Below are 144,179 nucleotides of genomic sequence, written 5' to 3'. Positions count from 1 at the left end.
AAACGACGCAACTCTTCGAAACTGAATGCTGAACCGCGTATTAATGAAATTCTAGCATTAGACAAATCAAATGGATAAAAATAAGATATCACGTATAAGTGAAATCGCGCGCAGCATGTTCGCACTTGGCAACAAGTGTCTACTTGTAGTACATATTATTTCATGATTTTATTTATGAACAACAATAGGTAACTACAAAATAACTGAAATCTTTTGTATTCTACAAAAGCATTCTTTGAAACACCTGTAGGAAATTTATCAAAATTACTTATGTCTAGATATGAGAGGATGGACATGTCTAGATATATAATAGGATAGTTTAATAGTTTATTTAATGGATATGTCTAGTTATAAGAAGAATATACTGTATAAGCTCATGCAATGACAGCATCTCGTTTCAGGAAGGAATATGAGAGTATTATTTACCAGCGTAATCTCGGGAGAAACGGTTTTGTTTCCCAATTGCTGTGCTTAGCCTTACAAAAATTGCAAAATTTATTTCATGCATATATGCTGGCATGTTTTTGTGAGGATGTAAATAGTACAGGCTGTGTCAAACTGTGTTTAAATATAATTGTTAAAAAAAAAATTCTGAATGCATGTGTTTCTTGCCCATTTTGCAGAAAACAATTCAAGTTGAGTAGACAACAAGAATCACCATAATATTCGTAAATTTGGACTGGTCTCGAAGGTTTCAACGCAGAACCTGCTTCTTCAGCTTCAGAAGTGCAAATGAAGAGAGACAAGCGAACTAAATTTTCTAGAATCGTTTCACATTCAGAAAACTTTTCCGACTCTAGTTAACGATCGCAATTCCAATCTGTCCTACCTCCAACTTTTAAAGACAATATTTCGTAACTGTTTTCATTTTTCATCAACAGATGGTTCCACTTTCTTGGCTTGTTTCTTGTCATTGTTATCGCCTGAGCACAGCCTTCCCTTTCGTCATCTGCACCTTTGCAAGTGAAGAGGGAGGTTCCATGTTTAAACGTTCCAAACTGGTTCTGCAAATTTATGAATTTTATGCCAATTCCTGTTGCCTTAACGCCTCTAATTATTGTTATTTGGCATGTTAATTTATCTCATTCTGACAAGATACGTAGATAGGAATTTCGCATTCAATTATATTTATTTCTGGATGCCAACTTTATGTATGTTTTGTTTTTCAAATTCTATCATGAGCTTTCCATGAAAGCTCATGATATCTGAATCATGATATCACGAAATTTAAATCTGAATGACCCGCGCTATGTTCGCAACTGGAAATCTGCGTTGAACCTTTTGAAAAAAATATGCGGACATTACATGAGCATATACAGTAGTTAATTTCAAAAATTTAAATGCCTTGAACAGATTATTTTCGTCTTCCAGGCAAAGAAGAAAAGTCTATACGCCTTTTGTCAAGGAAAGTTTAGGTCCTGATCAAAAATCGCGCTTTTCTGCAGAAAAACAAAGATTACTTATTCAAAACTTACTGAAATTTCCCAAGACACGAATGCTTTTCAACAGTCCTTCTATTAAGAGGCTACTCCGAAGGCAGCTTTCAAAATCAGATAAGAAAACTATGAATGATCAAAATCATTTTATACTTCCGGAGACGGGACTAGTGAGCGAAAGTCAAAGAATCAACAGGCATTCCGATGAAGAGCAACATTACGATAGGAACATTACGATAGGAAACGTTATTGGCGTTGGAACACAAACATCAGGATATATTTCTCATAATCTCAGCAGAAATTCAAGTATTGAAAGATTATTAGAACCAATGCTAAATTCTGTAAATCGCAGCACTATATCAAATAGAGTAACAGCTGGATCTATCTCAAATACTTTCACGGCAGAAATCGAAGCTGGAAAAACTGATTTAGCAACTCCGGTAAGCATCTTCACTACACAAATGTCTTCACAAAGCGGAGGTGTACTTTCAGTGCCTTATAATGACAGCGGAAAATTTTACGGAAGTACTTCAGGTGTTGATAAAATGGATCGAAAGGCTGCTTTGGATAATCATACGGCATTAAATGACATCAAAGTTTCTCCCAGAACAATAAAAAACGTGTCTTTCTTTTTTGCGCCAAGGTATGAAGATAAGACCGAGCCGCTAATAACAGTTCTCGTAAATAGTAAGCCAGTTCTAAATGAAACTGAACCTTTCAAATCTAGTGATTATAAGAAAGTGTCAAATTTTAATTCAGAAGGTCAAAGGAATATTTCTACCATCAAGGCAGGGGATGAGGAAATATCTTCAATTAAGTACAGTGCACTAGCAGTTGTAAATACCACAGCTGCTTCCCGAAAGACAGGAACACATTTTTGGGGGGATACACAGCACGAAGAAAATTTACTAGTGAGTGAGACAGTTCCATACACTGTTTCAGAGATCGAAATCACATCCTTGGTAGTTACTATACCTTTTTTAGATGAAGTCAAGAACCAGTCTCTAACAAATATGACTATTGATGGTATTCACGTTAATAAGTCAATCGAGGTTGGAACGTCGATACTTAACTACATTAAAAGCATAACGAATGGAACGAAGGAGATTCAAAAGAACCCCTCTGTCATCAAGACGGTGGATCAGAAAATAACTCCTGCGAATGACACTACATTATTAGGACGGAAAATTACATATGCTTTCAACAGGCCACAAAGCACAAATGAGAGCAAAGAAAGTGGAGTAATTTCATTAATTTTGAAAACTAACACTTTTAATGACATGGTGAAAGGCATTGCTTCTAATGAAACCATGAAAATTAATACTACAGAAAAAAAGGTCAAGGACAGTAATATAACTAGTACAACACAGATAGTTAAGCCTACCCATTTTCAGAAAGTATATCATCATCCCTCCGAAAGTACCACAGATCAAAGTGACTTCGAAAAAAAAAGGAAACTTTCACTAAACACAATAAAACAAATAGCATCAATTCTTCCTGAACTGATATGGGCACATCTAAAGACTTACAAAGATCTAACAGATGAGGAACGATTAAGATATGCAACTAAAATCGTCTATTCTTTAAAAGATGTTTTTAAAAAGTACATGTGAATATTTCGGAAATATATGGTACAACCAGCTCTAAACAGAACACGGATATTATAGTTAAAAAACAACACTGAACTATAGTCAGAAAATTATATTTGAATGTATATGCCAATGAACTTAATATTATTTTCTAAATGGCTATGTTATATTTTTCCTAAATATTAACCAAAATACTTTTCAGTAAGTAATCTGTTGGTGCTTCATTTAAGAGCAATATGTTTATTAAATTAAATCTGTATTTAAATTCTACTTTTAAAAGCTCTTTAAAATTTAATAGCCTCGAGTTCATTAGCAATAAATAGCCAAATTGACACATGAAATGTTAAATAATAAGGAATTTATTAGATTTAGTTAAATACATTATCTGATCCATTTAAGACTTTCTAAATGTCTTACATCAAAATACTGCCATTGTTTATTTAAAAATGTATATTTGCATTAAATTTTGTCAATTTGATATTGACTAGTTAACATTTCTAATTCATCCATTTAAAACATTTCTAAATATAGCATAGCTCTTCTTTAAACTTATTGACCCTTGTCAGAAATTGTCAGAAATGTCTGAAAAAGGCTTTAGTATATTAGCTTGTTAATTTTATTAACATAAACTAATAATTTAAGTTACAGATTGACTATATATCTTGTAGCTTTTGTAAAGTTTTCAAAAGTTTTACATATCGCATTCAACACTTTTAAGAAAATTGACCAGCAAAGCCTTTTTTTTTTTTTTTTTTTTTTGTAGAGTCTGTTGTTTTAATTTTCGGAGGTACTAAAAAAGGTTTGTTTATTTATATTTTTGGTACCTTGGTTAATTTTAAGTGCATAGTATACAGAAAATTCCGCAGGAAAAAAAGGTGCTAACACTCAATGGCTGATCTTCTCTCGACAAAGTCAGGGAGGGATAACATATCCTGTTCCAGGGCTTCGAACCGGAACTGAACCAAAAACCGGAAAAAACCGGAATTTTGGTCGGAACGAAAACCGGATTTTAACCGAAATAAATACCGGTTTATTTCGGTTCGATATATCTTCAGTCATTTTGTTACTGTAACCAATTTAAAAATATTTTCTAGTTTAAAGTCAACCATATAATTATCATCATTACATGTACATAGCGAAAAAAAAAAGTGAGAAAGTTATAGCTCCCGTTCTACTGGGCCGATTGACAAAATTCAAATTGCGTTTTTCATGTCTCGAAAGCACGACTTAGGATATATATTAGATTTATATATAACATTGTTCTAACATAGGTATTTTGACACAAAATCGGACTTTTCCTGAAATAACATAACAATTGTTTTCCATATTTCGATTCTACGACTCAAATTATGCCTAGATATTAAATTTTGTAAAATTTGGTGTGATATTTACGGAGAAATTCAAAACTTTATCTTGGTGCAATTTTTTTTTTTTTTTTTTTTTTTTTTACAGTTTACGCTACGAATGGCTTGGCGAACTTCTTAATGTACGGCAACCAATTTTCCTTTCCCTTCCATTATGGTGGAACGGAAAAAAAGTAACATCTTTCCTACTTTCAAATAATTTTAGCAGGGTCTAAACCACATTTGATGTTTTATCGCGTTCAACAAACATGCCAAATTTCAAGACGCGCCAAATTCACGTATATGTTATCTTCGGAAATTTTGAATAAAAAACTGTCATTTTTTATAGGTATGCTTAGAAATACGTCTACTTTAAGTTGATGGTAAAAGTTTTATAGTAGATTATAATTCAAAATTCTTTTTGAAAAATTTATAAAAATTATTTAAAAATACAAATTTTAAAATAAATCATAAAAAATGGGTGAATTTTCTTTGCAATGAACCTGAATTTCAAAATGTGAAAGGAAGAATCAAGTAAGTTTAATAAATATATACCGACTCAATTAACATTGAGGAGCTAAACTTTTGAGAGCTAATTTTTTAAAAACTGCTCGTGCGATTTTTACAAAACTTGATAATTTGGCGTAATTTGAGTCGTAGAACTGAAATATGGAAAAAAATTGGTATATTATTTCAGAAAAAGCCCAATTTTGTTGAAAAGTTGAATTTCGTCAATCGGGCCAGTAGAACGGGAGAAATAGAACTGTCCTTTTTTTTTTTTTTTTTTTTTTTTTTTTTTCTCGCAGCGTACATTTTTTCTTCTAGATTTCCTGTTTTTATGTTCATTAGTACTTTTCTGTTTCAGTTTCCCGTGAATTTACTTGTAGAAAGTGGGTTTAATTCAGTTGAATGAAATAGAAGTATAGACGATCTTTTAAGAAAAATATCAGTCTGAGTTATATTTTTCACATTTCAGCATACGATCATTCACGGATGTTTGTATAGACCAGCGGATCTCAACCTTTTGACTAACGAGTACCATCTAAACAAAAACTGAAAACCTTTCGTACCACCACTATGATTATTTTTTAATTTCTGAATAGAAATATTAAAAAAAAGTTCTAAAAGGTTTCAATTGTATTACTCCCCAAAAGGGAATTTTTTAAACGTTTTGTGTGTCACTTTATTTATTAAATATCATGTTCTTCGCACTGAAACCAAAAAAATTAAATTCAACAGCAATAACACAAAATATTTTAAAGAGAATAATATCTTTAGAATTTTCGATACACAGTCTCGCGCTGGAGATAAAAATGCTTTTTTTTTCGTACAGTATTGCCATTTCTCGCTTTGAAATCGTTAAACTTGTTAATCAAAAATTCGTTAGAGTTTTGAAAATTTTTAAATAGATAATAAAACAAATTTGAAATTCAGAATTCGGGCTTCCAAATGCCCAGGTTCGTTTGGAAGACTACGTTATTCAAAATTTGATGGTTTTGGGTACCGTTGTTTTTTCACATTAAAAATTGGTTACCATTTTAATTATCAAAATTTAAGTGGCGACATAATGTGCTGACATGCTAAAAAATCGATAAAACTCTTAAGAGAATTAATGAGATATTATTATCTTTTTTTATGGAAACTAATAAACATATTTTACTACTATTTTTACTATTAAATACAGCATCCAATTCTGTCACTGCTTTTAAAAACATCATTTATGGCAAATTTTGTTATGCCTACACCTAAGAGAATATTTGTGAAACTTGCACAACATGGATGAAACACGAAAATTGCCATGCAGACAGATCGTTCCGCTCTTGCTAAAGTCTATAAGCGGCTTGACCTTGAACAAAGCTCAAAGCACAAAAATTTACTCGTGTTAGAGAAAAAACTCAATCAGGGTATTGGGGTTTTAATTTTTGAATTTAATAATTAAAAATGCTTTGCTTCTTTTGCGTACCACCTATTTTTCTCTTGCGCACCACCAGGAGTCCGCGTACCACCGGTTGAAAACCCCAGGTATAGACTGTTTAGATAGACAATCCAGCTGCTCAGCAGAAAGTATCCAGTGCGGTGCTGCCTTAAGAAAGAAAGGGATTGTGATGTACGGCGTAATAATACGTGTCTCTGTTTAATTGGTCAGGAGACTTAAAAAGGGTGGTGATAGTCGGTATTAATTCATGAAGAGTTAGAACAATGGTCAACTAGAAGTAAATAGTCAAGTAAAGAATAAATTAAAAATCATGTATAACTCTCAACTAGCTCTCTATTCTTTTGTTTCGCGCCCAAAACTCAGTTGCGTCCGTTGCTACCCCACTTTCCATTTCAATCGTAAACGAGGAAACACAATCTTTTACTGAAAGCGATGAAAATGAAGATGATTTAGAGACTTTTTAAAAAGAAAAAAAAATTTGGCAATAGAAACACATGGATTTCTACCCAGACTGGCACTGAATTCATTTTAAATAATTTTGACAATGTAAGAAGACTCGATATAAAACATAATATTTTAAGATTTCTGGGAAGAGAATAAAATTACTTATCCACACTTATTGCAATTGCGGTTTTGGGAGCTCCAGCTATCCAAGTTAGCGTTGAAATGGCGTTTTCAGGCTTGAAATTTATTCTCCGAGACAACAGAAGTAATTTCAGTGAAACCTCATAAGAAGATATATTAAGAATTATAGGCAATCTTCATATGTTAAATAAATAAATAAACATATTTTTCACATAATTATTGCAAGGCCAAGTGCACGATGTGAGCGGCAAGCGACGAGGGTACACATAATCGACATAATCATGAACCTAGTTGTCGAACGCGATTTTGCTAATGGATAACAATACCAATGCCTGCCATTCTCTGCTCACCGCTCGTATCGTACATGCTTGTTAATTGTATCACTTCACATAGTGCACTTTCCTATTCATTTAATGATTATATCGCAAGTTTAGAAGATTTTCAAGTGTTTCAAAAGACATAGGACTCTTAAATTCACAAATAGATGTTGCTTTTACTATGTTCGAACTTTATTTATTGCCAAAAATTACAAAAACTTCATTTTTCGAACTCTGACTCCTCGACCAATCTAAATGCCGGACGCTGATCACGTGTTTCTGCTCTTCTTGACTCACGCAGAAGCTTAGACTTTCATTTCGCTTCTCGCCACCATTTACGTATATAATCACCCATGCTATGCAATTTAGCAAAACTTTTTTATGAGTTCTCTCATTTATTGATCTCGCCTTCGGGCGCGGTGTATTTTAAATACACCTCTTAAATTTTTAACTTTATGGCCTATGGTAAAATGATAATATACTGGTAAGAGCTCCTAGTAGCTAAAGCCAGCAGTAAAGATATGATCCAAGATCTAAGACCAATTAAAAAAGGAATAAAATCTTCTAAATGTTGATAGAAAAACATGTTTTGTTTATGACAGAATTATATTTTAGTACAAATAAGATTATACATAAAATAAAATTATTCATTCAGAACTCAACCGAAAACCGTTATTTTTTGGCGGAACGAAAATTGGAACTGAGCCCATACAGATGAACTGGAACGGAAAAATTACGGTTTACATCCCTGTATTGTTCCGTGTGAATTTTTATTTCCACTTCATTTATTCTTTGTTAAATGTTTACTTTGCCATTTTGTTCACTAGCATTACCATGTTTTTTTAATTCTTATTATTTTAAAAAAAGGAAAATAATTTTTTAATTTTTTCTCTTTCGATGTCATTACTCTATATATTTTTTACATTTTTTTACTCAGTTTCTTTAGTCTGTTTAGCTATAATTATATGTATTTTACATTCTATATACATATATTCGTTTGGTACTGGCGATTCCATTAAAAAAGGGAGGTGCGAATAGATCTTATAATAGTCCCAAAAACAAAATTTTAACGTTAATTCTTTTTGAGATATGCAAGATACATACATACGTACGTATAGACGTCACAAAAGAAATTCCTTTTAAATCCACTTTAGAATCCGTTTGGGAAAACATTTTCTTTATTCTGGCTATACGTACAGATGCCACGCAAAAAAAAAAAAAAAAAAAAAAAAAAAAAAATAGTTAAAATAATTTCAGGAACTGTCAAAATGGATATTTCCGTCGAAATATGATACGTAAAATATTTGCAATTACAATACTGCCTTTACTTCGTCTGGAGAAATGAAGAGGAGAAAATACGCGAGGAAGTACGGTATATTAACCAGTGCTACATGTGCAGGTGTTGTAACGCCTTTGCCTGGTATCAGTTCTTCAGCCTGGTTCAGCCGATTTTTTCATCATGCTATATGCTGTTAGCATGCTTCATCATGGAACTGTTCATTCTTCTTTTGACAGAAGGCTCTGTATTTCTGAAATACGTAGTAATGCCTCTGACATAGTGTCGAATTCATCTTTAGTCAGTAAATCAGAGTGCATATTCTCTATTATCCCAGTGTAAGCCAGCTGAAGGGTTCGAAATTTTTTAATTTAAGTGGAATAAATCATTGTATCTCATTGACTAAAAGACTTTCAGTATTTATTTCATTGAAAGAGTGACACTAGAGCGGTGATCCACGTATGGGACAATCGAGAACTTATCTGTATAAGGCTGCTTTCGCAGTTATCAAGAATTCGGCCTAGAAAACTGCTTTTCCTTTTTTCAATCTCACAATAGTATTTCAAAAATGATGTTTACGAAAAGTATAGTTTCCCATCCGTGGCTCCTTATCCCTTAGCCTGTCGAGTGATTTTCTGAGAATCCTTTTAAAACTGTCGCTAGTTTTGGACAGAACTTCCCGTAAAATGTCGCGAAAATAACCCTAAACCTCTGAAAATTGTCAAGCAGTTCTTTTGTTATTTCCCATAAGAATTTTACTTCAATGATTCCGCTAAGTGAGATTGATTACTAAATATTGTTCGGTGAGCTCTCAAGAGAATTGCAAAAGGCTAGACTCTCCGTGATGACCGTCTTAATGCCGCAAGGGGTACAGCTGCGAAACTTAAAAGTTTCCTTCCCTTAAACAATCTTATCTTTACATATAATAAAAGAAAGAGTCTGTCTGTGTGTGTGTGCCTTTCGTTCGCGCTGCGCATAAACTAATAGACCCACGGCTAAGAAATTTGGTACATAGGTACATCTACACAAGAGCCAGTGCACTTCGAAGCGATTTTTTCGAAATTCGAATTCGAATTTTTTTTATTTCATGTTTTGTGACGAAATCGTGTCATTTTGAAACATAATGGGCTATAGAAAAGCGAGATTTTACTCTACACACTCCATTTTCACATCGTCATGAAACGTAGGCACTTAGCTATTTTACGAACTTAAAATAAATTTCGTGTTTTAATAAATCGATTAAATACGAATTTATTGAACAAAGGAGTTTAACACTTTTTCAATGGGATTTTTTTCTAAAAACGTTTATTTTTAAAAATGTACAGTTTATTTTTCCTTGATTTTTGGACACGTTAAACTTTCATCCTTGCGAATGCTTTTACAAAAAGAATTTTGGAAAAATGATAATATTTTGTATTTTTAAAAGATTTTTCCGAGTACACTTCTCACATCTCACATCTTTAAAAATGTGATTTTGGCAACAATTTTCCTGCCTTATTGTTGTTGATAGATTTTTGATGAAATCGCATCATTTTGAATAGTTTCATTCTTTTAGAAATATGGGTTTGGCAACAATTTTTCATCGTATTTCTTATGTCACTGTTTTTAAGAGATTGGCATATTTCATTGTCATTTTTATATAAATATAGGTACTTTTCCGTTTTGCCGGCGCAAACGATAAAGTCGCCAATAATGGTTTAACTGATGCCAGACGGAATATCTTCGCTGGTAACCTTTTACGCCTCAGTTTCAAAACACGTTGAAGCCATTTCTTATCAGATTGTTTCTTTCAATACTGGCATACAATAATATAGAATTTTTACACGATATTTAAATTTTATCCCCTAAGACAATTCACGGTAATTAAGTCAATTAGAACGCAATTACACCGCTCATCCGAAGGCGAAATCAAGTGTTAAATTCATCAATTCTAATGAGAATGCACTAGCGAAGTAAAGCACTGCGGTTTTACATAATTTCTGAGTAAGCTATTCGTACGAATTGAAATAATTCTTGCATTTAAACTTGTATTCCAAATTAAGATTTAACTTAAAATTAATGTAGATTATTACTGAGCGAATTAAATTTTAGTAGCGTAGTTTACGTGAGATGAGATCTCTTGGGGTCACGTGATACGATCCGGCGAATCAGGATTTTGAACCATGAAATCATAGTAAATTCTTAAATTAATGTCTTTTTACAAATTTATTGTCTTTATTTATTGGCTTTTTACAAAATTTTAAACCATATTAAAATGTTTATGCCTTCACAATAAAAAAAAAAATTCTTAGAATTAACATTTTTTATGTGTATACTGTATGTTGTCGCCAACAAATTCTGCTTGGCGAGATTTGCGCCGGCGAAACGGAAAAGTATTTAAATGGTAATATATTTTTATTGTTTTTTTTTTTTTTTTTTTTTTTGTTGTTGTTGTTGTTGTTGTTGTTTTTGTTTTTGATAAAGTTGTTCTGTGGAGTAAAATTCTGCACGGAATTTTATGTTTTTTGAGTTGCTTTCATGTTATTTTTTGCTGTTTATAAGATATTGAAAAGTTTTGCATGATTTTTGTCCTTCTACGGAAAGTTGGTTAATTTTTTAATTAGGATAATTCATATTTGTATTAAGAGATATAGCTTATTTCATTGTAATTTTTTCCCTTGAAAACATAAGATAAAAAAACATTAATTATACTTTGCTTTTCAGAATTTTTTGTTTTTTGCATTCCTTTATTTTATTTATTGGTCATTTCACTGTTTTTAAGATATTGAAAAGTTTTGACTGATTTTTTTAGGAAACAAAGTTCTTAACCTCCTTTATACCATTTGAGTTCTTAAGATTTTGCAAAGGCAATTTGGTTAATTTATTTATTAGGATAATTAATATTTGCATTAAGGGATATTGCTTATTTCATTGTAATTTTCTTATACGTAATAACTTTTTTTATGAAGTTGTTCTGCAGAGTAAAATCCTACGCAGTTTTTAAATTTAACGTTTGGAGTTCCCTTTAGCCATTTTCTCGGTACATTTAAAAGCCAGACGAAGGCTCGCAGCGAAGCTGCTAGTTTTCAAATAAATTGGTTTTAAAATTTACCCGGTTAAATTAAAAATTATTACGCATTTTTAACCTAAGTAACCTAAATCTGTATGTCACTGATTATCACCGGAATTTCAATGCAGACTGATTAAACTGCTATCACTAAAATTATATTCTGACAAATATCTGGTGCAACTTTCATTCTTTCTGAGATATTACTGAAACATTTCATATTATTTCCGATTTTCTGTACTTTTGTCATTAATTAAAAATCTTTGAAACCTTCAGCATTTTCCTATATTCTTCAACTGCATGCAACTAATAATTATTTTAAATAATTTCTTTTTCCTTAATTATTACGTAGTTTTAAGAGAGTAATAAACGAAATATTTGGGTGTTTTTAAGGGTGATAATATTAATATTAAATTTGCATTTTACTTTTTCATATACATTCAAGATAGTCAGAAAGGGAATTATAACTTGAAACCGTTTTCAGTATATCAGAAATTTATTGATTCAAATTAAAAATTCTTGCTTTCCTGTCCAAGAAACACTAGTAAATTTTATCTGAAATAGGAAAGATGAGACATATTAATAACAAACAAAGCAATTAATTTGGAAGTCAAAGAACAAAAATCAGCGTTATATTTTCAAATTTTCACAGGACTAGTTTCGATGGTTTTACCGAACCATCATCTTCAGCTGCAAAAGCGCAAATGAACGAGATAAGATATAATGAAAATTGAAAATATAACGCTGATTTTTGTTGTTTGACTTCCAATTTAATGTTTGTTCGGCTTGTTATTGTATCTTAATTAAACAAAGCAATGTTGTTACTTATTAGCTTACAATATAATTTATTCAATATGGTATTTTTGTAAAGAAAGAGTGTTGCTGTACATTTGGTAAAGTATAAATAAGCATTTCATTTAATAATTATAAAAGTTATTAATTATTTAATAATTAATCATAAGAATATAAATAATTAAATATTTTTTCGGAGATATATTTTCCGGCGATATTTTTTCCCTAGGGATCCCACCATACATTTTTGAAGCATTATGCTCTAAATAAATGTCTTGTTTGAACATAGCATTTATTGTTGACAAATCTCCAACCAAAGGAAATACCTTACAAGGGAGGATATTCAAACAAAAATTTTTATTAGAATAAATATTTTCGTTATTTTAATACTACTAATAATATACAAACATTAGTTTAAGTTCACTATAGTTGAGTGAATAAGATTGCTGGATGTTGGTAGTTTGTTGTTGGCAACCGAACAGTTTAGCTGCTTGTGGTCTTTATGATTTTCCCGATGCGTAACGTGAATTCAAGCCAATTTTATTTAGAAAATTGCCCACGAAGGTGTTCTCTTAAAGCAGATAACCCATGACTTCTTAAAAACTGTAAAATATAATCTGTGGATTATTTTCCGTTATACGATAACACGAAGAAAATGATTTCCTATACGAAACATATGATCAGCGCTGTTATTGCCCGCTGTTTAATTAAATGCATCCATCTTATTCCTTACAATTAATTTTCCTTTTTCAAAGAAAGTTTGATTTCAGTAAAATGTACTATTTACAATGTGTCATTTTATTTTGCTCGTTTTTTATGCAAATATTCAAATTCAGATAGATATTGCGTAAGTTCAGAAAGCCAACTAGTCTCCAAGCGGTAAGATAGCTGAGCACCGGTAAATTCTAGCGGCTGCATGGGAGGCTTAGGGGTTTTTCATAAGTACAATTGATTGTGAATTAACAGATTGTTTCCCACAAAAAAAAAAATCTACCCTGAAGAATTCCTTTCCCTTAGACAAATAGGTCCTGTGTGCTTTATCATAATCCAAAATCTTAAGCGTAAAACTCTTTTATCATAGCCGATGACGACGATAAAATATTTTCTATCTGATGTGTCAAGTTAGCATAATTATTTCTAACGAAAATTGTTTGGCTCATGCTACCCTATAATGAAAAAAAGATTCAAATCGGTTTTTAGCTTAAACAGTATTTTCATTATTAATTATATCACGAATTTTATCAATAGTATTCTTAGTATTAATTGCAGGCATGTATTCGAGAATATAATATACACAAAGTTGTGTCTAATGATTACGGCTAATTTTTATATAAAATTTTATAGTATAAAAATTTAGGTTCATAGGTCAGCCATATTTGAAAGAGTACTTGTGTATTATAAGAAAAGAGAGAGAGAAATTTAAGAATCAAAAAAATTTACCACGAAGTAATATAAAAATGCAATAGAATACAAAAGAGTACAATACTATTTCATGTTTTGTGGATATACTTGAAGACAGAAACATGTTTCAGCTGTATTCGTTCATCGGAGAAAATCTTTTCATATGAAGCTATTTTTTTTCAAATCTTTCACTATACAAGTAATACAAAAGCAGTATAGGAATTTCTTTTCTTTATACCCAACCGAAGAGCTGAGGGTACGTACAATGATTAACATACAATGGGTGCCTTGAATTATTTTGCTTTACATGCAGTTTCCTTATATATGTAAAACAAAATAAACTTTCACCCATTACAAGATTTCAAGAACTCACAGAGAGAGAGAGAGAAGTATCTATAACAAATTTTATTGCTGTTTGACTGATTGCTTCGGGAACGTCTTCCAACTCAAGCTTTCAAGCTTCTAGCTATTTAAATACGAACGCTTCTCAGCAAAGCCATTTGGACCGCATCTGCTTTGTTAAAGAAAACCTTTTAGGGGTAAAATCATCCACTTTATCGGGTTTTTCAAACAAAGCAGTCAGTGGTCCTGTTACTACCTGCTGACCTAGAGAAATTTCTCAGAAGCTTTTGTTCGAAAAAAAACGAGTTTTATATTTTTAAGAATTTCCATTCTGACAGCAAGATTTTGTTATTTTTCATATATAGATGAAAAGAAACTAATTTGTTTTTAATAAAGAAGAAAAAAATTAATAGGCTTATTTAAATTTTTTACACAGCACCGAGAAAGGAGACGAAATTTAATTTTCTTTATAAATATTTTTCTCAGACAATACTTTAGTGTTTTTCAAATTACGAGAATAGTGCGTTAGTGCATGCATTTTCAAATCAGATTTATTTAATTAATATATATGGATATGCCGAACAAGCACACTTTCGCACACATACACTGTATATTAGTACATACATAAAAATGAAATAAAATTTGAAAACAAGCAATTTAAAAACTATTGTATTGAAAAATTATTGAAAATTTGTTTTTACCTTATTTTTTTTTTGTTATTTTTTTTTTTTTTTTTTTTTTTTTTTCGTTATATACATTTACTTCAGTTTCTTTACATGCATTTACTTAATTTTATTTTGTTATATGCATCTGTTAGTCCTTTTGAAAATTTTTTAGATTTTTTGAGTATGGCAAAGTAAACGAGATCTATCAGCCGAAAGCAATGAATGTCTCCATGGACGACTTTCTAAGTAAAACGTACTCATGTTCATGTTACACATAGGGAAAATCACAAAATTCAACCAGTTCGTTTGTTTGGGTTCGAATATGAGTCGAAATAGCGATAATAACATATCTTAGCCAGGAGGCCATTGATTGGGTTTGACAGATTTGGAAACCTAATAAATAGTATTTGATAAATATAATATTATTAAACGAATCGGATTTATATAAAGCAAATAAAATTCTTATATCGAACACAACTAAAACTCGATATAACTTACACTGATAAACTGATGTGTAATAACACTGATAAATTAAAATACTAAACGAAATATCCATTAATTCTACATAGATAATTTTTTGTAATGTATTTCGCTTCGAATGTCTGGCCGCAAAATCCTGATTATATATACCCTTATTTTAAGGTTATCACATATCTGATGGTTTGACTTTTACCTCAAAACACAAAGAATCCACAAAATTCAGTAAAATTAATAACTTTATTTCCCTGTTGAAAATTCTTTGAATCTTTTCAAATATAAAAGCACACGCGCCAAGCAGTTTGCTTTAAATAAATATATGCAGCAACGAGAAGATGCGCTCTGACAGCAACTCGTTTCGAAAATTGAAAATTTTTCTAAATGTAAGAGATTTGTCGCTTAAATTAATTTTTCATTAAACAAAAAAAAAAAAAAAAAAAAAAAGAATCGCATATTATTAAAAGAATTTTATTCATAATTCAGATTCTAAAAACAAGAACATTGTTGTTATAAAAAACAAAGAAAAAATAAACAACATATTTCATTCAACGGGGGCCAACTTTGGCGCATGAACTTATTAACATAAAAATATTTGAAGCATGTTATGGATAAAGATTTATTTGATTATGGCAAAGTACTCGATGGTTATTTGCCTAAGGTGAAGGATGCCTTCATTCGAGGACTGCCTAACGGAAATTGGCTTGCATACATGTTACACATATGGAAAACTAAGAATATCATCCTGGCAACCAGCCCGTTTGCCGGGATTCGAACCCCGGACAGAACCACCAGTTGTTCCGTTTAGACTCCGCTCAGTCGCTGGTGGGCTGTCCGATAACGGAAAAGTTCAAAATTTCATATTAGAGGAAAAGTGGTAGCATAGTATAATTCGAAGTTATTGCCATTTCAGTAATGTGAAGAGATTTCAAGAATGTTTAATTATTTTATTTAGCTTATGACAAACTAAATAAAATAATTAAACATTCTTGAAATCGCTTCTCTTAACATACTGGTAGTTTGACCTGCATTCAAACCCCCGTGAACAAGCTGATTGCATGGGCGTTTTTATGGTTTTAACTTTTCGTAGTGCGAGATTGTTTCCCTTAGAAAATCTGTAAATCTGAAAAGCATACCTCCCCTTAGACAGATCGCCTTTACGTGCTTAATAATCTAACAAGCCAAACCAAACACAACCCGAGCGAGGACTCGTAATCAAGGCACGTCATCATGAAAAGCTAACTAAAATTGGCTCATATTAATATTAAACATGGGCAGGAAAAATTCGCTAAAACTGCTATGCAGGCAATCCATTCGTCAGTATTAGCATTCAATGATTTTACCGCTACTTCGTTGGCGGCCTTTTGTAGTATCTGTAAGAAAAGTAATCGCAAAGACACAATCATTGCGTACCGACGGATGAATTAAGTTCGGAATTTAAAGAATAACTTTCATCCGTGCTATTGCTGTTAGCATTGACATTTGGACAGATGTTAATTTATTTTAAATTCTTTTAATGTAATTAATTTATATCTTTAAAAAACTGATCTTCTGACTGTAATTTTTTGTGCGGAGTATATCTAACCCTTCCGTACACTAACTGTTTTAATTAATTTACACTCCATTAATTTTAAGAGATTTTATATCGATAGATTTCTTTCCAAAAATGTTTCAAGGATTACATATTTTTTCTTTAGATTTCAAAACATTTTGGATTTAAAATCTTAATAATAAAATTTTTAAAACAAATATTTCTAGAAATTCCTTCGGCGTATTCATTTATTCCATTTAGTTGAAGTTTCGAGTAGAATATCTTCCTTTCAACATTCATATAATTTTTATATGTCAGTTCGCCATTTCTGCGGAGCATAGAGCCACACATACGAGTACAAAACTCAGGCATGCTGAAAGCACAGTTTTAACATTTAAGAATGTAAAAAGAATATACCATTATAATAACGCGCCTTTGAAATACGAAGGCAAACAAGAAAGCTGGTTGCAACATTTTATATTTTTTCCTGACGAATCAGAAATTGTAATCATTTTTCAATACAAAAATAAAATATTTGATTCTATAACATATAGGCATAAAGGCGTCCTCCGTTACAATTCTTATTTTTTCTTGTTTCTACTAAAATTCGGCAATGTACTATAACAATGTCGGATCCTGCTTGACTTTCATTTGTATAAAGTACCGCAAGGCAAACAGTTGTAAAACGATTTATCTTCTTTTGCAAACTATTAGTCGGCACACAGATAATACATACCTGCTGTCTGACAAAGATACTTCACTCTAAGGACTTTTTCCTAAAGTGCTCTTTTCAAAGAGACTTCACACCCTATTAAGACCTTTGTGTCAACTGACAGCCGCCTGCAGAAAGGTAGGGGAAAGAAGACCAGATCGCGTCGTCTAAACACGTCTTAAGCAATCTTCGCGAAATTCGGGCTTCGTGTATACACGTCTTAAGCATTTTTCGTGCGATTTGAAATTTGTATAAAGACGTCTTAAGCATTTTTAAAGAAATTCCAAAAACGTTTAAACACGTCTTAAGCATTTAAAGGGTTAAATATATTCTGCCTTGTCAGATAGACTTGTTTTAACAGCATCACATTAAAGGTAAAGGCTAGTGGCTATTTATTGCTGCATAGGACAATTAAAAACAGACAATAAGTAATAAAAAGAACTGAAAGTTTATTTACGGCACAGTTTGTGGGTGAACTGAATGAAGAAACATAATGATACGCGCGCAAGGGTTCGTAATGGATTGAATGCACACAGAACCGGTGATAAAATTTATTTTCCCAAAAGAAACACTTTATTTTCTGGTACTTTTCACAGTTCTGGTACTTTTCACAAATATACTCGCACAGCTCTTCTCAGTATAGCAGAGCACAATCAGTAGTTACCAACTGAACTGCTAAGAATGTTAAACACAAGACAATATAAAAAGCTTCAAATGCGTTAGCTCGTACAGTGATCTCTCATTACTGTCAATACTTTAAGCTAAACCCTGAACTCTGAATTAAATTGAGAAAGAATGCTCTCTCTGGTCTTATATAGTGTACCTCCTGCCGTCGAGAAATTTTCGGTACCTTCGATTTCTCGAAATTGCTTGAAGCCATATATAGTTAAGGCTGGATGCAGTTACAGTTGCATAGAGATACAGCGAACCGGAGGAAGGGGTTCCCAGACCTGGCTAAGGCACGAATTGTTATTTACAGGTAAAGGGAAATTTGTAAAGGTGGGTTTTCACAAAATGAAATTAAAACCCAATGAAAAAAGAAAAAAGCCATATATCTATTGGATTCCGGAAACTTTAAAATCCAAAGTTGATGAACAAATTGAAGAACTATTAGAACTTGATTTAATAGAAGAAAGCAGTGCAGAAATTGCATATCCTATAGTTTGTGTGAACAAGAAAGACGGGGGAATTCGATTGTATGTTGATTATCGTACATTGGATTGGATTGGATTATTTAATTATGGAAAAGCACACGAGGGCTATCTGCCTAAGGGGAGGGATGCCTTCGTAGAGGAGGCCCACCAGCGGCCGAGCGGTAAAGACGCTGAACACTGGTAGTTCGGTCCGAGGTTCGAATCCCGCGAACGGGCTGGCTGCATGGGCGTTTTCGTGGTTTTCCCCATGTGTAACGTGTATACGAGCCAGTTTCCCTTAGAAAGTCCTCCACGAAAGGCATCCCTCCCCTTAGGCAGATAGCCCTAGTGTGCTTTGCCATAATTAAATACACCACACCACACCGCCTTCGTAGAGGACTAAGGGAAACTGGCTCGTATACACGTAATACAATTCGGGAAAACCACGAAAACACCCATGCAGCCAGCCCGTTCGCGGTATTCGAACCTCAGACCGAACTACCAGTGTTCAGCGTCTTTACCACTATGCCGCTGGTGGGCTGATTATCGTACATTGAATCGTGCATTACTGATGATAACAATTACTGCAAAGTGCAGCAGAACTTATACATTGAATAATAGAACCCACCTACATACATGTATTTAGGTGGTATTGACCCGGGTCGCGTATTTCCAAACCCTACCCCACTTTTCGAATTTTTGACGTCATGGACAAATCGACTAGTTCCGCCTGGATGGTAATTCTTGAGCATGCGCTGAAGAAGTAACATAAAAGAACTTTGTAAACAGTATTAAGTATATTGTCTGAAAGTGTATTCGTTTATGTAATTGCATAATTTTACTGTTTCTGTAATAAGAAAACTTCATTCAGATAAAATTTATTTTAATATTATTATTATCTGGTTATAGGATTATACGAAATGCTGAATACTCTAGGTACTATCGTAATCTTCGCATGACTTTTCAACTTGGATTTTGCCTTATCATTTTAAAATATATTGTATTATAAAGATTAAATCAAAGCAAATTACTTTGTTAGAGATGTGAATGTTCTAACTGAATTTTCTTTTTATCACTTATTATTTATTTCCTCTTTGAAAACACATTCATATTTGACAAATAATTATCTCCGCTGAAAATTTTTTGATCGTTTAAAAACTATATTTGTCAATAATGTAATAAAAACTCACTAATCTAGTGCTTCATAGATCAATATGACAACGAATTCAAAATGCTTTAAAAACAGTTCTTTAATCTTTATTTTGTAGTAGATGCAACTGTCACAGAGAAAAAATATTTCAATAAAAAAAGTTCTCCATGTTAATTCAATAGCAAAATTATTTCTATTTCAGTGAGAAATCCACTTTCAATGCTTATATAACAGAAAAATGTAAGATAAGCATTTTAGAAGTTTTAAATATTAGCTAAAGGTTTACTGTACAATTTTATGTAAGAAGCGTAATAATTTACTTTCATTCCTTTTAAATCCGCATATTAGTTTTCAATCAACTAAAATTTTTGGCAAGTTAGAGACTTAACACACAGTATTCTGTCACTTAAAATATCAATTAATTGTTCTTTTTCATTTAGAGATACATTGGAATTGAAAATACCAAAGGCAAAATGGGTCACATATCCAACATAATTCTTTATTTGGAAATTTTCCAAAAAAATTTCTGTCAATTTTATCATATGTTGTTTTAAACAAGAAATCTGTATTATTTTCTTTAGTAAAATGTAAAAAAGCATGTTTCTGTTTTTTTTTTTTTTGTTCAATTCTCCTTGCCAAAGTATTAGCTTAGTTTTAAAAGCTTACATTAGTACAAACTGTGAGACAGTCTGTTGTATGAGGTTTTAAATTTTTTGCAATTAATTATGAAACTTTTATGGATGCCTGTAAATCCTTCTCAGGAACTGTTATATATTTTTTCAAAAATACATTTTAATTTTTCATGCTCTCAGCTCATTCCTTAAAAAAATTCTTCGGATTTATTTACTTAATCTTTATGTTTAGTTTCTGAGGTACTTTTCAGTTTCACTGACGCAAATCTCGCCAAGCAGACATTGTTGACAACATACAATATACACATAAAAAATGTTAACAAACATTAGTTCTAAGAATTTTTTATTTTGAAGGCACAAACATTTTAATATCTTTTAAAATTTTGTAAAAAGCCAATAAATAAAGATAATAAATTTGTAAAAAGACATTAAGAATTTACTATGTTTTCATGGTTCAACATCCTGATTCGCGGGTTCGTATCACGTAACACCACGTGATCTCATCTCGCGTAAACTACGCTAAAAAAATCTATTTCTCTCAGTAATTATCTACATTAATTTCAAGTTAAATCTTAATTTGGAATACAAGTTTAAATGCAAGAATTATTTCAATTCGTACAAATAGCTTACTCAGAAATTATGAAAAACCGCAGTGCTTTACTTCGCTACTGCATTCTCATTAGAATTGATGAATTTAACCCTTCATTTTGCCTTCGGGTGAGTGGTTTGATTGCAGTCTAATTGTCTTAATTAACGCAAATGGTCTTGGGGCATAAATTTTAATTATCTTGTAAAATTTCTATGTAGTTGTATGCCAGTATTGAAAGAAACAATCTGATAAGAAATGGCTGCGGTTTGTTTCGAAAATGTTGGCAGTGAAGATATTCCGTTTGGCATCAGTAGTACCGTTGTTGGCGACTTTAATGTTTGCGGCGGCAAAACGGGAAAAGTACCGTTTCTAAATGTATTTTTAATTTCGCAGGTTTCATGCTTTCCATTTGCCAAGTTTTCACTGCATTTAACACACAATAGATATTCTTTTTCCATTGATAATGCAACATGTAAAACAGTATAAAATAAACTCTTGATATTTACTCAATTTTTTTTTTTTTTTAAGAAGTAGAAAGAGAGCCAATGGTTACATTTTTGTTTACATTTTCATTAATAGTTTTTCTCTAAGTTTATTTGACGTTGGTGCATCCATCCCATTTCTCTTACAAGAGATTTTGGGCCATTTAACCATCATGAACAAAATTACAGCGAAAACAAAATTGTTTTTATTATCCTTTGAGACACTACTGAATTTTCCAATGCTTAGGATATTTATGTGCTTACTTGACAACAAATTTGATTAGAAATAAGAAACATAGTTTATAAATGATGCGTATTACAATTACAAATTGCATGCAAGACACTACTAAGATAGCCGAAAAAACTAAATCTTAGCTGCGCGTATACAGTTGCTTTGAAATTTGATTCGAGCTGTTTGGAAATCATCAAGCATAACACATAAATCAAGTGGAAAGAATAAAATCAGAATTAAAATATGGAAATGTTTAATTTAAAATTCCTGGCAAATGTTAAAAAACATCCAAAATTCTCTTCAAATTCCATATATCTTTTATTGTGAAATAAATTTCTTTGAATTTGGTGACCCCCCACAAATTCGTTCATTTTGTAAAAAAACAAGTTATCAATTGCATTTAAAAAAAAAAAATGATTTCAGGCTTGTCTTCAACAGAACAGCATACAATAGAGTATTTTCAAATTTACGAGAAAGTACGACTTATGTGAAAATTGATAAACGTTGGCTGTCCAATGTGAAAAGTGAATTACGATTTAATATGTTATGTTCATAGCTTGTGTATTTTGATTATCTAACTAAATACAGAATGATCCGTCCTTGCAAACTTCTGCTGGAATAACTGGTAGAATATCTATCCCATTTGAGATGAACAGAAAGCAAGTGTTGTATTCTTATTCAACAATTACAATACTCTTGCATAATACTTACAAGGAATGAAATTGGTTATTTAACTAAAGTGCAGTCAATTTTATTTCTTATTTACATGAGTGATGTATCACACAATGCTGTATAGGCTGGTGACTTAGCGATGATGACTCAAAATGCATCTTTGCATTCAGGCATACACTCCTTTTAATATAACCATGCACTGGAGTCCTAGCTTTAGCAGGTACATTTTGTTGTGCTATGCAATCTCTGTGGGTCCTAAATTCTAAAAACTTTTCCACTCCTAAATTCCAAAAATTTTGCTACTTGATATTTCCGTAAATTCCGAAATTTGCACACCTGCCATAACTGCACTGGCTGTGGCCTCAGTTATCCAATGTTCCAACAAAATCAAATATTGTAACGTTATTTCAGGCAAATTTCTTAAACTGTAGATCGCAACCCTCATCTACAGCAAGGGGGTCACAAAAAATTTTAGTAGTTTTGGTATTTCTTAAACTTAATATAATAATTTTACAATTACCCAATATTTTTATACAATGTATTTGAAAATAGATAAAGATAAGACAATACAGAAAAAGAGAAAAAAAAATGTTTCAATGCATTCATTTTATAATATAAATGTTTATTTTACTTGCTTTGCACGTGACGCTGTCATTTCGTCTGTTACTTAATTAAAATTTTCACATTGTTCTATGTCTTAAAATGAGAAATTAAAGATAATGACCTAAAACTGCAATACTATTTTACAATACAAGTGGGAAAATTGACAGTTTCATTTGCGCGTGTGTCAGATTTTCGCAATGCTTATGGGGTCGCACAAAATTTTCATAAATATTTTGGGGTCGTGGAAAAAATCTATGATAAAAAAGGGTCACAACTGTAAAAAAGCTTAAGAAGCTCTGTTTTAGACCAATCAGTTTCCTGACGCCAACCCATTTTTTTTGCCTGTTTTGTTTCTCAGCCGAATTATGTTTCTGTGGGAATTTTTCTATATTTTTACTGTTTCAGCTGAATGGAAAAACACACTAAAATGTTTCAAATGACTGTTAGGGGAAGAGAATCAAATATCGCCCACATTATTATTATCTCTATTTATCTCCTGTTTTGATTCTGAGTTATGTTTTTTGATAGAATTTTTCCATATTACATATTTCAGTTCAACAAAAAATCAACTTTTAAAATATTGAGGAAAAGCATGTACTAAAATGTTTCAAAATGAAAATTTGGGATAAATAAATATATAAATTAGATTTTTCTAGGAGTGTAGGAGTTCTTATATATAGTATATAAAGAAATTTAGAAACAACTTTTCACAAAGACTAAAAAATTGAAGTTCAAATGATCTTCATAAAATCCTATAAATGTGGAACAAGAATAATTTAAAATGTAAAAATGAACACGTTGACTGCCGCATGCATTTTACGTGATTTGCGCATGACGCCAACTTGAAATTTTTATTATGCGATATATATTATGTTGAAATATTATCTACAGAACAAAATGTTATATAATTGTGCTTCATACTGGGGGTCACCAGCGACCTGCAAACATCTGTAGACCATATTTGTGATTTATAATTTAAATTTTTATGATTTATTATTCTTCAAACCATTATAGTAACAATGGTACTATTTAAAAATTTATCAGTATCAATATTTATTTTAATTATGTATTTTACTATTGGTTACGTTGCCAGTGGCACCCACGGCGCTGTAGCCAAGTCGAGTGCAGGTCACCGGTGACCCCCACAGCAGTCAACATGTTAAAATAAACCATCACACGAAAAACCTAAAAGTAGTATAAAAGAACAAGAAAGGTGAGGAATCCAACAAACTTTAACATAATATCGTCAAGAGGAGGTATGTCGAATTTAATTATATTTCCCCTTCTGAAACAAAATCCTTGCTTTTCTGTATCCAGAATCAGCTGATGAACCATTTCAATATATTTTTTATCTTAAAAGTTCACAAAAAAAATTCTAGTCCTCCTCAAAGTGAAGGAAAATCATTGAAAATATCTTCTGATTTAAAAATATTTTTCTAATCTAAAAAGAATCTTAAAAAAGAAAAAAAGAAAGAAAACATGCCCTTAAAAATGTAGAAAAAATTAAAATCCTGCAGTGGAAAATCTTTGAAAGTTCAAAATAATTTTAACACAAAACTTCACTAGAACCTCTTATCAAACAGCAGTAGCAAAGGAAAATGGGGTGTGGGGGGAGGTAAAATCATTAAAAACATCTTCCAATTTAAAAAAGATTTTACTAATCTAAACATGATTTTATCAAGTTAATTTTAATTTCAATTTTTATTCTTTCTGAAAAATTGGTTCTAAATTTCTTTCTTTATATATTTACTGATCAATTTTTAGCAGCATAATGCACAAAAAGTTTTGGAAGGATTATAAATTTTTCTTTTAAAAAATTATTTGTATATAAAATATTTATTAAAAAAATTATTTGTATATAAATTATTTTAAAAAATTATTTGTATAGTCCAAACACATCTGTATACAGTGGAATACGTTAACGTGAAAACGCTTAAGGCGAAATATCGGTTAACATGAAATAATGCAACGGTCCCGACAAACTACTATGTATTTTCATGCATTTTGTTTCTCTTAACACGAAACAAAAAACACTTAACATGAAAAGATATCCTTTCTGGAAATGAACAAAATACAGAAAACACTGGCATCGCTGGTGAGATTTAAGCGGGGGTGTGAAATGAAAGAGAGGTGGTTTCACGTGTTTTGTAGAAAAGAGACTAATTTGGCTTTGAAATACCCTCGAAATAGCCTGTGACATGAGCCAGTTTTGTTTATCTACGGTACTTTCGCCTTCCACGTCTACAAACGCCACACAAACATCTCATCTCTCATCAGTTAGCTTTGGAATTCAGTAATGATTACATGGCAGTGTGAGTAAAAATTAGTGAATTTGGCTTATATGTTGCACTGCATAGAATTCAGCGACTCCAAGGATGAATGAAAATTATTTTCATTATACACAATTCTCAAAAGTATCAGATTCTTCGGCGCCGAAAGAAATGGAGAAGTAGGATATTGAAACTGAGCTGACACTTAATGAAATGTTTGAGAAAGTTTATTAATGAACTGTCCTACTGTACTATCGGAAGAATTCGTTGCAGTAGTTTATGATAATGTGTGTACAGCCCCAATTATGGCAGACAAAGTTATTTTGGAGTTTGTTCATAGCTAAAAAGATATCATTGATGCAGATTCTGATGACGAAAATAAAATGAATGCAGTTCGTGTTCCCACGTCATTCGAAATGAGGAATATCATAAAAAGTATGGACAGTTACTTAGAAGCACATTCCAATGGTGAAATGAATAACAAAATGTTTGACATTGAACAATTTGATGCTAAAAAAGACAATGCAAAGAAAAATATCAGATTATTTTCCCAAAACTCAATAAATGTTTTGTTTTTCAAAAACTTGAAAATTTTGTATTAAATTCCATTAAGTTCTTGTGGATGTTTTTTGTTTCATTGGTTTTTATTAAATACATGCATATATACATATCTATGTAGATAAAATGTACTCTAATAAGCTTAATTTTGTTGAATATATGCTTTTTTTTTTTTTTTTTTTTTCTTTTTAATATTCTTTAACACGAAAAAATATTTCAGTCCCCTCAGTTTTGTGTTAAATGATTTTCACTGTATATCTTTTGCACATAAATCCCTTTCTTACATAAAATATAAATGTATGTATAGAATAACTAAATAAATTGTAAAGGAAGTTTAATTAGCAACTATGAAATCTTAAAAAAGTACATAGTATGAAATTTATAATGGCAAACATTAAAAATAGATGAAAGTAAATAAAATTTAAATTATAGAATGTACTTTATAAAATTAATAATAAGTGGTTAAAAAATATTTTTTAATTACTTCAAACATAGAAGTTATTTGGCAGAGATTGTTGGATATAAAATTACTACTTCAAATTTTCAGATTACTATTGTTCATATTTAAAATCTCAACTTGCAGTCTTAATCCACATAACAACCATTGTAAAAATCACTCGTTATCATATTTCAAAGATCAGCAGCATACATTTTTTTTCAAAATCGTGCATAATATTAAATATTGGCTTTTGATAGTCAAGTTGATACAGAATGAAATTCCGACTTTTCCAGGTGTGTTTCAAGAAAATTCCAGTCTATCCGCGTAATGTACGTTGGCTGTACTAAGAGGTAAATTAATTATGGTATTACTTGTATTATGTAGCTAATTCACTTAATTATTTAATAAATCCCAGAGGACATTTATTCTTAATTATTCTTGGTATACTTTGTTTGATAATTTTGTTTAGTTTTCCACTTAAGAAACTTAATAAAATTTAAGATATATACATTGGATAACAACTGTACGTTTTAATTAATTATTACTCATGATCATCCCCAGTTCAACACGAGGCTAATCCGGTTCTTATAAATCACAACGCAATGCTAAAAGTTAGGTTAGATTTTAGGTAAATTTAATTTGTGTGAGGTGTATTCTTAAAAGGCACCTTAACACTTGAAAATACAAATATAATTATAATAGGAGTTGTTTTCTCCACTGAAGATTGAGATTAGAATCTTCCCAATCTGGAATAAAATAAGGCTTTTTTTGCAGACATTCTGCAGCTAAACGAAAGAAAGAAATCTATTTTAATAAATTGAGGTATTTTATATTTATTTCACAGCATACATAAGGAAAAAATATGTGCATTAAATTTGTATTAAATTTGGTATGTCATCATACTGCTATAATTAATTTCAGGATTATGCCAGAGAAAATTTCCTGAAATTTGGAAATATTATTTACTAATAATAAATAAATTTAGAGGGAAGAAGCAACATTAAATTATATGAATAACATAAAAATAATTACTTAAAAATTGAATTAGAATAATCAACGATATTTTAGCGAATGTAGTTATATTACATGGCTAGCCTAGATGACTGATTACTATTTTTTTATTTTACTGAAAAATGGCAAGGTATTTATTAAAAAGAAAAAAAAAAAAAGGTTTAAAAAGATTTTGCGGTAAAATTCTAGTATACGGTAAGGCTTTGGCACGATTTTGAAAATTGTCGCCAAGACCAAAATGACCCGTTTACTGTGCATCAAGATGTCGCCAAATCCCATTATTATTCTAACCAAAGAACGTCTATGTAAAGAAGAAAAGGTTCCATACAAGTAAAATGCCATTACGCCGCTAGAATGCGGAGGGAAAATTTGCCAAGGGATTTGGCGACGGAACCTGGCCAGAATTTCCCTCTCCGCGATGTGTACAGGAAATTGAGAAACACGTGTTAAGAAGAAACGCTTTTTGACAAAAAGAAAACTACGAAAATCCGTTTTTAAATTATTGCGAAAAATCCACGAAGAAACGTTTTATCAAAGGACGTTTCTTCTTGGATTTTTCGCAATAATTTTAAAAACGGATTTTCGTAGTTTTTTTTTTTTTTTCCCTGAAAATAACTAATCCATGAATTAATTTACTTGCGCCAAAAAATATTTTCTTTTCCTTTAGAGTTTAACCACTTGCGTTAAGACTAAACTTCATGGTTGCGGTGCCGTGCGCTACAATATAACAAGCGGTAAAGTGTCTCATTTACGCCGCTCCGCATCTGCGAGTGCAATTCAGAGCTGTAACTCGAGAAATAAACAATCTCGTTGTTAGGCGACGTGTGCACCACGTTATTTTCATTTTTGCGATAAATGCTTATCGACGTGTTCACGTCGCTCGCGGTTTGAGACAAAAGCCTTTTTAGCGCAAGTGGTTAAAGAAATTTTAAACGATATTCATTTTATGAACTCTTGATAATGTGACCTTCGAACTTTGACACCGGTTTCGAGCTTTGGCAACAGATATATCAGACATGCACAGCTGTTTTCCCTCTATGATGGAACGGAGCCACAGCCACGTCTGTTGCAGAGAGGTTTTCCTTCTTTACAATACATATTCTTTGATTCTAACCTCCATGGTACCGTATACTAGGATTAAACCCAATTTGTTTTATACGAGAACAGGTACTTTCTTTAGTTCATGCACTGCACATGCGATTCTCGAGAATATTGGAAACCAAAAGTTGCTTTGCCTTTCTAAAAGACAATCAAATTGGAGCTGCGAAAATTGGCTCTATGCCAGCTACCCGAATGACACTCACGTGATACGTAATTCGCCAAAAAAGTTACCTCTTCCGACGTCGGCGCAAAAATCGCTTTTTTTGGCTGGATCGTTGTATGAACTTCCCTGACTTTTCCAGATTTTGACAAAAATACTTAAATTCCCTGACTTTTCCTTGAATATTTTGGTCAATTTTCAAATTCCCTGACTTTTCCCGGTTCTCCAGGTAGCGTGGCAACCCTGTTTATTCTTCCCTTCACTTATTACAATATTTCATTTTTTATATGCTCGGCTATCCAAAATTTCAAGAGCTTTCCGAATATTTTTTTTTTTTTTTGGAGTTTTTACTATACATACATTTCAGTATTTACATCGTCACAATTGCACAGACACATACTTGAAGTGAATTTACTTTTACAGCTAAACACAGGAACTGGAAAATAAAAAAGTACTTATTCGGAGATTGTATTTCTTTTTCGTTCATGAAAATCAAAGTTCATTACATAAACATGCATTCACACTGCACAAGCATGTATGGAAATTCTTAATACATTTAGTAATCCTGATAATTGATTACACATTTAGTAAATAAATCAGAAAATATTTTAATGTATAACAAATGAATAAAGTAGTTAAGCTTTTATAAAACAGAGCATAATACTACAGTTATGAAGATATTTAATATTATAAAGTTAGGTAATTTAGTAAATTTCAGTTGTTCACCAAAGCAATGAATTATGAAGTTCCTTGTATATCTTTATAAATGAACTTTACTGCTGTTTTAAGCAATTAAACAACTGTTCAAGTTATTTTAATAATTTTGAAATATATACACTAAAAGAAACAATAAAATGTATTAATCTATTTGTCAACCTTGATTTTGGCACGAAAGTCTGCAGAATGCTTCGTAGTTTTTAAGCACATAGAGGCACTGCAATTCTTTCTTATTCCTTGACCTGAAGTTTTCTGCAATTTTTTTTTTTTTTTTTTTTTTAATTGCTGTATTGGCACACATACAATTTTTGTATAGTGGCTTCAGATGTGGATAAGTTTTTCGAACACTTTCGTTTGTTTTACTGGCATCGCTGAATTTTGTGATGAAATGCAGCACATTTATTGCAGAGTGTCACCTTCCAAATTTTTCATACTGTTAATGTATACATCAGCAGTGAATTATTCTCCTCTTTTCTCAAATACACTACGGCGATAAACAATAACCATTCACTAAAGATTTTGTGTAAATTCCACCTCATAATAATTTAAATTGCGAAAATCTCACAATTAGCACCTAAACACACTATTCAGCAGCACAATTCTTTCGAAAGCGCGCCGTAGTAGTCAAAAGTGGGGTAGGCGTCTTGCCAGGTGAAACTAGTCGATATTTCCGTGACGTCAAAAATTCGAAAAGTGGGGTAGGGTTTGGAAATACGCACCCGGGTCGAGCTCTCAGTATTCAGTGATCTTGGTGGATGTTCCAGTTTATTTCCAAACGGCATTTATGCTCGGCATTTTGTTCAAAAGGTTTTTTTTTTTATTTTATTTTATTATTTTTTTTTTATTTTAAGGAAAGATTACACAAATGTGATAATTATTTGCAGAAGTAAATTTACTCAACTCAATATTCTATTATGAGCTTGAAGCAAGGAGGTTAGAATACTTGGCTTGAAGAGTGGAAACAGAAAAAAAAATGTCGGACGCTATGCTACGAAACGGTAAATTTATTTTAAGGTTTGTATTTGATTTATTTTTACCAACTTTATTCTTTACATTGATTACAGTGTTACACTTTAAATTTGTGTATATCGGAAAGGTAAGTGAAGTAAATTTGTTGAATCATGTTATTGTGTAATAAGTGTATAAAATTTGTGATATCAGTATTAATAAAACTATTTTTATTTTTTACATATTGTCTATCACATTATTATTATCTTATGCTCTCTTGCATGAGTAATATAAAAGGATGAAGGGCCGCATTTATTTATTTTGTCTGTTAACTTGTAGTTAAGAGATATTCAAGCAATGTAATTCGTATCTACTAAAACTAGTAAATATTTGTGTAAGTAATCATGTCATTTGCGGGGAAGGAGGCATACAACTGTGGTAAAATTTTAGGGAATTGTTCACGTAATTATGTTAAATTTGGTAAATAAACATGTTAGAGATTATTAAAACAGAAAATGAAAGTGTATTTTTTTTTTTTTTTTTTTAAATTTTCGAATTCAGAAATCAAATATTACTTGATTTTTATTAGGATATATGTATTCAGTTTCTAAACGCTTTTATGATGATTTCACCAGTATTCTTAGAAATTATTTCCAATTTTAAAGGTTATAATACAAATCCTTAATGTAAGTTTGTTTACTCACTGTAAACTGGGTTTGGGTGTAGATTATTCATGCCAGTAATTTTGATGCAAAAATTAAATACTGTCGCAGTTTTTTGTTGCTTTGTGCGAATGTGTATTTTATTAACTGCTTTACTGGAGGCTTTAAGGGGAATAACATTGTTTTGCAGTAAACAAATTAAAAGTGCTTCTAATTATCTTCACCCCACCCACCAAAAAGAGTCAAACTCATTGATGACTTTCCAGAGAGAGAAATGTTTGTATGGGTATCTTTATGTGTATTTTAGTGACACGTCCCTAAAAAGCCCTCTCCGAGGCAGATGGCCCGTGAGTTCTTCCCTATAATCAAAATAAACCAAACTAATCAGTGATGCATCCAATGGCACCTATTTGTTTACAGCCATCTTTTTCCATAGGATGCATGCACACCTTATTTTGGTTTAATCCTAGTATCCGGTGCACTAAAAAACGGGACATATACGATGAGTAGTTAATGGGTCATTCAAAGAAAATATGTAGTTAAATATAGTATATACCATTTATATAGCATATATACTATGTGTGTATAGTATATATATAGACGTTCTTTGGATCATTTTTGGTGTTAATTTTCAAAGTCGCGCCAAGACTGCACCGTATACTAGGATTTTACCCTTATTTTTTTTAGCACTGTTCTGCTCCCCATGCACGTAGCAATCTGTTTCTGCTGAAACAAAAAGAAAAAAAATCAGAGAATTGCAGACTCGTCGCTAAAATAAGTAGGGTCCTATATTAATCCCAGATGAGGGGGGTACCCTTTAAGTAAACCATAGTATATATTGTGTGTGCTGAAAATTAAGTGAGATTTAGGCAAAGATAATGAAAACTGCGGTATGCAGTTCACCCTTATACTTAAATTGCTGAAATTTATATAGGAGGGATAACTGACAAAAATGTCTGGAGAACTGGAAAGCTATTGGAGGAATGCTGTGCTCATACCATAAGTTGCCACCTGATTACTGGGTTACTGGGGGGGTGCCACATAAATATTTTTTGGCAGACTTATGTATTAACTCATCAGAACGGCTCAAATGTGTTTTAGCCTACTACTTGGAGAGTTTTTTTTGGGGGGGGGATGGTTATAATGTGCTAAATGTGGCAACGCTGATATTTTGAAGCTGTTGAACGATTATATGCATTATTAACATATTTGTAATTTAGCTATTTTATTGGTTGGGTGACACTAGTGATTTGTTTGAAATTAACTGTTAATTTGAATGGTTAAGTTACTGAAGGTCCATGCTCTTATGTAAAAACGTTTTTTTAAAAAATATTTCTGATGTTAAAGTTTAACACATTCGTTTAACACATTCACTTCTGATCATGCACTGGTGCATGATTGGCGTTATTGCTGAAAAGCCAGTCATGGTCTTGGGTGCCTCTCACGCTCTGGTGCTTAAATGTCTTGTCGTTTATTATGAAGTTAATTCAGCATTACGTTTTGAATATGTATGCTGATATTGGTGTGGATCAAGGGCTAGAAACTAGCCTTAAATGTATGTGGTTTGAAATGAAAATAGTTTCATTTCATGCAAAGATCATAAGCGAATAGCATACATATATAATAAATGTATATTTTGCAATAATATGCTATCTTAAATTAAATTGAGAAGCTTCTCAGAATTTCTCAAGGTTTTTGGAAAGCAAAAGAGTACAATTACAAGATATCTATTTATTAAATGTTAAATGTACATGCTCCTGTATTTTTGCTTTTCCAGCGTAGCTTTATCTTAAAATAAGTCTTGTACTGCATTGCACGCGAATATAAAACAATTTTAATTATAATTCCACTAAAAATGGCATACAAAATACGTAACACTGCCCCCTTCCCAAGGACTGCATGTCCTGGGCAGTACAGTCCCTGTACAGGAAGCCAAACTTAAAAGTAAGGCATCAATGCAATAATAAACATTATAACAGCTACAACATAAACTGAAGTCCAAGGGAAAATTGCATTTCCTTAAAAAGTCCGATCTGGGAATCCAAGGATATATGTAAACATATACACATGATTAATATCTGCTACATATGCTGTGTGATCGTAGGCGGCACTTCCAAACGTGATGTTCTCGTTTAAAGGCCTCAGTCAATTGAAACAGCCATTGTTACGTCCAGCATTAGCGATCACTTGAAAACAAGGGAATTTTCATATTCAGTTGAAATGCTTCCCTACCAGTCGTCGAACTCGTAGGGGTTGCCAGAGGTTACTTGATGTGTGATGCTGTTTATCATGGGGTCGGAAGTTCGGTTGTTTTCGAAATAACCAATGATAGATATGGAGGCTGACTCCTTGTAACTGTTCTTTAGGGTTGTAGTTCATTTTTGATGTAACCTCTTTGGCTTTTCAGCGCTACTGTTTCAAAGTTGTATCTATGAAAAGCAGGGCTGTGGAGTCGGTAGAGAAAATGACCAGCTCTGACTCCCTCATATATGTGTGTAAACATATACACATGGGTTAATTGATAGCATAGCAAATTATTTATATTAATTAGCATTTATTATGAAATGGAAAAATTGGCATTAGTTATTTCTAAGAAACAGTATAGCTTCGGCAAGATCTTCTTTGTTGAAAGGCCATAGATCCGATTTGATAAACTTCAGAGCTGAGAATAGTCTTTCCACACTAACTTGAGTAGGAGGAAGATCCACTACTGTTATAGCTACTTCTTTTAAATTTTCAGGGTAGATATTTTATAAGTTCTAAAAGAGGTTTCTTGCAAGCGCAATCATATTTCTCTATTGCTTCAAAGGCCATGTAAAAATCTTGTTTGTTTTTTTCTATTTTTATATCTAAAGGCTCATGGTTCTTTATTGTCATTTGCTTTGCCTTAGCCTTTTCAATATTATCCAAAAATATTTCTCAAAATCTAATTCATCACTGGAAGAGGAAAATAAAGACTCAATTGCAATGTCTGCAGTTTAACTGTCCTGATTCGAATTCTCCACGAGAATAATTTCATTCTTTAAAGTTCATGGATGGCTTGCCTCTCCATTTTAATTTGTTCGTCGCCCAAAAAAATTCAGTGTTTTGGATTTACATATATTGAACCCAGCAAGATTTCATTGTCTAGCAAACTAGTTTCTTTTTTCTTCATTGAAGAAATTCCTTCTGCAATAAACCTTCAATTTCAGAAAGAACAAACATCACATTCTTCCATTCTTGTCTGCTGTCAATTCTTCAGATTGCAACTTTTTTGAGCTATACTGTGTAGAAAGAAGAGTTTCCAATTCTGCAAGATCATTCGACTGTCTGTCTGTTAGTGAAACATTAGGGTTATCTACATCTTCTAAAAAGTTAATAATTCTAACAACCTTTTTATCATCAAATATGTACTTCTGCATTGTGTTGCTTGATCAATAATTGCTCCTTTTCCTGCTCGCTTCCTAAGAATGGCATCGATTTTGGGAATTCTTGCTGCTATTGCTACTTACTTAAATTTAACAGTGAAATTTCTAACTAAATGAATCAGTTTAATCACTTATGGCAAACATCTAATCTATCCTCCTCCCTTATATTTATTAATATGTCAACAAAATAGAAAATAACTATTTATTAATGTATATCACTTATAAATAGAAATAATAACTCAGCTTGTCATTAATTTTTTTCAATTACTTTCATTTTAAATTCAAACTGTCCAACAAAAACTGGAGTCAGAGTCGACCTGTTTTTAGCGACTCCTTTTACCCCAAAATCTGCCTGGCTCCGACACTACAGCATTGATAAAAAGTCTTCTAGGGGTATCATTTTATTTTAATTCCTTTTATGAAAATAGCTAACTTAAAAGACACATTCCATTCACATAAATTCACAAGTAAAAAATATAGGTTAAGTACCGTATTTGATGGCATATAAGACTCACCCTTATTTAGAAGGCCACACACATGTAGAAAAAGTTATGTGTCTAGACCTTTATCCGGGCTAAAAATAGCATTCAGTATTGAAAGTTAACCTGTGTCCTTCACGTATAAGATGCAGGTAACTTTTCTGAGACCAAATTTAGGAAAAAAAAAGTGTCTCATATGCCATCAAATACGGTAAGTTTACATGCATGCTGGAAAAAAAAAAAAAAAAAAAGCGATTCATAAGATGTTTTAAAGCAAAAGAAAAGAAAAATGTACACTATAGGTCTATTAACAACTCAAAAAATACAATGTAATATATTCTAAAAGGAAAATTATATAATACATAATAGTACAAATTAAATTGTATAATAAATGCCTAAAACTCTATAATGAATAATGTTCATAACTATATAATAAGTGCCAACACACATCACATTATGGTACATAACACTGCAATGAAAGGAAGGATATTTAATTAGAAACATACCTTTTATAGTTATTTGATAAAATAGAAGAGTAAAACATAAAAATGACAATTAAATATGAAAATAGGTTATGCAAATTACCTCATTGTCATCCGTAATGCGTCTAGCACGTTCAAGTGAAACTTTTGCAGGGCGGCCGTAACGCGCTTCAAGCATTCTTCTACATTTTAAACATTTAAAATGGTTTCTAAATGTTTACTTGTTTGAGTTTTTATTTTTATTTGTTCTAATACCTCCTAGAGAGCAGTACTAATCAGGCATTCTATTTCTAATTGAATCCCCCCCTCCGTGTTTTTATGAATATTCACGCCATTTTACATAAGATAGAAGACAGTGAGAGATCTTCAACATCTACTTAACAGAAAAAGAGAAAAAATGAGGTTGTGAATTGGAAAGACAAGAAGGATATATGTTTGATGAGTACAGTCCATAATAACTATGATTGATGTTGAAACACAGAAAAGAACTGTAAAAAAACCAATAATTGTAAAAGATTGCAACAACAAAATGGAAGGAGTGGACCATCAGGATCAGATGTTATCAAATTAATCCTGCTGTTAGAAATAAGCAGAGATATTATTACTTTTCCATTATGCTGAAATTAATTCTAGCAGTATGATGACATCACGAAATTTAATGCACATATTTTTTCCTTATGTTTGCTGCAAAATAAATATAAAATACCTCAATTTAGTAAAAAAAATATCATTAAATAGATTTCTTTCTTTCGTTTAGCTGCAGAATGTCTGCAAGAAAAGCCTTATTTTATTCCAGATTGGGCAGATTCTAATCTCAATCTTCAGTGGAGAAAACAACTCCTATTATAATTATATTTGTATTTTCAAGTGTTAAGGTGCCTTTTAAGAATACACCTCACACAAATTAAATTTACCTAAAATCTAACCTAACTTTTAGCATTGCGTTGTGATTTATAAGAACCGGATTAGCCTCGTGTTGAACTGGGGATGATCATGAGTAATAATTAAATAAAACATACAGTTGTTATCCAATGTATATATCTTAAATTTTATTAAGTTTTTTAAGCGGAAAAGTAAACAAAATTATCAAACAAAGTGTACCAAGAATAATTAAGAATAAATGTCCTCTGGGATTTATTGAATAATTAAGTGAATTTGCTACACGGTACAAGTAATACCATAATTAATTTACCTCTTAGCACAGCCAACGTACATTACGTGGATAGACTGGAATTTACTCGAAACATACCTGGAAAACCTGGAAAAGTCAGGGAATTTCATTCTCCTGTTTGAGTGGCAACCCTCTTTAAACTTTACCATTCGCGATAATAACAATAAAACTGCAATTCATTTTCTACATATAAATCAATTTGTCATTAATTAGCAATACGTAAATGAAAATATGCATTTTGCTGAAACATGAACACCTATTTTTCTAATAATTATGAAAACATGCGAAGCTGAACGTACTTCAAAAGCACATTGTCCTGTGCTCGGAATCCATTCCAATGGACAAGAATTAATTACACATTTTCTTCATATTTCTTCATTTCTCAGGAAACAGAACATGCTGAAGTTATTTCTGGAACGATATGAATAATTTGATGCAGTGCATCCACCCATATTTCTCGGAATTAGGTCGCAGTCCATCAACGATAAATCGATGTCCACTAGCAACAAGTGCCCTTCATTCGGATACAACACAGATGATGAATCGACTCCCCTTACTAGGATCCATATACATCCTGTACTTTGATATAAATTGCTGTGCACCCAGTAGATCTAAAGCATTTTCCTTAGCACAGTTGAATTCTGTCTTTATGAAAGAAAAACAACACAGCCGACATATTGATTCGATCGTTTTTCGCCGTGAAATGGTGGGTTCAGAGTGATCGCTACGAGCACTATGGATCGCAAGCTGTTTCAATTGAATACCAAAACAGCAAAATCAGTCGCAACTGATGATGTATCTCGACTAATGATCACTAAATGTTTCAGTAGAATGAGGCCTTAAATTCCCATCTATGTCGATTCTGTCACCCGACACAATCTGGAGGATAACACAGGATGGCATCCAGTTGTTTGCTTTCCATTTGTTGAGGCAAAACTTTCCGGATGATGGTAATGTTGGCTGCTGTATCTATCATCATATTGCAGGGAACTCCATTAATATGTCCCATAATAAAAAGTGCATTACTACTGTCACTCACTGCAGAAATCTGAAGCACCTTAAACTGGGCTTTTTAGTATCTGGCAACCTTCGCTCCATGAGATGGCCACTAATTAGTTTCTCATTTTCTTGATAGGCACAGTCTTAACTTTGTACCCTGGGGTGTTATGCAGTTTTCTTTGAATGTGCCCTTCTGCACTGCAGTTCCAGCACTTTAGGGTTGGTTTCTTGTCATTAATATTTCGTCTCAAGGCATTGAGTTCTCTGGTTATATCATCTAGATGAAGTGACTTGAACCCCTGGCTCCTGGACCTGAGCAGTTCTGACTGGGTGGCGATCTCTATGAGTTGCTTGCTGGGCTGCCTCGTATTTCATGGCATACACTAGAGCGCTTTTAAAATCTGCCATTCATAGAACTTTCTTTATTTCAGGATCCCGGATGCTGTCGATGAAGTATTGCAGAGATAGGATTTTCCTTGTTTCTGTCGAGCATTCTGAAAGGGCAAGATAAGATAGCCTTTTTACATCTGTGTCAAGTTCCTGGTGCATTTCCGTGGGCTTCTGTTGATAATTGAAGCCTGCTGTAGTTTGTAGTTTTTTAAAAATTTCTTCCCAAAGCGCAGCTCCAATGTGGCAGACAAAAGTGCCGAAAACAAAAGACCAGAGAAATCTAACCTTTCATTTTCAGGAAGAATCTGAAGGATATCTGCTGCATCTGCTCTCGTAGAAGTGACAGGCTTTAGCTTGGGAATCCCCTCCATTTGCTTCCGCCACTATAGAAAACTGCATCTTGTATACTTCCCAGAAGGTCTTCCCATTGTATATGAATAGCATCAGAAAGGGACGATAAGATATCTGCATATTTCTCTATATGATATAATATATTTATAAAAAAGAAATTAACGCAAATTATGACAACTACAATTTATTTTAAAGAATGTAGAGACTTTGCATGTATGTAGTCAAATAATGAACAAGCATTTAAATATTTCCATCAGATAATGCAAATTTTTTTTTTCCTTTTTCGATAGCTTACATTTCAGAAACATAGAAAATAAAATGTATAAATATTTACACAAATTTTTCTAAAAATCCAAATATTAAAGTTTTTTAAAGAAACTTTTTGCTATAAAGAGTACATAGAAATATTTTATTTACAGGTAATATATTAGTCAGCGCAGCAATTAGCACACATGCTTATCTTTCTGATTTTTTGTACAATATCCGCATACATATTTATTACAGTTGTCGCAAATATTAGAAGTTTTGCATACCTTTGCATTTCCTTACTTGACATTTCTCTCTCCCCCCTCTTCCCCCCCCCCGATTCTGTTGAATCTTGTCCATCCGCAAAGCTTCTTGAAGAGAAAACAAATTTGTTTTTACTATATATATATTCTTCTCTTAGTTCTCCTGCCAAACTCAACTTACAGAATCCACACATTTATGCCCAAAATATTGTAGAATACATGTATTGGCCAACTTCGGGATGTTGCTTTCACGGAGTACTTTCTTCCCATTTGATCTAAAACATCTACCCTGAATTTTGTAGAATTGTGAAACTATATTACATCTGGAACCTTCTTTTCATTAGATTCAAATTCAACTGATGAATGGAGTGTACTTCACAAAATTACGTTTTTGTTCGTTTTACCTTGATAGAAGTGTTATATAGTCGTATTTCATCACAACTTAAGAAAAAAAGTTCGTTTCTTACATTTTTGAAAATAGAGGGAATTTCTCTTTTTGCACCATTTACTGTTCCAACATGACTCAATCCTTTTGATTTTAGGGATTTCGCAAGTTTTACTGATGTAAAGAAACTATCTGTAGTTATATTTTGGCCAGTATTTTTGTAAGGATCAACTAAACGATTTACTACATTCTCTCCTAAACTTTGATCACTTGGTCTCATTTCATCTTTTCCTAAATCTGGAAATCCTTTTAATAAGTATTTTATCACAATGTCTACTGCTAGCCAAAATTTTATTCCAAATTTATCAGGCTTCTTAGGCATATACTGCAAAAAAACGGCATCTTGTTTTTGTAGGGAATAACTGTTCATCAATCGTAATGTTTTTCGTTTGGTTTGTAGCAAAGCTTACAGTTTTCTATAAAAGTAGTCCATACCTCGGATATTAGTGCAAATTTATCACACTGCAAGCGTGAAGACCTTGTTAGTTTATTATCAAAACGAAGAAATTTTATAATTTCCAGAAACCTATCTCTACTCATAGTTTCATGAAGAAGGTCACCAAGTCTTAGACCATAAACTAAGAATTGGTAAGCTCTTGGCGGTTAATGCCCCCATTACGTACAACAATGCTATGAATACTTCCAGTTCTGCTAATAAAATAGTGAAAGAATCATTATGAAGTTTGTACTTGGCTTCAGCATCAGTACGCTCCTTTATGACGCGTAAATTTTTTCATTTATTATTAACTTCCACGCACTAAGAGCTTTACCAGAACAAATGGGATGTTTAGCATAGGATGTCGGTCCTCCATTTTCTCGCAAGATATTTTGCAAGGGTTGCCAACCAAAAGTATTTGAAGTATTTTCTATTTTCCATACAGTTCCATCACTAACAATTTCTTTACAAGTGTTAGTCTGAATTGCATTGAATTTCATATTCCCTTTTGAGTGTTTACTAGTTCCCGCTTTGGCATTCTTAGGTACAGCAGAATTTGAACTCATAGAAACAAATCCATTTGTACTATAATAAATTCAGAATCACAAGATGTTTCATCTCCATTTTTATCTGTAGAATTATTTTCGATTTCAGAACAGGAATCGGCATCAGATAGCTCTTGCATCGGTTTCACGATTTCTTCATGCATTAGTCCTTTTCTACGCACCATTAGTATGTCTCTATAATAAATTCGTGTAAATAAAATAAAATTTTCCACTAAAACTTGTTATGAGTAATAAACAAAATATCTACAAACGTTCAGCTCATAATAATTTCTTTTCTCTGTTTTCTTTCCTGTTCTGTTCTGTTTCTCTGTTTCCAAGTATTGCACATATTTCAAGTCGTGTGACTGGCAGATGTGAAACTATGCAGACCCGCCATATTCTCTCCTTTTTTTTTTTTTTTTTTTTTTTTTTGTATTTTGTTTAGCAGGTGCAAATAAAAATAGTTTACAGAAGTAACAGTGTTCAAATAATACAATGGAATGTATTCACATTTCTTTTCTCTCAAATGGGTCAAAGTGACACCTGCCGTATTTCTAGGTATAATCATTTTTAGGGCTAAAATAAAAATACGATTTTCTTGAATCTTTACTATTTCGTAAATCACAATGGTTTAGGAAAAGTCAAGAAAAGGTTAAGATATTTGCGAAAAAAAAGGAGCTGTCAGATATAAAAGTTCGCTAGGTGTCAAAATGACTTCTTCCAAAATTCTAGTGTTAAAACCCTCGGAGTTGCTCCCTGCCGTCGCTACGAATTCCTTCAATGTATCAACTTCTTTGGGGACCACAGTAACCCTGTCTTCAATTTGTTGTTTCACAGCAGAAATCTTTCTTCTATTTGTTCTTTTATCAAACTCTTCCTTCAGTTTCTCCAACTTAATTTTCAACCGTGTCTATTCGGCCTTCCATAATCTCAAATTTGTTTTCTATTATGGAACTAATTTCCTTTTTCATTTCTTCTTGACCTACTTTCATCTCTTCCTGAACAGATTCTTGACCCGCTTCCACCCTTCTTGGACGGCTTTCATTTCTACTTTAACGGATTCTTGACCAGCTTTTGCCTTTCCTTTGAATGCAGCAAAGGCTGCCAGTAATTGCCTTAATTGTTCTTTTTAATCAGTCACGAGACTATGCAGATTAATGATAATTTCTCATGGTTTTTGGAAAGCAATAGAGTACAATTACGGGATATCTATTTATTAAATGTTAAATGCGCGTGCTCCTATATTTTTACTTCTCCGGCATAGCTCTGTCATAAAATAAGTCTTGTGCTGCATTGCATGGGGATATAAAACAATTTTAATTCCACTAAAAATAGCAAACTAAGTACAAAATCTGTAACAATACAAAAAAGGGCATATTGTTACTTATTTTGATTCATTTTTAAATGCACCAGCGTGTAGCGCAACATCGCAGAAATAAATTTACCTGTAGTGCCAATCGTGCGCTGGCACGTAGTTATAAAGTCTATGCTTAAAGGTTTAGCAGTCAATGTGGTACAAATAATAACCTTTTATTACCTCTTTTAAAACATATTTTTTTTAATAAGTAAGTTAGCATGTGTGTACAATCTATTTCTATGACACAGTATCAACTGTCAACATAACTTCACATGACCAGCAGCAAAAGTGTTAATGATCTTTTGAATTAGCCTGCATAATAAGAATTAAAAATTTATATTTCCTTATACAGACTCCCGTATAAATAGCAAACAAATCTTAACCTGTAAGTCATGCTATCAAATTTTTGCAAGTAAACCATGTCTTTCAGTCTCAAAGACTTCTTACTGATTTAATCAAACAAATTTCAGTTTTCAAACAATTAATTACAGAAAAAGTATATTAAAATAGAATTACTTAAGAGAACTAAACGTTCTTTACACTTAAATGTAAGCATATTATAAAATATAGTGTAGTATAAATTTTTATGAAACTAAAATATCTAAAGTATTTTCAGAAATCAGCTGAATAATTTTTCATTCATTCTGTTGAAAACTGCTAACATTAAATTTGGTAAATAGACTACGAAAAATTATTCTATCTTATTGTGCATTTCAAGGAGAGTTTTTATGAGTACTGTAAACACACATTTCACCATCTGTAAAAAGAAATTAAGTCTTTCTTCTTTAAATCAGTGTGTTTAAATCCTTGTTTATGTCAGTTTAGTAGAAGCTGTAATATTTCATAATTTCCGTCTGAGCGTAGTTAAGCCTGATAATCATAATTGTCTGTACAGTCAAATGTTGGAAAACTGATATTTTAACTAAGTTTACTCAAATCATAGCACTGAATTTCTGTCAATCATTGTTTGACATATATAGCCACTAATAGTGCGTGCTCCACGTATTGGAATCTATGAAACTTAACGGTAAAAATATATTTATGGATTGGCAATTTTTTGCAGTACATGGGCACTGAGTTTGTGCAATTCAAAGTCAAAGGAACAGCCGACAAAAAATATATAATCTCAGTAAACTACATTTTAAATTAAACAATGAAATAACATAAAAAAGGAAATTCATCTTAGGAAATATCCACTTACCTTATTTGCAAATTTCCGTGTCCTCAGTCAAACAAAATTCTTTAACAGCATCCAGAAACTTCCTAAAATTATTTGAACTAGAATCTGTTTATTGACATCGCTACATAAATTCACAAAATCAAGATTCAAAAATATCTCTTACATTTGACCATATGCATTTCCTTCCTACAAACAGGACACACATAATGGCAACTAAGTAAACCTCATTTACACACTAGTCAATGCTTTCTTTCTCTTTCATTCGAAATCGTACAAACTTCAAATCAATCTTGCAACATTCAGCCATTTTACCGTGTAAACCACAAAGTAACAACATACCAAAATCCATCCCATCATTAAAATTTACCGCAGTCACGCAACCAATTATGTCAGAGTTTCCATAACATTCAGCTACTCAGGTTACCATGAATGAAATAACAACTTAGCGACAATCCAAAGGGCACCCTTCATTTTACTCTAACCAATTTAACCATGTCCAGTTCTTTCATAAGTTGCATAAGCCATATCCTAAAATTTGGATTATTTTGTATTAATTTAGCCACTTTAGTAAAGTTCCCAAATTTTCAGAATGTCCCAAACTCTCACAACCATGCTAATAACAATCCTTCAGTTAGGCAATAAAAGAAATTGCAGTAAAACTTCTGCATGAATACATATATGCTGCAAAACTGCTAAAGGGAACATTAGTTTTGAATCTGTTGTTGAAGCAATTGCCACTATATTGCTACCAAACCAAAAATAATAAAAATCAGCTCTTAAGTAAAATTACATATTTTGGGGAGTAATATAACATTTTGTGGCCCCATACATTTTGTGCGGTTCTGAAATTCTGCCAGGTGCCTCCCTAAATTCTACGTATTTTACTGCCCTTGGATTTTGCATCCATGCCCTCCCTAAATTCTTGCTGCAAGGTACAGCCGTACTAGGTGTGGCACTGGTTCTGGACATAACTGAGTAACAGATCAGTTACTTCAATTCAAGCAACACTAAATATAATCTTTTGGTCTATAACTATCATTTACAAAATCTATTTTTTGCATATGGAAAAAAATTTCTCCTCATCAGTATACTCAATACTTCACAGCAGAGTTCTGTAGTCATCGCCAAGCGTAATGTCAAAATGTTACCATGCACTTTGATATTCCGTCACTAATATTAAAAATATATACATAGCTCTGTTAGTCAGTTCTCAAACTGTGATATAATGATAGTCATGCAGTGATGAAAGCAAAAAATAGTAAATAATAATTTACCAGGTTGGCATCTGTGCCTTAGAGAAATTAAGAATTAGGATTCCTAATATGTTTTATGATGAAAAATTATCAAATTTGCAAGCATTAAAAAAAATTGCTGGTGATTCGGATTTTAGATTATTCAGATTTTGAACTTTGTACTGAATATATATATATATATATATATATATATATATATATATATATATATATTCAGAATAAATCACACACACATGTATATATATATTTATGTGTGTAACCAATAAATTTTTGCAACTGAAATGAATTGTGATTATGATTCGTTCTCATCTGTAAAAAGGCCAGTTTACACCAAAGTAGTTGCATTAATACGTAAGGACAAAAATTTGCATCACTGGCATACATTTTTATGATCCAGAATGTACAGTTATAATTATAGCTGTACAAATAACTGTCTAAACTTCATACAAGGTGAATAATAGCATTAGAAAGACGTGAAGACCTTTTGTGAAAGAAATCCTGTCTTTAAGCCTTTGGGGTGCTAAAATAACTTGAACAAATTTGCATGCATTCTGATTCCAAATAGTTAAACATTAGGATAATAGTGCTTATGTATTATGCCATGGATCCTGAAAGTTGGCTAAAACCAAGCTATGAAATTTAGCAGAGATCCTGCCAAAATTGTGCCAGATGTTCTTGCAGAGTTCTAAAGGAACTGATGCCTCTTTAATTAACTAGTATTTGACCTGCTTCATAAAAAGGCTTCTACAGTTTTTGTTATTTTGTTAGGGTCTCCTGAATTTACCAAATGCTGTATTTAAAATGAGTACAAGCTTCCAGTAGGTAATTGCTCTGATCTATTACTGTTTTGGCAGCATATTCAGCTCACCATATCATGCCCATTAATACATGTTTTTCTTAATGGCAGGAACCCATAACTTTGAAATCTACTGTTTTGCAGTCTTCTGTAAAATACAGCTCCCAAATGTTAGTATTTTGTTTTCTCCAAAACGCAAGGAAAAAATGCAGCAATAACAGATAATTTAAATCCTTGTTCAAAAAACAACATGCCTTTTTTAAGAATGAACCGAGGTTCCATCAAACAAAAGTGTAGATGTGATGAATGTGTTGTTACATCATGCTTATCCAAAATTGGTGCTAAACTGCATTGCTTGGAGGTTCACGGTAAATGAGATATTCTCTAAGTATGAAAGCAAAGTGTTATGAGCAAAAGATCTCAAAAGAATTGATGGAGTAATGTTGGAGACCCTGTGATTTAACTGTAATTCTTTACAGTTACTTAGCAAGAGATGTATTCATAATACACACAAAAGTCTTTAATCCAGACTCGTCGGGACTTCAGCGATTCCGGATTATCAGTTTTTCGGGATTATAGATCATCAGTTTAAATCTGGTAAGATGGCATGCAGAAATTATAAAATTTAAAATATGAAACCATAATTTATAAAATAAAGAGCAATTATGATCTAAAGGGTATCAAACTTTACAAAAAAAAAAAGCTTAATATTTATTTGTTTACTTTATTAAACATTTTTTTCAAAGCGCGCATGCATAAAGCATACATTACGCATAGTGGAAATTAGAAAATTGCAACCAGAAAACTATTTGATCTGTATTCGTGATATTTATAATGACGAGTGATTTAAATCATATCAAAGACGGAGTACATCGAGATGAAATACTACATTTAGTAAGGAATTGTAAGCCAAATAAAATAAAAACATCTGCCCTTAAGATAAGGATAGTGCTGACAGATCAACTTCCAGTTCATTGCGTGCCGCGGCGATGGGTAAGATGAAAAAAGGGATTTTTAAAATAGGTTCTTTGATTTAATTCTAGCACATGGTACACATGGGATTTGGCAACGTTATGATGTTTGAAATGAGTCATTTTGGGGTTGCCGACAATTTTCAAAATCGTGCCAAGACACCGTATACTAGGATTTTACCAGTGGTTTGTGGTTCCCCCCCCCAGTGCATTCAGAAGAATGTTTTGTTTAATTTCATTGGCAAATATTTAGTAAGCAAAGCTGTGGTGACATTTGAAATTTGCAGATTACAAGTTAAATTTTCCAGTTTTGATGACTAAGTGCGTTGACTGCTTAATTTAGAAGTAGAGACTGATTATGTGTACTCCAAAGATATTGTCTTTTATTTTCTGTAATTCTACTATAAGTTGTAGTGAAATTGTTTCTTATCTGCATTTTATTGTATTGTAAATTTAACATATGTCTTTTTCAATTTTCAGTAGTGATTCTGAATCTGATGAAGAAAAGCCAGTGTTAAAAAGAAAAGCGTCAGATAATAGTGGGAGTAAAAAGAAAAAGAAGAAGCATCACAAGCACAAGCATAAACATAAACATTCATCTCATAAACCTAAGAAAAGTAGTGAAATCCATGTAAAACATAAACATCGTACTCATATAGAGAAAAAAGAAGTGAATAGCATGGGCCTTGAGGAATTAGAGAAGCAAAAGGCTTTAATTGAGGCAAAGTTAGCTAAAGTTGATGCGGTTGTTCAGCAGCAAGCTTCTCTTGTTTCTGTTGAATATGGTAGTTCAGATGAGAACAGTCCTCTTCATATTGAAACTACTGTAGAAAGACATGATTCTGAGTCTACTGCTAGTAGAATTGTTTGTATAAAAGACGTTCCACGTAAAGAAATATCAAGCCACCGTAAACATGATAAAGAAAATGACAGAGGGGAATTAAAACGAAAAAATGTTCATAAAGAGTCTAAAAGCTTGAAAGAAAATCATGATGGGAAGCATGCAAGTAGTGTATCAAAACATAGTGCAGCTTTACGTGATCTTAGCATAGAAAAAATTTCAAGTCATAAAAGGTTTGTATTTTATTAAGTGATCACAGTAGAAATTCTCAATTTGGTTATTTTAGTGTAACTGTTTTAATTATTTTAAATCAACTTCTTTACTTTAAGTCAAAATTATAGTGGATATATGTATATATACTGTTATATTCATATCTGAAAAAAATTATTGAATGTATTTACGTGGGTGCATGAAATTACTTAAGTTCACTATACTCGAAACAACTTGGTAGAGTGCATTAAGGGGTTAACTATACATCTTATTTTCCATCTAAGTATTTTGTTATTTTCATAATATGTAACCTATTTTTATGTTGAATAAAATTAGAAGCATTGTTTTAAGATGTTTACATACATATATGTCATATTTTTAATGTGTAGAAGGAGACACTGAAACTCTTAACAGCTTTTGGTAACAGTGATGACTTGAGGCATAAATTAAGATAACGAATTGGATTTTGATAAAGCACCAATCTTTATTTTCACACATATCTAATTAGTTTGTCAGACACTTATTCAATAATAATTAAATAGGATAAATTGCTATGTGTATTGGTTTTTTAAAATAAGGTACAAGCATTTTAGATGGGGAAGCAAAGCAGCATGGTGGAAGCTAGGAGAAGAATGGCCAAGAGTGTTTATACTAAGCCTGATGTAATTATAGAGACAAGCTATGATTGGTTAATGATAGGTTGTTACATAACATAGAAGGATCTCGAATTTGGGAGAGCACCAAATCTAGAATCATTACTTTTGAGGTCGCCAGTTATTTTTAAAACAGCTATCATATTTTCTTATATCTTACATATACTCCCCCTTCAAAATAAAGGTCAGGAGAGTAGGGTGGCAGAAAAGCGTTAGTGAATTAGCAAAGCAAAAGAAGGTTTAATATATGAGGAAAGGGTACTTTGGGATTATCCCGTCAACCATTTTCACCGAACCCTATATTACCGCCAAAAGGCAACTTCTACTCAAATAACTGTGTAATCATTAACTATGCGAGTTAATTGTCTTTAGCTTATTGAAATATACTGCTTTTTTTTTACTCTGCTGCAAAAGGATTCGAATTTGAGAATTAACTAGCAACAAAGAGAGTCAGTGGCATGTTTCATATATATATATATATATATGAAATCATTTCTTCTAAGAAAATCTGTGTTAATGGCCATGATATGGCGTTGTATATCAAGACTGATAAGCAATGGCAGTGCAATGTAAAGGAGGTAATAAACCAGTAGCTATTTGAAAAAGGCACATGGTTGGAGGGCTCAAAACTCCTGTTTCTGACTGCCCTCCGGTTTATTTACTGCTGGTAGCAAGAATTAACATCAATTGAATGAGGAGAAAAACAGCTGCATTCAACAGGAAAGACAATTGTTGATTGGAACAATTATATGAGAGAACTGCGCACTCGTAGTGTTACAACTCGAACGCGAAATGAGCGAAAGTTTCTCTTCTGCCAGTGGCAACGAGGAGTCAAAAAAAAAAAAGAATATAGAAAAGAGCAGCCGCTCACTCAGTTTCTCTCGGTAGAATTTGATACGAAGGGGGGATAATCCCCATCTTTTGATTTGAAAATAATCTCAAAGTATGTATATATTGTAATATAAAAGGTCTGTGTAAATAAAAGTCATTAAAACTTAATTGAAGTAGTGATTTGAATCGAATATACAAATCGAAAGCTCTCCCAAATAGAACTATTGATTATAGAAATAACACGTAGCCTTCTACAACATGATTTGAAACAAGTAGGAGGTCCGAACAAAATTGTAGAGGTAGATGAGAGCCTTTTTACAAAGCTCAAAGCCATTGGTCGTATTCTTCTAGAACAATAAATATTTGGAGGACTCTGCAGAGAGACTAACGAGTGTTTCATCTGAAAGGTTCCCAATCGAAATTCAGTAACTCTAATGGCTGAAATTAGGAACAACATTGCAGAAGAAGTACGATTTAACAAAGTGCAAAGAACATGATATTTAATAAATAAAGGTGGCATGGAAAGCATTAAAAAAAGTGCCACTTTGGGTGTAATATAAAATCTGAAAGCTCTCAGTTTTTTTTTTTTATTTATTTATTTATTTAATTTTAGAAGCAGTGCTAATAGAAATACATATGTACAGATCAGTAACTATAAACATGTTTGTTGCCAATGCAGAGATGGGACAAATATGTGTACATTAAAAGCATCATGTTCACTAGTGAACACTAGTGGCATGTCAGTCTGTATATATAATTTTGATACTTTTATGTTATGTACCTGCTAAACATTTTGGGATGAGTTTTTCAGTTGTAAACAATTTCTAGTTATAAGAATAGTTTTTAGATATGCACACACAATGATATCTGAGAAGATTTTGTTATTGGGTCTTGGCAGTCCCAAAAAGTATGGCAGGTACATAACCAGAAAGTACAGTAAGACCCTGCTTAATGCGAGGTGTACGTTCCATTAAAGTAAGAGCGTAATATGAAACAGCATTAAACGAGGTTATTTCATTATGTAAATAATGGGGTTAGGAGAAGATAGGTAGAAAATTTGTCAGGTATTTTACCATTAAATTTATTAATTATATTTTTTATAACAATAAAACAAAAATTTATATATATAATTTTTATACTTTTCTGTTATATACCTGCTAAACATTTTGGGACGGTTTTTTCAGTTGTAAACAATTTCTAGTTATAAGAATAGTTTTTAGATATGCACACACAATGATATCCGAGAAGATTCTGTTATTGGGTCTTGGCAGTGTTAGCTTCTCTCTCACAAGTCCCAAAAAGTGTGGCAGGTGCATAACCAGAAAGTACAGTAAGACCCTGCTTAATGCAGGGTATACGTTCCATCAAAGTAAAGAGTGTAATATGAAACAGCATTAAACAAAGCTATTTCATCATGTAAATAATGGGGTTAGGAGAAGATAGATAGAAAATTGGTCAGGTATTTTAACATTAAATTTATTATGTTTTTATAACAATAAAACAAAAATTTATTTCTTAAAAATATAGAAACATAATAAACAAATATACATATAAAAGTAAATAAATAAAAAAGTCAGTATGTTTACATTTCAGATCATTAAGTCTCTTCTGTATTTCCAACTGTAAGAGTTTGTTAAGTGGATAGGGGCACCATAGCACTCTGTCTTGCCTTTGAACTCCTGTCAAAATTTGGGTCATTTTCAATAAATTGGTCTATAATTTCTGTTATGGTGCTCAAACTGGTTTTTAAAAACATTTTAGTTCTTTTTACTCTTCTTCAGAATCACTACTTTAAATATTTTTGTGTTGTTCTTGGTCCACTGATTCCTTGAGCTCTTAATTAGAAAGACTTGTTGCTGTTTCTTGCACTATTTCTTCGACGTCTTCCACATTTACCTCATCTAAACCAGTATGTTTCACTAATTCCACTATTTCATTCATATTGACAGAGTGTCCAGTGTCACCCCACTTGCTTAGATCTGGTCAATGTTCTTCCACCTTTCCTTCTTTACATAGACATTCTTTGGCCTAATGCTGCGTGCAATTTCGGGGAATCTACAATTCAAATAAAAGAGCGTTAAGTGGGGTCTTACTGTACTATAATTTTGTTGGTTGTTATTTAATTACAGATGCTACACAGTTGCTTAGATTTTAATTTTAATGAAACAGCTTGTGACAGATTAAATGCGTTATTCCATTATTCCAATGCACATGAATTTGTTGAAATTTATGCTCCACTAAATCAGTTGGCTTTCCTCATATTAGTAATTTTATTTCCATTTATCAAATGTATTGTAAATTAGGGAATTTAAGAATTAGGTGTTGGACTGATTTATGTACTTTTTGAAGGGTTGTTTTCCCTGTAAATGCAAAAATATGAATGCAAATTAGTTTTAAAATTGTCTTCTTTTGTACTTTCCTCTCAAGTAATGCAATTCTGCATTATTTATTACTTCATATTCAGTACATTTAATTTTTAGGACAGATTTGTAGTGTTAAATGTTTTGCATTAAAAACTCTCATAATCGGCACCCAATTAACCGTAATATCAAAGTAATGGCTGTTTTAAAGGTCTAAATTTAAATATGAAATTCAGGCCTGTGAGAAAAAAAATATGTAATGGGCTGAAATTAATTAGCCCATTACATAATTTTTTATGAAGCAGATCTGAAGATTTAAAATTAGAAAACGCAATGTTATGTTTTTGCCACCCAACATCGCATACAATGTGTTATCTGGGATATAAAGATGAATTACCTAACCTTGGTTTACTTGTAAAATTTGTCTGAAATATTTCATCTTGTAATATTGCCTTCTCTGATTTAATATGTAACTTACAAACTCACCTCCCAAACCACCTTAATCATTAACTGTAATACTGTAAATAGCGACTCAAAAAGCATGGACCCTACTTTTTATTGATAAATGTTTTTTTTTACATGCAAATGAATATTTACTAATAAGTACAAAGATATTTTTATTTCATACATTTAATGATTAATTTACTTCTGACAAAAATACAGGAAACTGCAAAAAAAAAAAAAAAAAAATCCTTGAAATTTAAATATTAGCAAATTTTTGTTTTAAAAAAATTAGAATTTTCTGTGAAACCTTAGGAATTTTTAATAAATATGGAATAGTCGGTATTTCATTGCATGCCGTTATTATTACAAACATTGTAGCCGAGACGTGACTAAATTTTTAGTTGTATTTTGTTCCATTCTTCTTGTGGAAAACCTTTCAAATGATCACTGCTTGATTTTTTATTTCGCTGCAGAGATATTTCTAGTGTGGACCCCATATTTTCGCTGATATTGATGTCTAGGGCAGGGGTGGCCAACCTTTTTGGAAAGAGTGCACTATCTAAAAAAAAGTTAAGGTTTATAAGCTAATTATGGATTTTTATGCAAGTCTGAATAGTGAACATTTAAAAAATAATATAAATAAAACCAACATACAAACTAGAATTTTTTTGTTAATGAAATATTTTTAAATGTTCAGTCAATTAGGTTATGTATAAAATAAAAATGAATAATATGAAACATTTAATTGAAAGTAGTTATTAAGCAGTCATTACTTAATGTGGTTCTTGAATATGCAGGTTTTTTTTTTACCATATTAGGATTAGTTCTTGAAGATGCCAACAGAGTTAGGTGCTTTAGATGCATATCAGTAAATCTTGAATGATATATTGATTTTATTAGGTTCATAATCGAAAACGTTTGTTCACAAACGTGCTGATCCAAACTTACAACAATAGTGTTAGAGTGGCGCTGTAGTGAAATAAACCTAAACCAAAATTCAAAGTTACGGGGTATTTATTGTAATGTCTTTATATGTGTATCTATTGATGGAGTTGATACACACATTGTTATTTTTTCAAATCTTAATTTTTCAACAAGTCTTCGCATGCCGTGGGTTTGCCATCCCTGGTCTAGGGACTAGGAAGGAAATATGTAGTCACTTCTTAACAATGTAAAGATACCATGTACCACATTTTCACATTAAGCACCATACTTTTAGGATGATTGACTTTCTGAAATATGGAATTTTCACCATGCCTGAAGTGATAGAATTTTTCTTTTTTAATATATCTAAATACATTATGTGGTTCATTATACTATCATTGAAAGCAAGCTTCTCAATTCCATTTGCCTTTTCTATTCAGTGCCCACCAGCGGCTGAGTGGTAAAGTCGCTGAACACTGGTAGTTCAGTCCGAGGTACGAATACGTGATTATCATACTAAAGGTCAGGAGAGTACGGTGGCAGAAAAGCGTTAGTGAATTAGCAAAGCAAAAGAAGGTTTAATATATGAGGAAACGGTACTTTGGGATTATCCCGTCAACCATTTTCGCCGAACCCAATATTACCGCCAAAAGGCAACTTCTACTCAAATAACTGTGTAATCATTAACTATGCGAGTTAATTGTCTTTAGCTTATTGAAATATACTGCTTTTTTTTTACTCTGCTGCAAAAGGATTCGAATTTGAGAATTAACTAGCAACAAAGAGAGTCAGTGGCATGTTTCATATATATATATATATATATGAAATCATTTCTTCTAAGAAAATCTGTGTTAATGGCCATGATATGGCGTTGTATATCAAGACTGATAAGCAATGGCAGTGCAATGTAAAGGAGGTAATAAACCAGTAGCTATTTGAAAAAGGCACATGGTTGGAGGGCTCAAAACTCCTGTTTCTGACTGCCCTCCGGTTTATTTACTGCTGGTAGCAAGAATTAACATCAATTGAATGAGGAGAAAAACAGCTGCATTCAACAGGAAAGACAATTGTTGATTGGAACAATTATATGAGAGAACTGCGCACTCGTAGTGTTACAACTCGAACGCGAAATGAGCGAAAGTTTCTCTTCTGCCGGTGGCAACGAGGAGTCAAAAAAAGAATATAGAAAAGAGCAGCCGCTCACTCAGTTTCTCTCGATAGAATTTGATACGAAGGGGGGATAATCCCCATCTTTTGATTTGAAAATAATCTCAAAGTATGTATATATTGTAATATAAAAGGTCTGTGTAAATAAAAGTCATTAAGACTTAATTGAAGTAGTGATTTGAATCGAATATACAAATCGAAAGCTCTCCCAAATAGAACTATTGATTATAGAAATAACACGTAGCCTTCTACAACATGATTTGAAACAAGTAGGAGGTCCGAACAAAATTGTAGAGGTAGATGAGAGCCTTTTTACAAAGCTCAAAGCCATTGGTCGTATTCTTCTAGAACAATAAATATTTGGAGGACTCTGCAGAGAGACTAACGAGTGTTTCATCTGAAAGGTTCCCAATCGAAATTCAGTAACTCTAATGGCTGAAATTAGGAACAACATTGCAGAAGAAGTACGATTTAACAAAGTGCAAAGAACATGATATTTAATAAATAAAGGTGGCATGGAAAGCATTAAAAAAAGTGCCACTTTGGGTGTAATTTAAAATCTGAAAGCTCTCAGGTGTGTTTTTTTTTTTTTTTTTAATTATTTATTTATTTAATTTTAGAAGCAGTGCTAATAGAAATACATATGTACAGATCAGTAACTATAAACATGTTTGTTGCCAATGCAGAGATGGGACAAATATGTGTACATTAAAAGCATCGTGTTCACTAGTGAACACTAGTGGCATGTCAGTCTGTATATATAATTTTGATACTTTTATGTTATGTACCTGCTAAACATTTTGGGATGAGTTTTTCAGTTGTAAACAATTTCTAGTTATAAGACCTTGAAAATGACCTTTTCCCAAAAGCTTTGTCTTTAATTTTGATTTAGCAAATTTTAAACACTTTCTTCAATTTTGTAAACTTATGTGCAGTTTCATTCTGGCTACTCTACCATTATAACCACCATTAACCAGAAACTATATTTCTGGTTAACTACCATTAACCAGAAAAAATATTATAATATAATATTTTTTCTGAAAACATTTCAGAGTGTTTGGCCACAAATATATCCATCATTGATAGCAAAATTTTCTACACCAAATTTAGAGGCACTTGCTTTGGGATCCAACGATTTCTTTTGGTATTTTTCTCTTTGTGCTCATGATTTCTTTTGTTTCTCTTTTATTTTTGACCATTCCTTCTGTTTTGTACTTTTCTGTTATTTTCTGTGCCTTCATCCTATATATAATTTTAGTGATATCATGATTTAATTTACCATTCTTTGATAACCTGAAAAGAAACTTTCTGACTCCTATACTGGTTTCTCTTCAAGACTTCACATTAGCTTCTAAAATCACAGATTAAAGTGTAACAAACATACTGTAACTGAGGATAAACAATAGCTGTAGACAATGTGGTAGTAAAGCACATTTTTAGAGACTAATATTGTCTTCCCCCCCCCCCATTTTACATTTGTAATAGCATTCTTAAATACCATAAATAATACATTTATATGTAATATTTTTACTTTTTACAAACAAATGCCTGCAATTATGCGTAATCATAAAATGTTTTAATTCATGTCTTTTGCTTGAAATTTGCCAGATTAAATATAAATTGTTAAAAAAGGGAAGTATATCCTTAATTTTAAAAACATGTGCTCGAAATTATAGACCATTGGCTGTGCCTGTCTCTGCAGAATTTATTTATAGTATTTAAATAAAGATTATCTGAACATTCTGTGTTGAAGAAAAGTCTACAGCTACAGCATCTTCAAAGACATCACAATGAGGTTCATATATATATCTGATATAACATATATATACTTCATAGTGTTAGATGATAATGTGATATTTTTATATTGTCAATTTTCTTTCATGCTTATGAAAATGAGAAATGCAATAATTTTAAGCAATAATGCAGATATATTAACTAATTTATAAATATTATTGAGTGTCTAATCTTTAAACTTTGGCATTCCTTTGATTATAAATTGAATATGCAGCTGTTAAAGATTCCTTTTACTTTTCTCAAAAGTAAATTTTTTTCTTGTCATTTAATATTTGTAATTTCTGGGAGATTAAAATTGCATATTATATTTGTAGGGAAAAAGATTATATGGAAGTAAAAAATCATGAAAAATCGCCAAAATCTCATAAAAGGCCTCATTCTCCTCCAAGGAATGAACTTTCTCATCATACTAGCACAAGAATTCGCTCTCCTGTCCATCGATCAGAAATGAGAAAACTGCCATCACCACGCCGTAAAGAACGGTGCTGGGTTTCTCCCCCAAGATCACATTCACGTCGTAGTCCTTCACCCAGAGCTTCATATCCTAGACATACTGAAAAACCACGAATGAGAAGTCCTATCAGATCTCGAAGTCCCATGCCACGTAGATCTCCTGAACACTATGTCTCAGATTTTCGGACCTCGCGGAGATCACCTGATCATTATGTATCAGATTCCAGAACTTCACGTAAATCACCTGATCATTATATATCAGTTTCCAGGACGTCGCGTAGGTCACCTGACCATTACCCTTCAGATTCTAGAATTTCACGCAGATCACCAGAACATTATGCATCAGATTCCAGGGGCTTACGTAGGTCATCTGAACGATATATATCAGACTCCAGGACCTCGCATAGAAGGTCTTTGGGTCGTGCAGTTTCACCTAGAAGGTATCCAAGTGATCGAACAAATAGCCATCGACAAAGTGGGAGTAGAACACGAAGTCCTGAAAGGAACAGAAGATCACGAAGTCCTGAAAGGAACAGAAGATCACGAAGTCCTGAAAGGAACAGAAGATCACGAAGTCCTGAAAGGAATAGAAGATCACGTAGTCCTAAATCTTATAGGGATCGAAGACGGTCTCGGGATAATACGAGACCTACAAATGCTTCAAGAGGAAGTCCCCATCGAAAATCTCGGTCAAGGTATGTATTTAAAGAAATTTTGGTATTTTATTATTACTGAAAAGCAAATTTAATCTTGCATGCATAATAGGACATCTAAAATACAATACAACTAACACTTACATTCCATACGAGTTTGGGCTTCTGTGAAAGTCTGCTTTAAAAAAATATGTGTTCAATACTGATATTTGTACATGCGGATATTTGTACACTTTTAGATGCGGACATTTATCAAGAGAGATTTCAATGTAGGTAAGTTAAGAAAGAGAAAGGAAATAGTCTAAAGCAGATTTGTTATTACAGAAGCTGTTCACATAATTTTTAGATGACTTTTTATAATAAAATTTTTTTTTAGCTGCAACTATATTTTTTAAAGTGTAAATTTTCATCTGCTTTTTGACAATTTTGTTTTCATGCAAAATGGTGCTTTTAAAGAAGCATTAGACAGAAGGCTATGTTTGTGCTCTTTCCGAAGAAAATTATTCGTATTTAGTTATTAAAAAATGCTGTGAAAGCAATAAGTTTTCAGTATACAAAGCAGCAATAGAGAATATTGTCAATAAGAAAGGGGGGAAATGTCAAATTTTGGCTTCAATGAGAAGAATATTTCAAAATATATATAGGTTGATCTTTACATTATGGTAATTTGGCGACCAACTCTCCTACAGCAACTCTCTATTTTTTTTTTCCCGCCGCCATTTTGTTTTCACGAAGTAAAGACATGTTTCTTTTCTTTTTATCTACTGAACACTTCTTCCAACAATCTACTAGCCGAATTACACTTATGCTAGAAATTTTATCTAACAAAACTGCTTCGTCATGACAAATATTCACTGCAAAATTGGGAAAAAGTGCACAATACCATACTCCTTACGTGTTTTTCAAAATAACACATACACATAAACCATGTACACATAGACTTATTTTTACTTAAAAAAACATCCCAGAATTGCACAAAAATGGCATTGCGCACACTGTTCACTATATCCATGTACACTGCTTTTTTCTCGTAAATTAGAAAAATTTCACGAAAATACATGACAATTTTTTGAATCTTTAAACCCGGTAAAAAGAACATATATGAAATTACCTGATCGCGAAAAAGTATATACCCTTTCCAAATATGAACATTTCCACGTATAAAATAAATAAAATATCCAAAAACTTTTACCTCTCAATTATCTATTATATTATAAACGTCACCAACTAATTCATTCCGCAAACATTACAAATACTTAGTGTCAAATATTTAAATTATTTCCATGCACGTTTACTTCAACTAAAACGTATACCAAATTCCTACAAACATAAAATTCACAAAATAACTATCATTTAATTAAAATATCACTAAACCATGTACACATTGGCTTATTTTTACTTAAAAAAACATCCCAGAATTGCACAAAAATGGCATTGCGCACACTCTTCACTATATCCATGTACACTGCTTTTTTCTCATAAATTAGAAAAATTTCACGAAAATGCATAATAATTTTCTGAATCTTTAAACCCGGTAAAAAGAACACATATGAAATTACCTGATCACGAAAAAGTATATACCCTTTCCAAATATGAACATTTCCCTGTATAAAATAAATAAAATATCCAAAAACTTTTACTTCTACATTATCTATTATATTACAAACGTCACTAACTAATTCATACCGCAAACATTACAAATGGTTACAAATACTTACTGTCAAATATTTAAATTATTTCCATGCACGTTTACGCAAATTACTTTACTTCCACCTTACATTTAGAACAATGCATAAAAATAATATCCTCAAATAATTAAAAATACTAACTTACCTAATCTTCTTCAGAATCTTGATTACGTGTCCGATAAACTTTTCTTATTTCTGTTTCAGGATCTTTAAAATCATACTTATAGTTCACAGCAAGGTACCAAGTAAAATAAAAAACTTAATAAAACATCTTTACTTCTATCTCGCACAACCTTAAAGAAACACTTATTACTACCCCTTTCAATCCCACTAAATACCCATTTCGAATTCACTTTAGTTAGGGCCATGGGATCCAAAAATTAACGAACACTGTTTCACACAACACAGAATAAAGCCAAATACAAAATTTCCAGATTTTTTCCCGATTTCCCCCCTTTTCCGATTAAAGAACCGTAATTCGTCCATTAATATCACATGACATATCCCATGATCTCTCATTTCCCTCACACAAAGTAATGCGTAATCGGAACTGAGTACTGCTTACATTATTACCAAAGTCCCAGGTAGTAACCTTTATCGCCTCCAAAATGTCGCCAAACTACCAGTTACCATATTGTAAAGATCAGCCTATATATCTAAGGAGAAAATGGAGTGTTTCGAATGCTGCAAAGGTAAGAACTTTAATGTTAAAAGAAAATCTTTAAAGTCAAATGACATTGCATAATCATTAAAATGCTCAGTGTCAGCTGTAAACAAAGTGATTAATGCTGATTTGAATCTTAACAAGGCAAAAAAAAAAAAAAAAATAATAATAATAATAATAATAATAATGTGCCTTGTCTTTATCCACAACATATCGCCGAAAGTAGAACATATTACAAAATTCTCTGTGAGAAGCAATAGGGAAACATATTGTCGCTGTACTATGATTCTAAATTAATAAGTAAACTGTATAGCAAAAGAACTAACTAATTTATTGACAGTAATTATCTACATGCTCTGGCATGTTAACCGAATCCAGATGGCCAAGTGAATGCTTCTCTCCATATCCAATAGGTGGCGCTGTATTCTAACTTAACAGTCGCAATAGATGGATCTAGACTTATGATGTTGTTAGTTTTTGATATAATGACAAATAAAAATTAAAGAGAGTGCAGAAAACTGTTAAGGTCAAGTCCACATATTATCAGAAACATATTTTATACCCAATTTTCAAATTTGAAATACCTTTTCTTTACACACAGTGTGATCAATCAGTAGAAATGCATCAAGACAAAGCAAGCAGTGACCTTTCAAAATCTACTGTTAATTTCCTGGAAAAAATGGAACAAAAAACTTGTATCAAGGCCATATTCTTCATTCATATCCCTACTAAATCTCCTAATGTATTATCCACAGATTTTTGGCCTTTTAAAAGCAAATTGCTCAGACGTCAATAATATATATAGGTAAAATATCTCTTCTGCTACTTAGAAAAGTTTTATTATCTTGGAAATTGTGGTATTGAAAGATAGTGAGATAGTGAAGAATACGGATTATCGAATGGAACATTCAAAACACAAAAATTTTGGTGAAGTATTTCTGTAAATACAATGAAAATTGTCCAAAAAATGTGCGAACAGCTATAGTATTACTAGTGAATTTTTTTCAGGAATAATTAACTAGCCACCAATATACAGTAATTAAATATGTGCATTAGAATTCACAGTCAAAATAAATCTTGTATTATTCTTTTCCTTAATATTTAAATATTTTTCCATACTACTAAAAATGTGAGAGTTTAAATAGAATTTAAAAAAATCAGCATTTGTTTTAATTTCAGCATGCTGTTCAGTTAAATAATCTTCATTTTTACCTGGATTCAGATGTTATCGATGAGATAAGAAGCTTGAGTATTGCTAGTTTCAAATGAATTATTATTTATAGTTAAATATTTTATTTTTTCAGTATTATAATTGTGTTTTATGTAAGATAGTACTGTTTTTATTATCTGGCGTAAATAGAATTAAACATCTGAAAAATCTCGTATTTTCTTTAAAAGTCATTAAGAATATAAATAATATTATTAAGTTTAAAAGTATTGTGTTAAATTATAAAGTATGTATAAAAAATTTTTTAAATATTCCAAAATGCTTTTCATATCCAACAGAATTTTTAAATTTTATAGTTTCCTGTTTCTTAAATTTTAAAAAATGTATCACTTGTATAAAGTTTTTTTAGTCCCTTTCTAATTTTAATCAAATATGGACATTTTACAGTCATATAGATGAAATTACAAAGGTAGAAGTAGGTAGTATGAATTCAACTTCTTGCCAGATTTACTTTTTTTATAACTGTTAAACATTTAAAACCATGTGGTTCAAAAAACAAACATTTATTACAGAGCAAAAAGAAGAAATACGCACACCGGGAAAAGGTTTACAGAGGTTATATATATAATTTTACAGCAGACTGTGGTTTAAGGAATCGCAAACAAGACCCAGAAAACAACCAATCAAAAATAACATAAAGAAAATGTAAACAAAATAGGATTAAGTTTCAGAATGCATGGAACGTGAGAGAAAGCTATAATTCTTTTTAACTAATAAGAATGCAATTACAAATATCTCAACAATAACTAAAGCATATATAACTGTCATAACATAATTAAAAACTAATAATGTCACACAAAATGATGTTATGAATATTACATGTGCATATTAAAATGTATAAAAAGTTTCTGAAAGATCTTTGCCTTCATTTGAAATTGGAACTAATTGTCTTTATCTTCACCTATTTACTCATCTTTCAGTTTATAAATTGTAATTATTTCTAAATTTAAAATGTAGATTTTTCCAGAGTCCTAACTAGGCAGGTTATTTCTTGATGAATGCTTATTTTTTTTATTTTACACAAATCAATAATTTTAAATTTTTTTTTTCAGTTCGTTTAGATATAATTCAGAAATGTGGCTTTGTTGACAATTCTTATGACTATTCCTGGTGAAGAATTATCAACTTCATTATTATGTAATTTTTTTTTCATTTGCATTTCCTTCCAGAATTGAATTCTAAGCTTGTGCTTTATGTTTGATTTTTGCTTTCTTCAAGTTAGGTAGCTAGCCACCTTTAAATAGATTAATATTCCAATTATTCTGTTTTATTCACATTAATTTTAAAGCATTTTGTCCAATGTTTTAATTCAATATTTTTCAGCTATTAAAAATTTTTTTGAAGTGATTATTTGCTCGTTAATTTCATTTTAAACTTATCTGGTGCTTTTTGAAATTGCTCTCAATTTTGATTTTGTTTTTAATTTAATTGTTAAACCTTTTTGGGTGTTTAAATCTTGGTTAATTCTTAAGTAGTTTTTTTCACTTTTGTCAACGTTATGCAGTCATTTGTCTGCATTGCTTTGTACTAATTCCTGTTGGTTCTACTGTCCCAATACTGAATATATTTGAATTTAGTTTTAAATTATGTATGTATATATTTTTAAAAAAGTGATTGATTTATAATTTCTCCTGGGTAATAAAACTATTAACACATGAAAGTGAAAATTTCACATACTGTATTTGTGATCTTTCTCATGAATTCTTCGTCCCTCCCACTTTTTTTACTTTTCATAATATAATTCTGCTGAAAAACGTGAAATTGGTGTCTTTATAATTAATTGTCTTGCATAGTTAAATGCTTCATAGTTTTATCAGATAATATATTACAGATTATCAGAAATGTCCAATTCATTTAAAGTCTAGTAATAAATTCTGTAAAATTTCTTAATGATTCATGTATACTGTTTCTTGTATAAAGAATATCTTAAAATATAATAATGATTATTTCTTGATATTATAAATATATCTTGTGGCTTTAGATCCTTTAAATAAGTTTAAATTCTGATTTAAGAACCTGTAAATATTACTTGTATGGCAGTTTTGTATCATTTAAGTTTATGTTGTCTTTTACACAAAGCACTTTAGTTTGATATATGGCTTAGCTTTTATTGTAGTCCCAAATGCATTTCTTCTAATGTTTACATCTTCAAGGCCAAGAAAGAATTTATTTCTCCATTGTATTTTTATGATGAAAGACAGTGGTTTCCCCCTGTTGTATTTGCATTCTAGTAGCTCTTGTCTATGAACTGATTTTATTTTCAGTGGCACTGCTGATCAAGATCAAAAACATAGGAGAAGTGAAAAAGATAAATTCAAGGATAGTTTATCTGAAGGGCAAAAAGTACAGCATGAAGATTCATCAGATGATCAGTATGTATATTTTCATTATCTGAAATTATTTTGAAAGCTTGGAAAAATCTGTGTAATCAAGCATGATTTTTTTTAAATCTTTACTATGTATAATTTATAATCTTTAAGTTACAATTGCATGAATGTTTATTTGATAAACTAAATTATATCTATTTTTGTTTTAGAGAATTTTTTATATTAAGGGCATATTTGTATGTATATAAGCAACAGGATTCGTACAGTCCTTATATTTTTTGGAATTGATTTTTGGCCCATAAAAGTCCTTAATTTTGCCCAAATCAGCAGAAGGTCCTTAATTTTAATCATCTGAAATTTCTGTCTGTTTTTACGACTGCCATTTTGAGTGTAAATTAGCATTTTGGAGGAATATTTTTGGAGATTCACTGACGTATATATGGTTATCTTTTGAATAGGTTCATGAGTTATAATTTGTTTCCATTTCTAATATAAATAAATGATGGGATACTCAAGTTTCTAAGAAAGAAGTGAAACATCAGCATTTCAAAATTTATTTTTTCTAATAGAGAGCTCTTAAAAACTTTTCCCTTTGGGGGATGTGAATTCATATATTAAATGGTTCTAAATTTGATGATTTTAAGATCAGTTTCTATAGAAACTTTTTAATTCCAAGATCGGAGAATTTTTTGATGATTTTTTTAAAACATCGTAACATTGATAAACTTAATTAAAATAATGGTAATGTATTGAAATTATATTTGAAAAATAACATTAAAATAAAACATTTTATTTTTCACTGTCATATTATAAAGTTTCGTTTTGGCAACTTAAACAGTGTTTTTAATTTGAAAAATAAACAAGGTATAATACTATAAAGCACAATTTACAAAGCAGCTCTTAGCAAAAGCAAAATTAGCTATGTAATTAATTAAAAATTTTTTCTTTTTAATTTTTTCACAGTAAGAGTTTTTCCCTTGTAATTGTCTCAGAATTCTCAGAATGTGCATCAGTTTTCTCCATAAAATTAATTTTACATTTTTTGCTGTTACAGAAATGGTAGGGATAATTTTTTAGGATTTTGTCTGTTTTTATTACTTTGTGATATGTCTGGGTGTCTTTGTATATATATTAATGGGTTTTATTTTTAATATGTAGTAGAAGTCTAGAAATCCGCAAAGCTTGGGACCAGAGGTTGTGCAGATTTTAGAATTTTTCAGATTTCAGGACAGAAAAGATAATTCATAATATTCAGAATAAAAGTGCAAAATAAATAAGGTGTATTAGATACATTTAATTAAATTATTATTACATATATAAATTGATTATATTATTCATTGTATTATGTATGTTCACAGCATCGGGGTTTGCCGATTTCGCCTCATGCAAAGATTTCCGGTGTTAAAATCACTGTTGCTTTAAAATTTCAACAGCTTTTCTTTATTTTTCTGTATATCATACACAATCGTGTCGCAATTCTGTACGATTCTGCGATGAAATGAGGAGTAGCACCTGCTTCCATCTTTTGCAGAATTTGCACTTTTTGCATTACCGTCAATGCAACGTCTTTACGTTTTTCAGCGTTGCAAGCAGAAAATCATGAGCATGTTTCTTATCTGTCATTGTGTTAAAAATCGCTGAAATTTAAAATATTCTTAATTTATCCACAAAATATCTGGATTAAAAAAAAAAAACGGCTTCACTAAACAATCTCGGGAAGTAAACAAAACTCAGAAAATACAACAACGTGAATCGTCTGCTTTTTTTACCTCGATGCAAATTAGAAGGGGGAAAAACTTGTATCATGATGTCAATAATTTGGTATTTCCGTTATGACTCATTATTATTCGGTAATTATGATGTCATTTATTCGGTAAATATTTTTTCTTCGATATTTGGTACTCCATGTTGCAGTTTCCGGAACCTATAAACTGAATGTTTATATTTTGGACGCAACGCGGATTTCTGGAGTTGGCGGATTTTCGGTATTTGACTGTATCTGTATTTGAAATATATATATATATCAAAAAGTAAATGTGGACGAAAATTATTAATTTTTTTTTTCCTTCTATGTGAAGGTCTAACCTTTCTTCTCCAGTTAAAAATTTACCAAACTGAATAAATGTAAATTAATGAAACTTTCAAAAATGTAATCTTTAACTGAAAATTAATATGAGAAAAGAGAAAACGTTTTTAAAAAAATTATGGAATATTAAACGTAACAAAACAAAATAACTTTTTTTTATTAATCTCCTTTGTTTAGTCCTTCAAACAGAACTTGTCAAGGGAAAAGTGTTTTGAAGCCTTAGACCAAGTTGATCAATAAGTTCTGAATATATATATATAAGTAAACATTTTAATTAATCATAATAAATTGCCTAACTGAATTCTATACAGTGGTTTTACTTAAATTCGTCTCATTTAAGCTCTTCTTACTTAGCGTAAACTTATCTTACTAAAATACCTTTTTGGCAAAATATTTCTTACTTGAGAAAAAACGAAGCACCTTCACATTTATTAGTTATTGTTAATTTATCGGAGGTTGGTTTGTTCCCCTTGAAAAGTAAACTAATTTTCAATTTTAATTATGCCTTTTTAAAAGTTTCCATTTTCAATTTATTCTTGATTCGTTTTGATGTTTCAAATTTTAAAAAAAATTCAAGATTCATTTTTAAATATACTTACAGGTTACTTACCTTTATCAAAGGAGATAATATTCTAAATAATCCATTAATAAATATATACAAGATTGAAGTAAATATATGATTTAATCATAATAAATTTTCTAATACTTGCACAAAAGCTGCAAAGTAATAAAATAATAATTTATTTACTAATGGGTTACTAAGTATATTATCTCCTTGGAGGAAGGTAGTAAAATTTTAGTTGAATAAAGTAACTTATATTAGGGTTCATATGGTCTTTAAAAGTCCTTATGTTTCCAGGGTTCATAGGTCCTTAAGAGTCCTTAAATTTTTTGGAATCGATTTTTGGTTCTTAAAAGTCCTTAATTTTGGCCAAAATCAGCAGAAGGTCCTTAATTTTAATCATCTGAAATTTCTGTTTGTTTTTATGACTGCCATTTTAAGTGTGAATTTGCATTTTGCAGGAATATTTTTCGCGATTCACTGACGTATATGGTTATCTTTTGAATGGCTTTCATGGGTTATAATTTGTTTCTATTTCTAATATAAATGATGGGATACTCGAGTTTCTAAGCAAGAAGTGAAACATAAGCATTTGGAAATTCATTTTTCCTAATAAAGAGGTCTTAAACAAGTTTACGCTTTTGGAGATGTGAATTCTTTTATTAAACGGTTCTAAATTTGGCGACTTGTCAACATTTTGGCGATTTTAAGATCAGTTTCTATAGAAAATTTTTAATTCTGAGATCTGAAAATTTGTTGACGATTTGTTTTTAAAACATCATAACATTGATAAATTTCATTAAAATAATAGTAACATATTGAAATTATATTTAAAAATAACATTAAAATAAAACATTTTTGTTTTTTACTGTCATATTATAAAGTTTCATTTTGGCAACTTATTATACAATATTTTGAATCTGAAAAATACACAAGGCATAATGCTATAAAGCCTAATTAACGAAACAGCTTTTAGCAAAAGCAAAATTAGCTATGTAATTAATTAAAAATGTCTTCTTTTTAATATTTTTCAAGGTAAGAGTTTTCCCATGTAATTGTCTCAGTCAAAGTATTCAAAATATGCATGAGTTTTTTTCTATAAAATTAATTTTACACTTTTTCCCTCCTTTTTTGTTTCCAAAATATTTCTGGCTTTTTGCTGTTACAGAATTGGTAGGGGTAATTTTTCTTTGGGATTTTAGATATTGCAGCTTGGAAAGTTTGGAAGGATTTGAAGGCAAGATTTATAGACCCACTATTCTAGAAGATTCGAGAAATATGTGACAAAATGAAAAGTATCTCCATGGTATCAACATGTCGTAATGGATGTGTTTTACAAAAAGTTTGTGATAAATTTATTATTTTCTGGAGGTCTGGAAGAACAATGAAAACGTAATATTTGAATGGTTTACTCCTGATACTAGAATCTTTTTCTTAACATGTTTATCTTCCCTTTATTTTCTCTACTTTTCACTAGACATAAGCATGGAAAATATCAAAAATGCTTCTAACCTTATCGTTTGGGCAGGCAGTATGGAAAGGGGTTTTTTTATTAATAAAGAAATTGATAACTTACAATTTAAAAGATTCATCTAATATGTCTTAATGATACACAGTGCAGGCACTAGGGATTTTCCACAAATATAATTCTTTTTTTACTTTTGAATTTAGTATTACTTATTGATGTAACAAAATTTTAAAAATTGAATAATAAATTATCACTTTTAAATGCAAAAATATTACTGTGGTATCAAATTTACTTTTAACATAATTATTGTAATTTAAATCTCAAATTTATTATCAAAAGTAATAAAGCTATAATAAAACACTGTCTTTCTAAATACATAAAAAGCAATCTCTGTGGATCCTAAATTCTGCTGCATAGTGCCTTTTTAAATTCTGCTTCCAATGTCTGCTCTAAATTCTAAGAGTTTTGCCATTTCTAGATTTTGTTGTTCCCTGTGTCACTAAATTCTAAACATTCTGCCACACCAGCTCTGTAACCGGCCTTCACCATATATGTTTCATATTTTTTCTGAATATTCATATTACTAAAGAAATAAAATTAGCCACTTTTTCTATACATTCTAAGTGCATTTAGTGTTTTTTAGAATAAGAGAAATCCTTAATTAAATCCCAAAATTCTAAAATGAAAGAGAAACGTGTTGAAGAAAGAAACTGAATACATAAAGAAAATTCTTCTTCAAAGATATGTGCAGTTATTATTATGTAAAGTACCCAACTGTTTATGATTTCAGTCTTTACTATAATTTCCCATGTCTATTTCCTCAAATGATAGAGTTACTGAGCCAGATTAAATTTAAATTAAATTGTATAATCTTTGACCACTAGTCCACATTTTGATTTTGAATTTGACTGTTCTTATTTAATTACATCACCGTGAGCTGTAATTGATTTTGTTAGCATCAGGACATGCCTTTATGTTCTAAGTTCTTTTTAAATAAGAGATTCTTTTAAAACCTTTGTCTGATATTGTAATTACTTTCAGACATAGTGATAATTTGCTTCACGTCTGTCTGGGACTTGGGACTATTTAACTTTTACCAGATCAATTAAACCCTCATAGGTACTTTGTGGAGACGTTGATAAGTTGGGAGATAAGCCCACAGAAACTAGCGAGAACATTGGTTTGCATATTGAGACAAATCTCTCATTGTTAGAGAAGATGCTTAATATAAAGTATCCAAAATGTTTGGGAAGGCTTCAAATTACAATGACGGATAAACATTTTGTTAAGTGTTGTTGTTACAAAACATTAATTTTTTGTAGCTTTTAATGTGTAATTAATCTAATATCGTTTAAGAATCAGTGTCATAAATTACATGTATTTTAAACACTGCAATTTTGTTTTAGACTTTGATTTTAACGGGGCTTTTTTAACAAATATTGTTAAAAAATAAAAATTTAATAGTGGCCAGGTAAATGCATAATGACTTTTTTAACAAATATTGTTAAAAAATAAAAATTTAATAGTGCCCAGGTAAATGCATAATGACTAAGATTACCTATTTACCTAATTTAATTATTCATAACTAACTGCTTACCTTTAAAAATTATCTCTACATATTAAGGTTAAAAAATAAAATTTAATAGTGGCCAGGTAAATGCATAATGACTAAGATTACCTATTTACCTAATTTAATTATTTATAACTAACTGCTTACCTTTAAAAATTATCTCTACATATTAAGGCGAGTTATTGCCTTTCATTAATACTCACTGTGGTCATAAGATAAAATATAAAAATGTAAAAATTCAAGTAAAACATATTCTACGCATCTTCTGAGACTTAAAGTAATGCAAAACAACTTATCACCTCTGGTGCTTGAATGGCTTATTGAAACCTTAAAGTATATTAAAGGGGTTACAAACACTGGAACTGTACACGAAGCTATGACACTAACTGCATCAAACAGAGCCTGACTAAATTTCAACACTTGCCAACCATGCCTTCATCAGGCCTTTCAGGTTTGTTTGAATCAGCATGTCTCTCTCTCTGGACAATTAGCAGCGGTGACAACATTCAGTATTTTGTTATGAATCATGTTGATTATGATCTTACTTCTCATTTTAACCTATTCTGCTTGACATAAAATCTAATACCTGCTATTTACTAAACTTCTAGACTGACCAAGTATGTGACAAAATGAGATAAAAAAATCAGCATAAAGCTAACTATTAGTAAAACATAAATGTCACTTATCGTCTTTCAAATATGCACAACTATTATTAAGTGTAAAATATTTAATGCTACTTGATAAATTGCATAAAATTTATTTTATTCTCAAACTTATTAATAATTATATTAATTAATTCATGTTTAGTAATAATGCATACTACTTAGGGATCTATTTTATTTTTAGGATAGTATTACAAAAGTGAAATTCAGGCATAGAATAATATTTTTAATTGAATTTATTCAGTTCCCATTTGCTTATAGGTCCTTAATTTTTTCCATTAATGGTCTTTAAAAGTCCTTAAAAGTACTTAATTTCCGTGTGCAGAAATGTGTACGAACCCTGGTTATCTTGGAATCGATTTTTGGTCCTTAAAAGTCCTTAATTTCGGCCAAATTCAACAGGAGGTCCTTAATTTTAATCATCTGAAATTCCTGCCAATTTTTACAATGGCCATTTTGAATGTGAATTAACATTTTGGACAAATATTTTTGGTGATTTATTTAAAAATATAGTATCTTTTGAATGGGTGAATAGGTACATGGATTATAATTTGTTCCTATTTCTAATATAAACGAAACAGTGGGATACTCGAGTTTCTGAGCAAGAAGTGAAACATAAGCATTTCGAAAATATTTCATTTTTTTTCTAATGAAGAGCTGTTTTGAGTTTGGGAATGTGACTTCTTTATTAAACAGTTCCAAATTTAGCGACTTATCAACATTTTAACGATTTTAAGATCAGTTTCTATAGAAAATTTTTAATTCAGAAATCGGGGGAATTTTTTGATGATTTTTTTAAACACTATAACATTGATCAATTTCATTGAAATAATGCTAATATATTGAAATTGTATTAAAAAAATATCACTAAAATGAAGCATTTTTACTTTTCACCATCATAGTATAAAGTGACATTACTTTCGGTTTTCGGCAGCTTATTATACAATATTTTGAATCTGAAAAATAAACAAGGGAATAACAAGACTTTACATGCAAAATTCTAAAATCCGCACAACCTCTGGTCCCAAGCTTTGCGGATTTCTAGACTTCTACTACATATTAAAAATAAAACCCATTAATATCTACAAAGACACCCAGACATATCACAAACTAATAAAAACAGACAAAATCCTGAAAAATTATCCCTACCATTTCTGTAACAGCAAAAAATGTACAAATAGCACAATTTATGAAACAATTCTTAGCAAAAGCAAAATGGTTATGTAATTAATTAAAAATGTCTTCGTTTTAATTTTTTCATGGTAAGAGTTGTTCCCATATAGTTTTCTCAATATGCATCAGTTTTCTGTATAAAATTAATTTTACACTTTTTTTCCTCTGATTTTTTCTTAAACATATTTCTGGCTTTTTGCTGTTACAGAATTGGTAGGGGTAATTTTTCTTTGGGATTTTAGACATAGCCACTTGGAAAGTTTAGAAGGATTTTAAAGGCAAGATTTATATACCCATGAATCTAGAAGGATTTCAGAAAAGTGTCTTTATAGTATTAACATGCAATGAATGTATTTTACAGAAAGTTTGTGATGAATTTTTACTTTTTGGAAAATTTTCTGAAGAACAATGAAAACATAATATTTGAATGTTTTACTTCTGATGCTAGTAAGTCTTTTCGCAATATGTTTACCTTCCCATTGTTTTCACTACTTTTCACCAGACACAAGCATGGAAAATATCAAAAAGCTTCTAATCTTATCACATGAACAGGCATTTATAGAAAGGAATTTTTCTATTAATAAAGAAATTGAAAACTTGACATTTTAAAATATTCATCTTATATGTCTCAGTGTATTGTCAGTGGCATAGCTAGGCTGGGGCAATTAGGGACATCTGTCCCCTGGCGCAGCATCCATGGGGTGCCAAATTGATGTTACAGAATGTTAGAATGAAATATTTTTCATTCTTGGTATACAGAAGGGGGTGAAAAATTGTCATTAGTCGTCAGGTGCTGAAAACTACAGCTTTGTGCATCTTACCATTTCTAGATTTTGTTGCTCGGTGTGTCACTAAATTCTGAAAATTCTGCCAGACTGGCTCTGTAACCAGCTCTTACCATGTATCATTTGATATTTATTCTGAATGTTCACATTACTAAAGAAATAAAATTAGCACCTTTTCCTATACAATCTACATCCATTTAGTTTTTTAGAATAGCAGAAATCTTTAATTAAATCCAGAAATTCTAAAATGAAGTGGAAATGCATTGAAAAAAGAAACTAAATACATAAAGAGAAAGAAAATTATTCTTCAAAGATATGTACAGTTATTATGTAAATTAAGCAGTTGTTTATAATTTCAGCCTTTACTCTAATTTTCCCTTTCCGTCTCCTCACCAGAATGAAAATCACTTAGCTAGCTTTTAAACTAAAGTTTTGGGCTTGAAGACAGAATTTGTTTCTGGCCTCCGCTTGTACCCTGCATTACTTCCTACCAGCTCTGGTAATTTGTAATTATTCGTCTTTGCATTATGGCTGCTGATATTTTAATTTGCTATGCGATAACTTCATTACCACGACTTGCAAGTTTGTTATGTGTTATTGAGCCAGCTTAGATTAAAATTAAGTTGTGTAGTCTTTGACTACTAGTCCACATTTTTAATGTGAATTTGACTGTTTGTTTAATTGAATCAGCATAAGCTTCAGTTGATTTTGTTAGCATAAGAACATGCCTTTATGTTCTAAGGTCTTTTTAAATAATAGGTAGTTTTTTTTTTTTTTTTTTTGTTTTTTTTTTTTAAACCTTTATCTGACTTTCGACTTACTTTTAGACATAGCGATAATTTGCTTCATGTCATCAGTGGTTTTGGACTAGTTAACATTTACCAGATCAAGTAAAACCTCATAGGTATTTTGTTGAGAGACTGCCAAGTTAGGAGAAACTGGTGGGAATATTGGTTTGCATATTGAAACAAATTTCTAATTGTTAGAAAAGATGCTTCACCCTTTCCGGCACGCTGCCTTTTAAAGTTGGAATTTCGATAAAAAAAGAAAGGTAGGCAGTCTAATTAGGCCTTGAGGAGTACACAAGTAAAATTTTGTAAAGATAGCACTTATAGTGTTAATTCTTTGGGTGTGCCCGAAGTGGGCACACTAATTGAATAGAGCTTCAAAAAGAGTGCTGAAACGAGCATTACTGGGAAGCATGTAAAAGAGTAAGAGATTTTGCCTACGATTCATAAACACTAGATTCTGAATACCATAGCAGATTTAGCATTACCTATGGTATGCCATGGGGAGATCTTAATATCGTTTAAGAATCTGTGTCATAAATTACATATATTTTAAGCTGTGAAATTTTATTAGATTTTGATTTTAATAGGGCTTTTTAACAAATATTGTTAAAAAAAATAAAATTTAATAGTGGCCATGTAAATCCATAATGACTAAGGTTATCAAACTACCTAATTTAATTATTTATAACTAACTGCTTGCCCTTAAAAATTATCTCTACATATTAAAGCGAGTTATTGCCTTTTATTAATACTCACTGTGGTCACAAGATAAAATATAAAAATGTAAAAATTCAAGTAAAACATATTCTATGCATCTACTTAGACTTACAATAATACAAAACAACTTATCACCTCTTTTGCTTTAATGGCTTATTGGAACCTTAAAGTATATTAACTGGGTTACAACCCCTGGATCTGTACACAAAGCTACGACACTAACTGCATCAAACAGAACCTGACTAACTTTTTCAACACTTGCCAACCTTGCCTACATCAGGCCTTTCAGGTTTGTTCTAATCAGCAGGTCTCTCTCTAGACAAGCAGCAGCGCTGACAACATTCAGTCTTTTGTTGTGAATCGTGCTGATTATGATCTTACTTCTCATTTTAACCCATGCAGTTTGGCATAAAATCTATCTGCTTATTTACTAAGCCTCTAGACTGACCAAGTATGTGACAAAATGAGACGTACATAAAGCTAACTGTCAGTAAAACGTAAATGTCACTTATCTTCTTTCAAATATGACCAACAATTATAAGTGTAAAGTATTTAATGCTACTTGTTAAATTATATAAAGTTTTTTTTTTATTCTCAAACTTATTAACAATTATGTTAATTAATTCATCTTTAGTAATAATGCATACTACTTAGGGATCTATTTTATTTTTAGGGTGGTATTGCAAAAGGGAAATTCAGGCATAGATAATATCTTCAGTTGAATTTATTCAGTTCCCATTTGCTGATAGGTCCTTAATTTTTTTTCATTAATGGTCCTTAAAAGTACTTAATTCCCTTGTGCAGAAATGTGTATGAACCCTGAAATTCTTTCAGGTTTGTTCTGATCAGCAGTTTTCTCTCTAGGCAAGGAGCAGCGGCAGCAACAGTTAAGTCTTTCATTATGAAGCATGCTGATTATGATTTTACTTCTCATTTTAACCTATGCCGTTTGACATAAAATCTACGTGCTATTTACTGAATTTATAGACTGAGCAAGTATGTGACAAAATGAAACATAAAAGAAAAAATCATCATAAAGCTAACTGTTAGTAAAACATAAATAAAATGTCACTAATCTTTTTTCAAATATGTCCAACTATTATAAGGGTAAAATATTTAATGTTACCTGATAAAATTTGTAAAGCTGATTTTATTCTCAAATTTGTTTTGTAATAATGTTTATTAAATTATGTTTAATAATAATGCATTCTACTTGTGGATCTATTTGATTCGTAGGATGGTATCACAAAAGTTCAGGCATAGCATATATCTTTAATTGAATTTGTACAGTTCCCATTTGTTGATGGGTCCTTAATTTTTTTTTTTTTTTTTCATTAATAGTTCTTAAAAGTACTTAATTTCCATGTGCAGAAATGTATATGAACCCTGTATAAGCATTGAAATCTTGAAAATATTTTAAAAAAGAAGCATTAAAATATGAACCCTGAAAATGGAAACTTAAAAAATGAAAAAGTAATCAACAAATCAAGTAATTATGGGCACTTATCGGAAATTGGTTGACTTTTTAAAGAGAACAAACTAACTCCTGATAAATTAACAATAATTAATCGCTTCCCTTACAAATTTTTTTGAAAACAATTACAAAAAATCATCACATTTTTTTTTTATTTTACTATTAAATACAATGAAACGAAACAAATCAAAATATGTAGGTTTTAAGTTGAATTTTTAATTTTTTGAAGATGTAAAAGCATTTAGTTTTAATATTAGTTTACTATCCCGAGTTATCTCGGGCAAATGAAAAATAGTTAAATGTTGGTCTTTGTATGATAGTTTTTGAAACAAGGAACAACACAAAGTGATACCTGATATATTCTACATTGGTGTGTGGTCTCTTTTCTTACTGGTTTACTGCTGGAATCTCTTTCAAGGAAGCACAGACTACACGGCCGCTCTAAATTTGATTCTCCCCCCTCAACCTCTTCATAATCACTGTCTGAAAAATCATCGCCATTATTTTATTTTATTTATTATTTATTATTTTTTTTTTTTCAATGCATGTATCCTCTCTTTATACGTTACTAATCCACAAGCTGACGTATACTATACAATAGGGAAACACGTGACCAGTCCCTCCAAAAGAACCACGCAACCAACAAAATCAGGCAAACTGCCAATCAAAACTGAATATTTCCTTTCATTTCCTCTAGGTTGAGTAAAGCTGTGATAAAACAAATCGTACTAACAAATTCTGCTTTGCCCGAGTTAATAATTGGTGTTTCATCTTTTACTCAAGTAAGAATAATGATGCCACAGTGGTTGTAAGTTGAGTTTAAAACAAAGAGGTAGATTTTAAGTGAGATGAATTTAATTATATAAATATTTATAATTAACTTAACTGATGAATAAAATAAGCACAAACCAGTCCAGGAATTAAGCAATGCTTTAAAAGCTGCAATAAATATTAAATTGTTCATGATGTATTCAGAAACATGGCTGTGTTACTTTACCTCACTGCATCATCATCTGAAGAGATGTCACAACATATGTAGCATCTCAGTTAGTTTCTATTTATTCTGTCATATTTTAATATATCAAAAATATATAAATAGTTTATTATGCTTACACATATGAGTGATGATTCACTGAAGAAAGACTAAAGACATTAGATAAAAGCATTTTATTTTTCCTTTAATTAAAAGCAAAATATTCAATTAATACTGCTTATTTATTAGTTTTTTTTTTTTTTTTTTTTTTTTTTTTTTTTTTTTTTTTTTTAGTTGTCAAATAATACACTTACTTCCAAAAGTTAAGCACGAAGATATAGAATGAAAAAAAATCAAGAAATACTGCTTTGATTGACACAAAATTCGGCAAGAATGTAGCATATATGTTTATGCATAAAACAGAATCAGTAATTATATACAGAAATGAAAACAATATTTAATTTTTGTAAGTTATCAGATAATGGCATACTGGAGACTTAAACAGAATTATGTATAAAGTGAAAATAAACAGCATAAAATGAAAAAGAGGACTTTAATAGGATATGTGATTCCCCCTCATATGTATACAAAGTTTACACCTTGGGACCATGCTTTCAATTAGGTGGTCAACCACTGCAGAATTAAGCAATCGCTATTCTTCTTGTAGAGCAGTTTTCAGCTCAATAAGAGTGGCTGGAGGTGAGAAACGTGAAGATACAGCATGACTGAGAGCATCCCAAAGATTTTCAATGGGATTAAGCTCGGGCGAATATGCTGGCCACGCCATACGTGCAAACCCTTCACTCTACAGGTAGTCATCGACGATGTCAGCTGTATGGGGACATGCATTATCGTCCATTAAAATAAAAGTAGGGCCGACTGCTGACTGCTGCAGCATACAATCTCACAATGGGTTCTAGGACTTCATCTCGATACAGGACGGCCGTCAAAGAACCCCGTTTAAAGATGTGCAGGTCAGTGTGGTATCCTAATGAAATCCCTGCCGACACCGTAATGCTTCTGCATAATGCGTGATGTTTTAGGACTGATTGCGGGTTCGTTGTTCGCGCCATATCCTTATGCGTTTGTCATCTGGTTCCAGAGCAAATCTCGACTCATCAGTAAGCATGGCATTGCCCCAGTCCAATTGACATGTTCCCGGCATCATCTGGCTCCAGAGCAAATCTTGACTCATCAGTAAGCATGACATTGCCCCAGTCAGACACATTCCAATTGACATGTTCCCGGCACCACTGTAATCGTGCCGCTTTAGATTGGACGGATAGAGGAACACAAACTCGAGGTACCCGAATATACAGTCCACTCATATGTAATCTTCAGCTTACAGTAGCTGCAGATATTGCCTTACTAATGGATGCTGTAACCATAGATGCCACACATGTGGAGGTCGCTCTGCTATTCCATTTGGTTGCAATAGCAATATATCAATCTTCCTCGAGGGTTGTAACCCTAGGGCGACCGGCTACGGGCCTTTGGACAACTGTCTGTGTGGTTCGGAATTGTTTCCATAAACGTGAAATTACAGAATGATGAACGTGGAAGAAAAGAGCAACATCTGTGATCAACTGTCGTGCTTCAATGCACCCCACAGCACGCCAGTACTCAGAATCTTCCATTCGTCTTCTGGAAGTCATAGAAACACTTATGTCTTGAAAACGAAATGTACGAAAGTTTTAAATACTTTCTATCAGCACTTACAATCAACTTCTTTAACCTTTCATAAAGCTGGCTTCTTATAAGACTGCCTTTTTTGCATGAAAGCGCGATTGGCTGTTACCTAACATATTTGCATACTTCCATCTACCTCTGCAGCAAATTGCATTGTCTTCAATTCTGATTGGCTTCCAGAAATTAGCATTTAACCATTCTGTGCCTAACTTTTGGAAGTGAGTGTTTATACACTATTGAAATGTTGGAAGTATTTGCATGACAGTTAAAGATATTTTAATATTTTTATGTTTTGGGAATAGTTATTCTTAAATTTTTTGTAATATTAATCTTTGCACATTTAAAATAATTATTGCTTTAGTAAATGAATAAACATACGTAATCTTCAAATCTAATTTATTGTATTAAATGGTGTATAATGTTATTAATCATTTTTACATTTATCTCTTTTTCATACTGCTTGTTTGAGGCTAGACTAAACAAAAAAGCAGGCTAAATGCCATTTTGGTTTTCCCCCTCATGTAATAGGGATACAACTGAATTTCCCATAGAAAGCACTCCATAGAAAGCACACAGGGCTTATCTACCTAAGTGAAGGCATCCTTTCCCTTAGGTAGATAGCCCCTATGTGCATATTCAAGTACCCTGACTTCCATCCCTTTAATATCTCTGCCTTTTTCTTCCATAAATTGAAATAGTACTTTCCCAATAGGTTACTGTATTGCAAAAAAAAAAAAAGGGCAGATATTTTGTGTTATAAGCATTGAATATATTCAAAATAATATCTGATAGTGTCTTTTTTAGATTATCAACCATATTTTGCAGTTTGGCAGTAACATTTCTCTAAGGGATGTTAGTGGGAAAGTACCACATACATTTCTAGTGCTGTGTATGAATTTAAAATTTTCAATCATATTCAATTGAATTAAATTTTGTCTTTCTATTGAAAATAATTTTTTCTTTAGTTGAAGATTAAAATATATTATTTTTTCATTTTTTATAAGAGCCAAGGTAAGATGAAGTTTCTGACAACAACATTTCATTCATGTAATGAATCCTATGTTCAAATAAAAAGGAACGTATGATTGTTTAGCTCTTCTAAATGTCTTGATCCTTTGCACTCCATTGGGACTATTATGAAGAGATTACTAATGTTTACCATTGATGTTGAGGCGTCATCTTCCAAAATGACAATACTCAGCATACATTTCGATGAGACCTAATGAATATGTTTGGAATATTTCATGTCATCTCCTATATTTACTAGACTAAGCTCCCTCCTATTTTCATCTCTTTAGGTCACTTCAAAATTCTGTGAATGGTCCCGAATACACCTCTTTTCGAGGACTTAAGCAGCATCTTGATAATTTTTGAAACAAATCTAATGATTTTTTTAAAGGCATTTTGTAGCTGCCCATGTTAAAAAAAAAAAAAAAAAAAAAAAACAGAAAACTTTCTGGGTGATCCAATACCAAAACAGTTGACCTGTTGAAAATTAAAGTAAAATAAAATCTGGGTATCATTTACATTTCTGGTAGAATTTAGAAACCTACAAGAATATAAGTAAAGGTTAAAATAAACGAATCTAAGAAGTTCAATTTGTATTTCATAAATCATCTTCAGAAAGTCTAAATGATTTATAAAAAAATATTTTTTAACATTCTTTTTCCATGTAGAATTGTTGATCTTGAAGTAGAAGAGGAGGAGGAAGAAGATGAAGAAATTGTCATTCAGAGACGCAGGCAACAAAGACAAGAATTATTAAAGGTATTCTTTTGTAATTGGTAGAACAAAATCTTCTTCCCTTGCCCTCTGCATGATAATTAAGTTTGACATAATTGCAGGTTACAGAATTTTGTACATTCTCAGAGAAGGTGTTTTTGAATTCATATAAAGAATATTGTAACTGCTTTTCTAATAATCTTTGACTGTAAAATATTCCACCTGACCAGGCTATCTTATGAAGTGCAGCAGCATGCATGGCTTTCAATATTATTGCATTCTTTTGGTGTAACGAAAACATTTTATAGAATAATCAAAATGTTTGTAATGTGTTTTGTATCATTTTTCTTGTGATATGAAAGCCAAAACTGTAATGGAAAATTTCAACTTTACTAAAATCATCATTTTGAACATATAAGTAAAGTTGAAAGTGTACATTTTATTGTGTATATCACAACATGTTTAAATTTTGTTTTCCATAATCTTAAAAATTGGCAAATTCAGAAGTTATGCATTGTGTCGTGGTCTTTGAGATATTAATGTAAAATAAGTTATTTCTTCGGGATTTTAAGTTAATTGGATATTGTGGTTTTAATGGTAAGGAAAACAATACAGACTTGGTACTTAGACTGTCTACATTTGCTAAGCAAAAGTGCATTTATATGCATATAATGTTACAGAAAATTAAAGGCCGATGCTGTAACCCTACATTTAATACTCATTGGGCATTTTTCATATCAGCATTTGTAGAAAATTGACCGATTTTTATCATTATCTTCAGAAAGTTTGTCACGTGATGTGCTTAGATTAGTTCCAGAAAGCTGCTGGTAGATAATTGCTTTTCTTTTTAATGCTACAACTTTTTCACAAACGTCCATCCAAGCATAGAATTCCGCACAATTCATGTTTGAAAAGGTGTTTTCAATTCTTTTTTTACTCCTTTATACAACGTAAAGGAGGGAGTGTAGCTGCAAAAAATTTCAGATATCATATTTCAACAGAAGTATTTATTTTGACTGTTCCCCCAACTTATTTAGACAAGCCCTCCCCAACCCAATTACATACAGGCACAGTAAAGGACACTTTTTTTCCAAAATGGATTCAAAACAAATTTTTCCCGTGACATCTGTATGTAGGTACATATGTATCTCCCATAACTCGATAACAGTTAGCTTTAGAATGCTGAAATTTTGCATATAGGACTGTTATAACATCTGGTTGTGTACCACCTTCTTTTATTGCAGTTGGCAGTACCAAATGTGTATACACACATTTACCCCTTTAACTGTCCTTTATTTTCGCATCACAATCGTTGGTTGTAGTCATATATTTCCAATTACAGAAGAGTGTTAAATAATGAAAATATTCATGTTTTGCAATATTGAATTAAAAATAATTTTCAACTAATAACAAAATCTATAACAACAATTTCTGTATGTAGTTAGTGTGGCAATATTTAATTTGTTTATTATTGTTCTAAAAAGAATATTCTTTAAAGTTATCATTGTAATGCAGATTTTTTACAGCTTGCTTGAATTGCATGTTACACATGTTATATATCTAACGTAAGCTAATAATAATTCACCTGTTTCATTTAGTAAAACAATCAAAAAAAATTATATAATTTAATAGGCCACACAAAGGAGTTGTGGTGGTCATCAGGTTTTTTTAGTTTTAGTTTTTCTTGCTAATTCATTTGCACTTATATCCGTATTCTCTGTGCCATAAAAGACTTTCACACTCAATTCACATCAGTGATGTTCTTTCATTGCTCTAATAACATTTGATAACAGTGTTAACTTCAAAATACTTAAGAGAGACCTTCCGAGACTTGTACTGTGAAGATATCAGTAAGAAGATCATCATTCTGCAGTTTATACCATTTCAAAAGCCCTTAAGTGAAAATTACTGACATCATTTACACCTTTGGATTATACTTACAGTCCACTATTAAGCTTTGAGGATTCCCCCCTTTTTTCCAATTACTAATATTTTTTTTTTTTTTTTTTTTTTTTTTTTTTTTTTACCATGCATATTGAGGCAATATTAAAGGGCTGTGTGATCTTTCACTATTTTAGACCCATTTGAACTTTCAGGTAAAGCACCTACTTCATCGGCATTATAAAATATTTTTAGACAAATCCTTCATAGACCATTTAGGACATTCTTTTGACACCTGTGTTCCTGCAGAAAATAAATCAGCAACCTTTTCTTCACCATGAATGCATTTGTAAGTAATGTTTTCTTTTTTTACTTCCTTGTACGAAGTAAAAAAGGAAGTATTGTAATCGTGAAAAGTTTCAGGCAGCATATTTCAACAAAAATATCCATTTTGACCGCTATCGAATGTAATTTAACGATGTTTTTGTGTGATATCTGTACATAAGGAAAGAATAAAATACTATTTTCCTCCAAAAAAATTATAAAACTGTTTTAAAATGAATTCTGAAGAGAATTTTTTGTGGCGTCTTTACGAACGTATGTATGTACAAACGTACCTTGCATAACTCAAAAACGAGTAGCCTCAGAACGTTGAAATTTTGTATATAGGACTGCTATAACATGTAGATGTGCACCTCATATTTTGGTTACAATTGGCCGTACCAAGCGTATATAAATATATTTATATATATATCCAGTCTGTTACCCGGCTCAGTGATCTCAGTTTCTTTACTCTTATATGTTTGTAAATTGTACATTTTTTGCTTTAAAAATTATTGAATTATGTTGTTCTTATCTTCCGGTTAAGGTTTTTATGCCAAAGTTGTTTAAGTGTCGCTTAGCCTAATAATTTTTTTGATGGCCGCCATTGCTTGTTTACATTTGAAACAGCTGGATAGTGGATTTTTTTAGTAAATCTAAAGAAACTTAGCTTCGCAACAACAAAGATAACGCCTTCATTTATTATTGCGAATTAAATCATGCTTAATTCTTTCTGGAATTTTTTCGAAGAAAATAAGCGTTTAAAATTTACTTCGTAATTTTTAATACAGATATTTTGAGTTTTTATGTATTTTTGCCTTGTCCCGAAGTGAGAACTGGATTAATTGAATGAGAAATACTCAATCGTCTGTGAAAAACTGTTTCCTTTTGTTTTGTTTGCTTAATTTCTTTTATGCATCGTTCTAGATTTAATATAATATTTGAATAGAACATAAGGCAATGATTAAATAATTCTTTAAATGATATAAATTTTGTGCATTCTGAGTTATAATATGAACGAAATATAATACTGTTAAGTGAACCTAGCGCCAGAGTGTCGCTATGGTAAACAAATAGAGTGAATTTTAAAGAATGCATTTATTCTATTGTGGTTTATGTGTTGTCGGCGAAGTAGGTTTAATTCAATCCAATAAGTTTAAATGAAATGCAAGAAAAAATGAGTATAATTTAATATTCCATACAAGGAAGTCCTGTGGTGTGCACATCAGTTTTTTTCCATAGGCCAAACCTATAATCTGTTGCTACAGAATCATCTTTCCAAATATTTATTGCTATTTCTTCAGCCTTCTACTGCGTCCATGAACTGTTGACTGCTTCTACTTCTTTTTTTTTTTTTTTTTTTTTGTTTGTTTGTTTGTTTATTTGTGTGTGTGTGTGCGTGTGTTTGTGTAACAAACATTACATTTGTTAAACCAAATCTTCAGTGCTTTTTTAACATTGTGATCTTTCTTGCTGCAGTTTCATGTTATTATTTTCATTTCAATTTGATTTGCAAATAATATTTTAACCAATTTTTTTTTATCTTAGTAAGAGGAGTAGTGAAATATTTAACTTAAGAGCAGCATTCCATAGTCTCATTTTTGGGAGTTGGTAATAATAGTTTAATAAGTCAGATTTATCCCTTAGGTTTCTGTGATAGACTGTCTTTCTTTAGGCAAGCAGGAGCGGTGACGACGGCCAGTCTTTTGTTATGAATCATGCTGATTATGATTTTAATGCTCATTTTAACTTATGCTGCTTGACATAAAATCTACTTTTTATTTACTAAACCTCTAGACTGAGCAAGTATGTGACAAAATGAGACATTAAAAAAAAAAAAGAAAGAAAGAAAGAAAGCTGTTAGAAAAACGTAACTAAAATGTCACTTATCTTCTTTCAAATATGTCCAGTTATTATAAGTGTAAAATATTTAATGCTACTTGATAAATTTCGTAACATTTATTTTATTCTCAAACGTATTAATAAATATGTTAATTAAGTTATATTTCATAATAATGCATCTGACTTACGTATCTCTTTTATTTTTAGGATGGTAATGAAAAGTGAAGTTCAGGCATAGATATATTTTTAGTTGATTTATTCAGTTCCATTTGCTCATAGGTCCTTAATTTTTTTCATTAATTGTCCTTAAAAGTACTTAATTTCTATATGCAGAAATTTGTACGAAACCTGTTTCACAATTTGATAGGAATATCCAAATTATAACATTAACCATGATCACAGTAAGTGATGTATGTTATATAATATGATAATTAAAATGAACAATATATTTTGAACTGGTAACATGAGACAGATTTAAAATTTTTTATTTGCTATTTAAGGCTAACAGGGAGATAAAAGTTGATAATCTTACATTTGTACTTTTTCCCCCTTCTCTTTATAGAAACTAGGAGTGGAGCAACCTCAGGGAGGAAGTGGTATGTCATCTCCAGCTCATTCCAACAGTGGAACAGATACACCTGATTCCACTACTATTGGAGATCAGGTAAGAAAAGAAAATAATTATTTATATACAGTAAAAGTTCGAAGTTGGAGTAATGCTGGTATGGTATATCTTCACGTAACTTTCATTTTGAGGCTTAAACTTATCATACATACAACATAAACCACAGATAAACTGGCATGGATGATATAGAGGCATGACTATGGTACATTAAATATTACCATATTTTGTCACATATTTTTCCCCTTTACTAATTTTGTCTGAAAATCTAGAGCGGAGAATTAGCAAATATTTAAATTTCTGAAGGAACATAGTAAGAATATAACAAATGAAACGTAGTCATGGATACATTACTTGTAACTATCACTATATTATTTCCTTAAAAGGAATCTACATTCCAATAAGAATAAATACTAATACAGTCAAAAGTCGTTAATCCGGACTCGTCGGGACTTCGGCGATTCCGGGTTATCGATTTTTCCGGATTATAGATCATCAGTTTAAATCTCGTAAGATGGCATGCAGAAATTCTAAAATTAAAAATATGAAACCGTAATTTATGAAATAAAGAACAATTATGATCTAAAGGGTATCAAAATTTGCAAAAAAAAAAAAAAAAAGCTTAATATTTATTTGTTTACTTTATTAAACATTTCTTTCAATGTAAGTTGTTTAAGTTTTGCTTCATTTCATGTGATAATACTTTCTCTTTAATTCTATTAAACAGACATAATTTCTTGTTCAGTTACAAAGTTCCGCTGTTCAAGTCCTATAATTGCTGTGTCTAGAACACCAATTAATTTGTCAATCGAAATTTTTTCGTTTTCAATAACCTCTGTCACTTTCTTCGCTATGGAAAGCGAATTATAATGAACAAGGAACTTGTTTTAAATCATATCAAAGACCGAGCATATCGAGATGAAATACTACATTTGGTAAGGAATTATAAGCAAATAAAATAAAAACATCTGCGCTGAAGATAAGGATAGTGTTGACAGATCAACTTCCAATTCATTACGCGCCTGCGGCGTCCACCCCCCCCCCCCGAGCAGCTTGAAATTGATAAACAGATTTCGGATTTCAAAACATACTTTCACTTTAGATCCTTTACATATTAACAAATATATATCGGAAATTCTATTTGATATAATCGAAAGTTTAAGCTTACTTTTATAAAATTGCTCTTACAGTCTGCAAAAAATAATAAGCCGGATCCAATTCGAAAATTAAGGAACCACGCAATCATCAACATTAACTGAAATAGATAATTAGATAATTTTATCTTATACGTCCATTATACATAAAACGCGCATGCAAAAACGTATTCTGCACTTGCGCACACTCATATGCGCAGTCGTAAAAGGTCTTACGCGCACGCGTAAACGCCTATGCGCATGTGTCATTACGACACATGCGCAGAAAATTTTTAGTTTTGAAGTCCGGATTATAGATCATTCCGAATTATGGGTGTCCGAATTAACGACTTTTGACTGTACAGTAGAAGTCCAGAAATCTGCAAAGCTTGGGACCAGAGGTTGTGCGGATTTTAGTATTTTGTGGGTATCAGGACAGAAAAGATAAATCGTAATATTTAGACTAAAAGTGCCAAATAAATTAGGCATATTAGATACATTTAATTAAATTATTGTATACAATTTATATTATTCATTTCCATTAGGCTCCTCTATTTTTAAATTAGCATGAATCTGCTTCCCCTTTTCTCTCAGGAGCAGTGCTGAAATTGGTACTCCATTACTCCGCCACTGCCAGAACCACTTGTACAAGACAGCATTGAGGTTTGCCGATTTCGCCTCATCTAAAGATTTCCAGTGTGTTATAATCACTGTTGCTGTAAAATTTCAATTACACAGTCCGTGTCGCAATTCCATATGATTCTGCTGTAAACCGAGGAGTAGCACCTGCCTCCATCTTTTGCAGAATTTCCACTTTTTGCATTACTGTCAATGCAACTTGTTTACATTTTACAACGTTGCAAGCAGTAAAAGCATGAGTGCGTTTCTTATCTGCCATTCTGAACACTGGTAGTTCAGTCTGAGGTTCGAATCTCGCGAACGGGCTGGCTGCATGGGCGTTTTCGTAACGTGTATACGAGCCAGTTTCCCTTAGAAAATCCTCCTCTTAGGCAGATAGCCCTAGTGTGCTTTGCCATAATTAAATAAACCAAACCACACCTTATCTGCCATTGTATTAAAAAGTGCTGAAATTTAAAATATTCTTAATTTATCATAAAATATCCAGATTAAAAAAAAAACGGCAGCACTAAACAATCTCGTGAAATAACAAAGCTCAGGAAGTACAACAACGGGAATCGTGAACTTGAAAGAAGAGCTGCGTGAATCGTCTTCTTTTTACGTCGATGCAGATTGGAGGGGAAAAAACTTTTATCATGATGTCAATACTTTGGTATTTACTTTAAGACTCATTATTATTTGGTAATTATGATGTCATTATCCAAAAGTATTTTTTCTTCAATATTTCGTACTCCATCTTCACTTCTCTGTCCCTGTAACTTAAAACTTCCCCATCCTTATGTTTGTCTCTGCTACTCTTTTGGCCTCAAATCATCCATAAATTATAGGAAAGGTAAATGTGCAGCCAACTGACCCAATAAAATTATAGACTGAATGTCAGTTCGCTTTTGCTTTGCTGTGATGGGTCTGTCTTGTATTGGGATGGCATAAAATGTAACAGCAAAGAATATTTCAACATGACCTTCACAGGCAGTTTGTGAGGATTTGTATTTGTTAACAGGACGAAAACAATCATTACATGGGTTAGTCCATTTTAAAATTTAGAAGAGCTGGTCTCTGAATGCATCGAGGAAGGGGGAAATTATGTAAATACTTTTTAATTTTCATAATTTGGCACTAAGAACCTGAGAGGATGTAAGGAAACACAATATTTTATCTTCATATGATTTGAAGTTGAAAGACTTAACCTGTTGATACTGGGAAAGTACAGTCAAAAGTCGTTAATTCGGTCACCCATAATTCGGAATGATCTATAATCCGGACCTCAAAACTAAAAACTTTCTGTGCATGCACCGCGTTGACACATGCGCATAGGCATTTACGCGTGCGCGTAAGACTTTTTACGACTGCGCATATGAGTGTGCGCAAATGCAGAATACGTTTTCGCGTGCGTGTTTTATGTATAATGGACGTATAAGCTAAATAATTATCTATTTCAGTTAATGTTGATGATTGCGTTGTTCCTTAATTTTCGAATTGGATCCGGCTTATTATTTTTTGCAGACTGTAAGAGCAATTTTATAAAAGTAAGCTTAAACTTTCGATTATATCAAATAGAATTTCCGATATATATTTGTTAATATGTAAAGGATCTAAAGCGAAAGTATGTTTTGAAATCCGAAATCTGTTTATCAATTTCACGCCGCAGTGGGCACATAATGAATTGGAAGTTGAACTGTCAGCACTATCCTTATCTTCAGAGCAGATGTTTTTATTTTATTTGGCTTATAATTCCTTACCAAATGTAGTATTTCATCTCGATGTGCTCCGTCTTTGATATGATTTAAAACAAGTTCCTCGTCATTATAATTCGCTTCCGATAGCGAAGAAAGTAACAGAGGTTATTGAAAACGAAAAAATTTCGATTGACAAATTAGTCAGCATTCTCGACACAGCAATTATAGGACTTGAACAGCGGAACTTTGTAACTGAACAAGAAATTATGTCTGTTTAATAGAATTAAAGAGAAAGTATTATCACATGAAACGAAGCAAAACTTAAACAACTTACATTGAAAGAAATGTTTAATAAAGTAAACAAATAAATATTAAGCTTTTTCTTTTTGAAAATTTTGATACCCTTTAGATCATAATTGTTCTTTATTTCATAAATTACGGTTTCATATTTTTAATTTTAGAATTTCTGCATGCCATCTTACGAGATTTAAACTGATGATCTATAATCCGGAAAAATCGATAACCCGGAATCGCCGAAGTCCCGACGAGTCCGGATTAACGACTTTTGACTGTACTGTATAATCAGATGTAGTATAGTTTTCAGTAAATGCTGTAAAGTAATATATAATATTTGGATGTTTTGAGAAGCATTGATTTATAAGATAAATTACTTTTTCCTTAGATTTACAGATTATAAATTAAGTTTCCTTAATAAAATATAAATGGGTTTCTGAACTGTACTGTATAGAAAAGTTTGAAACTAGACTTAAGTTTTCAGTGCCATTTGTGGCATAAAGCTATTATTATTTCTGTGTATTTGAAACTCTAAAGAAATGTATAATAGATTAATTATAGCTGAATGTTCAATGTACTTCAGTGTAAAACTATATCCCTGGAAGAACATGTTTATATGTTACTTTTATAAGTGTTGTTCATTTTTATTTTATGGTCATTTGTACAAAATGAAAAAAAAAAACCTCCAATTTATTCTCATTTTACATAAATAGTGTTATGTCGCGAATTTCGGTTATTAATGTGTGTTTCGGGTCATTATTATTCTAGTATTTTTGTTTGTATTCATGTGTATTTTAATCTGGAAAAAAAAAAGTATTCTTAGGCTCTTAAGGTTTTATTTACCTCGTTATTCTTGAGTAGGAATTGTAACAAAGGCGGGGGACGGTTGCAGGAGCCATCTGGTTTGTGGCCTTTTACCGGCAATGGGGGCAGTGGGGTATGTGTGTCGCCCTTTTTAGCTAATGCGTGTGAAACAGAAATCGTTTTCCTGTCGCTTTGTTGGGGTTGCAGTTTTTTTACTTCAAGACAGTGCGGGTTAAACTAACCTTGGGTAGTTGGATTCTTGTGGAACTTGGTTTCGCTTGTTAGTTGGGGGGTCTATTTTTTTTCTCACGTTGTGAGTACAGATGTTTTTTGGATTGCATTGTCAGATTTTCTGGTGTTTGATTCATCATGGGTGTGTCATTTTCTCAATTCAGATAACATAAAATTCCGGGATTGGTAAGATTTAATTTTATGATTTTTTTGAAAGCCTATGAACTCACAGAGGCGGAGAAACCGAGATTTCCTGAGTGCTTGCACCAGGCTAGAGATCATTCTGATTCTGAGTTTCAAGAAGAGTGAGACAAGAAAACGAGTGGTGGGGGCTTGACCCCCTTGCGGGTCTTGCTCTCGTGAATGCCGTGTACCAGCGGGCTGCGGACTTGAATTTCTGTCTGCTTTCAGCTGATGAGAATTTTGCTCGAGTTGAGACTAAGTGCTTATGCAAAATATAGCTTTGCTGTTTCTTTGTTATATTTTCCCAAGAACTTTAATTTGACATTCTCGGGGTTACCTTAATACAGGTGTTCGTCCCAGATCTCCCTACCTTTTTCTAATACCAGTATTTTTTTCCTGGGGGTCTTGAATTTGTTGAAGTGTTCCTGATTTAAGAGAAGCATCCTGTTACCTGTGTTTACCTTGAGTCTTGATTTTGTTGAAGCGTTAGCGTTCCTGATTTAAAGGAAGCATCTTGATACCTGTGTTTTCCTTGAGTCTTGATTTTGCTGAAGGCGTTCCTGGTTTAAAAGCAGCTGGACTATCTGTTGAACTATCTAGAACTCCTTATTAATCAGTCGATGATGGCATTCCCGATTTCTTCGAAGGATCAACAAAATGAGTTGGACAATCTATTGAACTATTAACACTCCGTAGTAATCAGTCGATGATGGCAGAGGAGTTTAATGTATGAACTTCACCCTGTGAGTGATTTTTCCTTTTTTGTCTTTTCTATTTAAACTAGTGAGTTCTATTTAAACTAGTAGTAATGTGAAAAAAAAAAAAGTTGTACACCTAACATGAGTGTAAGATTTAAAATGATATATATGTTAATTTGCATCTTAAGGTTAAATTGTAGGGGACTAATCAGTTTCCCTAGTTATCATATGTTTGAATATTCTAGAAATTAATAAATGTGTTAGTTATATATACTATGTTTCTTTTGTTCAATTTAGTGCATAATTTACTGTGGTCTGTCATATCCCTCCATTTGTTTGAGCCGGGAGGCTTTTAAGAAACATGGAGTTTAATTGAATTTGGAGTTATTGATATTTAATTTTGCATAGGTTACTCACAACGCAAACCTAAAAATTAAATTGTTCTACCACTATACAATTGATTGATAGATAGTATATACGATTGTTTATTTGATTCATCTTTTGATTATTATGAATTAGATTTGTTTTAATGTTTATAAGAATTTCGATGTTCTTATGAATGTTTTGAATTATTTGATTTTAGTTAGTTTGTCCGGCACAACAGTCAGTTAAATTAAAGTTATAAAGGAATAAGGTATTAAAACACAACAAAAAATTTTCAGACATAACAATAGGATGTCCAGAGATCATGTAATTTAACAATGTTTTCTTCAGAAGAAAATTGCCATCAGGAGCCTGGATACGTGGAACTTGCTGGAATTCGTGCATCTGAATGACTTTTAAAATTAAAACTGCAGCAAATCTGATGAGTTTCATGCTAAAATATTCTTGTTAAAATGGACAGCAGATAATTGGCTTGTTAACAGGGCTATGGAGTGGTAGGGAAAAGGACAGACTCCCTCTTATATATATAAACGTATACATACACAATGGGTTATAGCTTATTTTTTTAATATAAAAGAAGTAATAAATGCTACAGGGAAAAAAAATTGATGGCATAGCAAATTATATCAATTAGCATTTAATATGAAGTGGGAAAACTGGCATTAGTAATTTATAAGAAACAATATAGCTTCGGCAAGATTTTTGTTAGAGGAGTATAGATCTGATTTGATAAATTTTAAAAGTCTTTCCATACTGACTTAGTAGGAGGAAGAGCTGTTACTGTTAGGGCTACTTTAACATTTCAAGATATATTTTTATAAGTGCTAAAATAGGTGTCTTGCAACAGCAATCATATTTCTCTATTTCTTCAAAGGGCATGTAGAAATCTTGTTTGTATTTTTTCATTTTTATATCTGTAAGCTTTCGGGTCTTTAGTTTTACTCGCCTTTTCAATATGATCCAAATATTTCTCAGAATCTAATTCATCATTGAAAGAGGATGATAGAGAATCAGTTGCAATGTCTGCAGTTTTACTTTCCTGATTTGAATACTCCAGTTGTTCTAAGAATAATTTCATTCTTAATGAAAGTTCATAGATGGCTTTCTTTGCCTTTTAATTTGTTCATCATCCAACAAAATGTGGTTTTTTGGATCTACATATATTGAACCCATCAAGATCTCAATTGTCTAGCAAATTAGTTTCTCTTTTCTTCATTGAAGAAATTATTTCTTTTGCAATAAACCCTCCATTTCAGAAAGAACAAGCATCATATTCTTCTATTCTAGTGTGCATCTTTCTGCCGGTTTAAGTGCTCTCAAGGATTTAGTTTAATTTTTCAGGTGCCTTCTTGACCACAAAGCATGGACTTATTGATAGTGAAGTGAATTTCATAATAACCGCGTAGTTTCTGTTCAGTGATATGTTTTTCACGTATTGAATGCCAGTATTTAAAGATCAGGTAAAATATTTACTGTGTCTTTAATAGTGTAATATTCTTTAAAGGAAAAACCCTTGGTGTTAATGAATGATCAACTAAGTGTAATTTTTTGATAATGATTATGTTACCTCTTTAAGTTTCTGATTGATTAAATTTATTCATTGTGTTTTTATTATTTATATATATTGTTAATAAATTGGTTAAGTTTAAAACTTTTGTCTTCAATGTCTGCACAGTATATAACCGTAGGGAGCTTCTATTGCTACTTCTGCTAAATGTTTTTTACAACTTTAAACTTTGCTTTTGCATCAGTATACTCCTTTAGGACTAAATACACTGCATACAATTTTTTTTTTTTTTTTTTTTTTTTGAAATTCCGATGTTAACGTATAGTGCGCCGCAAAGCGTTAAGCGTAACTTGGGGGGGAAATTCATGTAAATTAATAAAACTTGCTGTTCAGTTGTTCCAGTTTTTGGTGCATTATGAAAGGTGCTCTTGAATAATTATCAGAGTTAATTTTAAAACTTTTTCATATTTTTCTTTAAATTTATAAAATAATCATTTCTAGAGTAGTAGAGTTTTTGTCTTACCTCAAATAAATATATAGGGCAGAAATAAAAATTATTGAAAACCTCTTTCATAAAAAACCAATAAGTCTAACTTTTAATGGTGCAATTCTGTTTTAGGGACAGTAAAAAACTACAGCGAAAATATATGCGCAAAAGCACCAAATCTAGCAAGCATAACAATTTCAATGGGCATAAATATAGATAGTTCTATGTTTGTAAGTCGCCATTGAAATACTAGTTTAATTTTTTAATTCTTTTTTTTATAAAACTATGGATCCAACAATTTGAGAATTGTCCAATGACGTAAAGTCTGCAATAAGATTTTTTTCAAAGAAAAGGCATCGTTCATGATAGAAAATTATATTTGAACAACCAGGAGTTGAAATTATGCTTTAGATGTAACTCAGTAGCGAAATGGCGGTGCATGAAAGAAATCTGTAATGAGAAGAAGGATTAAGAAAGCAAAAAGGTTTGAAGAATCGAAAATCCCCTTCCTTACAGCCATTAGGTTCATCTATTTTTGTTGTCAGGAGATGACATCTATTGAACCTTAGGAATTCCAGCTGAAATTGAACCGCAGTATAATTGTAGACTAGAACAGTTACAGTTTGCCACAAATTTAATTGCTCGCCTTAAGTTGAAAATCAGCGGATGTGGCAAAATTGTTGAAGCAGATGAAAGTTTTTTCTGTAGAAGAAAAAATAATGTTTGGACATATTCTCCTGCCACAGTGAATTTTTGGCAGATTGTGCAGAGAATCAAATAAATGTTTCTTAGATGCTGTTCCAGATTCATCAGTGGAAGCCTTATTGAATGACATAAAGGAAAATATTATAGAAGGAAAGATTACATATACTGACTAGAAAGTCAAGTGAACTATGAAGCTCAGGCTTTGAATATTTTACAATCAACCACAACTATAATTGTGTGGACTTCAAAAGTGGGTATCATACACAAACAATAGAGCCATTGTGGGGCAATGCTAAATGGCATAATAAATGCCTTCAGGGCACTGCTCGACAGCATTTCGTTTCTTATTTGTCAGAGTTTATGTACAGCCATTTGCACAAAAAGACTGAAATTTGTCTGCAGTGTTAGAGGACATAAAAAATGTTATGCCTCCCATTTAATTCCAATTATGTTAAGCCTTTTATTTTATGAATTAAAATAATAAAAAAATGTATTAAATGAAATTAACTTTCATCAAATTAAATTAATAATCTTAGATAGTTAATTACTATTATGCTTTCTTTCAGTTATGTTCAGGCATTGGTTTATAAATTATCATAATAAAAAAGTATTATATGAAATTAACCTTTCACCTAAATTAAAATTATAATCTGAGATTGTTATTTACTATTATGCTTCTATTCAGTTATGTTTAGCCTTTTCTTATATAAGTTTTGATAATAAAAATATGTGTTGTATGAAATTAACACTTCGTCTGAAATAAAATAATAATAATCTTAGTTATTTACTATTATGCTTTCTTTCTTGCATTAGGGTTATCATAATTATTTTTGGTATCAACAATAATTTGGCGATTTTTACACTGCCTATAATGGAATTGTACCCTTTTAACTTACCTCAATTAAATACGTCTGTATATGCTTTAACTATTAGTTCTCAGTTCTGCAAAAATATCATCACTGTCATCAGTGTGAGAAGACTCATTTATTATTTGCATGTGCTCTTTTGTTAAATACTGTTTTCGCTAAATAAAACCCGCGTTTGTTTACCGCAAACCTACTCACCCACATTTTATATCAAATGACCCAATTAAAGAGCCTTTACATCGCTAAACACCCACAAAAAGTCATATGAGATATGCCCGGCTACAGAGTGAGTTTAAACAGTGATTCATGAATAACACACCTAGCTGTGAGATAATGTTTGTTGTCGATGCACATGACATGCCCATCCTGGACAGGTTAAATAGCTTAGTATCTTTGAGGATGTGTCAAAGAATGGATATATGATAAATTCCAGCAAGTCCATCATTATTGACAAGAATAAAACTAATAAGTCTACTGCTGATATTCTTGTCATTGCACTTGATCTAAACTCGCTGTGCTTTAGAAACAAAAAATGTTAATATTAAGTATGATGAACATGTTGTTAATATAAATAATAATAAATTATACTTCATTTAAACACCTTAACATAAGATTATTAAATTATGGCAGAACGATGAAGGTTATTATTTGTATAGATTTTTGTTGAAACTAAGGATTTAAATTTCTGTTTTCTGTAAATTTATCAAAATACTACTATTTCATCAGCAGATTTTGAATGATTATGGAGTGTTGACCATTAATTGTATTTGAAGTAAACTATCCATATGTACTAAAATTTCAACAAAGTTAATTAATGAATTACTTATTATTGGGAGATCTGCTTCAAATTTAAACATTTTATGTAGGATTTGTTTATTCCAAAGACTTCTACATAACATGAAAAATCTAATCTATTATTATTTATATTAAGTTGAAAACTCTGCTTTGCTTTTTCCAAGTAAAAAAAATTTTAGAGAGAAATATGGTAATATAAAATTTTTAATTGGGCTAAAACACAAACTTAGTTGGGGAAATTTTAAATAATTTTTTTTTTTTTTTTTTCCCCAAATTATCCCATGGTCAAATAATGGGATCTGTCTTCTTCTAAAGCTAAATTGCATAAGGAAAAAAAAAAAATTTGCTCTTGAGGTAGAAATTTGGCTGATTGCACTCAAAATCTATATGCCAAACTAAGTTTGCTGTGTTGCTTTTGAAGTTAGTCAAACATGAGTCTTATCTCCTTTGAGAGCAAAACAAAGGCAAAATGTTTTTGCTCTTGAAGAAAAACAAGACTTCTCTCGAATCACCCTCAAAAATCAATAGTTTTCTTTAAAATCTGCACCAATTAAAAATTCTTTAGCTTTCTCTACTTCTGTATCACTGTGAATGAATAAGATTGTATATGTGCAATTATAGTAATTTGTTTTAAGGATAATACGTATTAAAAAGGCTGCCCTTTAGGTGCATTCTTAAGATAATTTTTGTTGAACTTATAATCAAGAGGTGCTGTAAATCAGTTTTCATTATATTTCTTATAACTTAGAATACATTTTTTTAATATTTAGGCAGCAGCTAGTTTTTGGGCTGAACAAGATGAACAGTCCAATGATTTTGAAGCTTCTATTCTAGATAAAAGAAAGATTATGGGTTTGCAAGAGGCTAATGCAGAAAATGCTGCAGCTGATGGCAAGTATAATTTCATATTTAAATATGTATAGCAATTCCTTTTTAATAAGTGTTCTGTTGTAAAACTAATATATAAGTTTCCTTATCAGGCACAGAAAAAAAGAAGAAATTGGATATGTTTTCAGAAGCTGATAATTTTGTATCTGATCTTGTGAGTATCATCATCTTTTTTCATATAGCTAAGTATTCGTGTTATTCCATTTTATATTCTGATGCTTATAGTTCTTAAATTCTTTACAGTTTTATCTGCAAATTCAGTATCTGTTATTTCAGTTATTGGCAGTTCGCAATAGAGAAAAAGCCCCTTGGAATTTTACAGTATATGTAAAGTGATAAACTGCCTGTGGCCAAATGTCAAGCACAGCATTGAAACAACAAAGCACTATATTTCGTCAGTAATAAACGCTATATACATTTACAGTATACCACTTAATGTAATCACATTTGTTCGTGATGATTTTCATAATATCAACCAAATGACAACTTTGAATGATGAAAAAAAATATTTTTTGGCATATCAATGGAGTTTTCACTAACTTAATGTAACTAGAAACACATAAACTCTTCCACATTGGAATTTGGAAAGAAGTCATTTAATAGTGGATAATTTTTAACTGTTATGCTATGCAGAATTTCATTTATGAACTGTTCATAAAGTTTCTGGAAATTATTTGATTGATTCTGTACTCTTAAATTAATAATCAGAGAGCATAAGTGACCCTAAGTATGCCGATTTCATCATCATCATATTCAGAAAATTTATAACACTTTTGCTTTGATTTGTTGAGAAGGCAACTGGCAGAAATCTTCTTATGTCATTAATACTACAACTTTATTTTTTCATCAATAAGTTCTTCATAGTTCATGTTAGCTGAAGATATCTTTTCTTCTTTAGTTTCTGTTATTTTATAATTTATTTAACCCCTTCGAGCCGGGTAGCGAAAACGCGCGCTTATCGCGGAGGCCGGCAGTGTCTTACGCGAGCGTCTCTCCAGGGCCAGGGGCTTTTTTGCTACTAAGCCTAAATCCATGAAATTTCCGAAGCATCAACGCATTGTTTAATAATGCACTATAGAGTATTTAAACGGCTTATGCTTTATAAATATTTTTATATATATACTTTAATTACCTTATTTCTTGTTTAAATGCATATTTTACACATTTTATTTTAATTACTCACCATTTTATGACTTTTAACATTATACATCTGAAAACTAAATATATTATTTAAAATTCTCTTTTCATATGAAAAATTTGAAAACAGGGATCTACACACAGTCCTACGTTACATTCCTTGCACTCGTAATAACTCATTTCCCGTTTTGGAGGATTTTTCCGGGAATGTGAACAAACGAAGCATCGTCGTCTCATTTTCTTATCAGTCTCTTCTGAACAAAGTTTTGGAAAATGTCTTTCAGTTAATCTTTCAGAATCAATATCAGAATATCAGAATTACAGAATCAATATCTGAAATATTTTGCATCATTTCTGCTGTTTCATGCTCTGTTAAACATTTTCGACGCTTCGACATTGCAACAGTAAAAACAAAGAATTCACGTCTAACAAGATCTAATTATTTTCTAAAAACTGAACTGCAAACTGAAATACCCAACGCTTTAGAGCAAATAAAACTTCTCTACTTACAGTAAATAACTACCACATGCAAATAAAGTGCGATTTAAATCGACGTCATAAATCACGCCATTCGGAAACATTTAGTTCCCCGTTTGTTTATATAATCAAAAACACGTGTATGTGAGTCATGCTTCTCTCATTTCGAGTAGAAGGTCTAATGTACATGTATCTGAAACCATATGGACATACAGTGCCATCTTGTGGCAGAAATTATAGTTTCCTAAACGTTCTAGGACACTGGCACAAATACGTGACAGTTGGTAGTAAATGGGAAAATGCTCTGGCACGCCTGCGTGTCGGCCGGGAGGTGAGTGTGTTCGTTGCTGGCATGTAGACGTGACAGTCGGCGCGAAGGGGTTAAAGGTTGGTATGCTTAATACTGTTTGTTATATGTTGTCTTAGCTGCAAATTTAAAATTGCAGTTTATTAAAATTATGCTGATTCTTTTTGTTGTAATTCCTCCAGTAATGTTTTTGTTTATTTAAAAAATGCACAGAGTCGCACATATACTAAAAAAAGTATTTTATAGCTTATTCTTGTTATGAATCATGTTACTTGTTTTTAAAATAGGTCTGTAACAATATTTCACTTTATTGTTTAATTTCTGTTACATGTTAGGTTTTTTTTTTCTTTCTTTCCCCTTTTCTTTTGTGATGTCTGATTATCTGCAACCCCACTCTAAAGTCCTGAGAAGTATTTATATGGCAGCTCAGGATGTTGCCAAAGAGTATTTATTTATGTGAGAGTCCAGGTATGGTGTAGTATCACACCAGATTTTTCATGTCTCTGAACAATTTCATCAGTGTGATTACAAATTATGATCCGTTCTGTGGGAATTTCAATGTTTCAGCAGAACAGTGAATCCTATATTATAGTTTCTTCATCTTCAACGAAATCTGGAACTTGGCTTTATGGATGCATGAAGTGGAATGAGTAGCTTAAAGCATATTTCCTGTTCATATTAGGAGTTTTGGTGCTGAAACTGTGTACGATGCGGATTATCTGCAATTCTGCGTTTTTTTTTTTTTTTTTTTTTTTTTTTTTTTTGTGTGTGTGTGTGTGTGTGTGTGTGTGTGTGTGTGTGTGAAAGCTCATTGCTAGGTATATGGAAAGAACAACAGCACAAGAAATTGAGAGGTATGCCTACCATGCATAGAAAAAAGTGGAATGTTAATTAAAAAAAAAGACTGAGGATGCAGTGTTAGAATAGATGTCAAGATATCCAAACAAACATTTCTTTCCAAAGTCACCAAGGAGTTCATGCCTTTTCAGTGGGGGTGTGGATGTTAAGAAAGTACCTATTCTTCATTATGATTAATTTATGGTACAAACTCTGAAAATTTTTTTAATATGAATTATTTTGTGAAATTTTAATTATTGTTCTAGAGCCCCGGATCAACACGTCTCATGTCTGCTTCCGGGCAAGAAAATCCAAATTTGACTGATAACTGGGATGATGCGGAAGGTTATTATAGTGAGTATTGTTTTCTCTCTTTTATGGTTTTGTAATTTAAATTTTTTGCCCATAGTTTAAATTCATTTTAATGATTGCTTTGAATTAAAATATTTAGTGCTATTAATGAACTTAAATATAGTAGTTTCTATGAATGTCAGTGATGCATAACCAAGGATCCAGATGCATTCAGGCAATGTGGAACATTACGACAGGTGCATTGAATTATATAACTTTCAACTAATCAAAGTTCATATTACATGCTACTTGATGCATCAGAGGCGAAATATGTTTCATGACCGTAATTAATATATATATATTTCCCCCTGCGTGCAAATGTTCATATATTGCTGGTGGTGTCTCAGCAAGAGCGTATGGAGAATTGATACAATCTTATTTAGATTTTCGGATTGATTGTGCGAATCCACTTAACTTTCAGTGACAATGAGTGTAACCCATCTGGAAACCAACTTTTTATACTCAGTTCTTTCTTTAATATGTTTGTAAATTTAAGTATGTTATTTCTCAGGAGCTTGCTTTTGATCTCATGTAGCTTTCAGTTGATACAAGCAGGTCAACTGGTCTTATTCTTTTCCAGTGATTTCCTTTGTTTACAAGTAGTCAGTTTTTCTGTAAAATTCTGTTATGCTTTCACAGGTTTATACTGTGAAATCAATGAATATGAAAAAAAATTTGAATATTTAGTGTATTCCACCTAGAAAAATATGCTGCTGTTTATTGATACTTGTGCTGTAATTGAGAACAAAAATACAGTAAGAGTCCCGTAAACTCCACATAATGAGAGACTATCGAGTTTTGCAGAATAAGGGGAGGGGGGGTTTCAAAACTTTTTAATATTTTAATTGTAAATTACTCTAGATATTTGTAGCATAATCGTGGATACGGAAAAGCACAACATACAACTATAGTTCTAGCCCAATAGGAGTCGTAAAAAGGACAAATACCCTAAGATAATTGAGTGGAAAAAACTGACATACAAAAAGGAAGGAAAATTATTTATAGTTCTTAATAGAAAAATAATATCATGTGATGAAAGAAAGAATGTCCGTACCAGATGCACCTTGCTCCTCTGTGTAACTAAGCATTCCTTCAGTCCTTTAATATGAATCATCATTTTAGCTTTCTCGTTGCCTTCAATCTCTTTGTTTTCTGATTCATCTTCATTTTTTATCCACATTTTCTTTCAACAGTGCAACTATTTCTAAAGTTTCACAATTTTCATCTTGTCCCATCCATTCAACATCTCCATCAGTAACTTCTTTGCAGCCTGGAATTTATTTCACAATTTTTTGTCTCTTCTCTGCTTTCGTGAATGGTCCAGCAACTTTCTATAGGAACAAACGAGGCTTATCTGCTCAATTTCACTCCAAGAATGAGCTATCCATCCAACATATCTATGTTCTTCTGTTTCTCGATCATATCACACCCTTCCTCCATGGCTAGGACAAGAGATAAAAGAAGTTTACATCTGTATTTTTTCTTCAGTGCCTCCAAAATGCCCTGGTCCGTGGCTGACACACCAAAGTTACGTTAGGAGAGAGAAACATGGCTCTTATATCATCGTCTCGCAACTGTTCTGTGTCAGATGGGAATAAGGCTTTGCCTAGAATGAGAATCGCCTTCCTTGGTAGATTTTATTTCAAAAACTTTTCCACTCATGGAACAAACTGCTTATGAAACCAATCATTAAATATTGCTCCATTCATCCATGTGCTTGACTGATTCAGGTACCAAACAGGAAGATCATAGTTGGTTTCAGTCGCATTAATGTACTTTTTGTGTTTTTAAATGCCTGGGGATTTTTTGATTTGCCTTTTAAGCACTAGTTTGAACTTATGGGCTTCTGTTGCATTGCTGCATGCCAAGATTGTGACTCTTTCCTTGCTTTTTTTGTAGGCAGGTGCCGAATTTTCTTCCCTGGATCGTTTTTAAAGGTAGCATTCGGAAATTCAGACCGGTCTCATCACAATTATAAATTTGATCTCCAGATATACCCTCCTTTTCAATTAGTTTATAAAAATTATCTTTGAACATTGTAGCATTATCCAAGTTAGCAGATAGCTTTTCCCCGCAAATGTTTAACTGCCTGATGCCATACCACCTTTTCCATCTGGCGAGACAGCCAGCACTAGCAGTAAATCCAGACTGTCCTTCTTGAAATTCATCATAAACTTTTAAGGCTTTCTGTTGTAAAATTGGTCCTGAAATGAGTGTTTCCTATTCCATTTGCTGCCTGAATCACAAATAAAGCTTCTCGCTCACGTTTTCGTATTCACCATCTTTCATACTTTATCTTTCCTTTAAATTATGCATACTTGCTCTTTTCACATGCCAAGACCCAATTTTGGACCTCTTCTTTTCTCACAGTATCAAAGTAGTTCATCCTAAATCCATAGTAATTTTCTTTACACTTTCTCTTTTGTCCAGTCTCTTTAAGGCATTTAGTTTCATTTCCATTGTCATGTTAGTTCATTTCCTTTTCTTTTCGAACGACATTTTCACTTCACAGAATATCGAAAGGTTCCTAAAATATTTTAACACTTATACACCTGTATGTGAACTGAGAAACGATACTCGCAATGAATCAGTGTAAGTAGTTCGTCCAACACCTAAATCCATGGTAATTTTTTTTACACTTTTCCCTTTGTCCAGTCTCTTTAAGACATCTAGTTTCATTTCCATTGTCACATTAGTTTGTTTTCTTTTCTTTTCAAACGACATTTTCATGGAACATCGGATGTGGAATCATACTCCTGGAAGTAGCTTTTCGCCTCTTTCTCTGCATTAACGTAACATATGATTTGTACGAGTGCAAACACTTTTATTGGTCAAAGAATTGCAAAAGGGGCAGAAAATTCCGGTATATTCTGATTTCTTTTTCTCCCACCCAAGACTACAGATGTTTGAATTTCTATCAAGATTTTAATAATTTGCATTCTCATTCTGCATAGTCAGTTCATATTTGCCTCTATTATTATCATTATGCTTATATTATGAGCATATGTATAAATATTTATAATAATATAATTGGAATAACTGCTGAAGTATAGATAAACTTCAAAAATGGCTAAGTGTGCTTTAACACGGATTGGCTTTCTAATGAATAATATTCGGAATGGCTCAAATAAAGTTAAAATAATTGCTTTAAAACTAATTGCTAGTTAAAACAACTACTTGAAAAGCTGATGTAGAAATGTTCAGTTAATTATTCACTAGTTCTAAATGCTGCATCAGTGAATCTAAAGTATATGATACAAAACAGCTCAAAAGCATATGAGAAAATGAACAGTGTATTGATGCATTTTTTCCCTAAAAGATCACAGTGCAGTCGAAGAATGTAGTAACATTCTTTTGGAATATTTCGATTTCATAGAAATTGTTATCCAGCCATGCATTATAGGATTTAAAACCTATGATTTGAAAAATACTTTGAAGTTATGGGAAACATTTAAAATGATCTATATTATTTCCTATGGGCAAGCCTCTGTTGAATGAGGATTTATTATCAATAAAAATATAGAAACAGAAAATCTGAGGAAAAATTCATACATTGTCCAGCGTATTGTTGGTGATTTTGAGATACGTGCTGATGGGATTCACAATGTATCAATTACGAAAGAGATGAGAGCAGCAACTTCATCAGCTCATTCACAGTATCAGTTATATTTGGAGAAGCAGGTGGAAAAAAGAAAGAAATTATTTAAGATAAAAGAAGAAAAGCAGAATCAACAGATGAATTGATTTCTCTTAAATGAGAGAAGAAGAAAGAGAAGTCAGAGTGTTTGAAAATAAATCAAATGAACTTGCTGAAAAGGCTGATGTTACAAAAGAATTGAATCTTTTAAATAAATCTAATGAAATCTTAAAACCTATTTGTGAAGAACAAACTCTGTTTAGAGCACTGGATTCAGACGAAAAGGGACCAAAAAAGTCAAAAATAAAAATATTACTAATTAATAAGCAGAGCTGTTTTTGTTCCTTTTATTATGCTGTAAAATATTTTGTGTGAATATAATAAATATGGCTTATTATTATTTATTTTCTCTATTTTGAACTGAAATTTCATCATTAAATCTTGTAATATAGTTTTGTTATTATTATTATTATGTCATAATAAACTAGTTCTATAAATTCAACTGTTATTTAAAATTTTAAAAAAAGTTGTAGTTGTTTTCCATGGTTGAGTAATGCTCATTCTCTCTTAATAAATACTGAATTTCTCATATTTTAAATTACAAGTCTAGTGTATTTTTTCTTTTAAGGTTATGCAGTTGTGTATATATGTAATTAAGCAGGTAGGGGCTTATTTTTTTCTTAAAATGTGCTTTAAAAGTGCTTATAAATGCTTATTTTTTAATTAAAATGTGGCTACTAACCCTGATTTCACAAAATATCAAAAGTTCCCAAAAATATGTTAACAGATATATGCCTGGATGTGAACTGAGAAACGATATCCACAATGAACTGGTGTGAGTTTAGTTTGCAATAAGATGCAGTCACAAAACTTCAGACAAATCTTCTAACATTTTGCAGCGATAGAAAGGACTGTGAGCCACTAGCCAGCTGCTACATGGCTTTCTTCTTATCCAAAGTGTTGCCAAGTGTTGCAACATATCTTGAAATTTGTTAGGCAGTTCCAATAATGAATGGCACAATGCAAAAACAGAACACTCAAATCTTTGACCAGAACAGGAAAGACATACACATAAATAATTATATGCACTGTATGTAATATTTGCTTTGTTTGGTTTAGAGATATCTAAAAAGTTGTCGAGTTTGCAGGACTCTACTGTATTAGCATGCATTGTCTAACACAGTGGATTTCAACCTTTTTGCATCCACTGATTGTACCATGCCTCACTGAGATTTGTATGCATTGATCTGTGCTTTTTGCACCATTAAAATTCTGATTCTCTGGTAAATGGTCAAACAAAGGAAGTTGTAATAATTAAGTTTTTATCCTTGTGTGCTGAAATCATTGGCCATTATATTGCTTAATATACCATTGTTACAGAACCTAGCAACGAGTTATTGGATGGCTCCTTTACATGATTTGAGGGTCATTTGATGAAATTTAAATGTTTTGTTCCTACTGATTTTTTATTAATTTTTAAAAATTACAACTTTTGAAGGAAACTTAAATTGTGAGGTTTCCTTCATTCCTTCATAAGTTTCAACTTAAATTGTGAGGTAAATTGTGAGGCTTCAACTGTTAAAGAATCAAAACATATTGTCAAAATTCTTACAATGTTTATTTTGTTTTCTTCTGTAAATTTATGTGTAGTTATGTTTTCTGTAACTTTGTTTTTCCTCAGAATTATTGAATATCTTTGAGTAATTTTTTAAAAAATATTTATACTGATTTCAGGAGTGAGAATTGGAGAGGTTCTAGATACACGATACACTGTTTATGGCTACACTGGTCAAGGCGTATTTAGTAATGTAATTAGAGCTAGAGATATGGCTAGAGGAAACCAAGATGTTGCAATTAAAATTATTAGGAATAATGAAATTATGTAAGTATTTATAAATTTGAAGTTCTCTGTAGCATAAAGTTACATTCTGAATAAAAGTAATGAGTATGAAATTTGCAAATGCATTCATATAAGAATATAGGCAGTGGCAGTCTGCTTAGAAATAATTAATTACATATTTTTTTAATTGAAATTTTGATAAATATTCGAAAAAATTATTCTGTTAAAGTTATATAAGATGTAAAATGATATTTACAAGAGGATTCAAATATGACTAGGACTGTTGCTGGTAAAAATCACTGCCCATGTGCAGTGCTGTGTCATTGGTTGAGTACAGCCACTACTCCCACCTTACAGTCTTTGCACATTAGATCTTGCTTAATCAAGTTTGGCATTCGCATGAGTGATAAGTGAAAAACAGTTGCCTCAGAGCGTGGAAACAACACACTGTGGTTAAATTTCTTGTTCAAGAAGATGTCCAATCTAGAATCTGGCAGAGACTTCAAGCATAGTATGGAGAAGAATATCTGTCTAGGGCCTCTGCATTTGAGCAGTCTGTCTGGAGAACATCTGTCATTGCTTCGATTGTGTTAATTTAATAATTAATGAGAAAAGGTGCATCATTATCAAAGAATCTGCTTCAATACTTTCAGGGAGTATGATAGTGTAGAAACCTTTGTGAAAAAACATTTATACCATGACAAGGTGTATGCCTAGTGAATTCCATGCAATTTGACAGATGAGAACAAAGTGATGCACATGTAAGCAGCCAGTTCTTTAAAAAGCATACATTTTGTGGATAACAATATCATCAAGTGGAAGACTTCTATAAAAAGGACATGGAAATGCTTCCAGAATGTTGGCAAAAGTAGGGGAGTGAGATGAAAGGTGATATGTTTAACTCTTTCATTCGCAATAAATCTTGGGCTTGGAGGGGAAAAAATCAGCCCTAGTCATATTTGAAACATCTTCTATTAATTCTGTTTCATATGTTTACCTTCCTACTTTTTTTAAAATTTTCCTATAGATTTCATACTTTTGAAACCAAATGTGTAATTCATATTTTGCTATCACTTACCAGTTTTAGAATTTAAAATAGTGTAAATTAAAAATATTCCTTAAAATTAGTGTTCATTTTTGTTGATAAAAATACTTTAATTGTTTAAATTTAATTAATTGCATTTTTTCTTTTACTTTACTGTCTTTTTTTTTTTTTTTTTTGTTTACACCAGCTAATGTCTAATACGAGAGTTGATCATTAGTCAACTAACGTACTTAGATAATTTTGGGACAGAGATCCTGGCAGAATCTTTTTCTATGCTTGTCTTTTCCTTTGTTTCTCAAAAAAATTGTGAAATAGGTATGAAAAATTAGGAAAATGTAACTAGAGGTACATAGTTTGTGTAGTATGAAAGAATTTCCTCTTTTTGTTATGAACTATTCCATATAATTTTCTGATTTCCCTCCTTCCCCAAAAAAAGTTTGGTAGAAAAATGTCAAAGTGAATTTGTCATTCTTTTCTTATTTGTCTGATTCATCTTGGATATTTTATCTTTAATATGTTGTCTAATTTGTAATTGAAAAAAAAAAAAATTCCTTTCTTTATTTTAGACTCTTTTAAAATTTCTCTTTTAACTTGGTGAAGCCATAATTGTAACAAATGGTTTTGTAAATGTCGGTTTATTTTATTTTTGTAAAGTGTGGGCTATTCCAATATGTAGGAAAGGTGTGTTTGTGGGAGACTTTCTAAGGAAAACTGATTCATATCCGTGTGACATCTGGAGAAAACTATGAAAACGCCCATGTAGTCAGCTTGTTCATTTCAGCTCAAACCATCATTGAACTACTTGTGTTCATCCACTGATGGACAGTGGTTTGCTAAGATTTTCCTAAAAGTTTCAAAAGTAAATATACTCTTTATTTGTCTGCAAAGACTACATATCACATTTTTCTCATCGGCTATGGCATTTTCAATAGAGGCAATATTTTGTGATAAAATAGCTATTTGTTCAGCTTTTACATTCATGTGTTTAAAAAAAAAAATATTTAATAAAATCTCCTTAAAGTTTTGTCAGCCATATCACAAGCTGTATATTAGCCCACAGATGTCCTTCCGAATTCTGTTTTATAGGCTCACCAACAATCTGAATATATCAATTCTTCCTCTATGTGGTCTACAATCTTTGATATCAGTAGATATTTATGATTTGGAACCTAAATTAGAAACCACTCACCTCTTTCATGGCATAACCCATTGAATGTTGACTGTTGTAAAAGTAACGTGCCAGCATTATTTAGTTGCTGCACGAACTCTCATCAATTTTGTCTATTTTTTCAGGGCCACCTATTCATCCTTAAGGTTGTGAAAGTAAATGTAGCGAACAAACCTATCTCACAAAATTTTTGAGTCAATTGTGGTATTTTGACAGATATTACTTCTTCAGACCAACAGTAGATGAACTGTGGTGCTATTGGGAATGGTATTCTGGAACCACTAAACCAGTTGTAGGCTTTTTTGGCTTACAACTCTCCACATGGTGCATCCACATACTTTCGTTTACATGTAGTTTCATTTCATGGCCATTTACACATATTCATTCGCAAGTTAATATATCTTTTTCCTGGAAAAACGATATGGTATTTTCTTCACTCCTCAGTAAATTAAAAACTGTCAAAGTTTTTTTTACAATGTTGAAATTCAAAAAAGAAGTCTAAAATGAAAGTACCATTTTCTAGATATTATTGGTTTGTCATGGGGGCGCTGAAAATCAAGTAGTAAGTAGATTGTCATCTGTCAATAACTTGTTTAATGCAGGGTTCGTACAGTCCTTAGGGGAGTCCTTAGATTTTTTGGAATCGATTTTTGGTCCTTAATTTTAATCATCTGAAATTTCTGTCTGTTTTTATGACTGCCATTTTGAGTGTGAATTAGCATTTTGGAGGAATATTTTTGGCGATTCACTGACATATATATGGTTATCTTTTGAATGGGTTATAATTCGTTTCTTATATAAATGATGGGATACTCGAGTTTCTAAGCAAGAAGTAAAACATAAGCATTTTGAAATCTTTTTTTTCTAATAAAGAGCTGTTAAACAAGTTTTCGCATTTGGGGATGTGAATTCTTTTATTAAACGGTTCTAAATTTGGCGACTTGTCAACATTTTGGCGATTTTAAGATCAGTTTCTATAGAAAATTTTTAATTCTGAGATCTGAAAATTGGTCAACGATTTTTTTTAAAACATCACAACATTGATAAATTTCATTAAAATAATGGTAATATGTTGAAATTATATTGAAATTATATTTAAAAAAAAAGATTAAAATAAAACGTTATTATTTTTTGCTGTCATATTATAAAGTTTTATTTTGGCAACATATACAATATTTTGAATCTGAAAAATAAACAAGGTATAATACTATAAAGCACAATTTATGAAACAGCTCTTAGCAAAAGCAAAATTAGCTATGTAATTAATTAAAAATGTCATCTTTTTGATTTTTTCATAGTAAGAGTATTTTCCATGTAATTGTCTCGGAGTATTTAGAATTCTTAGAATATGCATCAGTTTTTCTCTATAAAATTAATTTTACACTTTTTCCCTGACCCCCCCCCCTTTTTTTTTTTCCAAACTATTTCTGGCCTTTTGCTGTTACAAAATTGGTAGGGATAATTTTTTTTTAGAATTTTAGACATTGCAGCTTGGAAAGTTTAGAAGTATTTGAAGACAAGATTTATAGAGAAATGATTCTAGAAGATTCGAGAAATATGTGACAAAATGAAAAATGTCTCCATGGTATCAGAACGTAATTGATGTATTTTACAGAAAGTTTGCAATGAATTTCTTACTTTTTGGAGAACATCTGGAAGAACAATGAAAATATAATATTTGAATGTTTTACTTCTGATACTAGAATATTAACATGCTTATCTTCCCTTTATTTTCTCTACATTTTACTAGACAGAAGCATGGAAAATATCAAAAACGCTTCTCATCTTATCACATGGGCAGGCATTATAGATAGGGATGTTTTTATTAATAAATAAATTGAAAACTTACAATTTAAAAGATTAATCTAATATGTCTTAATGCATCATACACAGAGCTGGTACACATTTTCCCACCTGATGCAATCTCTGTGGATCCTAAATTCTGCTGCTTAGTGCCCCTCTAAGTTCTGCTTCCAATGCTTGCTCTAAATTCTAAAAGTTTTGCCATTTCTAGATTTTGTTGTTCAGTGTGTCACTAAATTCTAAAAATTCTGGTACATCAGCTCTGTAACCGGCCTTTACCATATATATTTCATATTTCTTTTGAATAGTCATATCACTAAAGAAATAAAATTAGCCCCCTTTTGTATAAATTCCAAATGCATTTAGTGTTTTTTAGAATAACAGAAATCCTTAATTAAATCCAAAAATTATAAAATGAAAAGGAAACTTGTTGAAGAAAGAAACTGAATACATAAGGAAAATTATTCTTCAAAGATATGTGCAGTTATTATTATGTAAATTACCCAATAGTTTATGTTTTTAGCCTTTACTGTAATTTTCCATTTCTATTTCCTCATATGATAGAGTTACTGAACCAGATTAAATAAAAATTAATTTGTATAATCTTTGACCAGTAGTCCACATTTTTAGTTTGAATTTGACTGTTCTTGTTTAATTACGTCAGATGTAATTGATTTTGTTAGCATCAGAACATACCTTTATCTTCTAAGTTCTTTTTAAATAAGAGGCTTATTTAAACCTTTGTCTGATATTGTAGTTACTTTCAGACATAGCGATAATATGTTTCACATCTGTCGGAGGTTTCAGACTATTTAACTTTTACCAGATCAAGTAAACCCTCATAGGTACATTGTGGAGAGGTTAACAAGTTAGGACATAAAGCACTCAGACACTAGCTAGAGCATTGGTTTGCATAGTGAGACAAATCTTTAATTGTTAGAAAAGATGCTAAAGAGAAGGAAATCGCTAGCCAAAATGTTTGGGAAGGCTTCAAATTAAAATGACGGATAAATATTTTTTGAGTGTTGTTGTTAGAAGACATAAATGTTTTGTAGCTTTTAAAGTGTAATTATCCTTATGTCATAAATTACATGTATTTTAAACTGTGAAATGTTATTAGAAAGTAAGTTTAAAATATTTAATGCTACTTGATAAATTGCATAAAGTTTATTTTATTAATTCATGTTTGGTAATAATGCATACTGCTTAGGGATCTATTTCATTTTTAATTGAATTTATTCAGTTCCCATTTGCTCATACGTCCTTAATTTTTTTCATTAATGGTCCTTAAAAGTACTTCATTTCTGTGCAGAAATGTGTATGAACCCCGTAATGGCTATCTATATGCAGATTAAATTGCTGTAGGCGGCGTACATTCTAGTTTTGTTTTTAAGTTATTCAAGTTCTTTAAAATCATGGAATTCCATCGAAATGGTCACACAATTCTTTGTAAATGAAGTTCATGTTGTAAAATCTTATTAATAGGTGATAATCGTACCTATCTAATTTCTGATAAAATTTCTTCAGATCAGAACCCAAAGTATGCTTTCCTGGTTACTGTAAGATTGTCTAATCGTTTTGACCAAAAGAAGAGAACTGAAAAGATTGTGTAAAGAATATTAGAGTATTGTATTTTGTGTTTAGGTTTACAAGAAAAAATATGTTAGTAGTTACATAAAATTATCAGTTATCTAAGTAAGTTTCTACTATATTATTATATAAATTCTGAATAATATTCTTGTATACCATTTGACCATTCTGCTGCAATTTCAAAATAAATATCACTCACTGATGGACTTTTCTTAAAAGTGACGATAAAAGTTTCGTTTGCGCTTTCAAAATTATTTCTACACATATGTAGCAAAATACAAAAAGTACCAAATTTGTTTCTTGCTAGACTGAGACATGATAGATTCAAAAGTACATTGATTGGAACAATTACAGGAACAACTATGAAAAGGTTATGTGTTAATTTTATTAAGTCCAATGAAAGGTAGTTGTTAGCTCAAGATCAATGTCAAAATGTAGTCCAATGGGATTTACCTCTACTACACAGAAAAGTGCAAATTTTAATGCCCATTCTTTCAGCACATAAGGAAAGGAATGCTAGATTCTAATTTCGATGATTGTATGAATAGTGGGATAAAATTTTTGCATGTGGAACATATAAGATGTTGTTGAGAAAGGCATTTGATGGGTTTGGGGAAATGTTATGTGATTAGGAGAGTGGAAGTGGAACAGACATTGACACAGGTCAGTACACACCTAAAAGTAGCCAAAAGCATGAGGTCAATAATCTGGAAATGGTTGAACACATGTCACAGTCTGTTATTTGGCAGTGATTACTAAAGAAATAGACAACTGTTGTTTGCTCAGGTTGCAAGCGAGTCTGCAGCAGCTCAGGAACTCAACTATACGGATATACTGTGAGTGATAGGCTACTTAAAAGAGATAAAAGGTAGATTATAGTTGAAAGGTATAGATTGGAATGGAGTACTGCAAAGAAATCTGTTACTATTTAATCTTCCCCTACCCTGGGAAAATAATTGAATATTCATTATCTTGAAATCTCTCAACATTATTTTGTTCTCTGCAGAAATTACCTCGAAAACTTTTATTTGCAGATTATGCTTTATACTAAATTGAATTTTTCAATTTTAATTAATGTTTTGTGCTGTTCTGCTTTTTTAATTTCATTTGTATAATCTTATTTTCTCTCAAAAAAAGCATTACCCAATCTATCATTTCACGGAAAAAATGATTATTTATTGCTGTTAGAAAGTATGCTTATCTTCTTTAGTATCATTTTCTTCATTAGTAATTTTTATATTGAATTAATTAAAAAATAATCTTTTAAAGCATGCTTGTTTAAGAGATTAAACAGTAATCTCTCTTTTAAAGGCATAAAACTGGTCTTAAAGAATTGGAAATGTTAAGGAGATTAAATGATGCTGATCCAGATGATAAATTTCACTGTTTGCGCTTATATCGCCATTTTTTTCACAAGCAGCATTTGTGCTTGGTTTTTGAACCATTATGGTAAGATTTTTTTTTAATCCTCCTTTTGTGTTCATCAGTATATCTTACTCTGCAAGACTGAATGGTTAAATTAATTTTATTAAATATTTTATTTTTTTAGCATGAATCTCAGAGAAGTTCTTAAGAAATATGGGAAGGATGTCGGTTTACATATCAAAGCTGTACGTTCTTATAGTCAGCAACTGTTCCTTGCTTTAAAACTTTTAAAAAGGTGCAATATTTTGCATGCAGATATTAAACCTGATAATATATTGGTAAGCTACATAGATATTCTAGAATGTTTTTTTTTTTTTTCTTTGATTTGCTTAGTCATCAAACATTACTAAATACAAAATAAGTTATTTTATTATTTAGCATGATATAATTTTTGTCCTCTCTTATCATGTTTTGTCTCAAATTTTCAGGTTAATGATCGTAAACTGGTCTTAAAACTTTGTGATTTTGGTTCTGCATCACATGTTGCAGAAAATGATGTTACCCCTTATCTTGTGAGTCGATTTTATCGAGCTCCTGAAATAAGTGAGTGTCCCCCCCTTCTGTTGGTTTTTAAGTATTTTATTAATTCTTCAGATCTTTATCTCTGATAATGAGGTCAACTCAGCATAAAGAATGTTTTGCATCCTCAAAAATATACTTTCTTTCTGTCTAAAAAAATTAAACTAAGGTATATTAATTTAGTATTTAATAATAAGTTGTGAAATAGGTTTTCATTTTCTACAGAGAAATGTAATCTGATTGCACATTTAATGCATAGTAAAGTTTATTTTCATGTGTTCATATGTAACATTTGGTACTTTATAAATTATGATTTAGATGCAATGTTATTTCATTAGGTAATATTATAATTATAGAATTAATAACAGTTTTATTTATTCTTATAACTAGATAACACTACTACTATTATAGTAATTAAAGAATGATTAAATGCTTTAAAATATTAGTTTGTAGTTGTAATGTTGTATTAATGTGATTACTGCATTCTGTATGTAAAAAGAATTGGGTACATTTCTGTTATCGAGACCGGATTCAGAAATGTATATATGCACACATGCATGTATGCATACATATGTTTCTAAATCCAGTCCTGATGACTTAAAAGTAACAAAAAAAAAAAAAAAAAAGAATGAGGATTATGTGTTAGAACTATCTTACAAGCATTTGTAATGTTATATACATAAGTTTTTATCATTGTATATAAAATAGTTATTAGTCATGTCAATTTTCCTTTTTTCCCTCCCAGTTTTAGGTTTAAATTATGATTTTGGCATTGACACATGGAGTGTTGGTTGCACTTTGTATGAATTATATACAGGAAAAATAATGTTTCCTGGGAAGTCTAACAATCAGATGTTAAAGAATTTTATGGATTTGAAGGGTAAATTTCCTAATAAACTTATCAAAAAAGGAGCATTCCGTGAACAGCATTTTAACAATAGCTGCAACTTCCTTTCACATGAAGTTGATAAAGTAACTGAAAGGGTAATTATTATTATTATTATTATTATTATTATTATTATTAATCCAGTTTGAATTTAGTGCTTAAAAAGATATTACTGTTTGTATTACTGTTTTCCTATATTCATGAAAGAAATGTCATTTTCTTGGTTCAAAATACTGATGTTTTATTGAATTTTTTAAATTTAAAGCTCATAAGTTAGATATCATTCTATCCATTCATGCTGTATCAGTAACTTTTTTAGCATAAAATTTACTGATACAGCATGAATTTTTTAGCATAAAAATAGTTTATGTAGATGATTAAAATAAATACAGTACAAGTCAATCTGCTAAAAAAAAGGGCTATAGAGGAAAGATATTTCTCTGTACCAAATCTATTTGTTCATTTATAAATGGATGTAATAGTTGGCATAAATGGCAAAATATGTGATCAGGGAGTAAAAGATAAACCCTCTGTTTGTCATCTTATTTCTTTTTCAAACGTCAGATCTTACATGATAGATTAATCAATCAGAATTTTTAAACACTTGATTCCATAGAGTAGAAATTGATAGAAGCCTGAAATATTAATGAAAAAGTAACAGTAGGTGAAAATAATACATATGGGTCTTTCTTTCTTTCCCAGTTTAATTTGAGTGTAACAAAAGGCTGTGAAAATTGTGCATCGGTCATGAATAAACCTGTAGTGCAGAAGAAATAGCTATTACATTTGGAATATTTTTTAGAAGCAGAAATACACTTATTTAGTATTATTAGCTTCAATTTGGGCATTTTTTTTTTTTTTTTTTTTTTAATGAGCCCAATCCTATGATTAAAAGTATTGATCATGCATATAATTGCAGTTTGATTTGTGTGTGGCTGCAGTCTGTGGTATTCTCACCTCCCAAGTGAAACATAATTACAGGCCATTTTTTCTTAGGAAGTCCTCGGTGATGATATTTCTTTCTAGGCAGATACATGCTTTAATTGCTATGCACTAAAAAATGTGTGCCGTTTTCTGAAAATTGCTGTAATGCTAAAAGAATTGCTCAAGACAATTTTGTTTTTATTCTGTCGGTAATATCTTGTATAAATAATTCTTTTATCCGTATTTTTAAAGGAGAAGGTAGTAGTTCTGACTAACATTAATCCAAGTCGAGATCTACAAGCAGAATTGGTTGGATCGCAACGTTTACCTGATGATCAGTATCGGAAAGTATGCCAGTTGAAAGATTTATTGGAGAAAATTCTGATGCTTGATCCAGCTAAAAGAATATCCATAAATCAAGCATTAACTCATCCATTTATTCAAGAAAAAATATAAGGTATGAAATTCTTTATGCTTTTATTTTTCTTTCATTACACTTTGTTGATTTTGAAAGCTAAGGTTTGTCTGTATTGTTGCTTTCTCATTTTAAATTTATATTTTTATATCTGAAACAGCATTTAGTGATATGCTAAGAATGTTGGGCATTTACAAATAGTGGTGGACAATTCTGTTGGCATTTGCATAAAGAAGAAAAACTTTGCATTATTGCATTAATTCAGTTCATTGTTCATATGGTTCAATAAAGTCCTTGATGCTCTCTAGCTCATCTCATCAGCTTGCATCTCATCTGTGCCACTGAACACCATTCTTAAAATTATTGATGATTGATGTTATGTAACCTGTTGTGTAGAAATACTTTTTCTATGTCTGGATCAGATGCATGTCTTCATTATAAGAAGTGCATGCTTCTCTCATTAGAGTACTGTGAGTATTGACTGTTAATCTGTCATGATATGGATGTTCTGTCTGGTCATCAAAATTAAAGGATAATGGCAAAAATAAAATGACTTAATGACTTGCTTAGTAAAAAATTATTAATAGAAATTTATGTAAAAGCATTAGTTATCATAAATTACTATGTTTGGCAGTTGATTATTCACAAATTATTGAAATTAAAACCAAATTTATGGAAATAAAAATTAAATCACTTGTGACAGATATGCATGCCTCACATCTTGATTTCATAAACTTTACCTAAGTGTTGATCAAGACTTGTGGACTTGCACGCCTTTCTCCTAAATGTGCATTTTTCAGCTACTGGAGTGTCCAGTGAGAAATTTGGCACCGTAAGGCATCTCATACATAATCAATTGGGTTCAAGTCAGGTAAGTAAAATGGCTAATCCATTTGAGTGATATGTTCTGTTTGCATGTATTCTGACACCACATATACCAAATGAGGCCGAGCATTGTCATCCATTAAAAAAACTCTGGGCCAACAGCACCCCTAAACAGTCTTAACTTGGGGTGCCAATACCTCATCCACATATCTCTGATAGGGTTGCCACGCTACTGGGAAAACTGGAAAAAGTTGGGGAATTCGAAAATTGACAAGAAAAGTCAGGGAATTTCATACGGCGATCCCCCCAAAAAAGTGAGTTTTGCGCCAGCATTGAAAGCGATCACTTTCTTGGCTTCTTGGCGAATTATGTTTTGCTTGAGCGTCATTCAAGCAGTTGGCATAGAGCCAATTTTTTCAGCTGCAATCAAATTGTCTTTTAGCAAGTTTCCAGTAACCTCTCGAATTGAGAGACTCGCATGTGCAGTGCATATTGAAATAAAGAAGACACCTTCCCATTCTCTTATAAAACAAAATTGGTTTAATTCTAGTGTGCGGGATTTGGTGCAGTAAACAGTCATTTTGTGGTGTTGGCGACAGTTTTTAAAATAGTGCCGTGGCTGTAGCGTATACTAGAATTTTACTGCAAAATCTTTTAAACCTTTCCCCCCTCCCCTTTTTAATAAATGCCTTATTTGTCATTTTGCAGTGAAATAAAAAATAGTAATCAGTTGTCTAGGATAGCCATTTTAATATAACTATATTCGCCAAAAAATCATTTATTGTAATTCAATTTTTGAGTAATTAACTTTATTTTAATGTTAGTTGTATCATTTAATGTTGCTTCTTCCCTCTAAATTTATTTATTATTAGCTAATAATACTTTCATATTTCAGACAATTTTCTCTGGCAATTATCCTAAAACTGATTCTAGTAATAAGATGACATACTATCACGAAATTTAATGCATATATTTTTTGCTTATGTATGCTGCTGAGTAAATGTAAAATACCTGAATTTATTTTAAAATATCATTAAATAGATTTCTTTCTTCTGTTTAGCTGACAAAAGACATTTTTTAATCCAGATTGGGCATATTCTAATCTTAATCTTCAGTGCAGAAAACAACTCCTATTATAGTTATAGTAGTAATGCTTTGGGAATATATATATAATCATATGTAATTGGCAAATATTTATGTTTTCAAGTGGTACTTTTACCTCTCAGCACAGCCAACACACACTATGCAGATAGACTGGAATGTTCTTAAAAAACACGTGGAAAAGTCAGAGAATTTCATTTTCCTGTGTGAGTGGCAACCTTGCTTTGAGCAGTTACAGAATCTCCTTAAAAGACATGCAACTCGGTGCAGCCATTTGTCATGAGTCTTCTCCAAACAATTAAACTGCAGTCATGGAAACTGGATATTTCATGTACAAGAGAAGGCAAGTTGTGTGTTCCTTCTCTTCTCCTCTCTGCAGATCTAAAGATGTCTAAAATAACTGTTCAGACTATGTCTGGACTTGTCAATAAACGGTACTCAGGCCCAGTTTTCTTGCCTGCGCTGAGCATAACGACGACAGCAGTTTAAACTGGCCCCCCTGGAAGCTGGAGTGATTGTGTCACTAACCATCCGTTTTCTTGCATACAGTTCCAAACTCATTAGGCCTTAGTGCAGCAGCGGAACAGCTAATTTGAGTTCCTGCAGCCTGAAAATCTAAAACCAAATCTCTTATAGTCACTTCACTCATTCTTCGAGCCTACAATGACAGAAAATGATGCAGTTGTTGTTCCTGATAACCCTAGACTAGACAGTCTGTCAACTGATCCAGTGCTTGAAAAGTGGCTCCAAATTCTTAATATGACACTATGAGAGATAATTTAATCTTGGGCGAACTTCATTTGTGTTTGACCTCCTTTGATTCTACCAGTTATTTGCCACTTTTGACTTCACTTAAATTATGCTTTTCAGCCGTATAACTACTGAACACTCATCACTCTCAGAAACCTTAAACAAAACGACAGACAAGAATTCGCTTTCATTCGCTTAAACAAAACGACAGACAAGAATTTGAATATGCATCCCATATGTGCATAAGTGCAGTTTTCTTTTCATTAGTATTTAATTAATGTAATTAATTGCAGCATTAGGTATTCATTGCAACATTAATTTAGCATAATTTTTCTCATTATCCTTTAATTTTGATGACCAGTATATAAAGATTATTGTAATATCTGAAGACAAACGTACAAGAAGGATATACAAGGTGACCCAAAAGACCTTTAACATTTGAAAATTCAGTAATTCACTGAATAATGTTGGTATGGAGGTAAAAACTGACACATATGCTTTAAATGTCATAGAGTTTTTATTGAAAGGAAAAAAGAGCGTAAAACGGCCAGCAGATGGTGCTTCATATGCTAACAAAAGCAATAATTAGCATAACAATTGATTTTCAGCAGACTATGTTCTTTACAACAAATGTTCAGCGTGCCGACCATCATTCTTCAACGATACCTGTAGTCAGGACAATGTTGTGAACAGCACTGTACAGCAAATGGTAAGAGGTTGCTGTTAGATGTTGTCTTTTAACATCCCTAATTGAGGTTGGACGATCGCAGTAGACCTTATGATTTCAGATAACCCAATAATCACACAGACTAAGATCTGGCGACTTGAGAGGCCAAGCATTGAAGTGGCGGCTCAGCACGCTACACGTGTGCAAGAGATCTTTCACGTGTGTAGCAATATGGGGTGGAGCACCATCTTGCATAAAAGTCATACCTCCCAACAAGTGTTTATCAGCCAAACTACGGATGATAGAATTCTGTAACATATGAGCTTACCTCACACTTGTCACACTGACAGTTTGAATTTCAGAACCACGCATCTGCTCGAAGAAAAAGGGTCCAGTCACAATTTATGTGATAAGTCCAGCTCACACCATGACCAACAACTGGAGGCGAGGATAGGAGAGTGACAAAATCATGAAGGGATGGATTGATTCCCTCTCTCACTACAGCTTATTTCGTACACGATTCTCATACAACATCACTGACATTTTGCTTCCCTGTGCCATATGTTGGCCTTGGGAGAATTATAAAGTTCGTAAAGCATGTCATGTTAACATGTCGTAGTTACTTTTTTTATTTTATGAAGTATTGTATTTATATCCAAAAAGTATGTGTATTTCTGTGCAATTGAATGAATATCTTGGAGTGTGATGTCTATTCTTTCATAATGCTCTAAAATATAATTAAACATAAATCTAAGCATAGTTTTAAAAAGAAGAAAATATTCATATTTAAGGTAAGAAGGGAAGTTTTAGAGGAAAGATAAATTTTCTTAATGAAATAGTAGTTATATGAATATATTAAATAAGGACCCAAATATGATCTTTATTTTATTTATGAAGTCACTCTGTAAATGCTATGCAATTATAATTAATTGTGTTTACATACACAAAGAAGGAAAATCTTAGGCAACTTTTTTTTTCCAGTGGAATTTCTTCCTTTTTGGGACTATTATTCATCAGACATACAGGAGCACATCAGAAATTGTCTGTCACTCAGCAAGAACCTTAAGAACTGTATTCACACTTTGTGTTTATGTTCATAAACTATCAGTATGTGAGAAGGAAACGTATGTTCATCTTCTCCTTACATTTTCTTAAATTAGAACAGACTTCTTTTCTTTTCTTTTCTTTTTTTTTTTTTTTTTTTTTTTTTTTTTTTTTTTGGTAGTGTATGACTTGTGTTCAGTATAAATGTCAGTTAAAAATGAACCATTATACAATGGGATTTTTTTCTCAGTGAATGTATGAATATTGCTCCTAGCATTGTTTATTTTATAAAATCTTTATGAATTGTAATTTGTAATGTATCAAAATAAATATTTCTTTCATTGAGTACATTTTAAATTTCCTTTCATTTGCTATTAGACAGCATCAAATAATTTTTGAAGCATAAGTGAATTTTATATTTTACATACATTTAAGATTTTAAGAAGTATTTTTGTATTAATGAATACCGTTATAAATTTATTCCTTGATTTGATAAAAGTATTTTGATGTCTGTGCCATTTTTTATTTCATGATTTTAAAAAAAATTACAAACTAGAAGTAATATGTAGGTTAGAAAAAGTGCAAGCAGAGAGTTGAAGGGTTTTTTATATATTATATTATTTTTATTTATTGCATTATCTTATTTTAATTATAATTATTTAGAAGTTTTACATGGTAGTATACACTGTGGTAAGTAAATTATGTGTTAAAAATCATATGAAGTGATTGTTGAAAAGGATGAAAAGTCATGCAAATAAATGCATTTTACAGTTATATGTATAAATTTGTTTTATGATATAATACTCTATATAATTTTGTTAAATATTTGGTGTATTTTTAATTATTGTGTTTGTAGAATGCTAAGAAAACGAACTGCTGGGCAATGTATGTTTCATCATCAGAATTATTATGTTTAATATTTTGATTACATTACTGTGTTTAAAATCTGATAAATAGTTTAAAACTTATATTTTATAAACTCTAATATGTTTAATGTCTTGTTATTAGCTGATGGCATTTCTATTCTGATTGTATTAATGATACTTTTGTCATGCATCTTCTTTTTGCTATTCATTAGGTAATTTCTTGTGCCATGCCCTTTGCTGTTGAAATAAGATCTGTTCGCTGACAGAAAGCAGTATAGTGCTTTGTGGTAATTGGTTTTCTGTCATTCCTTGGATTCATTTTCCAAACTGAACCATTAAATTAGTATATGGATGTAAAAATGTTTAAACAGATGTTTATGTCAAAATATCAGAGAAATTTTAAAAACATTTTAGTTGCTTTTTTAGCATGCACTTTGCAATTCCTGTGCCATGCAGAGATCAGCACAATAAACCAGAAATAGTTAGGAGGAGGATTGTTAATTCCCTCTCATGCTATGTGAAAACAATTGTGGAACTTTTATCCTGTTCTTGTATATATATATATATTTATTTGTTATCGGTAAAAAATTAAAAACAGAAAATAATGTATTTTCAAATAAATACAGTCGTAAAGTCAGACTTAATTGATTATATGTTCAAGTAAGGTCTTAGTTTCTTATTGTAAAAAAGCATATATATTTTCTGACTCCCCCTTTTTTTTTCCTCCAGAATATTTGTTTCCCATTTTAGAAAAAATTTGCTAACTTGTTTGTAAATAATTTCAATACTCACTTCTACACACAAGCCTAACTTGGCAGTGCAAAATTTTTATATGCAGTTTCTCATTACAACATGCTTTCAAACACAATTAAAAAAAAAACTGATTGTGTGTAAATCGTTTTAAATTCAGCATTATTATAATCTAAAAATGTTTACTTAATTGTTCTCAGGCTCCAAGATGATGCATAACTGGAAGTGTGTGGTCATTCAAGCTCTGCTGTCTACACTTGTTGCACTCTGAAGGTAGAAATAAAAAGCATGAAAGGAGAAATTTAAATGAGCAAAAAATTTATGTGACATTTTATTAACTTATATTATTTAATAACTGTTTGCTGTAATTGCCATTTAATAATTTTAAGATACATATAATTTCTTGTTTGGTCATTTATGACTTAACCATATTCATTTTAATGTTTATTAGATAAGTGCATTGTGAACATTGATCATTTCTGAAAGTTTTATTTGTCATCTGAGATTAAAATTTAATAACATTTAATTCTTGCCTCAGTCAATGTTAATAAATTATAATTGCATTAAAATTTTTTCTTTGAATCACAAATAAAAAATTATTATTGCCAAATTCTTATTTTAGACAGCTCACTTTCTCTCTTATCCAAAGAGGTCTACAAATTTCTCTGAAATTCAGGAGTTATTCCTTATTTTTTGGTTCATGTTACTATTTTGAGAACATGAAAATAAAATATTTCACATTGGAAACTGCTGTATGGTTCTGATATCTTGTTTTGAGTTCTAAAATTGATGTATAATTTTTTAGATATTCTGAAGCATTAGTCGACGGAATGCTTAACCGACACCAGTTAGCCAACAAGACATTTAGCCGACAGGACTTAAGCCGACACTGAGTCTCGCTCTTCCCAATGCTTTCAGATTTCTAATACTTTCACATTTTATTACTACTTTGCTCAACACATCACACTACATTCATTCTCGTATAAAGTCATTTCGCTCCTCCCACTAATGAAATTTCCTTTTCCTGTCAGGAAGTAGAGCCCGTTTGCAGGATTTGAAATTCGGACCAAACTGCCAGTGTTCAATGACTTTACTACTTGGCCACTGCTGGGCATAACAAAAATAAAGTGACCATTTTACTTAATATATAAGCAGTCTCTTCCAACGAAAATTGCCTTTTTAGGCTAGAAATGGATTCAGGAAAATGGGCACCAAAAATTTTACCATTACCATGTAGCTAAACCAAAAACGAGAAAGAGAAGAAATAAGAGAGGGAAAAATGAGATGAAAATTTATACATTTTTAACAGATATTGAGAAAAGTTACATTTTATAAGAAAAACATTAATAATGTGTAATTTTCAATATAATGAACATATTGAAAATTACGCATCGCAACTTTCAAAAGAGAGTACATAATATTATCTAGTTACATGACTGATCTAATTAACTCTATCATCGATAGATGGCACCACATTACAGTGAATTTTCAGGATGTCTGGCTTTGCTCTGCCCTACTTGTTTGTGGCCCCTTCTGCAGCTTCATCCGATTTCTCTTTGGAGATTTTCCCATGTCCGAAATTTCATATGATTAAAGTTTCCGATATATGAAGAGTGAAAAATGTAGTTTTTGCAGAAATGTATTCAGTTTTGAATAAAACAAAAACTTAAAGAAGAATATTTTACTTCTAAATTAAACATTATGTACCAGTTTAACTGCTGCTATAAACATTAACTTAAGTAAGTATTTTAAGAGAGAGGCGTGCTCAATGCTTAAATGCTAATTGCTTATGCATATTGTCCGAGATGGGCTTTAATAAGCTATATTGATCTAATCCCCTAAGGGCAATCAGAGTGACAACTATCAGTTAGTTTCCAGCCGGGAAATAGGAGTGGGTACGTGTGGTCAATGAAATGTTACAGGATTTTTATCTCAAGAAGGATGGCATGAACAGCTCATTATAGAGGTCACAAATAATTTATGCCTTTGCTTGTCTTAAAAATATACTTTCTTAATTCTTTTTAGTAACAAAATAAAATATATTTGCTAAACTAACCCTTCACTACTATATGTTTCTATAAAAAGCATAATTCAAGAATAACAATAATTTTTATTGCATTATTCAGATTTTTCCTGACAGGGAAGGGAAATTTCATTAGTTGGAGGAGCGAAACAATTTTGTAAAGGAAAGAATGTAACGTGATGTATTGAGTAAAATAGTAATGAAATGTAAAGATATTAGAAATTTAGAAAATTAATATCATTAAGAAAACAAGAAAAATTATTAATGATGTGAAAGTGTTCAAAAGAACCTAATCGATTAAATGAAGAAGCTTTACGGATAATTTTTGAAGATCCCATGTTAAAATGTAATTAAGTGACCGTCATACTTAGCTAAAAAAAATTATTTTTCCTTTCGAAATTTAATTCATATTCCCTTACCAGAAATTTCAGCGCCTTTTTCAACTTGGCCAGTATACACCAAACAGCACGATACACATCAAACAATGCTAAATTAAATGAATAATTAAAAGCACGTATGAGATCTTTAAGAATCGAAAAATGAATTTTACTCTTAGGTGAAAAAATAACTTAAATATTGAACTCATGGAGAAGACGAGAAATTTTGTAATTGGTAGTAAGTTTAAATAATTATTGGATACCTATCAGTTAAACGTAACTGTCGGCTTAGTATCCTGTTGACTAAATGTCTTGACAGTTAAGTGTCCCGTACCTAAATGTCCTGACGGCTAATTCTCTGTGTCGGTTCAGTGTCCCGTCGGCTAAGCGTCTCGGACCCATTCTGAATAATTTTAGTTACTTCCATTGTGGTATTCTTATATAGAAGGGTTAATTTAAACACATTTAACTATGTGAATTTTTTTAACTTTTGAAGAAATATGAGAATCCTGTAAATCATTGGCAAATTAAATTAAATGTCAACTTCCTAATGAACCTAGTTTTTTATGTTTGAGTAATTTTAATATTCTGTTATTAGTTATTTCTGTATGGTTATTTAGGATACTAAAGCTTGAATTCATTCATTCTCACACCATTCCTATTTTTAGGACAATAGGAATAAAAAAAGTTTTTCTATAAGTGGTAACAATTAATATATTGAATGCATCCATAATCAATCATAATAATACAAGGCTGATTAAATTTTTTAAAAAATCCGTATAATACCGTTATTTACAGCAGTTTTGAACCTTAATATACCACTTTTCTACAAAGTTCCCTTGCAAGATGATGCACTTGTTTTATTATTATTATTCTGCTAGATTCCTCATTCCTTCACAAAAAAAAAAAAAAAAAAAAAGTTTTTCGCTTTTGGAAGCCAGTTTTGCACTGCCAGTTATGCGGGTAGTTTTGTTGTTGGGGAATCCAGCTTAGTCAGAATTAGCTTTTGTGACCCAAAGGCATCTTCTCTGACTTGTGCAGATCCATCACTGATTTCTGTGTTCAGTCAGTTGTAGTAATATTATATATTGGTTTTCTTTTATTAATTTTACCCCATGTGGATAAGTTTTTTGTGTACAGTCATTATTATGCTAGTTTTTCCTTTCTAAATCTTCCTAAACGCTCTGAAATTTTTCTGCTTACTCTGTATTGAGCTAATACAAAATGATGAATTTCCATGTGTCTTTCTCTATCCACAGAGAGAACCCATGATGTTGCAGTCATAAGATAGCATATCTATATGTCTATCCTTATTGCTACCAACTGCTGGAATAAATACTGAATAGCTGTTTGTGGACAAGCTAGCTGTCATGCTTTGCTAACAATTTACACTGTCTCTTTTTCCCTTTTGCAGTAATTGCATTTATTTTTTTATTCACTTATGGCAATTGCATACATGAAAGAAAGATTATATTTTGTGTAATGTCACTTTATTTTTTGATTGAACTGGTGCTAAAATATAGAAACAGACACAGAGCATAGTTAGTTTCAACTTATGAAATTACTGTATTTGGTAGAGTATTTAGAAGAAATTTGCCCTCACGCCCTTCCCCAATGCATAGATTATATCATGGTTTCCAATACTTACATTAATATATTTATATTTTCCTGAAAATCATTGAAACTGTAAATTAAATTCTTGTGGAAATATTCTGTATATAACATACGTTGATCTTAAATAGATATAAAATCTATTATAATCCAAATATTATTCATGCCAAAAAACTTCTATAAATATTGAAGTATCAACATTTAAAATAGTTGCTGGAATTTGTGGGCCTCTATTTTTATACATTGTTTTAATATATGATGTTCCTGTTTATTCGAATCTAAATATATTTTTTAACTTCATTATTCTCAGGCAAGGCCTAACAAGACAGCTGAAGCAAGGAAAATTCTGAAATTCGAAGCCTTGCTGATCATCTGTTGCTCAGTTAAGGTATAAATGCTAGGAATTAAGTTTGTAAATGTACTTAACAATCATGTAAATTGTGAATCTGAAATTTAAAATGCAAGTACTTCTATATATGCAACTACATTTTCTTTTAAAACCGAGTTAAAAAAATTTAATAATTTTGTTTTGTTCCATTACATTTTCGGTTTTATTGATGTATGTAGTATTCAATGATTTCAAATTCACTCTGTTATATAATACTTTTTTCCCTCTAGTATTGTTTGTAATAAGATATGCTCTTTTATTATACAGCCTTCAAGTATTTATTTTGCTAGTTGCTATATAAGGAATTTAATTCCACCACCACCCCCCCTTCATTCAAGAATATTATAAATAATCAGTTCGCTGAGCTTTACTTAAGCATGAATACATACAGGTGGTGTGAAGGTGTATACAAGCTGTATTTTCCATAAATATTTATAAATATATGTTTTAGTCATGTACTTCTAAAGTGCAAAGTATCTCAAAGGTAAAGTAGAGAATTTTTTTGAAACAGTTTCTACCAGTTTTCAGAAAGCTTTATAAGAATCAAATCTTAATTTTGTTTGATTCCTGTAAACCAAAAAGTCTAGTTTCTCCAGCTTCAGCTTAGTAAGTTTAATGGGAAAAAAAAAAAAAATCTGTAAATTTTTCAGTAAATTGTAAAAACTGATATATTCAGTATCAAGTGTATGCTGAATCAACTATAAAGAATTCCATGTAATACTATTATTTACAGCAGTTTTGAACTTGAATATACTACTTTTTCACAAAGCCATCTTGCAAGATGATGCATTTCATGCGAAAGCTGCATAAAAAAATTCAAGGCACTATTCAACAAAAAAATGGTGTACAAACCTTTTTTTAATGCTTATTAGTTTTAATTTTTTAATGAAGTTTAAAATTATTCAAACAAATTTAAGTAGGAATTACAAAGTTAAATTTCCTCCTTGTGTGGGGGGATGTGGTTTTTGTGTTTCAGGACGCCTTCTGTAACTTTATAATTGGCTATATTAAATTATCAGGATCCAAGATTTGAGCAATTTTGCATGCGGAACATTTTGTACTTAGCATACTAAAACATGATGATAATATTAAATTAATATTTTGCTGTACAGGAGGCTGTATAAAATTAAGATTTTTTTTATTTAAGTACTCTTCTGCTTTTGAAGTACTGATATGTATGATTTTCTATAAATTTCTGTATCTTCATTCATTTGAGAAAAATGATACTTTGCAATATGTATGTGGGATTTGTATTTAAGGAAATAAAACAGTACTTTTTGGGAGGAGAATTGCACATTAAAAAAATGAAAGGAAAATTTGCTAAAAAATAACATTGATGTAGTATGGTGAAATATCTGTGGATTGCAAAAACTTTAATGAATGAATTTTGATTTCATTTCCAAAATCTACAGAATTTTAAAGAAGAGTGTGTATAAAGGCACAGACTTCTCTTAAAAATTCTATAGATGCTTAAAAGCATCTACTTAAAAATTTTAATCAAGGGGAAAATTGTAAATTTTCTTGATACATTTCTATTGAAAGGCAAGATTTCCATATAAATAACTTTCTTTCTCACCCCCCCCCACTGATGTTGAAGTATGCATAGATACTTAGTGTATTTAGTGTATGCTCTTAATATATTCCAACAATTACTAAAACCAGTTTCTGTCCAAAGCAAATTAACACTATATTATTTCTGGTCAGTGAAGTGAGCCATGTTGCTCGTAACTTAATTTTAAAAATGAATCATTTGTTTGCCAATATTTATACGAACTGTAATTGTTTCTAAAGTCTCATTCTTTTAAATAAGATTGCATAAAATATAATTTATGTGTTGTTTTAAAAAGTAATTTTATATGAATTTGTTACAGTTATTTCTCCAAATATTGGATCAATATTTTTACAATTTTTAGAAGAGACTGTGATTGAAAAACACAATTTGTGCCTATTAATTTTTGAATAGCTGATTGATGATTTTATCAATGAAAACTGATTAAGAGAAGTTCGAGTTGGGAACCGTAAGTTATTTTATGAATGGTATTCAGACAAAATGCTATATTTTATGCAGTAAATCCACTGTTTAATTTCATTCACTTACATTCTAAACAATTTTCCATGTTGAAGTGATGTTTGTATGATAAATATCTAAAACACTTTTATTTTATTAAGTGGAGTGTCAATCTATGATGTAATTTATTTAGGTACTTGAACACTTTTGTCTACATTGAGCTCATAGTCATTGCATAAAAAATATCATTGAAACAAATAGATATGCTTATTAGTCTGTTCAAAGAAACTTGTTTGTAAAATAAAATTGTTTTATTGCTGAATCAGTTTGAATTATTCCATAAAAGTTTTGTCTAAAATATTTAATTCAAAACATCAAACAAAATTTTAAAACTTCTGTGGAACTAAACAGAATATTTAGAAAAGGATATATTTCACTTTCCTGTATCATTTAATTTCATGTGAGAGAAAGCTAATTGCAAGAATTAATAATATATAGTAGCCTAATGATATTCTTTATCTGGTTTTTGTTATATACTGTATTCTTCCCCACACACACTAGTAATTGATGTAAAAGAAATTTAAGGTTATTTATTATTCTTGGAAAATATTTTTAAAGTTCATAAGAACAAAACTCTAATAAAATGTGCAAGGATTCAGGTTCGCAATTTCCTGTAATTCTTTTATGTTTTATTGGTGATGAAATGATGTGGAATATTTTCTGAAGGGAAATAAATTTCAGCTTATGAATGAACTAGTAAAAAATTCTGAAAAATTGAGCAGTCTTGGTGCTGTTATGCAAGCATTGATTTTGTATTAATTTCCATATGGAATTATAATTTTCAAGTAAATGAAAAACTATTTATAAAGAATACTAAAAGACAACTTGATTGTCATAGTCATTTGAGTGCATGGAATTTAGAGCATATTTTGTCATTTTATCATTACAAGTAAAGAATCATTGCTTAAATTTTTCATGGTAATCTTATTTCAAAAGTACCCTGTGTTTAATAGGAAATAGAAATAAGTTCCTATAAAAAGGTAATAGTATGTCATTAATTCTTTTAAAGTTGATTGATTTATTTGCATGTCTACACTTTATGCCCGACCATTTCTGGGCTCATATTGCTCTGTTTTCAATTAAAATAATTTTTTTATGTCGAATTGCTGTCTCTTAACTGTTGGCATTTTGTCTTCCTTCATTTCTATACGATTTAAGAATATTGTCATTTGCTTTAGAAGAATTCGTAATATATTGTGCATTAAAATATTTGTAAAAAAGTAATAAAACAAACCTAGATTTTAAAAATGGAAAAATGGCTATGATTGACTAAGCTGAAAAAGTGATGGATCAAGGACAGTCTACTAGGACTAAAAATATTGAAAAGAAAATTTATTTGTAGAAAATGTAATTAAAGTTATTTATCATTTGGGTTTACTTGGAATGGAGATGAAATGGAACCTCATCCTCAGTATGTTGTTTGCAATAAACTATTATCCAATCAAAGTATGAAACCATCCTTTCTTTAAAGGAATCTTGAATCTAAGCGTGCCAGTTTAAAGGATAAATATGAAAAATATTTTGTCAGGAAGTTATTGGAGTTCAAAAATAGTAAATAAGTAATAAAAGGTTTTGTTACTTCTAGTGAAAAAGCTTTCAAAGTTAGTTATCCAGTAAGCCTAAGAATAGCCAAGACTGGGCAGGCTCACACTATTGGAGGAAACCGTATATTACCAACAACTAAAGATATTGCTTTAACATTATTCGATGAAAAAGTGGTTAATGAACTTAATTATATTCCGTAATAAAATGATATAGTTATTTAATGAATTCATTAAATAGAAAATTCCATAAAAGGGACCAAAAATGAAACAAAGTGAGCATTTCGAATTGCAATTGGATGAAAGTACAAATATCACTTTGTTCAATTATTAGTGTACATACATTTCAAAGAAAGTAAATGAATTGCCGAAGAGTATTTATTTTTCAAATCTTTTCATGATAGAGCGACTGCAAATGAAATTTTCAAAGTAATTGACAATTCTATGCCTGAGAAAGGTATTCCTTAGAATAAGTGCATTGCCGTACGCAGTGTCAGAGCTCAGGCTTTAAACAGGAAAGCATTTGGTGTAATTTTACAAATAAAGAAATTCACACTTGAAACTAAATTTATTCACTTCTGTATCGTGAAGCTTTAGTAGCTAAAACAATCCTCAAAAACCTCCCCCCCTTTTTTTTTTTAAGATCAAGCTGGGAGAATTGTTTATTTATTAAAAACAGATCTGAAACCGAGAATATTTACAATTTTATGCCAACAAATGGGCAATGAACATGAAGCGCTTTTGTTACATTACAGTAAGGTGGTTATCTTTTAGGCAAAGTTTTATATTGTCTTTTGGAACTTCAATTAGAAATTCAGATTTTCCTCTGTGATTCAAAATGTGAATTCCAAAAATGTTTATTTAGTGAATTATGGTAGGCACATTTAGCTTATTTAACTGATAGTTTTGGAAAGTTAAATCAATTAAATTTAGGATTACAAGGACAATGTGTTACTTTGTTTACCATTAGAGATGAAATAAATGCTATGATGAGCTAATAATCAAAGAATTGGATAATAATATTTTAAGCTTTTTACCACTTTTAGAAAGGTTTCTAACTGAAAATAATTAAATAAAAAAAATTAGTATTCGATATTAAAAATCTCTTTTTTTTTTTTTTTTTTTTTTTGAAACATGTGTTTTCCCAAAAATTATGAAAAAGAAAATGGGATTAGAAGTTTTTTTTTTTCCCCCCCCCCTCATTGTACTTTTTACAAGAATAAAGGTTTTGTGTGTTATCTTTCCTACTTTCATAGTAGTATTCTGAGTGGGTTCATACAAATTTTCAGTAGTGATTTTATTTAAATTTAAATTTTTGTTATTTTTTAATTTTGGAGGAATTTTTTTCACACAAAACTGCCCAAAGTATAAAGTACTTATGAGCAAAAGCTTGCACCTGATCAAAATGTAAGCAGAATGCACTGATAAATATCGATTGAAAAGTAGAGTACATACTAAACCAAAGAAATCTCTAATATTCTGGGACAAAATATATTTTTGCAAATGTTTAAAAACAGCCTAAAAAATTTATGTTAGGTGAAACTGCATGAAAGTCTAAAAAACCAAGGCTCTTCATAAGATCATAGGATATAGATCCAATCACAAAAATCTCACTGCCTCATTTAAAAACTTGTATGCTGTTCATCATAGTTACATCGCCATGGTATGATAAATTAACCTTTCCCCGGGGGCTGGGAGATATATGTCCCGCACGTTCACTACTTTAAATGTGTCTCAAGAAATTTCAGTAAACTATGGAGTTTTAAAAATTTACTCCTTAATATGGATTAGGAACTGCAAGACCCTGTTGATTTGTTTTTCTGTTCCTTTCGGTTAAAATAAGTGACTAAATGGCCAAAATACATTCGAAATTGGACCCTATAGCCCACGGGAAAAGGTTAACTGCATCTTGGCTCTTGAAGCTTCGTGAAAGAGCCAATATGGCTCGTAGGCTGAAAAGTTCGGAGACCCCTGATTTAGGTGATTGATGTGGAATTTGATGCTCATTTGCATTGCCATTGGCACAATGTGATGTATTGTTTGCTCTTAGTGCATGTTATGCATAAAGATATGGCATGCATGTGATACTTTTATTTTCAGCAATTTTTTTGGTGGTATAACTCTTTGAAAATTCACTAAATTAAGAAAAATAAAAACACACATATAATATAACTTTAAAAGCACATAATGAGAAACTTGAGACCATGCAAAAGGGGAAGGGACCAATCAAAAATAATTTTGTGTAGTATTTTTTAATTTATTTCTATTTTACTTAGTTAAAATTTAGTTTATTTTGAAATTTTCAAATTGGATTATGCAAGATATTGATTTATTTCATTAATACTGAACTCTAGCAAAGCCTGGTAAATGTGACTTGCATGACCAGATCAGATTGCTTTGCAGACAGATCCTTTGAAAACATTGCTATTATTTACTTACTTGTATAAAGTAAAGTTATAATCTCAAAAAAATTCTGGTATCATTTTTCAGTGGAAATATCCATTTTGATAATTGTTTTGTGTGACATTCATATATATAGACAGAATAAAGGACTCTTTTTTACCAAATAGAAATTCCCCCCCTTTTTTTTGTTATGTGTGTAACTCAAAACAATTAGTCACAGAATGTTCAAATTTTGTATGTTGGATTGCTATAACACCTAGTTGTGTACCTCCCTTTTTTATTGCAGTTAGCATTACCAAAAGCACTATTATTTCATTTTGGCATTTTGCTTTGATCATTTTTGAAATTGTTTCCACCAAATATTAAAGCCATGTATTATATTTAAAGAAATTAAATAATGAATAAATGTATGTATTTCGCATTGTGATAAAACAATGGTACCTAGAGCCATCAAATTTTGAATAACGTACGTTTCCACCCCAATATGGGTATCTGGAAGCCCAAATTTTGAATTTATGTTTTATTATATATTCCATGTTTTTTAAAGCTTTAACGAATGTTTGATTAACAAACTCAACAATTTCAAAGTGAACAGTGGCAACACTGTAGGGGGGGAAAGCATTTTTATCTCCAGCGCACGAGACTGTGTATCGGAAATTCTAAAGATATGCTCATTTTAAAATTATTTTGCAATATTGCTGGTGAACTGAAGTTTATGGTTTAAGTGCGAAGGACATGATATTTAATAAATAAAAGTAGCACACACACACAAAAAAAAAAAAAAACCACCTTCCGGCATTGTGTAAAATTTAAAAGCTTTTAGGGATGGATAGTTTAAATTTTTGTTGGTAGAGGGCCCTGTGCAAGAGTTAATCACACATTTCAAGGGAGACTATATTTATTTGCATGCAGGCAAATCTTTATGGGCATATTACTCTTATTCTATGTGTTCGCCATCACCAGTTTTCAAGTGAGTTACAGTAATGTTAACTGCAATATGTAGCATATCCAAATGGATGCAAGAGATTGCGTGATGATGACACAAAATAAGATAGGCTGTTGCAGTACCCTCTAAACTTGACATAATTCCAAAACCAAAAATCAAGTGGTATTAATTCCGGGTGAGCAAGGGGATCACTCATTTCTACAGTGGCGGCTAATTAATTGCTCTTTGTTGAAAGTTCTTAGGAACATCTTCACTTCGTTTGTGATATGAAAGGCGCCCTGTATTAAATGAATGTCACTGTGTCAAGGACATTATGGGTGGTACATGTGGTATCACTTTCTCCTGCAGGAGTTGCAAGTAGCGTTTTCCAGTGATTCATCTCAGCGCCAACTTTTGCAAGGTGCTTTTCAAAGAAAAAAAGGGCCCACAATAGTAGACTCATGAAAATTAAACACAGTGAAAGATGTAGGGTCTCCTCAGTATAGACATGCAAGTTCTCCTTTGCCCAGAATCTACAGTAATGGGTGTTGACAGTTAGTTCCATGCAATGAAAAATGAGCTTCATCTCACCACAAGCTATTGAGTAGCCTTTGTAGATTGTCATCGATTTTTGACAAAGCTCAATTTGTGAATGCATATCTCTTTCCTTTGTCATTTGATAAGAGCTGTTGGACTGATTGGAACTTGTACAGGCACAATTTTAAAAAAATGAAGGATGTGGAATACCGATGTCTTCAGTATACCAATGTTCTCTGCCACTTCTCTTGCGCCACTTACTGCTTTTTAAAAAATTCTAAATCTTATGAGTTAAAATCTTTGGTAGTGTTTAAGGTAAAACTGTTCTTTTAGAGTGTCAATCTATGAAACACATTGGAAATACGGACCTCTGACAAACTTAACTTCAGGTAACACTCTGAAGCTGATCACACAAACTTCTCATTTCTCAGAAACGTTGTATCAGGGAAGTCAATCCGGTAAGAGTGATTGGATCTGAACCTTTTTTTCATCCTTTCTGTGTGAGAAACCTTTGTAAAACTTAATTCTGTAATTCTTGGTTGAGGTAAAACAACTTCACTAATAATGCTTTATCCAGTAATATCAGCATCAAAGTTAAAACTTTTATGTATGATCAAATTGAAGGGAAAATCAGGAATGAGCTGCTAATCATAAAAGCTCCAATTTATATGTCTCTGATTTACATATTTTTTTGTTATTGCGTCTGTGTGGCACCTTCTGTTGATGAAAATTTTAACTAATTTTTTCCTTCTCCAAAAAGTTTCCCCTCTTCATGAGAATTAACTTTTTTACAAACTATGTTCAATTCTACCAATTCCTTCAATTTTTAAATATTGTAGAGACTTATGAGGCATCCTGTATATATAAACCAATAATTTAACTTTAGTGCAGATCATAGGCTTTTAAATTAATTTTTATTTAGAATTTATATATATATATATGTATATATGTATATACACTTGCACATACCAACACACGCTCACTGCCTTAGCTGGCCTTTATTTTTGTAGTTGTTGGTCATATTCATATGCTTGAAATGACAAAAATATTCATGTTTTGGCTGTGTCATATTTACTAAAAAAAAAACAGTGGATAAATGATGAAATCTAACTTTGAATGCAGTCTGTCGGTTCCTATATTAATATTTGGGAAAGTTTTATACTTGTTATGAAAAATTTAAATTATAAGAAGTTTGACTCTTGTTTGCCAAAAATTGATCAGTATATTTAATTTCAAAATTTGCAGCTTTCGATGTCCATTTTCAACTTGCCTTGTGGTATTAGTTAGTTAAGTTAGAATAATTCAAAGAAATAAGTTTAAATGAAGGACAGCAGTGTATAATTTAACAGGTCATACAAGGAAGTAATGTGTTGTTCACGTTGGATGCCTTAAAATGTTATTGTGTCTATGCAAAAATCACAGGCTTGGAAATTCACTGTAGAAAATGTGCTAGAGTTATATAGTGGACATAAAAATAAACTGAACAAGAATAAACTATAAACTGGAACTTCAGAAGCAGCAACAAAAGGCAGTTGTGAAAAAAATTGTCTTCAGAAGGAGTAAGAAAAAAAGTACATCACAAAGTCCATAATCCGGAATGATCCAAATTGTAAAATTTGATCCCTTTTAGATCATAATTGCTCTTTATTTCATAAATTACGGTTTCACATTTTTAATTGTATAATTTCTGCATGCCATCTTACCAGATTTAAATTGATGATCTTTAATCCGGAATCGCCGAAGTCCCGACGAGTCCAGATTACAGACTTTGTACTGTATTTAGTTTTTTTAATTCATGAAATTGGTGCAGGTACAAAATTTCACATGACAGTATCACCCTTATAAAGCATGTAGCAAGTTACAGCATAAGCATTTTGAATTTGAAGATCTAGGCAACAGTAAAATACATTAGATGATTCGAATGAAACAGAAGCTCAGCGATCTCAGAGTAGAATGTCGCTAACAGACAAAGAAAAAAAATGTTACTCCAAAAAGGTAGCTAAATTATGTTTTTATGGAAGGGGCTTCCTCATCCAAGCAATAACATGTTTTCTCTTCTCTTTTTCATCACTTTCCATTTATACTATCCATACCTCTGTCATACAGTACAGTGAAATTTCATGTTCTGCCACAGACATGCTAATTCTCACAACATGCTGCTCAAGGAGATCGATCGTTTATACTGCATATATTACTTTTTCCAATCATTCATTTGAGCAGGTCTTAACAGATTAAAACAATTTTGTTCGCTAAATTTTTAGTTCTTATTGTGTTTATACTTTCTCATTTCAAATTCTGCCATATACTATATTACAAAATTGGTACTTTTGCCATGTTCTATCACTTTCAGAAATGTGTATCCTGCAAATAATTGCCAACTTTGGCATCGTAACACAAATTAATCAGTATTGCAACTGAATGACATAACTAAGTTTTAAGAATTTATAGTTTGAGCATGGGTTTGTGGGATCTTCAAACAGCAAAGGAAAGTGTTGCTTTTACATTCTAACAAGAGTACATATTGCTGAGTTACCGTCAGTGCTCCAATATGCATGAAATAAAGTTTTGCTCGAGTCAGTCAAGACTGCATGGAGATGTTCGAAAGGTAATGATGGGAATGCGGGTTTGGAACTTGTTTGAAGTAAGTGGATTGCCATTGATTCATCTACTGCTTTTTTTAAGAAAATGACATCAACAAAATTTTGCATGGAAGAACTCAAACATGACTGATAACTATTGTAATAGACTGGAACAGTTATTTGCGAGAAATATACGTCTAAATGAGATCCAGAGTCATGAAGGCTTAATCATAAAGATTGATGGAAGTCTGTTCTTGAAGAGAAAAAAAATAATAATAACATTGGCTGTGGTGTAACACCTATATGGATTTTCAACAGTATTTGGCAGAGTTAACCTCAATTTTGTGGATTCACGTTTCAGAGTTCATATACAAAATATGAAGTGGATATGGGGGTTTCTTCAGAATGGCAGAACAAGAAACATAGGCAACTTGTGCATAGCGGAGGTCTCAAATATTTTCACCCAAAATAAACTAATTGTATTAAATGACCGGCAATTTAGCCAATCCTTCTGCATTAACAATGGTTGCTATAATTAGTGTTCCTTATAAAGAGCATCAACTGTATTAACATTTCCAGCATGGCTCTCATTGAATCGAGGTATATTTATAAATTCACTTTTTAAATCTGAGAAAAATTAAAAGCAAAAATAGAGAATCAACTGTTTTATTGTATACTGATTTGCTACATTATGCTAACACAGAAATAAACACCTGACAAATTTGTTATTTTAGAAATGCTTTAACTTCAATTAGAATACTTTTTATGAATACTTAAAGAATGTCATTTAAAAATTGCCTGCGTATTAAATTTTAAAGTATTTTATCAGGATTGGGAATTTTTAAGAAAATTCATAGTAATAAATATTCTAAAGGAGAATTGTATGTTTTATAATTTAAAAAATATAGAAACTTTTTATTTAATTATGACCATAAGTTTTTTTAAATTACTTACAAGAATTAAAAGCCATGAAAGTACCAAGATTTATTCAACAAAAGAATTTATCAAATTTCAGAAGTTTTCTTAAGTGAAATTTTAATTGTTACCCAAATCCCTTTAGATAGGTTTCCACTAACATCATATTAGAACATGTAGTTCTAAGTGTATTGTTTGGCGATCAACAAAGTGCGTTTCGCCTCTTCTTCCAAAAGGTTGTGATATTTAGAGTAGTTGAATGTTTGCCGCGGAGGAGCGAGGTGCTCCTTTCTTTGTTGTGGGAGCTATGTTCTGCTCCGAGTTGAATTATATGCCTTGATGTTATCTTAATAAATGTTGTATTTCGTTTTGTCAAATGGTGCCCTAACCACGAAGCCATTACAACACGCTCTGCATAATGAGAACAAAAGCTCAGCTGTGAAAATGAAAGTGGCCTAACATATGAAAGAAGTTTGCATTTCTGAATGGAAATAAAAGCTTAAGAATTATTTAATTCTGTAGTTTAGAGAGTTTTTCTGGAAAAGTTCAAAAACGTCAAGAAAGAAGATTTGGTAACTGTTTTATTGAAAATTGACGAAGAAGTTAAACTACAGGTTTGAAACTGGCAGAATTGAAACACAATCTCTAGAAAAGCAGAGAATACATCAAAGATGCTGATTTTGTGAAAGAAATTCTGATTACGGAAATGGAATCAGAATTTGGAAAACGAAAGAATAAAAATGGACGAAGAGAGACTGAGAACACGAAATATAATTAGAGAAGGTTCGAGCAATTCCAAACGGAGGAAGTAGAAGTCCGACAACCTTCTGTGGCAACATCAGACATCATTCATGTTTAACGAATCGCCATCTGTGAAACTCCTCTCATGCAATTTTCTTTTCACCAGAGTGGCAACAGTAAGCCTTCAAGAAGAAAAAGAACAATGACTGATTTTCTGTCTGTGTAATTCTATATCCAAAAAATTTAAATAAATATTAATTTTATTGGAGTCAGAACAGTGTTTAACATTTCCTATGTTCCACACTGGTTTATCCAAATGTGATCCAATTCTACTTATTAAGTGTAAGATGTAGAAAGAACGTACGATGTTTCTGTAATGTTACGAGATGTCACTGACATTATATGCACGTTATAAATATTCACCTGTTATCGAATATATGTTACGGACAGCATCTTAAGCACCTGCTTGCCCATTTTAAAGTTCTGCAGTTTGTTTGTTTTTTTTCCCCCTGAGTTCGGCAGTGGATTGAGTGATAGTTTCGCTTTCGAAGTGCTTTTGGTACACATGGATTACATCAAGAATTGATGGTTCGATTGTTTTTATTCGTCTGTGAAATGTAAATTCCAAGCGTACATGGGATTAAAATACTTCTGAAATGGTAAGTCAACTTTAAAAATTTAAATTTTGTTCTACACTGCTCGACATTGAAAATGCAACACCAAGACGGAGTGGTCAAAAAGGGATGAAATTTGGAAAAAAGACAGAGACAGCAACAGCAATAAGTGATCTTTATTTAAAATCTGCTGGAAGTGCCTTTGTTGACGGCAGCCTGGCATTCTCTCCTATTACACGTATCCTCCAGGACAAAACCAACTTTCTTTGATAATTCGTCTGGCAGAAATAACGACACGAATATTGCCCATTCTGCACGTTCCTTCCCTTATATCTTACACCACGGGCATCGGAGAGCTGTGCATTTCACATCATTCGCATAACTGAGTGACGTCCGTCTACTCTAAAATTTGCATAAATTTCTGACCACTCCTTCTTGGTGTTGCATTTTCAATGTCGAGCAGTGTATATTGCAATATGTCTTCAGTGGTAATGTATGCAATTAGAATTTTCAGAATGCATCAAATATGTTAAGAATAAATGAACTAGTTTTTATTAAGCACACTTTAACTGAAAAAGCTTAAGTTATAAAAAAAAATTAAAAATTGGATAAAGATAGTTGTACATCTGTTAAGCCTAATTCTACTATGGCTGAAGGGGATGAAAGTAAACAAACCGAAACTAATGCAACATCTGCGACTGTCGCCAGGGTCAGCATTAAAATTCCTCTTTTTTGGAAACCTGACCTCAAAATATGGTTTCTTCAGATTGAAACCCAATTCTGGGATTACGTCTGATCAAACAAAATATGATTATGTAGTCAGTTCTATTGAAACAGGAACATTGTCATAAATCTCTGATATTCTCACCAAACCACCAGACATCAGCAAATATCCAGCCATCAAAAAGAGGCTTATTGAAGTTTTTGCTGACTCTGAAACACAGAAACTTCTGAGCAAATTAGAACCTAGTAATGAGAAACCATCCCAACTTCTCTGCGAAATGTGTAATTTGACTGTTGAGAAAGTGCCAGATAAATTTTTGAAATCGTTGTGGATGCAACGACTACCACTTAATATGCAGAGCATTTTATCTGTAAGCAGTGATGATTTGTTCAAATTGTCTACAATAGGTGACAAAATATGGGAATTAAGTCCCAATCCACCCCAGGTAGCTCACATTGTTTCTTCCCCATCTGATAACCTTATAGCCGAAGATTTACTGAAACAGCTATCAAAATTGACACTGCTGCAGATAGCAGAAATCAATAGGCTTAGAAATTCCAGTCCACAAAGACACAAAAATAACAACGACCAAATAATTGCTATTTTCATCAACGATTTGGTGAAAGAGCATACAAATGCACCACACTATGCAAATTCCAAGTCTTAAAACAGGAAAACTGAATCCCTGGCCTTCAATGATGACAGAAAGTCAAGGGTTACAGCTGAATTGTCTATATATTCGTGACAACATATCAGCAACCCATTTTTTAATTGACACTGGAGCAGAAATATTGGTTATTCCACCATCACAATCGGGGAAAAAAAGAACTGTGACTAAGCTTGAGGCTATTCGCAACTAACGATACAGCAATCAAAACATATGGTCAAAAGTTATTAGAACTAGATTTAGGGATACGCAGATCTCTCAAATGGCCTTTTATCATTGCGAATGTTAATAAACCTATTGTAGAAATAGACTTTCTTTCACATTTTAATTTGTTAGTTGATAGTAAAAACAGAAAATTAATCGACGGCATCACCTTATTAACTACTAAAGGTACTTTGTGTAACAATTGCGTCACTCCTAAATTCATTGCTAATACTTTTCAAAATCCATATAGAGCCATCCTAAACAAATTTGCTAATTTAATAAAACCCAACATAAAAAACAATAAAATTAAAGAACATGATCTGCAACATTACATTGAAACCAAAGGTAATCCTGTGTCCTTTAAAGTCAGAAGACTTTCTCAAGAAAAGTTGATTGCCACGAATAAGGAATTCAATTATATGCTGCAAGAAGGCCTCTGCAGACCATCGAAAAGTAGCTGGGCAAGTCCATTACACCTCACTTTAAAAAACTCCGGTAATTGAAAGGTTGAGTGTTTGAATCACGTCCGAGTCACCAGTGGGGAAGTCTGGAACATAGGAAATGTTAAACGCTGTTCTGACTCTAATAAGATTAATATTTATTTAATTTTTTTTTATATAGAATTACACAGGCAGAAAATCAGTCATTGTTCTTTTTCTTCTTGAAGACTTACTGTTGCCATTCTGGCAAAAAGAAAATTGCGTGCGAGGAGATTCACAGGTGACGCTTTGTTAACTCGATGTCGCCACACCTTCAATACAAGACACTGGACGAGAAATCGAAATTTTCCCGAAACCGAAGATAAATATGGAATGGTTGAATGACTTTTGGTAAAGAAAACAAAACAAAGCATGTTATCTGTGGTTCATAAGGTATTCGATCCTTTTGGTTTTTTCTCGCCATTATGCTCTGTCCAAAAATAATGTTACAAAAGAAAGGAATGGAGAAAAGTGTCAGTTGGGGTGAGGAGTTGAGTGCCGAACATCATAAAGATTTCTTACAATGCCTTGAAGAATTAAAATGCTTAAATGAAGTTGAAATTCCCAGATTTATTTAAGTAATTGTGCTCGTCACACTTTTGTTGATGGCAGCAAAGACGCTTATGCAGCGATTACATTTCTAAAGATTGAGAACAACGATCGAGTTGAACTGTTTCTTCTTGCTGCAAAATCTCGAGTTGCTCCTTTAAAAGGGGCAATTATCCCAAGAACGGAACTTTTGCCAGCCGTAATGAGGGCCAGATTGACAGATTCAGTAACCAAAGCCCCCGTTGGGAAAAAGTTAACAAATATTACTGGAGTGATTCCACAACAGTGCTCGCATGGATTAAAAGAAATAAAAACTAGTCTTTCCCCCCCCCCGAAACCGTATTAAGGAGATCAGAGAACTCAGTAAACCTTCAGCTTGGAAGCACATTCCTGGAGAAAAGAATCCTACCGATCTGCCATCCATAGGTTGCAAAGCGAAATATCTAATCACATCAAGGTGGTGGGAGGGACCACACTGGATTAAAGGTCCTACTGAATTCCTTAATTACATGAATTTCTGTAATTACCATAGCTGGAATGAAGAAGAGATTGAAAGGGAGAAGTTGAAAACGGCTAGCACGGTAATAAATAATGAAATTGTTTGTGATAATAATTGGTACTACACGCATTTTTCTAATTATAAGAGAATCATACGTATGGTAGCCTGGATTCTTTGTTTTAAGCATAATTGTAAAAATACTGACAGCAGGAGATAGAGAGAATTGAATGCAACAGAATTTCACGAAGCAGAGTTAAAGATATTGCATATGATTCAAAGGGAATCCCTTGATTTAGAATATGATAGACTCAAAACACTTCAGGTATTTGAAGATGATCATGGCATCTATCGTGTATAAACTATATATAGGAAGGATAGTGAAGATTTTCTGAAACCTGTCATCCTTTCTTCAAATCACAAAGTTGTGAAACGACTTATTTTCTCTGTTCATGTGAAGAATTGTTGCGCAGGTGGTCAGATGCCTTTGAATCTGCTTAGAGAAAAATTGGATTGTTAACGGAAGAAAGACTGTGAAAAATATTGCGACTAATTGCACGATCTGTAAAAGCTATAGTTCAAGGAACATGGAAGCGATATATGCGCCCTTTCCTGAAAATCGTGTGAAAATGATTTTGCAGGGCTCGACATGGCTGCTCCTCTGTTTCTAAAAGAAAAAAGAAATAGTTGGGTGTTAATATTCACTTGCGCAGTGTATAGAGCAGTACATTTTGAGCTAATTACTGCCGCTTCTGCCGACGCGTTCCTAATGGCATTTAGAAGATTTATAGCTCGCAGACACACACAGGTCGTATTTTATTCTCGAGTGTCAAGGTGTAGAAACATCTTTTTACTCGACTTCTGATAAGGATCAGGTGGTAGGAGAAAGAGTAGTGTGGGAGGTGGAAAAAGAGAGTGAGGTCCGCACTAGCGGCGGCGAAAAAAAGGGGGGTGGCAAGTTCAGTGTCGTTATAAGATGTAGCCGCGGGTGGTAAACCGCAGAGTCAGTTTAAACACAGATCGTATTTTATTCTCGAGTGTCAAGATGTAGAAACATCAAGCTAGCAGAGGGAGATATACTATTGTATACTGTGACAATGGCTCTACTTTTGTGGAAGCAGCCAACTCATTAAAACAACTAGACTGGAAACGTATACAGAAACATGTAGTCGTCAATTCGATTGACTGGAAGTTTAACCCATCGACTGCTGCATGGTGTGGCAATTGGTGGGAGAGATTGATAAGAATATTGAAAGATCTCTTACAATGTTAGGTAAGGCTTATCTAAATTATGAAGAAATGGAACTACTGTGAAAGCATCGTCAACTCAAGACCGCTAACTTGTATCTCTGAAGTAGATATCATGAAGCCCATATCTCTATCGATGTTTCTTCAAGACATTCATGAATGCAGTGTTCCAGATATTGATGCTGTGGAAGAAAATTCTTCATCCAACAGACTCTACAGACAAATCGTACTTAAAGAATTGAGGAACCGATTTTGGTCGGAATACTTAGGGGGGCTCATTCAATGAGGGAACAATAAAAACTAAGACACCCAAGTGGCTGTGGGTGATATTGTTCTAATGGGAGCTGATAACAAAAAGAGAATTAACTTAGCTTTAGGTAGTATTATTGAGCTTGTTGCAGGTAAAAACGGTAATGTTCGGCTCAAAAAAGTGCATATTTTACACGAAGACTTCTTCGTCCTATTCAGGGAATATACCTTCTTGAGATAGTATATCTTACTGACTATCCTAAGCCTGTAGAATCCAATAGTTTGACTAAGTTTCCAGATCAGACTGTCAAACAGGATAATGGTGTGCTTGACAAGCCAAAATTTAGTAGGACTGGTAGAAAAATTAAGATTCTAGAAAAACGCGACTTATAATTTAAATATGTGGTTTAGTGAAATACGTTTTTATTGGTTGTTATTATTTCATATACTTGAGAGTATTTCTGTTGTTTATTTGATAAATACAGGATATACTTATATTTTTAATACCAACTTAAAATGACTTAAAGTGGTAATTTTATGTTTTGGTTATAGTTTATAATCAAAAGGTGGGAGGATGTTAATAACACATTACTTATTTAAATGTTTATTATTTTTATTTTATATTTCCTGGCTCATGAGCAAGCCCCACTCAGATTTTGTTAGTATAGTTTACTAATTTTTGTATGGCAACAGTAATATATATTCAAGTTAGTAGCGCTATCAATTTCTTGCGTGATAGTAAAGATTGTTTTCCTTCAAACTGAATCTATTCTGCAAATAATTACCGCAGTTATAGTGTTTTAATGATAGAGACTATTTTTAAATGTAAGATGTGAGTCTTTAATTAAAGGCTACTTCGTGCTGAAGTGAGATAATTTTAAGTACTGAAATCTGAAAAAGATCGGTAATACTTTTTTCGGTACTAGTATTCCGTTTTGAGGACCGTAAAAAATCGCCAAACTATTGTTGATGCCAGTGCTGCCAAAAATAATTGCGGCAACCCTAATGCAAAAAAAGAAAGTACAGTCAAAAGTCGTTAATTCAGACACCCATAATCCGGACCTCAAAGCTACAAACTTTCTATGCATGCGCGTAAGTCCTTTACGGCTTCGAATATGAGTGTGCGCATGCGCATAATACGTTTACGCATGCGTAAACGTATTATGCGCATGCGTAAACGTAAACTTTCTATGCATGCGCATAAGTCCTTTACGGCTTCCAATATGAGTGTGCGCATGCGCGTTTAATGTATAACGGACGGTATAAGCTAAGCTAAAATTATCTAATTCAGTTAATGTTGCAGATTGCGTTGTTCCTTAATCTTCAAATTGGATTTGGCTTATTATTTTTTCAGACTGTTAGAGCAATTTTATAAAAGTAAGCTTGAACTTTCGATTATGTCAAATAGAATTTCCGATATGTATTTACTAATATGTAAAGGATCTACAAAGCAAAAGTATGTTTTGAAATCCGAAATCTGTTTATCAATTTCACGCTGCTCTACGGCCGGGGGGGAATGAATTGGAAGTTGATCTGTCAGCATTATAATTATCTTCAGGGCAGATTTTTTTATTTTATTTCGCTTATAACTCTTTACTAAATGTAGTATTTCATCTCGATGTACTCAGTCTTTGATATGATTTAAATCAAGTTCCTCGTCATTATAATTCGCTAAGACTTGAACAGCGGAACTTTGTAACTAAACAAGAAATTATGTCTGTTTAATAGAATTAAAGAGAAAGTATTATCACATGAAACGAAACAACTTACATTGAAAGAAATGTTTAATAAAGTAAACAAATAAATATTAAGCTTTTTCTTTTTGTAAATTTTGATACCCTTTAGATCAAAATTGTTCTTTATTTCATAAATTACGGTTTCATATTTTTAATTTTAGAATTTCTGCATGCCATCTTACCAGATTTAAACTGATGATCTATAATCCGGAAAAATCGATAACCCGGAATCGCCGAAGTCCCGACGAGTCCAGATTAACGACTTTTGACTGTATAATATAGTAAATAATTATCTAAGATGATTGTTTTAATTTAGATGAAATGTTAATTCCATATAATACTTTTTTATTATTATAATTTATACAAAAAAATCTGATGTGTACACCACATGACTTGGACAGAATATTAAATTATACGCATTTTTCTTGCATTTCGTTTAAACTTATTGGATTCAATTAAACATACTTTGCCGACAGCGCATAAACCACAATAGAATAAATGCATTATTTAAAATTCACTCTATTTGTTTACCATAGCGACACTCTGGCACTTAAGAATCTTATATTTCACTTAACAATCTTATATTTCCAGTATTATATTCATAACCGTATTCCAGTATTATATTCATTCATATATTATTCAGTATATTTCATTCATTTTCAGGATTATATTCATATATTTCCTTAATAGTATTATATTCATATTGTAGCTCAGAATGCACAAAATTTATATCATTTAAAGAATTATTTAATCGTTACCACATGTTCTATTCAAATACTATAATAAAGCTAGAACGATGTATAAAAGAAATTAAGCAAACAAAACAAAAAAGAAGTAGTTTTTCACAGACGATTGAGTATTTCTCATTCAATTAATTCAGTTTTCACTTCGCGACAAGACAAAAATACATAAAAACCCAAAATATCTGTATTAAAAATTACGAAGTAAATCTTAAACACTTATTCCCTCGAAAAAATTTCTGAAAGGATTAAGCATGATTTAAATCGCAATAATTAATGAAAGGCGTTATCTTTGTTGTAGCGAAGCTAAGATTCTCTAGATTGGCAACAAATCCACTAGTCTGCTGTTTCAAATGTAATCAATCAATGGCCGCCATAAAAAAAAAAAAGTGATGTGTACACCACATTACTTCCTTGTACGGAATATGAAATTATACGCATTTTTTTTTTTAATTTCATTTAAATTCATTGGATTGAATTAAATCTACTTCTTCAACATCGCATAAACCACAATAGAATAAATGCACTCTTTAAAATTCACTATATTTGTTTACTATTACGACACTCTGAATGCACAAAATTTATATCATTTGAAGAATTATCGTTGTCACACGTTCTATTCAAGTACTATAATAAAGCTAAAACGATGTATGAAAGAAATTAAGCAAACAAAACAGAAAAGAAATAGTTTTTCACAGACGATTTAGTATTTCTCATTCAATTAATTCAGTTCTCACTTCATGACAAGGCAAAAATGCATAAAAACTCAAAATATCTGCATTAAAAATTACGAAGTAAATCTTAAACACTCGAAAAAATTCCAGAAAGGATTAAGCATGATTTAATTCGCAATAATGAATGAAGGCGTTATTTTTGTGTTGCGAAGCTTAGTCTCTCTAGATTGGCAACAAATCTACAATTCTGCTGTTTCAAATGTAAATGAATATGTATGCCATGTTATTTAAAACTTAACCGCACTTAAACAGCTTTTAAATTGTTGATAATTGTACAAATATTGCTTCCAGAATTACGAAAGACATAAAAACCGGTTAAAATTCCATAATCGGGGTGAGCGCCAAGCTTGGCGAGAGATTTTTATTTGCTGCGATTTTAATTTGGTTGTGGTTTTCGGCTGTATGTTTTCTTGTGGCAAACCTAGAGCTTTATTTCAGTAACTGTAAGAGCGCGAATTTAGTGTAGCCAGATTTTTTTTTTAATTTAATTTTGAAATACTGTGTTTGTTTTTAAAAGTTTTACTGTTTAATATTATTGTTACATAAATATGTTTAACATTATATTTATATAAATATTTGCAGAAGGTTAAGCTGTTGGTGGTGGTAGAATGTTGGATTTCATATGACATGAAGTTTATAATTTATGAATATTTTCATTTAATTTTATTTAGTTAATTTTTTTTAGTTTTGTTTCTTGTATGTGGCAGTTGAAAGATGTGGAATATTTAAAGTTTTGAAGGAAAGTTGTTTAGTCTGTTGAATTCCACGACGAAAGTAACTTGAATATTTTAGTTTACGGATAATTTGCTATTCTGTTTACGTTTAAAACTGACTTCGCAGTGCTCTGATCTGATTAGTGTATGCATTTATTTACTCAGTAATTATTTACTAGAATTGTTCATTCTACTATCTTATGATGAATTACATATATATAGGACTATGCTTTTACTTGCAAAGCTGTTGAACTTTGTTTTACTCATCTAGTATTTTATCATCTCATTTTACTATTCTGTTTACGTAAAATAACGGCATTTCATTATTGCAAAACTTAAAAGTTGCCATTCTGTTTACGTTTAAAAAACACATTTTAGTGCTTTCATTTAGTGCGCCTATAAAATTCGCCAAATTTTGAAGGCCAAAATAGTTTGGCGCCAACTTACCCCGCTTATGGAATTTTAGCCTAAAAATCTTAACCGGAAGATAAAAACAACATAATTCAATCCTTTTTAAAGCAAAAAATGTACAATTTTCAAACATGTAAGAATAAAGAAACTTAGATCACTGAGCCGGGTAACTATATACGTTTGGTGCAACCGATTGCAACCAAAATACGAGGTGCACATCTACATGTTATAGCAGTCCTATATACAAAATTTCAACGTTCTGAGGCTACTCGTTTTTGAGTTATGCGAGATATGTACGTATGTACGCACGTTCGTACAGACGCCACGAAAAATTCTCTTCAGAATTAATTTTAAAGCAGTTTTATAATTTTTTTGGAGGAAAAGAGTCTTTTATTCTGTCCTTACGTACAGATATCACGCAAAAACATCGTTAAATTGTATTCAATAGCAGTCAAAATGGATATTTTCGTTAAAATATGTAGCCTGAAACTTTTTGCGATTACAGTACTTCCTTTTTACTTCGTACAAGGAAGTAAAAAGGCTAAACATAACTGAATGGATTCCTGCATCGCTATTTGGCTACCAAGTTATCACTAAAGCATAAATTTCATCTCGTTGGTTGTTCAAACATAATTTTCTATCAAGAATGATGCCTTTTTTTTGAAAAAATTTTATTGCAGACTTCTCGTTATGGGCAATTCCC

At 31.5% G+C, this 144,179-nt stretch overlaps 2 protein-coding genes across 5 annotated transcripts in view; both read left to right on the top strand.

The window, feature by feature from the left end:
- Window positions 1–3,379, top strand: part of LOC118193193 (uncharacterized) — a 43,473-nt gene extending 40,094 nt beyond the window's left edge. Inside the window, exon 5 of the mRNA XM_085826099.1 lies at window positions 1,372–3,379. Coding sequence (XP_085682225.1) covers window positions 1,372–3,049 — 1,678 coding nt within the window. The 3' untranslated portion in view covers window positions 3,050–3,379. The remainder of the gene's footprint in view (window positions 1–1,371) is intronic.
- A 26,678-nt stretch (window positions 3,380–30,057) lies between these two features.
- Window positions 30,058–124,533, top strand: Prp4k (Pre-mRNA processing factor 4 kinase). Of its 4 annotated transcripts, none has more exons than XR_004757223.2 (20): window positions 30,058–30,208; window positions 46,056–46,649; window positions 55,114–55,947; window positions 61,750–61,857; window positions 77,439–77,529; window positions 82,091–82,192; window positions 93,323–93,443; window positions 93,533–93,594; window positions 96,465–96,552; window positions 101,921–102,068; window positions 108,944–109,081; window positions 109,182–109,335; window positions 109,486–109,600; window positions 110,322–110,560; window positions 111,639–111,843; window positions 116,126–116,268; window positions 117,267–117,341; window positions 118,005–118,077; window positions 122,126–122,203; window positions 124,117–124,533. XR_004757223.2 is itself a non-coding variant. In XM_035352900.2 (16 exons), exons 1-15 carry the CDS (start codon window positions 30,168–30,170, stop codon window positions 111,840–111,842), a joined length of 3,039 nt encoding a protein of 1,012 aa, XP_035208791.2. In that variant the 5' UTR covers window positions 30,058–30,167; the 3' UTR covers window position 111,843; window positions 116,126–116,536. The 4 variants fall into 4 exon arrangements, 1 of the variants encoding a protein (XP_035208791.2); XR_004757222.2 differs by having other exon boundaries at window positions 124,075–124,533; XR_015043517.1 differs by having other exon boundaries at window positions 30,115–30,192; window positions 124,075–124,533.
- Window positions 124,534–144,179: the final 19,646 nt, after the last annotated feature.

Source organism: Stegodyphus dumicola, chromosome 10, assembly GCF_044657685.1.
Source record: "Stegodyphus dumicola isolate Sdum_Otavi_A_Nest chromosome 10, ASM4465768v1".
NCBI classification, from domain to species: Eukaryota; Metazoa; Arthropoda; class Arachnida; order Araneae; family Eresidae; genus Stegodyphus; species Stegodyphus dumicola.
This window is presented reverse-complemented; position numbering and strand designations above follow the sequence as displayed.

Bases quoted from the DNA above. Each gene is read 5' to 3' on its own strand.
- Prp4k (XM_035352900.2), top strand. From the start codon at position 30,168: ATGTCGGACGCTATGCTACGAAACGGTAAATTTATTTTAAG. The intron at 46,650-55,113 runs GTTTGTATTTTA...TTATATTTGTAG, and splicing joins AAAATTTCAAGTCATAAAAG to GGAAAAAGATTATATGGAAG. The intron at 109,336-109,485 runs GTAAGCTACATA...TCAAATTTTCAG, and splicing joins TTAAACCTGATAATATATTG to GTTAATGATCGTAAACTGGT.